Raw genomic sequence first — 144,179 nt, forward strand, 5'->3', positions numbered from 1 at the left:
TTGCTTTCTTCCTTGCTGCAGATAAACAGGAAAAAAAATGTGACAGTGAAGGTATTTTATTTTATAGTGGCTGTTAGAGAAAATGAGCTGTGCAAATTTCACAACATGAGAAAAGTCTAAAACAGTAATAGCCTGTTTGCAAAAAGTCTGTTCAGATGGTGGCTTTGGATTCTTCTTTCATGCTGGGTGTCTACCAACGTAAGGCTATTCAGCAGAATAATTCTTATTTTTTTAGGAGCGTAAGCATCTGGAGAAACAGATCCACTGAATAAAATTCTGTCTCCCCTAGAATTAATGGCAAAATTCCCATTGATTTCATTGGTGACAGGGTTTAGTTTATCTATCTTGTACAGGCTCTGTAGTTGATTAATTACATTGAACTAGAAAAAGCATGCGCTTATTATCAATTGGGAGAGAGAGAACCTCTATATAAGAAAAGTACAGTTATAAGTTGATTTGATTGGAGTTGACTACAGTGGATTCTCATTCCAGAATACCTTACACAAGAGTTTGATTTGTATAGAAATTACCTATTTTCCTGATTGTGCAAAATGGGCAATTAATTCCAAATACGTACCTCGTTCTTTGTATTTTGAAAGGAGTAATTATGTGCTTAACGTAATGCCTATGCTTAGTTGCACTGAGCCCATGTGCTTCAATTGAGTGTAATTTTGAGCAATCAGAAATATTGCTCCAAAATCCTTTATTTCAGTATCTTACTGAAAATGTGAGCTCTATTGGAAAAGATTTTAACTAGTTTACATATGTTGTTTCTGTAAGTTTGTTACAGTATGACTGTTGCTTACCACCCTAAAATACTTGCTTTTACTTAGAAACTTGATAAAAATAACTGAGTACATGCAGCCCAATCATTAAAGATGCTAATTGTCATGAGTGTCAAGATTTTCTGTTTTTAAATCCACACAAGAACCATTTTGCAGTTATTTTGTAAGAGCATGTCAGTTCGGATACAAAAGCTTCAGGTCTGCAATCCTTAGGCAAATTAAAAATCGTAGACTACAAAGTACATTACATACAAATGCAAAGTGTAAGGATTATTTTTATACAAAGTTTTATTCTTGCTTTTTTTAAGTTGCAGTGGATAGGCTGTATTTTCAGGCATTCTTGTATCAGCATCTTCCTTTCTGCACGTTTTCGACGAATATATTGGAAGAATTGTTCATATATTTCTCTTTTTTTTAATGTGTAAAAACTGCTGTTAACACACACTCATATAAACAGGCTAGTGCACAATGTGGGGAGTCACGCTGTAGAAGCCATTCAAAAAATGTATCTCCTTTTGGAAAAGAGTTACTCAGTTGTACGGTATTTGCTTAAATGTAAAGAAAATCAACTCTGAAAGTGTAAGTTAATGACAGGAAAGGCAGAGGGATTGCTACTAATTTGATTACTTCTAAATTTGGATTCACAGTGTTTAAAGATTTATCAAGTATTTCTTCTAAAACCTAGATAATTCAGTATTTTTATAGCAGACTAGTAACCTCATTGCCTTTTCTTTAATACAGTTTCTTGCTAGTGTTGAAATAAGGCATCTTAATATTTGACTTAATTACAGTAAAGTCTTGTATGAGACATTTTAACTGAGTTAATTCATATTAAATGCAAATCTAAACAATTTGGGTAATTTCCTTTTAAGATTTTTAGTTATATATAATCAAAAGAATGGCTTGCCCCTCATAATTATGCTATTGAACAATCCTCTTCTCATATATACTTAAATATTTACTAGTTAGATTTAGACTTTTTGTTATTTATACTGCACATGCTTTGTCTGAATTGTTTGTCTAAATGGCATGTTGCATACAATTTCATATTTTAAATGGAGTAAGCTGTGGCATACATATATCGGCATTTCAGTAAGTTAACAGTTACTGGGTTCAAATTTGTTCAGCATGCAGAATAGAGGACGCTAGATTAATGCACGGTTTTGCTATGGAAGTGAATGGCTAAGATCTTTATCAAGTAAATCTGTTTCACACATTTGAATGCAGTGGCTCATTCTCTTTCCCCATCCCACCAACCATTTTATTTCTATTTCTAATCCTAAATAGAATCTCCATTTATAACTTTTTGAACTCTGATGATGACTCGTAACTGATGGAAGTTTTGTTTAGCCTAGAATTATCATGCTGAGGGAATATTGCCAGCTTCCATCAGCTTAAGGCATAAAGCTGAGGACTAGAAAGGCCTCAGCTGGGGAAAAAACTTTCTTGTACTAATGTGGACAAATAACTTGTTCATCTTTCTCCTTCTCTGATTTAACTTGCAAAGTGGGATTGATAAAATTTAGCTATCCCAAACTTGTTTTCAAATAGCGCTGTATTAGAATATTCAAGGAAAAACACAGCATTTAATCCATTTGGCTTCAGGTTGTAGGCTCAGATGGCAGCTCTGCAGACAGCACTTTGTCATGAAGCCTTCCTTTATGTACATTATGCTAAAGCACAAATGAGGCTTAGCATAATCATCCATTGGCCTACACAGTCCGCTCTCATCGCAGCACAGAGAACTGAAATCATCTCTTTTCTCTAATCTTGGTAGTGCAATAACAAATATTTTTCCTGTAGTTGCTTCTGCGTTGGGGGCGTTTGCAAATTTGGAACAAAAAGCTTTTTTTAGGATTTGGTCCAAATGGATAGCAGATTATAATGTTGCATTAAAAAAAAAAAATATATATATATATATATATAAACAGTTGCCAAGTTTGAGAAAGAGCCCGGTTAAACCTATTTAAGTCCTCTCTCATATATCATTAGAGATTTCCCATTCAAAATCTCTCCATTAATGTTATTTATGGACCATTCAAAGTAATATTATTTTATGTTTGGGGGAAATAAAACTTTGGGGATTAAATATTTTACTTGTCAGTGTTCATTCCAGTAGATGTATTTTTCCCCAGCTAAAACCTGGAGTTCTTAAGATAATAGCTTGCACTAGTAAATGCTTGTATCTGTGGCCCTGATCTCTCTTTTCTCATCAAAAATGAAATAATTATATTCCACAAACAGGTCAGCCAGGCAATCTGGGCTACATTGTCCCACCAGTTCTGCTTCAGTTTTGCCGTAACTTGGAACAGACTTTCTATGGTAAAATGCAGAGCACGGCTATGAAGAACTGACCCCTACCAGCAAGGTACCGGCTGCGACTCCATGAAAGCCGGGATGAATTCTGTTCAGCTGCGTGCCAGTCGCTCTTGATCAAATCCTGTGAGAGCACAGCTTCAGCTCTGGGTGGACTGGTAGCACAGAACACAATTCCTCCTGGTCTTCATAGATTTTAGAGTAATGATGGCAGGCCTAATTCCAGGAATCATCCTCCAGCTTGATATTGTTATAGGAAAATCGGTTCTTCCAGCTCCAGCCCTTTCAATTACTTGAACCTTTGCCAGGGATTAACTTAGTGACAGTTTTCGTTGTGTTTTTTCCTCTGAGCTGCATAATGATTCTGTATTTCTCTCAGAGACTTCCTGAGCAGAAATACGCGTGCATGCGGTACACAGGACTTGAACAGCAAACTTCCAGTATCTGATGTACACCAAATGTCTTGCATGTGCATGACACAGCCTTTGCACACGTAATCAGCTCTACAAGGCGGTGCTCGTGAGCCCAGCAAATCCAGCAAGGGGCTGAATCTATTGCATGCTCTGTGTAGTCGATTTTTGCTGGGGAAGCTTAGCACACCCAGCGTGTCGGACTCCCCGCACGTTGCAGAATACCTGCACATGAGCCGTGGTGTTGATCTGTACGTGAGCAGTGATGGTTTCTCTAGGACGTTGAGTCCGACAGCCAAGGTGCAGTAGTTCAGACTGGCTTGCCAGACATCTGCAAGCCCCGGACAAACAAGTCCTTCATCTGGGCAGTGAAAGGCTACCTCCAGGGAAGCCCAGGCAGAAGATAGCTCTGTCCCACACATGTATCCACTAAGTAGGACGCAGATAACGTGTGTTTTCTGTATGCGTACTGCTGTGGCACTGTCTTGCTGTTAGTTATGGTTGTGTCGAGTACCAGCCTGGAGAGCGTGATGTGCGCACAGCTTTTGGAACATGTGCTCCTTTGGGCATGGATAAGGGCAAAATCGTTCTTGGCAGCAAGAACATGCAGAAGTCTTTCTGCTGTAATGGTGTGCTGGTATGTTAACACATTGGTTCACAATGGGAGTTAGGGAATTGTTTGTCTCTTAGTCAAAGTAGTTTAAAACAATAATTAATTTCCCCTTCTCAATGTTTTTGAATGAAGTGGAAGTATCTCTACACTTGTACCAAAACCAGAAAACAAAACAGACTGCAAAAACAAGAACTTGTTAAAATCATAGCTCAGGAGAAAGAATATTGCTGCTCTGCACTGGTGCCTTGTATTCTCATAAAGCTGTTTGTAGTGGAGGTGGCATTTGAGCCAGCAGCACTTCTCAGATACCTCGTCTGCAAAGCTGCAGATGACATTGGACTGTGGAGCAGTGCTGTCAGGCAGGATCTGGTTGAAATACACTGCTGGAAGTTAGTGCAACTTTAAGAGGAAATCAAAAATATGTTGTCCTAAACTGGAGAGAACATCTGATTGGCAGCTATGTGCTGGAAAGACTTATACATGAACAATGAAGAGTCTTTCATATTGTATTAAACTTTTCATGGAAGACAAGTAGAACAATTAGGAAAAAACTCATTTTCAGAAACTCAAACATACACTCTTTTCCTTTGATTTTTTTTTTTTCCTGGAAGGATTCAATAATACCTTCTCTAAATAAATTCCTTCCAGGCTCCTTGATCCTAGAAGGGGAGCAACAGTACACCTCCAGTTTCAAGCTTAATCTCTTGTCCATTCTGTAGTACTACACATTTATCAAATAACAAGTAATGAGCAGGGCAGAAAAGCATTTCCAAGCCACATGTGTAAGCAGAGGAAGAAGGCAGTTTCTGGTTGATACCCATGATTAATCATGTAGTGCAAAGAACCTACATTCAAACTCCAAGAAATTATAGGTTGCTGCACTGAAATGAAGTAAATCTGTGACAGAGCACTGTGCAGGGACAGACAAGTATAAATTCTACATTGATTCTATATTATGCAGGTTCCTGGGAGGAAAAACCATGCTTGAGCTGGATAGGGATCTTTCGTCTGTATTTTTACTATATATAAAGCTTTTTTTTCTTTGCATACTGTGAATGTATTTTGCATCATGACATAATACATTTGTGTTGCTGTGGAAACACGATAATGTTATTTTCGTTGTCCTGGGAAACACAGAAACAACACCTGATAGTGACTGTCATACCAGTTTGGATGGATAATCATTTTCTCTTCTGTCCAACAAAAATCTTCTACTGTACCTGAAATAGCAGAGATAGTTCTGATTATTATCATTTGGTTTAAGTATCCATTCACCCAAAATGGGCTAGGCACTCCATGCTCAAAAATAATCAGTCTCTGCTGTAAGGGCTTTTCAGTCTATGGCACGGATCCAGCAAGTCACTTTTGCCCTTGCTTAACATCAAACCTGTGAGAAGTCCCACTGAAATCAAGGGGACTGCTTATGTGCTTAACGTTAACTACATGCAAAAGTGCTTTGCTGGCCGGGTGCCGAAGGAAAAGTAAATGGTCGCGGTCCTTGGTTCAGGCTGCGCCTTTGAGAACTTGAGAGAGCTCGTTGCTGTTGATTTTGCTTTTGAAAGGGGACGGGATGTATTAGCTGTTTGTGAGCTTCCATCTTTCCAACAACTCAATCGTGAAGGAAAGCATTATCATTTGGGAAAAAAAAACACAAAGATAGGTGACAGGAGAAGACCTGAGGGGCGGCTGTGCCTAGGGGAGCAGAAGGCCTTGCCCAGCGGGCTTGTGCTTGTGGGCTTGTGGAAGCTGCTTTCTGGGCGTTTCAGCAAATGTTCAGCTGCTGTCTCCTCTACTGCTCTTCTGTGAAAAAGAAAGCAACAGGCTAACAGCATTACTGTGTTACTGCGTTATTAATGAAGCCCCTTGTGTAAATTCTAGCTTTTTGACCACATGCACAGTTACAGACAGAGCTTTGATTTTTTTTTCCCCCATCTCCACGAAATTTTGTTTTCACAGAATCCTATGGGTGAATGATAAATCCTTTATTTTATAAAGCAACTTACAGAGATTAATTTTATAATACTGAATGCAAATATCAAATGCATAAACATAACTGTTCAGTAAGATCAAGTTTATGCTCTATTATATGTAGTTAGGAAAAAATTTCTTAGAACACAGATTTGTCCCTTATGCACACTTGCTTGTATGTCCATACATACGTACCCATGTTCATTCTCATATGAGCATATTTGAATGCCTGTGGCAAAAACAAGAGCCAAGCATTTCAGCATGTAGGAATAATTTTAGCCTACATTTTTATATGGACCAAAGTTCCTGAAAAATAAGTTGATAGGTTCAAGCATTAGTCCAGTGCAGTGATAAATTTTGGCTCTCTGTAGATTGCTTAGTGCTGAAAGAAAAAATACTCTGGAATCCTGCTGGCCTTTTCCCCGAAGGACTTGACCCCAGTTACTCCCAGTTACTGGCTCCATACAGTACTGTCAGTAAGAATAACTGCTCTTTATTCTGTGTAAAGCTTTGCAGTTTACCCAAAGTGCAGTGCATGCGTGTGAGACGGAGGCAGCCAGGGAGGGAGAGGCAGCAAGGAGGAGTGGGTGGACTTGTACTTCAAGAAATGGTTTCTTTTTCTTTCTGAAAGTCACTTCCCTTATTTTTTTAGCATTCCTTTCCCCACAACTGTTGTCATTTTTTGCCTACTGTAAGATGAGCAAAGTGTGAAACAAAAGATGGGCTATGCAGTACCCAAGTATAAAACTTGGAAAAAAATATTAAGTGTGTCTGAGAGGAAATATTTCTTGTTAGAAACAGTATTCAGGGGGGATTTGATTCAGGTAAGCTGGTTGATGTGGAAGAATGAAGATAAAATGGAGAAAGCAGTTAATAAAGCCTATAATTCTTACATGTTTTATTTGGTGGAAGAAGGGCACGGTTGTCTGATTCTTCAGAGACGATGTGGGTGTGGTGGACATTTCTGGCTTCGTCCTCGGTGGACGCGGCATTGGGTGTCAATAGCACGCAGAACAGCACATCTGCATTTTCTGGCCTGGGATAGTTTCTTTCATTACTACATCCGTTTGGGGGGAATAGACAGAGAGTGAATCTGCTCCTTAGGGGATGAAATCCAATGAAACGCTTGTGCCAGACTTGTTCTCTGTTCAGCGTGTAAACTACATAACGCTCAAACCATCTAATTGAGAGCTGACTTCAGTTCTCTTTAGTATTAAGTCAATTTATGTAGATTTGTTCAATAATACATTTTAATTTTATGGTGTGAGAGCAAGAAAGTAATCTTCATAGAAAAAGAGAAGGCGTTCAGTAAAATCTGAGGATGTGTACCTCCCCTGTTATTTAAAGAGTGCTCCAAGGACATGGTGGAGAGGCTGCAAGCCTCGGTGCCGGTGCTTCCTGCAGAGCCGGGGGACCTTCCAGGGGATGATTCAGACCATCTGAACTGCGGGCTTAGCTTCCTCCCAGCACTGTCGGGAGCCCAGCTTCCTAATGTAAGCACTTGGTTTAGATGCTTTAGAGGAAGCATGAATTCCTCTGCTGTTTCCATGCTGATGGCTTGCGTCTGAAACTGGTGGATTTACACATGTCATAAATCAATATAGCTCAGTATCAGGTTTGATTCTGGATGATGATTCTTAGTGAGGCCTGATCAGGTTACCACTAAGCCTAAATTTATTGTTGGGCTTATAATGCATGCACATAAGAGGAAATCTTGGCAGCCTTGAAGCTAAGGACAAAATTTGTGTTGACCTAATGGGCTGTGTCCATGGTGTGTAAATTATGGGGCTTTAGTGAATGCTTCAGTTCCACAGAGATGAATCGAATCTCCTGTTGACTTCAGGGGGCTTGGGGGCTTGCAGCCCTAGAAAGTATTCGCTCGCTTTTCTCTCCTAACCTTCCTCAGTAGCTGCTGTCTGATTTGCTTTCTCTCTTGCATAGCTTAGCAACTTTAGTGTGCCATCCCACGTTTCCTACTGTTTTCGGTTTCTCAACCACCAAGGAACTCTGTGTCAGTCAGATCTCTCTTAGAAGAGAGGTTTGCATTTCTTCTGTGCAAAACTTTCCCAGTAAAACTGTTTTCATCAGTTATTATGCCCCTATCTCTTTGTTTTTCTGCATATCTATCTAGTGTATGAGATGTGACTGTAACTTTGATTTCACTGTCCTGACGCATGAATTTTTATCTTGCATCTTTGTGAAATAGGTATAGTTACATTTCCCTACACTCGTTATTTCTTGTTTCCTTGATTTTTAATGAGCAGTTACCAGTGAAGAATCATAATGAAAACAAATTTATTGTCCGTAAAGAAATATTCTCCTCGGACAGGATTGATTGCCATTGTAGTCAAAGGAAATTATTGCTGTGATGTATTGGCACAAATCAAGATCCAGAGATTTTTATAATCTATCACTTTTATAATAATGATGGATGGAGTCAAAACTAATGTTTGATATGGTAAGGCCTAATCCTCTGTATGACAGCTCTCTTTCTGCTTTGTGTTCTTTCCTAAACATTTCACTAGCAAAAAATTACTGACTAACCAAAACAAGCTCAAGAACGAAGAGCCAAAAAGCAAGAGAAGAAAGAAGAAGAAATTTAGTCCCTAATAATGAGGTGAGATGAAAATACTTATGGATTCAGTGATGATGACAGGATAATATGCCTGTAGCCTACAGATCTTTCTGGCATACAACAATGTAAGCTACAATACAGAAATATAGCTAAAAAAAAAAGAAGCATCTTGGGTAAACTGCCTCACAGGAAGATCTATTGATTCTTCCATATAAATGGAAAAAGCCACCCTACATTATTTAAATATATACTAAAGAAAATATAGAAACAAGCGAGGGATTAGAAGACCTAGAAAACTCCTTTCTATTGCAGAATTGAATTCTTGCAGGTGATGCCTAACTCTTTGACTAAGCAGTCACATAACATTGTCTTTTTCCCTCTGTCTATGATTTAAGTTATTTTCCTGAAACACAAGCTACTGCTTAGGTTTGTCATTTAAGTTTTTCTCTGTGTATCAATAAGGTTTCCTTGTTTTCTTCATAGATCTGTTCCACACCCCAAAGGTAATTAAATATGGGGAAATTGCCAAGGATCATGGCATTACCTTTTGATAACTTTGTATCACTTCAATTTATGTTTAAAATTTTCCTCTCTTATTCCCAGCATTTCTTGAAATAATCTGTCTTAGCAAAACAATGCGTGTTCCTTGCAGTGGTCAACTACTACTGCCATAATTGTTTTAATTAAGCACTATGTAATGTAGTTCATAAAATTTCTACCCCTTTTTTTCAAAGTAATTTAGTATAAACACTCTGGGTGAAGTCCTGACCCCATTAAAGTCAGTGGCAAAACTCCCGCTGACTTCAATAGGGTTAGGATTTCACCTTCTGTAATGTTTTGCTTTTGTTTTTCCTTTCAAGTGCAAGGACTTAAACACTGAAAACAGTCTAAGCACAAAACCAAAAAAAAAAAAAAATTATTTTTAATGGATAAGCAAAGTGTGATGCATAGTTCTGAGTTGCTGCTGAGGACATTCAGGTCAGAAAAGTTTGGTGCTTGTATTTTGTTCACCAGAATTACTGTACATCAACATCATGCTTTAAGTACATGCTGAAATTTTCTTTGGCCTCATGAAAAGATGTATATCCTCTGCGGATATGTATGTGCCTTTGAATTAATGAAAATGGCAAGTGTCTCTTGGGTAACTCATTTGAACTGAACAGTTGCCTTAGTTGCTTGCAAAGTTTCATAGCTTCTTTCCACACTGCCAAGTAGCGCATCCATCCAGTAGGAGCGGGCCTGCAGAACAGAACAGAACAGGTCTGAGGATCTGATGGCCGCATTTTAGGGGGAGAGCAGTTACTCTGGATAAGCTCTAGTTTGCTCCTGTAGACTGAATGTGCCCATTAGCAGCTGGAGTACATCCAACACCTTAGTTTCATCCAAGAGGAATCCAGTCTGTACCCTCCGAGGTTGTTCTCAGATGTGAAGCAAAGCACAGAAAGTGCTTGAACAGAACACTCCTGATCCAGATTATGAGATATACCTGTGTATGAACACTAGTGTAAACTCACTCTTTTGCCTTAAAGAAGTGTTTTCTGGTAGGATTTCTTCATTTCTGTCTTGTCTTTCTTTTCTCATCAAATTACTGTTGTCTTACCCTCCCTTCATAATTTTCTCTCTGCTCTGTGAAATCTTTTCTTTGCCACTGCTGCATTATTCCACTGTCGGTCTTTCCTCAAGCCATATGTTCTAGTGCCTTATCCTTTATTACAGAGCAAAAAAGGAGGCATTTGTTTGTACCATATGGCAGAAGATATGTGAGTTGTTTCATCACTTTTGATCATGCAAACAAATATTTTCAGAGCGTAGATTAGTCTTCTGTCTTCCTTTTATTAGAAAAGCATATAGTTCCATTTGCACATGTTCACGAATTTTGGGGGATGATCGTCCCCATTAATGTGTACCAGAACGTGGTTAGATATAGATGAGACTTACTGATGAAATATAACCAATTTACAGACTTAAGTCTCACTAGCACTTGTTGAGGACCAGGTTTTGTTTTAATAATAAAGAAGGTGGATAGCTGCACTAGGTAAACAGATATGAAAGCAAAAGAGCCTAGAACTGTACTGGATATTTGTTAAAATTTATATGGTTTGAATCTAAATGTGAGCACAACACAGAGCAAAAAAGCAGATTTATAATAATTTTTATTGGTGGTAAGCAAAGGGAACAAGGTAAAATAAAGGAAAACATTATGCTTTGCACATATAAAAGCAAACTTGTATGACAGATGATCAGAGAATATAAAAGACACTTTAGGAAGGATCTGCTGCTGAGAGAGAAATTAAGCAGACAAACACACCCCAGTATCTCAAGCATGAAGACTGGCAGGAGGGCCATAATCTTGGAGTTTTCCCTGACTATCTCTGTCTTTTACAAGCTCATGTTGTCTTCTGTCCTTCCCACAAACTGCGAGTTAGTAAACTAAGTATTATCTCACCCAAGGGAGAAGAAATCTGAGATTATCCAAAATGAAGAAGAGAAGGTCCTGAATGAATTAACAGTGATGAGCTGAAGGCACAGTACTTACAGATGAGTTTAACAGTTGGGCTACTTAGCAGCATAGACATGTATTTATGGCAATGCAGCTAGAGGCATGATCACCTGGGGGTTTAATGGGCTTTTACTAATAGAAGTTTGCACTGACAATAAGTTGGCCTGGATCAAGTGTTTCTCTTGCAGGTAGTACAGACTGTCACAGGTAACTCATTAGAATGATAACGAACAAGCTTGTTAATTGGAAAGAAAGTTCAGAATAGGGTGAAGTGCTGAAGGCACAGGTCTACCATCTGCCCTTTCCAGGGTATAGCCCTCGTGGTTTTTGGTACCTCAGTGTGCTCTAGCTAATAGCCAGGAAGCAGCTATTACCTTATCATTATAACTAGAATTAATATGGAATGAGAATAAACAATACACTGGGGGACTCATTATTTGTCTTCCAGATGCAGGGGGTGAAGAAAGTATGGATGTAACTGTGTGCCTCATAATACTCATATTCTGATGGCCACAATCCAGGCCCTGACTAATGATTTTGAAATGCTGAGGACAGAAGTTAAACAGGCATCTAGAGCCAGGCCCCCACTAGGGAACCCCTGATTAGCACACAGAGGGCGAAAAGCAAGGGAAGCGCTGAAACTTGAAACCAGGCCAAGAGCATAAAACCCACAGGGCTTGTGGCTATTGCAGGTAATAGCAAAGGGACTGTGTCCATGTGAGGGTAAAAGAGACAGTCCAAGGAAGGATAAATCAAGACACCAGAAGACTGGGAAAGCAGATTGAAGGGACTGGCAAGGAGAGGGTTCTGCTACATGTTTTAGTAACGACTTGGGGACGGTGCGGTGGCTGAGTAATGGATCTGCGCTGAGATTTGCCGGTACAGGCGCCTTGGTCGTTGCTGCAGGGGAACATGTAGAAGAAGGATGGCTGGTGCAAATAGAAGCCCTGAAAAGCCATAAGTGCGTTTTCAGAAATCTAATGGGTAAGAACATTACAAAATGTGGCAAACACTGTTGGGAGTTTATTTTGTATCTTTGAAGGAAATTTCCCAGGTTACCAGAATGCTGGGCTCTTCTCATACTGTCTAATTTTTCGTTATGCATCTTTCTTTGTTAACTTATAAGCAACCGAACATAAATCAAAGATCTGTCCAACAATTCTGCTGTGGGGACCAAAGCTCTATAGCATTCTAATGATCTTTGACTTTACCCCACATAGCTCTAAAAAATAGGTTATTTTTAAGTTTCTGTAGTAGAAGTATATGTGGATGAGCACATCCCTGGCACAACTGATATCATCTGCTGTATTGCTGTAATTATGTTACAAAGATTATCTAGATCTTAGTGTGATTATTCATTTTAAACGCTTCTGAGCATTGAAATTTGGGAGTTTGGGACAAATGGAAATCTGTGTTGTCTTCTGTTTTCTTGGGTTGTAAGAAAGTAACTATTGTAGCTGTACTTTCCAAGTAGTAAGAAGAAACTCTAGGAATAGAAGCATCTGATTAGGCCATGAGTGAAGACTTCTAGCCTGCAGTAGTAGAGACATCTGTCCCTTTTAAGTCAAATGACTGATACAGTGTTTCTACATGGTGAGACCATGGTACTTTTTGTTGGAATTCAGCTTGAGAAAATATCTCATCACTGTCAAATGCCCTTGGAGAGGAAGTTTCCCTGCTTTTCTTCTTGCAGAGATTTCGCTGTTGGTGTTATTTATGAGAGACCAGCCAAAGCCAGGCCCAATATCCTGGACAGTGTACAAATGATACAGTACGAGACAATTTCCCCGCCTTGAAGAGAGATTATATAAATAGACAAAATGGAAAGGAAAGGGAAAGGGGTAGAACATAGCAATCAATGTTGTGATGATAAATGACATGTTAATTCTACATTTTTGGCAGGGGAATTTTACTTAGGGGATTAGAAAGAAGGAAAAGGGGAGATTTGTGGGAAACAGAGCAGGCGAGGAGAGGAAGATAAGAAGGGCAGATGTGGAGTAAAGCAGGGGTGAAGGGACTTTGAGATGAGACTGGAACAAGCTTGGATCAAGCAGCCAATTGTCAAGGGCAGTTTAAGTCCAGTCAGAATCGAGAAAAATCTTTTTGGTATCGGCAGTCCCTGCTTTAGCTTTTTCTACAGCTGCTCTGCTGGCTTTGGTGTCTGGCTGTTGCCTCTTTGCAGTTTCTTTTCCAAAACTCGAGCGGCTAAAGTCAGAGGAGAAATCCTCTGCAGGTCCCGTGTTGCCTTGGCAGCGGGTTGTCCAACTGCCTGGCTCTGGCATGCTGCAGGGCAGGGAAAGGGCTGGCTGCTCCTGGGCCTCTTATGCTCCTTTTTCCTCAGGACAGGAGTCCTGGAGAAGTTGTTCTGATAGCTGGAGTGCCTTGCTTTTAAGTATATGGCAAGTGTCTTGCACTTGAGTAAATAGTGTGGCACGGGATGCAGAATTTATGAGCGTTACAAAAGGAAATGGACTGTATGTCTGTTAATGGCATGACAGGTACAAGTGTCACAACAACAGCATAACTATTACAACAGTCACAAGAAGAACTTATTTAATGAAAACTGTTGAAAAGTTTAACTAAAAGGACGGAGGGAAAAAAAAGCTAAGAGTTTCTAGGAAAAGCTCACTTCTGATATGTCCTCAGACATTTCAGTCAAATGACAGATCAAAAGTGCCTGACATTTCAGGACTAAGCACTTCTGCATACGTAGCCCCAGCTTAAGTGTTTTCTCTCTGCCAAACACTTATTGCGTAGAAAAGAATACAGGGAAGTTTATTTTTCTAGAATTGTAATTTCAAATGGATTGTTACGGTCATCTTAATGTGATCTCATTCAGATTCAAGATTAGTTCAGTTGACTATATCTGTTGGAAAAACTAGAGTAGAGGTCTATCCCTTGACATTTCATATGCAAGTTCTAATTCATTCAAATGTTTAAGATTTTTTAATAAGTTCAAAATATGGATATTATTAGATTTTATATCTGTATTCTTAGGTTCTAGCTAAGAACATGCCTTGGCTGAAAACTTCTAAATACTGTAAAAATCTCTCTTTATCTTCCCTGTTGTCTAGTATATTTCAGAATTTTTTAAATATATTGAAGCGGCCATCATTCCCTTCACTCCCTTCACCAACCAGAACCGATTCCAAAACAGTGTTTCACACTTTGTGTCATTACAGATTTTCGAAGCTTTTGTTTGGTTTTCCTAGATCAGATAAATTTAAAAAAGACAATGACGTGTGTTCTAAAGGGTCAAAGTGCTGCAAGTATAACTATACTTTTGTGTTAGAAAGATGATGTCAATGTTTGACAACGTTCAAAACAGTTGAAAGTTGTATTAATGATGTAGGAACATGGTCTTTAAGACCTCTCCTTGAAGAAGGAAATAATGAGGGAATCATGCTTTTTAATAAAATAAAATAAAAAAGGAAAATTGAATAAAAAAGGGAAGTTATTCCCTGTTTTTATTTGGTGGAAAGAGTGGTATAAATAGGAGTATGATGGTATGGCTGATTGAAAAACAAAAAACAAAAGTTAATTCTACATGATATTCTTATCCCAAGAGGTAGGTAAATTGCCTCAGGAAATGAAATGAACTGCAGATTTTGTCCCTCTGTATGTGTCTAGTATTTTTAGGATTATTTTGAAGAAGGATGAAAGTAATAGATGTATGGCTTGGCTGCAAATGATAAGGGAGGCTTCCAAATAAACTCTGTTACGAATCACTGACCTCAGTCCTCTGATACAAGGATCTGCTAAGTGGACTTAAAAAAGGAAAGTTCTGTAAACTCAAGAGTATGTAAAGGATAATATGCAAGAGTTTAGTCTCATGTTACTGCCCAAGCATGGCTTGGTCCAGCATTTGTCCTGGAGCTCTGGACTCTGTCAGCACATACCAGGAAATGACAAAAGCCTGTGGGCAGATGCAGTCCGACTTCCTCAAGAAAACACCCGAAAGGTCCTTCCACCATGAGAGCACCATTCCCAGGTCATGAATCTAAACATCCCTTCCCTTTTCACCTGAAAATCAGCCAAACACCAGGAGGAAAACTGTCCTGAGGCAAAGCAACTTTCCAAAAATTAAGAATAAAGCAAATTCAAGTAGAAAGATTCAAAAAGTTTATCGTGCCCCTTAAAGGGAAGGAATGAAGTGGTAGTTCTGTGAGACTTCGCTGTTTTTAGTGGGCTGGTGTTCAGTAGCACAAGAACAAGTGGTACCGTTAGGAGGGAGGGGGGAGGGCTGCTTTTTCTACTGAGTAAAAGCACCACAGTCATATGCAAAAGATGTTTCTGTGTTTGATTTCCCAGTTTACGCTCCAAAGAAATATAGTATTTACTGAATTTATGGGTGGCAAGTATTGGCTTCTTCAAGACCTCAGTGTATTTGCTATAATTTAATGAGTTCCCATATTACAAAGTGTACTTGTACCAATTTCTGTTTCCTGAGCTGGTAGATGAATGGCTCTTAATAACCACGTAGATCAGCCTGGCTTGAAGGGCACCAAATAGCTGTCGTGGCATAGGTTAGTAAGGCCCTGTGTGCCCGGTGGGCCTGGGCAGAACTGAGACCTGTCTGCATCTGACATGGTTGCAGTTGCCTCTTTGGCTGGTGAGACACGTGCATAGTTTCTATTAAACATTGCAAGCATTCGCTCTTCTTCCCCCAGGAGGAGGCAACGGGTCTGCTGGACCGAATGTCTCAGCTTATTCATCACATCTCCTTGTGGGCTGTGTTGCATTAGCTATTAATGAAATCGCTCTGCTTTTCCAAGTGGGACACGTTGTGCTCCAGAGCACCTGATCGGGTTTTGGTAAGCGTCAGAGTGCAAGGCCGCTTCCCTTCGCACAGAGACCACTCGCTGTGCACCTTGCCTTCAGCGGGCTGTGCCATCTTGCTCAGCAAGATCTGGCTTGAGCTGCAGGCTGTGGTCACGGTGTAAGCCAACGCACTGGTGCACGACCAGCTCCTTGGAGAGCCTACCTGTCAGGAGGAGAGGAAGAATGCGTCTCTCCAGCTTATTTCCACCTTGGGCCTCATTATAACAAAGCGAGGATTGCCAGTTGGACCAAAGTTGATCTGTGCTGGGAACTCTACTTCTCCGGGAATAGATCCAAGACCAGCAACCACCCTGCGCGCAGAGCGCTTTACCATCACATCATCAGAACGAGCTGGAGGCCCTTTGCTTGTGGCTGGCCTCAGACCAGGGTGCTTCAGGTGAAAGGTCAGGGATTTTAAAATTAGCTTGCCAAAATGCCCTATACGTTCCCCCTTCCTAATTAATGGGCCTGTCTAGACCCTTTCCACAATCAACTCCTCCACCTTCTTAGCTGGCCAAAGCCTGCACCTGTCCTCAATCCCTTCTCGCAGGCTGTTTTTAATTCACAGCCCTGCAGTCTCCATTCCATAGGCCTGGGCTTGGATTGCTGCGTTTTCCAGGCAACGGATTAAAAAATGAGATTGAAAAATGATTCCAGCATATGGCTGTCACGCATCATTTATTTAACCAAAAAAAAAAAAAAAGAAAAAAGCTGACTGGAAGGTCCATCTACTGCTTGTTTGCCTTGTCTATCTGGGAAATGGAATTTAAATTACCACATTGCTTTAGGAACAGCTGGTAATCACAGTATACCGAAGTCATCCGTTTTTCATGGGATGGGAACAGCAGATAATAAGAGTTTCTGCAGTAAACACGATGTCAAGTGTGATGGCAAGATGTGCTTTAAAGTATTATTGTTACAGGTGGAAACATACAGCCACAGAAATAGCAGGTCTACCTTTCTGAGAGAAGATACCGAAGGCCTGTCATCAGCTTGCTTGCATTCGCGGGGTGCATTCCTACCAAGATACTCACAGCTTGATTCGTATTCTCACTGAGAAGAAGGGAAAACTTTCCAGAGCCCATAACAGGCTCACTTTTACAAAGAATATGAGATTTTTTCACTTTTGTTTTAGCAGAGGTTTTTTTTAGCCTCTTTTTGATTTGCAAACTCCTAAAAAGTTTTGCTGGGAAACTGCTGAACCTTCTGTTATGAACTTCAGCTTGCTGACAACAGGCTTGGGCTTTTTAGCTTTTGTCAACTGCTGAGCAAAGCTCTCCAAACATGGGGGTTTTGTGGACCACGAGTTTAATCTGTTGTAGTGTGAGGCAGGGTGGAGCTGTGTTCTCATTTTGTTTTAGGAATCATTAGCAGAACGATCCCATCTGATGCTTGTGTTTCCAATTATTTATGGTAGCAAAAACAGTAAAGATAATAGAGCCCTAGTTGTGAATTAGGATGCTGTTGTGCCAAGTGCTGTGCCAGTGCAGAACAAAAAGTCAGTCCCAGCACCAAAGAGTTCCCATTTTAAGTAAAGACAGATGGCTACAGACAGACAGATTGAGGGGGGAGAATGGGTAAACAAAAACAAAAGGACAATATTGGTGGCTTAACTGCTGTCAAAGATGCTTGTGGGTGTCCTGGTTGTTCACAGGGAGTCCCTTCCAAAAACGAAGGGTTCCCGAGAGTGAAAGCTCTGGCTGAAAACGTAATGAGCAGTCAGTGGGAGCCGGCATCGCCCGGCCGCGAGCAGGAGCGGGCGCGAGGCAGAAGCGCTGGGGAGGGCGCGGGAGGCCTCGCGAGGGCCGACAGCTAGTGCTTTCTGTGCGGTGCACGAGGAGCAGAGGACACGTACCAGGCGCAGTGAGAGGCAGTTTGTGACGGGCTGACTGGAGGGGTGCAAAAAGCTACGCTGTGCTCGCGTTAGCTATGTGAAGCTGAACGGAGGAATAGGGATCCTGCTCAGTCCTTGCTTTCTGGCTCTAGTTCTTCAGATATTGCTCTTAGACAATAGTTGTTGACCTGCTCTTCTCTTCCTTTCTTCCACATGCTGCTTAAACCTCTCCCTTCTGCGCACCAAGGATACAACTCATCTGCCCTAGCTTCAGCCAGCTAAAAGTTACAGGTTTGTTGTAAACTCACAGTCGGGGCTCTCCCTTTAATCAGTCGCAAAACAGAGACAAGCAGCAGACAGACCTCTGCCGGAGCAGTTTCTGACATAAGTGGGTGAATTATTTTCTCAAAGTATCTTGTCTAGAGGACTAATTTCGTCAAGACATCTAACTTTCATGCAGTTCAAATTATCTGAAAGGAATCCTGGGCCAGGTCTCCTCTGTAACTACATCCCTCATTAAGTACCTGTACATTTGTGAGGCATTAAAAAATAACATCTTTAAAAATGTAGTAAAGCTTCAGATTCCTAGAGATACCCAAAACTGCTATTTCAAGAGAGAATGTATTATTTTCTGCTTCTTGTACCAAAAACAAGAAGATGAGTTACACTCCATTTACCGTTGCCAAGGTTGCTTTTATAAGTGTTGGAAATTATTTCTGTGTTGCAAGCCTAGACAGGGAGCAGCAGAGCCTACAGCTCTCTGAGGACATTTTATAAATGTCAAGGTTGCAAGATTTTTTTTGGAGGGAGTGGGGGGGGGAGTAAAGAAGATGCAGCACAGAGAATGAACATTTTTTAGTACAAAATGTATTTTTATCTAGAGCTGACCAAACATATAATTCCACAATCAAAAATGTCTTCTATTGCCAAATGAAAACAGTGAAAGAAAAAATTTTTTAAATCTTTTGCACAGGTTTTCTCACCAGCTCAAGTTCTGATGAGTTTAAACTACAGCATTTATCTGATTGTCTCCTCAGATGCTAATTTAAATGTCAACAATGCTGATATGAGTGTTTAACTGTTAATCACTTCAGCATTTAACATGCATGTCCCAAAACCCCAAACCTTCTCACTGATTTTCCTAGATGCCCAAAGCCTCAAACGTCCTCATACAGCTGTCAAAAAACTCCTGCTACCTCTCTTCAGCTATTCTTTAATGCTAATATGTGCTTTCAGCAAAAAGTACCATGACACAAAGACTGTAGAGAAGATTGAAAAGTGAGTGGTTTACAGTGTAAAGTACTTTGATGAGGAGAAAGTAGTAGGTACTAGATGTTTCTTACGTCTGACAGAGAAAAATCCAGATAAAAACCAATGGGGAAAAACCAGATGTATTTAAATGAGGAACAAGCCATCTCCTCCCTCCTCTCTGGGTGACTTCAAATTGAGATGACTTTGAGGAAAATATTATTTGAGCTCATGCACAAGGTGTGCTTTAGTAAAATGTTTATTACTGTTTAAAATGCCTAACTGGGTGAAATATAGCAGCATGCCATGCACAGGAGTAACATGATGACCTCATGTTTATTCAAGACATGAAGATGTCTTAAGTTCTTCTATTAGGTTACCTTTTCTCAACCTCTCATTGTTTTACAGCACTTCATCATCATCTTCACAATAATTTTCTTTCTAAAATAGCTAGTGAACATCCTCCCCGAGCCCAAATGTCCTCATCATGAATCTCTTTTCCTGCAACTGTTTTCCACTCCTATGGTATTCTTACTGCTGATCTCTGGATGCTTCCCAACTCTGCAGTGAGCATGTTCTGGTGACCTGTGCTGCATGGTGACACAAGGACATTCGACAGCATTGCAGAAAGTCTGTGACTCAGCTGTTCCCACTGACTTCTACAGGACTTTTTGCCTATTGGATCTTCAGTAAATCAGCCTCTATGTACCCAAAATGTTTGTGTTTCAGACAGGTATTTTACGAAATATTCAGACTGTATTGAACCAAACAGGAATTTTAACATTTATCTCAACCTGTTCCAAAGTTCATCTCACATTCCCTTGACAGTTGGTTTACTTAATTTGTCAATGATCAATAGGTAATAGCAACAACTAATCAGTACTGCTTTCTTCTACATTGTCTGCAATTGCTTTGATTAAAATTCCTGAAAGATTCTGAAAATTTTAGCAGTCCGAATTATTAAAAATGGGGGGAGGGCAACAAAGTGACTTGGTAGCTAAACATGTAAATTAGTTTTGAACAGCTGGATAAAAAAACGTCTTCCTATTTTGTTTCTAGGATATGTGAAATTACTGTGACGACGCTGGCATTTTCCAGCTGAGGATCTCAGTAAACACAGGATTGGTCAGTTATAAATGAACCTCTTTGCTCAGAGGAAGAGAATACAAGGGAAGGTGACGGTTATTAAAGGTAAGAAGCAATTTAAATAATTCAGGCTTTTGTTAAAATGTTTGCATGCAAAGCAAGATTTCTTCATATGAGCAGCTTCGTGTTTGCTTATTCAAAGAAGCTTTTTCACCAATGGTGATAATGACCCTCGGTACAGAAATTATGTGACCACAAGCTCAGATTTATGGTCTTGTGATGGGAACTGCCCGTTTCTAACTACTTGTTTTCAAGAAATAATTACCACAACACATACATGGTGAAATTCTATTACTGTCAATGCTGAAAGGTGTACAGTAGTCGAATGTGTACCCTGATGAAAATTTTATAGTCTTGGTGTCACTCAAGTATTTGGTTGAGTTGTATTAAAGTGTTTATGTTTTTTTAGTTTGAACCATTAAGATAGTCACTGTCGAAACAATACAAGTGCTTGATGATTGTACTCAGTCATTGATAAATTTTAGCCTTTAGTGTTAAACCTTAGAGGGAAATTTTCTTTGGTTTCTTTTGCTTTTTGAAGATGCACAGCTCTGTGCATTGTATAATATGGTTCATAATTGCAATTGTATAATGATACTTTTCTACAAGAGGTTTTTAATAAATGAATCTCAAAATGTTTGAAAGCTGGTATTTGGATAAACAGAGAATTCTGGATTTTGCTCTGAAATGACTGAACCTTTTGAGTATAGGTTTTGAGCTACAAATTTCATGAAAGCAGGCTCTGTAATGGGAATTATTGTTCTAAGATTCTGCTCGTTGTCAGGCTGGAAATACTATGAGGATTGTGACTGGCATTTCCACATCTGATTATGCTAGAACTAGAAGTCCAGAGGTGCAGAGAAATCAAAAATAATCCAAGAAATCCATAGGTTACGATATACTGAGGTCATGCTGGACTCTGTGGTAGCAGAGGGAAGGCCTTAAATTTTCTGCCTAGATGCACTGTGGAAATAGGTAGGATAGGGCACGCTTTAGTCTTCACAATTTTATGCCAGCATAAACCTAAAAACATTTAATTGTTATGACAGTGGGACAAAGACGTTCACTGAATCATTCTGAGGTGGATTTTTGTAAAGCTTTGTGCAGTTACTGGATTCATTAACATGGCGCAACCCAAAATACCTGGTAAGTTGCTTCCAGAACCACATTATTCATTATTTTGTGTGTGTGTAAATATATATATACATATATTTTTTTTTTAATTGCTCCATTAAGAATTTCAGTCATTCAGTTGAGGAAAAAAACAGTATATGTGAGCTCCAGGCTTACAACTGTATTGAATTATTGAATGATCAATAGTTGATTAAAAAGAGGTTTGCAAATTATCTGTTGTTTAAAAAAATCCCTTGTGCAAACTATTGAGTGAATATTGATGAATAATATACATATTCTCAGAAATCAAGAACAGTTTATAAGGAATAGCTTATAAGGCATAGAAAACAGGAATACACATGCCATAGCAATCAGACAGGTAAGCTTGCCTGATTTGCTGACTACTGTTTGACCAACTTTGGTAACAGCAGTGGAGAATTACAGTATGAGTTCTGCCAAGGACTCAAAGACTAAGGTTTGTGTCAGAAAGTCTTTTTGTGTTATTTATGTGTTCCTTCCTGCTCTGTTTCTAAGTAGCTTTTTTGTAAAAAGAAAAAAAGAAGAAAAAGAAAAGAAAAATGCCCATGCTTTTTAAAATATTGATTTCCTCTAAAAGATTATTTCCTCTGCTTCAGGAAGTTGGCTTGCAGCAAGCCACCTCTAAATCAAGTCGGTACTGTAAAAAAAAAACGAAGCTTATTGGCAACAGACATTTGTAAATAAGTAATTGACACTCATGCTGTAACAACAAGCAGTTCCAAAAAAAACAGGGAGCTGCCAGAATAAACAAGTTTGCAATGTGCTCCATCCAATGCTGTGTATCCATCGTGGCCAGTCAAATCAGCGGTGAGCAAAATAATAGCTCTGGGACCAGCTGGAGTTCTGCAACAGCCGCCCCTGCTTTCTTCTCTTCCACCCTGCTCCGCGATCTTCCAGTAGGATCCTTAGTCCTGGGCGGACTGCTAGCGATAGTACTGTAGGCTGACCAGTGTTTCTGGGGGTTGGTGATAAACCCAACCCCTCTGAAGTTACTGAGCTTGGGGTATGCAGAGAACTGTGCGTGTGCATGTGCGTGTGTGTGTGTGTGTGTGTGTGCGCACGCGTGTGTGTGTGTGTGTGTGTGTGCGCGCGCGTGTGTGTGTACATACTACATATATGTATATAGCTCAGTCTCAGTAATCGGGTGGGGTAGGACAAAAAGACATTGGGGTTTCACAATAGCATCTCTGTCCTTTGTAATTAAGTTTTGCAGTAGACTGTCCCCCCTTTTCCCCCTTCCCCATTTCAAGCTTCTTTTTCTCTGCTTTCTTCTCAACACCTGCACTACTGCCTTACGCGGGGCTGCAGCAGCGAGGTAAGAAGGGCCACAGCAGGCGTTGGCCCCATTTCAGCAACTGGCAATCGTCATACTAAAGCTGAAGGCAAAAGCACCGAGCATAGGGTAAGAATGGGTGAAGGAGCTCTGTTGACCTGTAAGCACACTTAGTTAGCAGTGGACATGTTAAACACTGTATTACACAATAAGGTGCCTGAGCAGAAAGTTTCTGTTAACTCAAGTTTAAGTGACATCTAATGATATAAATGAGGGCGCACAGACCTCTAGACTGACACTGGTCTTTTGTCTACTGCAGATTCTGAAAGATGCCATACGTCAGACTGATGGGCCAGGTAAGAAACTCTAACTTTTTTTATTAATTAGTGTGATTTAAAAACAAGTTAAAATAGTTTAATTAATGAAGGCTCTGTGTGGAGTGAAAGAGTGTCCAAAGCAAGAATAATTGTATTCACTTTTCTTGGGACTACAGGTGAGGTGGTTTATTTTTTTACTGTGGACAGTTATTTTCAGAACACTTGGCTACGATTTTTATTTTTTAATGCAGTCTTTTCTTCTCCATAATTCTCTTAGAGATTAGACAATTTTTTTGGAGGATAGAGGCTAGTTCGCAAGACTCCTAAAAGCCGTGTAGTCTTCCAACCCAGAGACATGGCTTAAGAGTATTTGCTCCACAAGTTTCTGCTGGCTTTGACCTTGTGCATATCTTGTTTTTAAAATTTCATTTTTAAAAATGGCTTTTCTAAAATGGAAGAAAACTTGAAGGGGTGAAGAATACAGATTTGCTTTGATAAATTTAACTTTTCAATGGGAGGTGAGGATACAGGCCTCTAAAGCTAAAGCAGAGAGAGCTGGCGTGTTGGTGACAAGCAACAATTTAGGGATGCCTCTTCTCACCCCCAGTTTCCATCCAAGAAGGTTCATAGTTTTTGCACTGAGACAAAGAGCAGGAAAGTCAGAAAACGCAGTAGATGATAGATAGGATTCCAGTGAACTGTGTTTTCGGTGTCTGGTACTGGGTGTAGACTGGTGAAAGTGCAGTTATACAAGTAAGGGCATAGATCAATTTTAGGTGCTTTCATTAAAAAATGTTTAAAATTATAAATACTATAGGTAGCAAACAACAGGACAAAGCAAATAGTATAGTAATAGATACACATCCATATATACTGTAAATCAAATATATGCTGTTACAGAGTAGAAAGCCATTATTTTTATGAAAGGTGATAAGTATTTCCAAAGAGATGTTGTATTGCTGAGGCTATTCTAGGTTAATAGCAAGAATATTTTAATTGCTTAGCAATCTCTTTAGTACTTCTGCAATGACAACAGATTTCTGAAATGCCACTGAGCCAAAAAACACTTATTCCTTTGATGAATGAAACAGTGAGTAAAAGCAGTTATCCCCAAATTTAGCTGTTCTTTACCTTCAAATATTCACAAACTAATATATATTTCTCCAAAATATTAACTGAATGGTATCTACAATCAAACTTCAGCCTTGCGAACTGCTTGCATGCTATTCAGTTCAGCTACGTTGCTCAGTATTTGTGGTGTGTAAAGAGTTGTCTGTGTGTATAGGGTCTTTTCCCAGATTAAATCTTGGAAGACTTCGGCAGTCTCGAGCTCCGTTGAAGTCACTGGGAGCTGAAGTGCTCACAAATTTATTACTGTGTCATTTAAGTGTTATAATTTTCAAAGGACTACACACCAAATACTGTAAACAACGGTAGCAAAACCTTTTCATTTTGTACAAACGCTCGTGCTAAGGGGGGGACCGTGCCATTCTCCAACCGTGCATGTGTTTGAGCAAAGGCTTCCCAGAAACAAGCAACAAACACACGGAGACCATTGCTCAATAACCACAGGCGTTATTTTGCAATATTCATCGAGATCTGCATGGGTTTTATTGGGATCAGAACTTGGCTGTTTTTATTAGCCATTTTTAGTGGCAATAGGTTCAGTTGTGCCATATGGATTGTTTCATGTTATCAGAGTTGAATTTTTTAGGACGTTTCTGCTGTGTCAGATTCTCTAGTTATGTATCTTGTAACAATGCATTTGTATGCTGTAATATGTAACAAAATGCCATGCAATTTAAATACCAGCTTTGCCCAGTGTTGTGTATCAGTATCCAGGGAATGTGTCCAAATTCCTTTCTTATTTAAGTTACTGAATTGAACATTATGCATCCAGATGCATTATTTTCAAAACTTATTCTTGAAAGCTTGGATGTAAATTCTCCCAAGAGATGCATAGAGATAGTTGCCACTTAAATCAGCTTTGTAGAAAAGACACAGGGAGATTTTGAGATGAGCTTCATGTGTTTTTACCAAAACTCAGGTACATAGTTCTTTGAAACACAAGTATGATCATATGCTTTTTCTTGTACAGCTAAAGTATATGGTTTTTTTTTTTCCATAGATGTGCTTATCCTTTCAGGAAAAACTTACTCTTAAGCAGCAGGTAAGAAATATGGGTAAAATATTTAGGGAGGAATAGGAAAGGACATTTAATATATTTAATCTTATTATACATTTTTCTACATTAAAGTCAACAGGCTGCAAATATATTCTGCTACAAAGCTTTTTGTAAGAAATATCTCTATAAGAAAATACATCTTGTTAAACATTTCCTGTAAATAAATTACTCCAAATAACTAAGCTTTGTGAGAGGAAAAGGCAGGTAAGCTGAGGATAGAAAGAGCTAAAAATTGCTGAGAGCCCATTTCTGCACCCCTTCCCCCCCACCCGCTCACACTGGGTATCATTTACTTGCATGCACAGGCACAATGAAGGCCGTCGAGCTCCTCTGCTGAGTACGTGCTGTATCAGTGTAAATAACACTTGCAGAACTGACTCCTGTGTTTTGTTGTTTGTTTGTTCATTTGTTTTTTAAGTATCTTGAGTTATACTATTTCTGAGCCTTATTTCTGCTTCAGTTACGCAGGAAAAGCTCCTCTGAAATAATCAGAGTTGCACTGCTAGGACTGTGACAGACCATTAAAGAACAGAGGACCCTGTCTGAGCAAGTCCCTTTAAAACAGTAAAAACTAACTCCAATAGGGAAAAAGGCTTATGAATTTCTCTTATTTAGACTCTTGTGCAAGGTAAAGCCAGTATAGCTCAGGTCTGCATTCTACTTAGAAAATCTGAGTCAGGTGGTATATATAACCTATAGTTTTAAAATAACCACTGATCGAGACATATATCAGTGGGAAAAGGTATGGGCGATTGATATGCTCGTAAAACTACATACTGCTGTACCCAACTTGCTCAGAACTCATTAAACAGAAAAGTGTCTTGTATTACAAAACATGAAAATGGGTAATTATAAATGGGTAATTATAGCTTAGCAGGAGTTAAAGAGTTTCATTTATAGAATCAGACTTCTTTCTTTAAAGAAATATCAGTCTCTTTACCAATGTCTATACAAAGGAATACTTGCAAATAAGTAAAGTGAAAAAAATTTTAAAAGACCTGTATGAGAAGTCAAAGGATGGAGCCTGTCCTTTCTCTCTCTCTCTTTTTTTTTTTTAGAACAACGTAGATTCGTTAGCTGTTTCATAGGCAATGTAATTCCATCATTCCTGGCAGAATAGCCCAGTCTGAGAAGAGATCAGGTTCAAGCTGAATACATGCTGGAGATTGGTACACTGCGACATCACAGGATGTTTACACCACGGCATTTGTGTTTGTACCATCTTTTTGCATCCTTTTCTGAAGGAGAGGAGGTGCTCACAAGAGCCAACGCCTCTTTCTTTGCTGCCTCTAAGGGACAAATCCATTTATGCTTCTGTGAAGTGCAGTCTCATTTAGCACTATCAGCAAACGCTAGCCCATTGCTACTATTAGAAGGTAAAACTTCTGAGTTTGTAGCAGTAAACCCCCCAACAGGCACCTACATCACCTGTTATTAACAGCAACAGTGGTACAACTTTATAGCTCTTCAAGTACTTCTTCAACGCTCCACTCTCTCTTTTGGAAATATCTATAATGCAAGTATGTTTTGACAAAGGAAGTATATTTAGGACTAATGAGCAACTGCCTGTATATAATTCTGGATTCAGCATGCACATATTTGCTTCATCTGTTCAAGTCAATGTATGCTAGCAGTAAACCAAGACAAATACAAGCGATTAAGTGCCATACTATGACATTGAACTACATAAAGCATTTCAGTTTACCTATATATAGGAAACAAAACCCTGTTTAAATGCTTCTGATTGATTGGAGAAACTGCTGCTCTCTTGAAACTAGGAGATGGCAACTTTTCACCTCTTCTGTGAGTGCCTGCAAAATTTAGCACTCTTGTCCTGCAGGAGTGCTCTCTTGCTGAAGTGTCAGCCCTGAATAACAAGGGTGTCTGGACATTCACAGTAACTTAATCTCCATCTCTCACACCTGCAATGTGTAATATTTCAGTAACCAATAACGTGTCGACAGACAAGTCTTCCTGGCAAGCACTGCTTCATTTGGGAGTACAATGTAGCAATGTATACAATTTATTGAGCAGTCATTACCATGCTGGAAACCCACTGTAGCCCTAACACTGAACCCCTGAAACATCATGGGACAACACAGCAAGGTAAGTGGCGCTAATTTCCACTGTACCTATTTGTGTACTAGCATTTTCCACAAACTGCTGACATTATTTACAGAAGAGCTGCACAATGGGAAAACTGCAGCTGCACTTGTGTTTACCACAGGCTCAAAAAGAAATGCATTGGGTGTGACTTCTACTCCTACCTAATTGTTACTTTAAGCATTCTGTTTTCATTTGCAGTCCTCATTTCCCACCATGCTGTAATGCCTTAAATACATAAAACCACAGTCACTTAATAACATCTTCCCAATCCTCATTCAGATTTTCTGACACACGTGAAGTCTTGATTTAGAAGAGGAGGTTGCATCCTTCCATACTTTGCAAGACAGCCCTTTAGCACAGTCACATCGTTGGAAAATCTCCAGTCCATGGGAGCCTTTCTTGCGCTGTTTGGTGCATACCTCTCCCTGATGCAATACAGGCTTGCAAATTTTGGTCCAGAAATGGCGAGCACAGCAGTGTCCCTCAATACAATCTGATGACCGTAGGCAGGGGTCTCCTTCATGTCCTAAAAAGAGCAACCAAACTATTTTACCTCATGGGAAAGAGTGAAAGCACAGATTCTGTGCAAAGGGATGTAAATGAAGCTCAGAAAAAAGGGAGATGACATGCCCATCTGTAGCTATTTGAAGGATGTAAACACAATGGAAGAGATGAATTCAGGAAGGTTCAAGAGGGTAGTTGATAAGACCTGCCATAAGACTTAATAAGGAGCATTTCAGTTACAGGTTTGTAAGTAAAATGACAAGTGCTTAACTACATGATTGCTACAACAGGAGGATGGGTGTAATTTTGCACAACTGAAAAATAAATTTTCACTCCACTTCTAATACAGAAAAGAAAGCAAACGCTAGGTCAAGCACAGAAATTGTTGACAGATGTTACACCAGTTTTGAGCCATGCTCTGAACTCTCAAGACAGATTCATAAGCACGACCATTCACGACCTCCCTAAATTCCCTTGAAATTACTGCGTATTTCTGGTTTGCATTGCTGTATCTTGGCTTCATAGCTTGAGGGAACAAAGCAGTATACTGCAAATGTGATCTTACCTTTTATGTGCGACAGCTTGGACTGCGGCCTGCCTAAATTTTGCCATCCCAAATCCTTGCTAGCATAATGACCATTCTTCTTGTTGCGTGGCCCTTCTAGAGCAGGGATGTGAGGTGTAAGGATGCTTTCAGTTACTGGTATGCAAATACCTGCAAGGAAAAGTCAGTCAGTCATAAATTTGAACAAGTGGAAAAGCAGCTGAAAGACATACTTGGATGAGGATGGGGACCATGGAAGTGCGAGGGTGCCGGAGTCAGTCCTCAGGACCTCTCATTTTTAATTACAGCTCAGTCACTGATCCCAGGCACCTAACTGCACCATAACTGCTTCTCCTCAGACTCCCTGTCATGCTGCCTTTACACTCTAAGCAGCTGGAGGCTGCTTCTGAGATGTCTTGCTCCAGTCTCCATTAAGACTTCTTTACACAATATGGGAATACAAACAGTAAGGTTATAAACCCCCAAGGAGTGGTTTCAGTAGTTCAAGGATTCATTAAGTCTCTTTGGCTTCCTGAAAAATATGTGTTCTCTGCAGTCTATCAGCAGATCAAACAACATTTAATGTAGTGCTTGAAAAGATACTGAGATTTCAGTTAGTGACATCAGATGCTTCCCAGTTCCAACAGAAGAGGAAATCTGGTGGTACATATGCCTTAGACAGTAATACACTATTAAAGAAAATGAAGTGGGGAGAAGTGCTAAGATACATAAGAAAATACTCCCTATAGTGCAAGATATTGGAGTAGTTTAAACCATAACTTCATGTCTTCAAGGCATGGGATTACTTCAGGGAGAAAAGGAGGAGGGAGCAGGGAACGGAGGAGATTCAATAGCCTTTCGCCTGGCATGGCTTTCAGATTTTGACTTCTGCAGGACTGTTGCAGCTCTTTCTCTCCTTTTCCCTCTTTTCTCTCCTTGCCCGCCCTCCCTCCCCTCCCATCCCATTCCAAGCATGGCACCCTCCAATCCTGTATTAATACAACCATGAATCCAGTCAGTCTAATTTTACTCTCAAATGGCCTGTATTTCTGTTTGGCTAGGTTGGCATACAGCTTCCTGTTTTCAGCTACATACAGACATACAGTCTAAAACAGAGTCACAGATTAGACCGGTTTCCTATGCAGTTTTGAAAACCAGGCTTTATCATCTAGGAGTATAAGAAGATGATCATCCCGAATCTTTTCTACTCCAAGGAAAAAGTGCCAGGACAGGTGACACATAGCTAATATTCTTTTCAGTATTTGAATGTTTTTTTCTCTTGGTTTAGAAAAGGAAGTACAGTCACCCAGAAATAAATACCTTTGCTAAGAACACACAAAGAAATAAATGTATTTTCAGTAGATATTATTAAATTACTCATTTTATGGAGGGAAAACAAGAAATGTTGAAGTACCGTTGTTGCAGCGATTCCCAGGGCAGCACATGCCATCTCTGTGGCAACGCTTCTTCTTCCTCCTGCATATCATGCACGCAGATGTTGCTTGATGAGGACTGTGACAGTATCGTCCAACTTCACATTCTTTATCATTGGTGCAAGGATAGGCCTGGTGGGTAAAAGGAAAGGTTTACAGTGAAGCAGTCCTTTGTACACAGCACATTTCCAAGAAACCAAACAAAGAAAACCAACAGGTGAGACACCATTCACTGGGGCCAGGAGATGCAGGTAGAGGTGCCTCTCAGCACTTCCGAGCTGTCAGATCAGTAACGATAGCCACCTTTGATGCCATAGAGCAGCCCTTGGGCTCAAGTTGCTGGCAAAGCTGTATCAGCCTAAAGAATCAGGGAGATGGATACAACCAGCTCTCTCATGGTTTTATCTTTTCCTCTTTTCCTTTGGCACAAGAGAACTTGTATTTTTGTGTGCTCCAAGATATGCAGGCCTGTGGTTCACAGACAAGAGCTTAAAAGTATGAAGTGAAGAACAAATGGAGGCAGAAAACTTCTCTCAGTCGGTAAAAGTCCTGAAACACACTCTGCAATAGATTGTATTTAAATTTGGGTCCGAACTCCAAGCAGGCATTTTTCTTTGAGAGTTGTCGAACACATTGATGGATAGTAAGTTCTGTTCACATAGTGAACGTTTATACCATATTGGTACAAGCTCCTTTGCAATTACACCACTCCCTACTGACCCACACCGGTTGGACTCTTTGAAAGCAAACAAGCATCACTGATCAGCATTTCACTTGAATAACCTTTACTTTGCTTACAGCCTTAGCATAGTTTGCCACCTGCTAAACAACATTCCCATGATATGTAGCACAGAGTATATTGTCCAGCACAAACTCTCTTGCATATTTAGCTCCTTGCAAGCAAAGAAACACATGTACAGTTCTCCTATATTAATCAAAACCAGCATTATCTTACAGGAAAACCAACTTTAAAAAAAAGAGGGGTGAGGGGCATTGAGTGAAAACACTATACTTTCCCCTAAGGAGCAAGTAAGAGAAGCTCATTCCTGAAAGACAAAAAGACGTGATGGTTTGAAGCGACATAATGACACTGCCACATTCCAGGATCCTTTTGCTGACTCCCACACAGTTACAACTATGTTCCCTGTCTGCATGTAATTTTAGTGCCTATTAAATTAATCGTAGATTTTTTCCATTCCTCAAAATTATACTTGAGGAATTTGTTTAGATAAAAAGATGAAAATAAATTTGGAATGCTTGCTGGAAAATGATGTTTACACTTTCTCAACTAATTTTATCCAGCAATTTTAATGAATCAAAGCATTGCTTTTGCTGTTTTCAAAGCGACTCTTACAATTATTTGCTTGCCACAAACAAAAGCTCAATTGACTAATTTTCAGTTTAGAATGATTACTTTTTTAATATCTTAAAATCAAGCCTGGATTATACTGTTCTCAGAAACAAAAAACTTCGAGCTGAGAATTTGTTGTGAAAAATGCTGTTTTAGATGAAGAACTTGTTTCTGGTTTTGTGCCATTCTGTTGAGAATTGCAGAAGAAAAAAGAGACCTGATAATAAAAACAAGCAAGTTTTTCTAGTGCCTTTAGCAGAGGGAACCATGCTATCTTCCACGTGATTTCATCACTTGTTTTCTTTGTCAAAAGTTACTTTAAAATAACAAAGGTACTGGCTGGATATTTCCACAGTGCTGCTGCTCAGTTACTTCTGCCCTCTGAATAAGTGTCTTTGAAGAATGATTCCATAGCACAGCTGTTTGGAGAAACCTGATGTATGTATAAGGCTTTCTTCCTTAAGAATAAGCATTTTCTCTCAACTTCATTCTCGGTCATCAAAGCAAGCCAAATCTTTTAGGTAGGAGCAGTGATTAGAGAAAAATGCACTCACTCACCTGTGTGGTGCTTTTAAGGAATAAGTGTATTCTAGCAAATCAGGACTAGCTCTCCCTCAACTTCACCACTGCTTTCACTCGTTCTTTACAGCAAGAAATAATTAATATCAGGTAACAAAATATGATATAATTATAAAGGGTAAGTTTTCCCTGCCTTAAATGGGACCTCACTCAACTAGGTACCTTACAACAGAGAAAAGAATTTTATATAGACCTGTACATACTTATACTGAGTTTGGAAAATTCTAACACTGCTAGGAAGGGGAAATGCAAATAAAAAACAGATGAACTAGCTAAAACCTGGAGATGAAGGCATTTTAAGACCCTTGTCTGTCATCAAGACCTTCACAACTGCATCTTTTTTCCAGTATGGGCACGTGGTATACACCTGCAACTCGTCAGCAAGAAGCCTACTTGCAGTTTTCTTTCAGTCCTGCAAATAGCTTTAAAAAAAAAAGTTTCCTGATCCTGAATGGTGCTAACGAATGCTCTTGCATACCATATGTAATATCCATTTTATTTTTGACTTTTTAGGCTGAGCAATACTTAAAAGATACTTAAGACATGCACCTAATCACCAACTCTCACCTCTGTCTTGAAAAATGGTGAAAGTAGCAGAAGATTTTTTGATATTAAAAATCGCCAAGGGAAGCGACATAACTCAGCCTCTAGTCCTGCTTTAGAGCCCCATCCCAAATAGAGATGATGCTTTTGAAATGTAAAAACAAGCCAAAACATTCAGCTACCTCAAAAAAAAAGACAGCAGCACATCCACAAATCAGTTTGTCTTGTGTGTAGCTCAGACCAGAACTGGCAAATCCATCTGAAACCCCAAAAGACCACAGCTGCCAGCCAGCTACATGAAAAGCCTCTTGCGAATACCTGATGCCATCAATTGCCTTGATTTTTCTTCTAAAACCACCATCCACTTGATACCCTAGTTATCAGTTACAGGTAGCTTGAAGCAAAAATGTATATATATCCTTCTATCTGTTTCCGAGTCACAAGATATTCTTTGGAATAACTCCTGCCTCCAGCAAAGTAATTTTATCTCTGCCCAGTATTCAGTGTTAAAACAGAAGGAAAAAAAAAAAAAAAAGGTTAGTGTGTACATAGCTTCAGCTAACAGAAGGGAAAAAAATGAGTACATAATGTCCTGATGTCAGCAGTAGCTGAACCAATGTATATATACATATTTTAAAATACAGACAAAGATGACGTGCATATAAAAATGTAGGATATCCACATAGTAAGTAAGGCTAGACTGTATTTTCTAGTGATTGGCTATGCACAACTTAAGGTGTTCGGAACCTCCTGCACCACAGAGTGCCTAAAACACAGTCTTTATGTTTAGAGGATTGCAGAGAACATTTCCTACATACAACGTAGAGATACAAATCAGTCCCAGATGGAAAGGGGAAAAAGCAAGCTGTAAACCAGCCTCTATTTCCCCAGCAATGATAACCAGTTCTACAAGGCAAATCATCCTTTCACATTCTTCAGCTATATGTATCATTGTCTGGTCGTAAATCTCTATCCACTAAACACAGCTTTGATATTATGGGAAACCAGATAAAATTGAGATAAAATATGTAGCACTCCCTGAAGCTGCATTTAAGCAATCTTATTTAATTTTATCACCCCCACATTACAGGCCATCAGGTCACTAGTAGCATGGAGTAGATTTGCCTGTGATAATGAGCTGCATTTGCAGATTGTGTTGTCCAGTTCCAAGCATTGTTTGCTGAGCGCTTTTCTCTCCAGTCATTCCACACTGTGGAACGTGAGGGCCCAAAAATGCACAGCAAAAGTGTATTTGATTTTATGCAATGCTGGAAGATTCAAATTAGGTATTTAAATGAGCATTGGGCATTCTGTGCCATGGTGTTCCCTGGATCAGTCCACCAAGACTAACCTTTGCCAACCATATCACAGAAACATGTAAATGTTAACTTTTTTTGAGAGTGAGAGAAACAGACAGAAACAGAGAGAGAGAATATGAATCTCCATTCCTGCCCTTCCTGACTTTATACTCAAAATGCCAAGAGTGTTTATATAAAATACTCAAGGAAAATGATGCAAACACTAAGGAGGAAAGTTGGGTTTTGTTTTGTTTTTTTATAGTTGAACAAGTCCTTCCTGGACTACTTCTGGGTCTTTCACCTTGCATTACCTTTGCAGTGAGACTAAGGAAGGGACCAACTGTTTAATGGCTAAGTCATTCATTTGATTTTAGCAGTGTACAGGAATAACGTTTTATTTCTAGTTTTGTCAGCCCCTGTTGGCAGAGGAGATCTATGTAGCACCTTTTTTGTGTGTGTGTGTGTGGGGGTGCTAATCTGCAGTGAGGCTTTCTGGATATTTTTGCTGGAGTGATTTACTCTCTTGCATATTTTTATATGATACTCTGAACCAAGGAGTTGCACCACAGGCTGGAATACCAAGTGGCAGACCATCATGCTATGGAGTCGATCAGCCCAAATCTTTCTGCCTGGCGCTGTAAAACATAATGCAGAAGCACGCCAGCAGGGAGTGAGAAAGATGCTCTAATGCGCTGAAGAGTGAGTAGTCTGATGGCAGGCACACTTTACTAAGCTGTGGCAGATAAGGGTTTAAATTTCAGTTTGGCCTCAAGCAGATACTTGAAGACCATACTCCTGGCCAGTGTCTCAGTCACCTGGCTTTCATTTGCTCATATTATGGGGTCTCTTTTGATTTTATTTTGCAGCTGCTCCACACTGTACTAGCTAACTGCCAGAGAAAGCAGAAAGAGCAAGTGGCATTTTTACCTTAGCTGTGTCAGCACTCATCCGGCACATGCAGTCCTAGCCCCTAGTTCAGTTGCTCTGATGATCTTTGTTACAGTTGCCTGCACCTAAGCCATCATGGTGCGACACAGAGCAGCATCACTGCTAAGCTGAACCCCCAGGCTGATTTGGTGTTCCCTCATCTCCTTCCTTTTGCCCCCAGAAGAGTCCTCCCACCGGCTGGCTTGCCAGAAGGCCAGGCCAAGCGTATAGCTTGGTGTAATAGCCCTCTGCAAGCACACTAGGAGGTGAGCTCTGGTCTGTTCCTTGCCCTCAGCTAACAGCAGCTCCTTCTCCTGCCTCTTCCCTCTTGTCCCACCCATTTGTTCAGAGGAATTACTTGCTGATTTTACATTCTCCATTAGGACTCATTCTCTTTACATAAAGGATTAATCTATGGCCTGTAAAAGCTAAGGACATGGGATACCCTCGCATAGAGGCCTCCCAGAATTATTTATACACCACACACAACAGCAGGAGATTAAGCAACTGCCTGGGGCTGCCTTGCACTAGTTCTGTCATGTAGCTACTGGGCACCAGCAGTCCCTTCAGCTTATATCCTGGTCTCCAATGCTTCAGAATGATGGCAACAGCCAAAAGTGACCCAAGTTGCCATCAGTTCCCATGCCTCTTTTCCTTTTTATTAGCTGAGCAGGCCACACTGCTCACAATAAAAAAAAAGAATTGAACCATAACACATTGAGGGATACTCAAACCCACATACCATAGCCTACCACCCATTAGACAAGCTCAGCACCACCAGATATATGCTACACATGCTGCCTGCTTTCCTCTTGCTCACTCAGCAACTGCAAAGGAGACCAGCTACAATGAAAAAGAAAGAATTCCACACAATGAGAAAATGGTGTAACATCTACTGGCTAAAGTAATTGTAAGAAAATGCAGTTTTTTACATGCCAGGCAAGCAAACATGCCTCAGGCTGTTTCCCCTTTGGTGGATTACCTCTTTTTCCTATCCTGTTGGAGCACTTCCAGTTGCAACAACACTGCAAAGTACCAAGTAACACCTATACAAAAGGAATCCAGTAGATGGTAAGAAGTCAGGTTCTCCCCAACACTGTCAGAAGGCTTCAAGTAATTGCCCCTTCACAGCCACAGGAAGGATCACAGACAGAAGAGAAAAAACATCATTGATGGACAGCAGCACAGACTAGAAGAGTATTTTCCCTTACAAAATGTGAAGGAACACTACTCCAAGACTTTACTACCAATCTCTTAGCAAATCTTGGAAAAGCTGATTAATAAAAATTCATGATTCCTACGTGTGAGTGAGAGAAACTGGACATCAAACCCTATTTGGCTGGGTTCACACAGGCCCCTGCACCCAAAAAGAAAGCATGAACAACAGAACATCTAGATTAATGCTTAGATGGCCAATAGCTCCAGTGGCAATTTGTATAAAGAATTAACCAGGAGGGACCACCTAAAATGTGAGTCTTCACATAAAAGAGGAGTAACAGGTCTACACTTATTAAGTCAACTGTTTCACCGTCCTCTCTAGCTTACAAGCACATTTCATATTGCAAAGCTGAAACTGAAAAAAAAAAAAAAAAAAAAAAGCACATGAGAGAGGAAGAAAGTGCACATATTCCCCTAAATAACCCACAGCCAGGTGATAGGAGCAAGTGTCCAAGATGAAGAAAACCTTCATTTGATTCTCATCTCAGACTTGACTAGAAGTGGGCAGTTGAGGTTGTCTCACAGCCTGTGGATAAGCACTCTTACCTAAAAGCCCTTTAGTGGTTGCTTAGTGTCTGATGCTGCTTTTACTGTCTCTGTCTCGCTGGTCTACACTGTACTAGGTAGAAAGGCCAGAGAAATGGAGGGCGATTGAGCAACATATTCGTCCAGTCTGTGAATTGGCTTCAGCTTAATTCCTAACTGTGAAGACGAACTAATTATGTGAGCATCATTACAGCTTGTGTTGTGTGGCTCTCCTGCTCAGAGCTGGTTTACATTGAATATTGATAATAAAGGGATGCGGATGTCTTTGAGGCTAAAGCTTACCTCCTCTCAACAATTAATGATGTAAATGCAAAGGAATCATTCTTGGGATCAGATGAAACACCCTCAACAGAGGGAACCACCTGCAGATTGTCTCATCTCATGGTGGTTACTGGGAATTGAGCTGAAGAACAGGACAAAAGCCTCGGTCTGCCATAGGGCTGAAAGCAAGAGCACTAGAGAGCTACTAGGTCAATCTTTCATCTCTCTTTCTCAGCTGACAGAGGTAGCAGCTGTTGCAAAGGTGAGACAAGTGACGAAAAAAATAGGACACAATCCCAGGAACAGTCATGCTTCCTAGATATCAGTGTATAAGAAATCAAATCTAGGCAACTATTCACACACAAGCTTGCACATGCAGAATCCCTAATTATTAATAGCCTACGGAAATACAGGTACCCATAACCTAATGGTCTAGGTTATACTATCACATCTAATGGAACAGGCTTTTTCTACTGTCAAAGGACTTCACTTTTATCACCTATGTTCAGACTATGCCTGTGAGACAGCTTATAACAGATCAGTTGATATTGCAATTACTTGTTTGTTACTTAAGGAAGTTACCTTCCATATTTCAATTAATTATACATTTATGTATTTTAAAATAACGGCTGCAAAGGAGGTGGAAACTGACCCCTCTACAGCCAGTACTCTAACCTAACCATAGGCAAGAGGACAGAGTTGCCACCCTCCACATATGAGATGAATAGCAGAACTTACTGGCCTTTAGTCTCAGAACTGTGCAGGTTGCTTAATATTTCACAGCTACCAGGCCTGATGAAGCAACCAACTGCCTTGACCTTGGTGAGAGCTTTACTTCCCGTCCTGCTGTGGACAGGATAGATCTATCTTTCTGAGCAAGGACTTGGTTCCCATAGAGCAAACATATGAAATAGCCACAGGGGTGCCAGGTCTGGTTTTGTTTTTCTCTCTCTCTGAAGAATTAGTTAATCCAAAGTAAAAGCATGCCAGCGAATTAGGAAATGCAAACATATGCTTTAACCAAATAGCCCAATGTCAAAAATAATTACAAAGAATGCAAGTCATAGTTTGACTCCTCAGTTGGGCCTGATTCTGAGCTGGGACCTCAAAATTGTTTTGGTCTTTAGCAGAGCAACACTGATGGGACAGTTGCATGCAACATGTGGCCCGTAGAGCCAGATGACTGTATCACACATGGGATTTGTCCTGCTTGCCTCTTTTGGAGATAAAACGAAGATCCTCTCTGTGAAGCCCTAACGTGACCTCGCAGGACACAGGCTCTTGCAACAATGGAAATAAGAGCCCTTCATTCCACACCGCATGAATTAGACAAAACAAAGCAAACAGAAAAAGCAAAGTTTTTTTCTCTTTAACTGTTCCTGTAAAAGATACTGCTTTTTTCCTTCAACGTAGTTAAAGCTTAGGCCAATTTCTCTTAGTTTCCCAAATGTTTTCAGACAAACCCATGTCTGACAAACTTTGCCTAGCTTTATTTTGGCTGCTAAGTAAGCATGTAAAATAAGATGTGAATGGGAAATGACTATCATTTACTACTATTCTGTTTTTAATCCCAAATGAGAAAAGAGCTTATCAGGAGCCATCTGGAGCAATGCAATTTTCCCACAGCACTGCTGATGTTGCTTTTTTCTATTCTTAGCTCAACACAAGCATAGATGATAGCGAGGGCTCTCACTGTGTGCAGGCAGAAAGCCCTAGTTAATTTATCCCACTGAGGAAATCATGCTGTGCTCCCAGACAGCTCCAGACATGGATTCTGTCTCAGCCTGATCTCACCAGAAACACTGGACTCCCAGCGACTGCTGCGGCACAGACCGTTCCTGGAAGCAAAACTCACAGTAGTTACAATGAAGCAGATTTACTCCATTCAGTTGCCATGTGAAGCTCAACAATTTAATTTTTCTTACTAAGTCTCCTCCTTGTTAAAATAATACAACATCTCTGACCCACTTCACTGCCAGACTTGGTGAGAAAAGCATCATTTTCTGCCACTAGATTAGGCACAGGCACTTTCTTCTAGCAATAACTTACTTTTAGTTCTTCAGCTTAAAACAATATTGCTGTTCATGAGGTCAGATTCACAGATTCACATAGCGCTACATTGTGGATACGTATATTGTAACCTCCAAAGAATATTCCTCCAAACTGTGTGGCTAATGGCCCCAGAAGCCTGCATTATTAAGACAATAAATACTCATGTTTGAAAGTAATACTCAATCCACTGCTAGACCACCAGGGGAAGAACATTTTTAAAACATGCAGTAGTCCAGCTTTCATGGTTTGCTAGAGCCAAAGAAAACTCAGATCTTAACAACCAAAAAACAAATCTTACTGAGGTCTCTCTGAACCGACAGCCTGCAGGAACCACGTGGGTACTGACTCAGGCTTTCCTTGTCCTAACAAAAATGTCGTGAAAAACAACTTCCCATCCTCCAAATGACGTGGCCTTGCTCTGGGCACCTGCACTCAAAGGGAGCGTGAGGCTGCGGTACCTGGAGGAGCTGCCGGACATGTAGAGCCTCCACAGGGTCCGAGGGAGGAAGAAGAATCAAATGCCATAAAATAAACACAAGAGCAGCGTTGGTTACACACAGAGCTAGCTAACCTGTGTGATCTCCTGGCCACACTGTAGATTTTGACTAGTATTTTACATTTCCAGCACTACTGTATCTCCTTTTACTCAGTAGCTTATAATTCAACACCTTTTTCTTACAAAACTACCTCCACTTTGTGTCCTATTGGAAGGAGGTAAATAGTGTTTGCTTAAACAGAACTTGGCTTCTAGAGAACACTTGGAGAAGGTAATCTGAAAGACTGCAAGCCTAGCTTAAATTACTCTAAATTCACAGAAATGTAAATTTAAAGTGGATTAATTACATTCCCATGCAGTTACATTTGAATTAAATTAGCCTTAATTTAGTGCATTTTACATCAGCTATGAAGTGTTCACCCACAGGTATAAGGCACTTAATTTAATGCACTTTACAAGTTAATTCAGATTAATTCTCTCTACATCCCCATCCAGGTAAAACCCAGAATGAATTATATTTCCAAATGACTCAAAGGCCAGCACACTATGCCCAAAATACTGGCAGCCTTGTATTGCCACAGAATAGCATAAAACCATCACCAGGACACAGCGTGTATATCACAGCAGCACAGCTACAGGTCTTCCTTTTTTACATCACACCTTTATGGCAAATTATGAACCTTAGATTCATACTGGCATCACTCTGCTGAATCCTACCATTTCAAAGGAAACTGTGTGTGTTTCCTGCACTGTGCATATTCTGCTTACATAGGTGCCCCTTCTTTACGTCATGACCATGGGATTACATAGCAGTGCTTCCTTTTCAATGCTTGGGGAGACCATGAGCCTCCTACACTCCAAACACCAACCTTGATTTTGAAGGAGACTTCCTGCTCCATAAAACTTATACCTTAAAAAAGACATTATTAAAGAAGGTTCAGAAATTTGGGGAACAGTCATTTTGACCCCAGATTTTACGGGCTTTGTCTCAATATGTATGATTCATATTGTTTGGTGATCTATCAGCAGCAGCATTACAACAGAGAGCATCAAAACAATGTTAGGTAATCTCTGAAGTCAACAATGTAGTACTAAATCAATGTGACACGAAGCCTCTAGGTCTTGATTTTATGTCATTTTGGAATGCGTCACCAAAGACTGCTCGAAGAATAAAGGTTTGTTAACACGCACTTTGTTCTATGTCCAGCCTTTTCAGCAGACTACTCTTGTCCTTTTATCTCTGCCTTTTCCCCACCCCTTTTCTGATGGTTTTGCTCTTTAGTTTTGCCTCTAATTGGCTATTTATCATCTGTTCCAGAGTAAGATCCTTCTGGCTTTTTGATCAGCATGTTTACTGCTATGGATGAACAGTGGGTTGCCAAAAACAGTTTTCCCTCTGGATCTATTAACTCTAGAAGTATGTCTTTTTTATTCATCTAAGAATATTATCCAGATGGAAACAACTAGCAGATCCTATGGCACACAAAGCACCAGGCATTAAACCTCAGGTAGATACTTACACATTGTGGTTAGGAGTTTAACAACATTGCTGGGAACTGGCAATAAGTCACTGCTCTAACACCTGGGTGCAAACATCCCCAAATCATGATGCATTTTCAATGTGTATCTTTTATTTGGAACAATGTCTGCAAGCATGCTTTCAGCAAGAAAGATGAGATGACAGCTTCACCTTCTGTAACACAGCTACCAAAGAAATAATCTTCCTTTGTTCTTAAACTTTCACAAAATCTAGAGATAGCAAACCAGCTGGGTGAAACCCTGCACCACTGAAGTCAGTGCAAAAACTCCCTTTGGCTACTACGGCGCCTGGATTTCACACACAGAGAACGCTTCCAGGTTATAAAAATTTGTGCAGTGTTTGCAGTCCTCACCCTGGAAATGACTCCTTGCTATTCCTCACAGAATACACTTTGCATTGCAGAATACACAGCATACAAGACATAATTTTTCAAAATGCAGTTTCTCTGGCCCTCACTTTTTAAAGGATAGCCCTGAAAACATGAATTAATGTCAGCTGGAGACAGCCAGATGCAGTATGTCTGAGAGGGATGAACTGCACTCTACCTCAGCAGTGCTGACTGCAATCTTACATTGTTACTGAATGTCAACAGTGTTGTTTATCTCCCTGATGGTCATTCCTGTGAGAACACCTGGTTAATAGGCCTCTTTCAATCCCCAGTTCTTCTCTACGCATCAGAAACCACCACTGTCGTCTCCGATTCAAAACACCTTCCCCTCTGTCCCCTCCTGCTCTACACGACGCTCTCTGCGACATAACATGTGCGATTGTTACATTGCTGGCGAATTAAGAGGGACGAGTCCCGAATCTCAAGCTCCAAAGCACCTGTGGAGAACTGAAATCCCACGTCAGTAATCAGTCTGTCTAGCTTTAGCATCCGAACAAACAAACAGCGCTGGCACCTGCACACGCTCTCACTCTCCAGTCGCGTGAACCACAGCATTCAGAGACCTGGCCACAGACGCTCATGGGTTTTAAAGTAAACAGAAGAAGAAAAAAAAAAATAGGGTGACGTTTCTTCAGTTCTTACATTTGGGTCTGCGTGAGCGAGCCTGAAAAACAGGACAAGTCAGTAATGCTTGATAGTGCAGTGTGAAGCTTTCACCTGCATAACGACAGGAAGAATTGCAATATAGGACCACTGCTTGTAATCCTGACTCGCTGTAGAAGTAGATCCGCTTGTGTGAGAAGCACACGGTGCTCATCTGGTGGGACCACCTGTAAAAGCAGCTGTCCTGGGGGAAGGGCTTGGGTAACAGCCCTGGAGGGCACAGGCAGCCTCTGCAAAGTGGTTAGAGTCATACTGCTTTCTGCTCAGCTGGTTCCTCAGTGACAGTAAAAGCAAAATTATAACACTGGGCTATTAAGGCAAATTATCACACTTTACTTGAAGGAGGCTGAAGATGACAGAAAGGGAAGGGACCCTAACTGTGTCATTAAAAAATCATCATGCTCTTATTATACGATTAAGTGGAGCTGCCTACCCAACTTCACCCTGTGGTAAATAGCCTAGAAATCAAGGTTTCAACACTGTTTACCCTTTTTTCTTTTAAAATGTTCCTAGCTAATTTTGCACAAATGAGAAAACATGAACAACACAGCAAGGCAAGAATAACTGGTGAGTAAAACCAGATGAACACTAACATATTTACATACTGTAATGACTTCACTATTAATTCAAACAAACCCAGGCCCCAATTCTCAGAAGAGCGCGCTGAGCACATGCAGTCCAGGAGGCAAGAAGAGGGTGGCTTCAGACTACATTTCAGTCTGCAGCCCTTGAGTTAGTAGGGACTGCTCTTAGCTTCAGTCTGCAATAGCCACCAAGGGACCATCTTTCATTCCAGAGCAGACCTCGTACTCTGACTACACCCTCTTCTCGCTCTTACAGGCTCCTTTCCATGCTTGGGCGAGACTGGCAGAGTCGGAGGGGACGGGACAGTAGGTTTTCCAAAAACTTCTAATTCCCTTCATGCCATAGAAATAGTAGAAAGAGGGGAGGAAAAAAAAATACTAAACCAGAGCCAGGTCCTCTACCTAGAGAAAAAATGTGACAGTCATCTCTTGATGAAAGTATGAAAATAGAAAAATATCCAGAGAGACAGGACTAACCCTATGCAGTTTCTAGATGAAGCCAAAAAGAACATTATCCTAGTCTAGTAGCTGTCAGCATACAATTACCTAGGATTCTGGCAGTTAACACTGAATTAGCTGCAACTCTGTTCTCCATCCTTACAGTAAGCTGATTCTGCAGCTGAGACTTGTATTTATCCTCTTCCCTGCTACGTTTTAAGATATATGCTGGACTTATGCTTGCAAGCACTCTTTTCTTGTTTGAAAAATAATATTCTTTATGTGGAGTAACAGAATCTATTCTTTGTTCCTGAATGTCTTGGACATTAATCAACTTAAGTCATTAAAAAGTTTAATCCCCTGTGCTTGGCACAACATCAGTCTGAGAGCAGTTTCTTTGTAACAGCCTTTGGAATAAATATCCATTAAAGATTTGTTTTTTCCTTATACTGGTCACCCACACTTTATAGTGGGTGGCCCTTTTGTCTATCCCATTACTATATTTCCACTTCTGAAGCTAAGCCAGATGCAGCAACCTGATACTAGTTTTTAGTTCACGCAACTTTATTGTAACAAAACTTCCATGTATATCTGATACTCGTTAGGAAAGCCAAAGAAACAGGAACCATGGTAATATTGCACCACCTTCTTGACAACTTTTATTCTGCATGTGTTGGATTCTCCAGGGTACCGCATGCTTCATTAGCAAGTATTTTTCACATTTAGGTGCCTCAGTGGGCAAACACAACAGTCAGCCCATATCTGAACTCCTCTTGTTGGTATTATTTGCATTATAGCCATGCCCAGAGGCAATGTTTAGGTGCTATGTTCTCCTGTAATACTGTATGATCACTACTTCAACTGCTATATAGTCTACATAAGCAAGACCAAACAAGGGCAGGAAAGATTTTGTGTGGTTTTGGAGGGTTTAAAAAAACAAACAAACAAACAAACAAAAAAACAGATAGCACCGAGGTAGAGGAGATTAAATAGCTTGGCTATGCCAAGGCCACATAAAAAGTCCACAGTACATGTAATTTTCTCCAATTCTTTTCTTCTTCAAAATTTGTACCCTTCTTTTCAGATGTGCTAAATATACGTGACTCTGTACCTTTGACAATTTCACCCTTTATACAGGGATACAAATATGAATCAAGGTCACCACATTTACCAGCCAAGTATGAAAAACACGTAGACCTACTTTCTAATCTTACACATGGAAACAGAGCCTATAGTATTTAACAATTCACAAACATTTCTTAGACTATGGATGTGTTCTTTCACCATAATCACATAGCCATGGTTTCCTTAAACTCCACACCGAAAACAGCTGTTGACCATGGCATGTGATTATGGTGAAAGAAGATTTCCTAGCTTATGTTTTGCTAGAATGTTTGCTGGAAAATACAGGAGGAGACATTTATTGTTTTCCTTGTATTTCACATGCCACATCAAAAAAAAAAAAAATAGTTTAATTAAGGCCCTACCACCAAGGCAGATAAAAATATCTATAACTAAATCTTGGGTAGCTTAACTAGCTGCAATGGAACTATTCAAATGCTTAATGTTATTTGTATGTTTATGACCAGATCAGAACATGAGCATATTTGCAATGGCTCGCTGTACACAATGCATGATTCCCTTTTTAGGCGATGGATTATTTCCGTCCAGTTACATTGCAAGGAGGCAGAAAAGTAGACTAGACTGACATGAATGAAAAATACTTCATCATTAAAAAGTAATAAAGTAACTCTAGATGGCTTTCCTCAATCATGACAAGGGTCGCTCCCACATCAACCAATTCCCTGTCACTTACCTGCTCTTCAAATTCTCCAGGAGACAAACCCGCACAAAACCCTTTGCACTCAAAACAAATGAGATGATGCACAATGGATAGATGAATAACTTCAAGCAGTAGCTACAGAGAGATGGATGCTCTTTCAAACCCATCCATGGCAACAAGCACTTTAGCACTATACTCTGAAGAGCTCTCAGGCTTGAGGATTTCCCTTGCACAGAAGTGACAGTTAAGTTAGCAGTGATTAGACACCTACTCTGCTTAAAGAGCTGCAAAACCCACTAGCCAGCTCTTTGCGTATCCAAGTATCTAAATGCACCTGAGTCTCTACATGTTTTGTGAAAAACACAACCTTTCACATCAGCCACTTGGTTCTGAAACAGGCACAATTCCCAGTGTCTTTCAGAAGATTTTCCTAAGTAGGAAATCTCTCTGCAAACTGGGGCACTGACACAGCCTGGCAGCTACCTATTGATTGCATCATTAATTCAGCAATTTTAGCTTCTTGGGAGTCATGCACAATTGTCACCAGGGTACAGTGAAGAGGGTCTTCATTTGATAAACCAGTCTCTTGCTAACATTTCTAGATGTTATCAGTTTTTACTAGGGAGAGGAAAGAGAGGAGAAAGCACAAGACTGCTATAGCACTTTGCTGCTACAGTTTAGTATTTTGATCCCTGTCCAGACAAGTATGACTAGTAATGCCCCTCCCAAGAAACACTGAAATGTCATTTTTATTGCTATTAATTTTCACTAGTATCAGTGGTACCAAAAGGTATGAGCTACAGGTGCTAATTCAACCCATGCTGAGTGTGAATCCCAAGGCTAAAGGAGGCAGGAATAACTCCCTCCAACCACCCCATCCCTGCGGGGAAGGATGAGCTTCTGCAGCATCACTGCTCCTCTTGTGGGACGCTGCTGCTCTGAACACTCCCATTAATCCCTCTCCAGACCCTACAGTTTCTGAGGCCATGCTAAAGTTCTGTTTTTGCAAGATAATCTTTTTGGACATATATTTACATGGAACATTACAAAAACTGGTTTTATTCCTGAATATGTGCACTCAGTCTCTCTGGTGCAGTATTCTCATTTTAATCATATAGTAAGCACTATCATATAAACTAAACACACCAATACAACTGCACTGCTATTTCAACATTTTTCTAGAATATCAGAGAGCATAAACCCTGCTTCAGAACATCCCTCTCCAATTTTTTTTTCTCTTTTTTCCCCATTTTGCATTAATGAGATTTAGCATGCTTGACCATAAGATCCGGAAAAATAAACTCATAGTAATGCAGTGAGCTCATTTTTTTTTTTAAATACAGGACAAAGTCTTCCCACACACACCCATTCATAGTCATTCACCTCTATATTTTTCTCCTGTATTTTTAAGTCCTAGTTATAAAACCTGGCAAAGAGTGATTGAAGGCACTGACAACTGTCAGTATCAGCAGTGCTACAATCTGTCACACCAAGAATAACCAGCTGTTTGCAGAGTAATGGCACAATAGAGACCATGTGCTAGGAGCAAAATAAAAATGACTCTATGCACCTCAGTGCCTCTTCCAGCTATTTATACAAACCTATCCTGACCTCACTGAGGCAGAGGAAAGGGAAATGTACCACTGAATTCAATACAGTTAGTGTGGCACCCTGCTTGCCTGTTTCTTTTCAGAGGCTGTTGCCATCTATCTTACACAAATCCCGTTTTCTTTCTATCTTTCTGTGTTTCTTTTCAGTGTCAGCTTCTTTTTACTTATGGCTAAACCACAGTTGTTTACCATATACCAAAAGATTCCAGTTAATTATCTTGAAGTCCCCAGTGTCCATATGGTCCTAGGCCTGTCTTTCATTTAAACACATACACATACATACACACATCTGAACAGAAAATAACTGCATGTTACGGATTTGCTGAGAGACGTGCAGTAGTACCCTTATCATTCTTATCGGGGGTGACTCAAGAAAGGCTTTTGAAAAGTTCAAAAGAAAAGCAGCAAACTGTTGTTTTAATGAGACTCCATTAAGCAGAACTTTGTTCCCAGCTCTCCCAGATCACTGTTTTCATTAGCAGGCTACAGGGATAATGGCGGAGTTATTTGTACCGTGCTCCTTGGTTGGGTGCATGTTCCCACTCTGCAAGAGTGCTCTCTGTTAGATGTTCAGTCCAGCACTGCTCTTATCTGTGCTGTGAGGAAAAAAAACCTGATGCAAATTAATGGAAATTTTGTGGCTGGCCACCAAAGGGGCTTTCCCAGCCAAAATCAGAACAAAGGTTTTAATTTATTTAGGAAATCAAAAGGCTAAAAGGCATGATCTTTCTATCTCTCCCTAATGCGAGTAGTCCTTACTGTGACATGTAAACCCATGATTTCACCGGATTCACAATGGATTTACCCATTAAAGATTTATCACACGAGTAAAGATTTGCAGAGCAGATCAAAAATATACTGCAGCATAAAAATATTACAAAACGTAAACTTACGAATTAGTTGGAAACATTCACTTTTAAGTTACTTCACAGCGACTGAGAGATTGTTGAAAAATTCACAGAAACTGTTTTGTGCAGGGAAGATCTAGAGTGTGCGTCAGCTTTTCTCAGACACCACATCCACTCATCTCTGCACAGACCAAAGTCATGGTGTGAAAAAGTCCATCTTATACATCCAAAATGAAGCTCTTCCAAAGCTTAAATAATCTGCTTTTGTATTTTAACCAAGTTTATAAGCATTTAAGCCATTAGACACATTTGCAAGCCTAAAAAGATGTTAAGAAGCATTCCTGCCTGCAGGAAAGGCAGCGGTGCAGAACTCCGCAAACCCACCTTGTGTGTGTGCTGAGCAATACCAGTTTCCATTTGAGTTAAGCCTCCAGTTCAGAAGGAACTGCAGAACAGGACACAACATGAACACCACAGAGGATAAATGAGATTACTTATCAGTCCTGAGCCACCTTCTCTCTGTAATTCTGGCTACGACAGCACTTCCATTTCAGCTGCTCCATGCCGCCACCAAACCTGTTCTAGTAAATGACCTAAGTACATTTAAGTTTAGTACATGCACTGTGCCATGGATCCTCATGGGTTTACTGACTATAGGTTTTGCCCTAAACGAGGGACTACAGGAGCTCTGTGCTTCGAATATCAGGCTGCTAGTTGCAAAACAGAAAAGGCCCTCAGATTTTCAGCCAACCCAGCCAGCCAATCTGTACCACCGACCGTCGGCTCTCACCTCAGGGCGCCAGGTCACTCCTCCACAGGTTGCTGCTGGATGCCTTCCCCCGACAGTGCAGAAGAGGCAACCTCAGACTTTCTAGTTCTCTGCATTCTGCCCAAGCTCGGGCCAGAAAGGAGGCCTAAAGTGACTGATACAACTTTTGCCATTGCTAGGAGGAATCAAACCTGACCTTGCCCCCGGCGGGGTGCGAGCGCACCAGGTTGCAGTTGCGGGCGCAGGACTCGCACTGGCAGGAATGCACACACCTGCCAGCAAGCACACACCAAATCAACGACCCCAATACCACCACCCTTAAAATACAAAGTTGTGGTTAGAGTACAGTGATGCTTCATTTGATCTCTTTCAGAGAGCTGCTGAATTCAAGGAGAGGAGGTGAGGAAAGGAACAGTTTAACAAGGTTATTTAGGAAAAGTCTTGTTTTCAAGATTCAGGGAATTCATATTTGTTTTCTAAAGTGTGTCATTTCAAAAAAAAAAAAAAAAAAAAAACTTTGTTAAGGAAGTTAAAACCTTACCCAAGAGCTTGTAAGAAACTGTACCACTGAAAGTAGTCGATGAGGACTCTCAAAGCAGAGTCAACAAGCAGCATAAACAGGAAGAAAAAATTTTTAAAAATCTGCTTTTTTCTAACAGCTCTGGGAATAACATATCAGCAGAAGGAACAACAACAAGAAAAGGTAAGAACCAGATTCTGGTACCTGACTGGTGACTGGTCTAAATCCATAAAAAGGACAGCTGCCTTCTAGGGACAATTTGTTCCAAAAAACACTACTTAGTATGAATCAAGCTACCATGCACAGATTGTATATGAATGTTACCATGCTTGGTATTTCAAGGGAGGAAGACATACATAGGCTTTCATGCTTGAAAAGTGCACCACCTATTCTGCATGCACACCTCAAAACCTATGCACATATTTACTGATGATATCATTTTTAAAATTCCTTCACTTATCTAGATATATGCACATGAATATAGAGCAAGGATATAACACAGGACAGTACTGGTGTATGACAAATAATAGCAAAATATAACATACAACTACATGATTTGCAAATATTGTTATAATTATACTTACAATTTCTGTTGAGAGGCAGCAGCAAAACCTGTTACAGACAAGACCTGCACTTCTCTAGGCAAAGCAGAAATAGGACTTCAGCAAAAATGCCAGAAGGGTTCAAATCTAGCTCTGTAGTGGATTTACAAAGAGCTGAATGAGGTCCAAAGTCTTTTAGGATATATCAACAAATCAAATTTAAAACACTGCTATTCCAAAAAGGGATCTGTATGTACTTATATACTGCATATTGGTATACCTGCCATGTAAGAACTGGGTTTAGTTAACATAGTTAGGAAACTCTTCATTTAAATTTTATTTGCTTCTCTCTTTTGAAAACAGGTTACTATTTTCTTTTTTTCTTTTATGGTCCACCAAATTACATGTGACCAAATGTACCTATTTAGTGAAAATGGGTTCCATTAGTATGTAATCTTATCCTTGCATTGTTTTCTTCTGAAGGAAAATAATGGAGAACAGGTGGTGATGCTTAGCATCAGGCTCCTGTTTCTAGAATTACAATCTACTGGGAGCCACCAGCAATCTCTGAAAGCTGTCATAAGCGCTCAGGAACTAGTATGATCCAGAGCACACTCAATACATTAAAGCTTCTTTTTGAAAATTTAAGTAGGTGTGACAGGAGAAAACTGGCTGAATGGCGCAGGGATTCTAAAGTGTCCCTGTAAAGGGTCGTGATTTCCTTCTGCATCCCACAATAAATAACTCAAGCTGGCCTCCATTTCCACAGCAGAAATTAGACATTTAAAAAATTCAAATAGGTACCATATGCACAATAAACCTCTCTGGTTTAGTGTTCAAATGCTGCCACATTCACGTCGTTGGAAAATACGGGATTTAGATTCTCCTGGAAGGATATTAAAAAAATGTTCCTTTAAACTTATTTATCCTTTTCTCAATGCCACAAAAACAACTCTTTAGATTAATATCTCCTTGATTTAATTTTAAAATCTACTGATGTCACACTGCACAAATAGATTCACCCTGTGGGTCACAGCACTGCCTGATAACTGGACATTTCTTTGTTTTGTCAATCCCATCCTTATTTTACCAAGCAGGAAGATGATTAGAAAGAATTCTACTTAAGCGATGAATGCATTTTCCAGCGTGGTCTCATGTACTGAATATGTGCAAACAACACCAGCTAGACAGCTGTAGACAAGCAAACAAGCATTAGAGCCATGTTTTAAAATTTGGCTCCAAAGCTGAGGAGTGTGACAAACACAACACACATTTGCTGGGCAATCTCAACTAACATACAATTTTGCAAAAATGGTCATTAAAATCTGGCTGAGATCCCTAATTACTATTCTGTGTCAGATCTGCCATGATAAATACTTACATGAGAAACAGTTAATGCAGGTTTGCTTTGTGGTGTTGTAGTTCAAGAATGATAGGAATTAAAAGAAGCTAAAGATATTTGCAGGGGGAGATTTTCTGTTGGTGGAAACTGGCAATGTTCCCTCAATTTCAACAGGAATATGTCAAGTTACACCAAGTAGTTAGATCGTACTTTGCATTCCAGACTTTTTGCATAGCTATCCAAGACCAGTGTTATATTTATTTTTTACCATTGTTACATCTTTTGGGAGACCTTAGTCAAACTCAAAGTGGTCACTGAAGGTTAGAATCAGTTGAAGCTAGGCTGACTTCAACAGGCTTTGGGCCGGGCTATATGTACTTTAGCCATCTCCAGTTCTCATCTGTGTTAGCTGTACTCTAAAGTAGCCTCTGAAGGAGCCAGTGTGATGAGCTCCAATTCTGTAGAAATCATATTCTGATTCAGCAGTGCTCAGGAAATGCTTTTACTGCTCCTGTTTTTTCTCAAAGTCTTCTTGCAGAGAGAATCCCCAGTTCTCCCTGTAAGGGGCTTTTCTCTTGAAGCCCTGTGGCTACCACAGAAGACAATTAAAGGGGGCCCGTTGTTTTGAAGATACTGCAGGAGGAACTCCACCTTACAGAAGCAAGAAAAGCCCAGCCAACAAAACTGGAAGAGATGGCAAAAGACAAAAGTATTAGGGGAAGGAAGAGGTCAAATATTTTTTTTTTCTCTTGGTTTTGAAAGGCATCATGATATAACTACAAAGCTTTTCTCTTTAAACTTTTTTTTCCAGGATGAAAAATGCAACTGTTGTCACAGATCTTTTTAACCTAATAAGCACTAGCTTTCTGCTACAAAAATTCTTAGTCCTAATTAGTCTGTCTACCTGAAATCAGGCTGCTGAAGTCAGTGCTTACGTTAAAATGTTCCATCCAGACCAACTCAGTCAGCTCCTAACTATATTTAGAATCAGCTGGATTCTGAATTTTCTTAATAGGGTAAATCTTTCCCCACTTAGGACTCTTGTTACCTCAATGCAACTAAAATAACTGAAATGTCTTTCAATTTGTGCATCACCAGCAAAATCATTGACCGAAGGACAAACACTGAATTTTTGTTACTGGTGATGATGAGTGATCCAGAAAAAGTGCACTGCTTTGTCCCAGGATAGGTTTCATCTCCAGCAGATAGAATCCACATCACTGACCTATTTGTGAACTGACTAAATTTCTTCATTGAGAAACAATACACATGAAAGCACATTATGCCATTTTAAAAGAAACCTGATTCAGAATAATTATACTTTAATTCCAAACTTCAAACTTATCTTCAAAAGATATTTAGAAAAGAAAAGTTATTATGCTTTTACCAGTGAATAAGATTTAATAATGAAATTTAGAATCATAGAACAATTTAGGCTGGAAGGGACCTAATTTCTAGAAGTCTTTTTTCCAACAAGAATTGAATATTTAGTGTCTTTACCAAACTTCTCAGGAATATGTTCTTTTATGACACTTTTCCTTTTTCCTGGCAATATAAATTGCAAAAACAAAGTTCCAAAGACTACCAAAGACTATTGGTAACAACCAGAAACTAAATTATAACCATCCTGTTTATTCCACATAACACAATTAGCATTAGTATATGTGTGTGTGCACATATGTATGACTGTAGTTTTAAGTCAGATAAAATGTAAAAAAATAAAAAAAATAAAAAAATAAAAAATCCCAACCCCAAAAAATCATACAGTTGCAAAATAAGGCAAGTTATTACAGTGGAAAAGCCACAGATACTCTCCTTATAGTACCATCACTAGAATTCTTTATTCCCTGGCTATAATACTTAAATGATTTTACAGCTAGAAATGCTGTAGTCACTTTTTGTAAATCATTTTCCACAGTCTGGCTGATCAGTTGCTAAGTCTATTAGCAGCATACTCTATTGCAACATAAATTCACCTTAAACCAGAGCACAAAGATACTGGATTTAGCTCATAATAAATTCCATAAACTTACAAATATTGTCTTGCTGAGGTTTAGGTTTTTTAGTATATGTGCTATAAATCAGCTATTCCTTCAAATTCAGAGAACTTACACAGGTGGAACAAAATCAATGCAATTCAGGGAGAATGAACTTTTCCAAGTTAAAATCATTTACATTGATTTTTATTTTTAGTAAAAAAACTTTAGATACTTAGCTTTCAAATATACATGGCTGCTTGAAGAGATGGCAAAGATATACCACTGCTTTTTAATAGGATAATTATCTATTAGGCATGTTTTTACAAATGGAAAGTACGCTTCTTTCTTTTCCTTTGTGCTGGAATAAAATACCAGGCATAATAATAATGAGTTCAGCTCCATGGCAGAGGCAAATGCTTTTCCTCATGGAAGGAGACTATACAAGCGATAATGGTGCACTTAAAGTAACAGCTACATTAGGACAAAAGATATGCAGGGAACAGAATGCTTGATTTTTGTGAAAATCTCATTTTGTGCTTGATTTTTTGTTGCAATCGGTGCATAATGATTTCCCCATCTTCCTTCAGAGAAACCTTCAATTTCCAAACCATGAGTTGCCAAGTGAATCTGTCCTGAATTGCGTTGTTCTGAACTAGCTCGGAGACACCACGTCAATATATACATATTATATGAAGGAGAGAGTTCACGGTGCCCTGATTTCATCAGTCTGCTGATAAACAAACTTTACTTTTTGCCTGGATTGCATTTTTCCACATGCAGAACATTGTCTATCACCTTGTGGCAACACAGATTGTAAACAAACTGCACTGCCCTACATTTGACACAGTTGTTCACCCTTCTCAGTTTGTAAAATCTGGATCCAATCTTCAAATGAAAGATCATTTGCTGAACATTTATTTTTACTGTGGAATTACTTTACTGATGTTTGATGAATAGGCTCTTTTCAACCTCGGATTATTTATTTATATTTTTATTCGCTTCAAAATGTTGGTGGAAAATGTTTGTCTGCTAGAGGGGCACCACGTGCTTCTGAACTGACTGATTTCTACTGCTGAAAAAGCACCCGGTCAGCAAGTATGCCTGTCTTGCCAATACAAACACCAGGTTAAGTGATCTTAAGTATCTAAATGAACTGAGAATCACTGCCCCAGTTTCAAAGGTCTCAGATGAGTTGAGTTCCAGTCTAATTCAGAGTGCGGGGAACTTAGATTTCTCCACACTTAAGATTTACTAAAGTGAATGATACAGGATCACGAAAAGGCAGATGAGCTAGAACCAACCACGCCAGCATGAAAGCTGAGAAGGACGGAAAATGAATGCAGGAGTAACCTGCTGCTAGAAGAGCAAATGCAGGTTCGCAAAGCAAATACTTTTCGTATCTGCAATAAATTGTGATATAGGAGAAAGCTGCTGCTTAGAATCTATAAAAACTGAATATTACACATTTTTTCCATTGATGGATTAAAAAGAAAAAAAATGGAGTAAGGCCCAGTGAAATCTTGCAGTTTCCATTACTTTTTTTCTGTTTCTTCTCAAGAACTTAATGCACTCATTAAGTTTTGATTCTTCCAGGAATACTGGAACCATAATATTCTGTCAAAAAACAGAGTTCCAAAAGTGGAAAATATGTTAGGTTTGGATCTTTTAAAACCAAATATCTCCAAGGCAAGTTTAGGAAAACTACTGTTTAGAGGAATACTTATTCAAAAAGTACCATTTTCAAGCAGTGTACTTCCTATTAAACTTTATGACATTTAACATCCTTCTGTATTAATTTCATCTGGGACTTTCTTCTCTGAAAATATTCTGTTTCCCATTTGTGTAAGTTTTTGGATTGGTCATCTGTGTTATCATCCTCCAAGTACTTGAGCTCCTAAAAATATCATATATTTATCTCAGAGAAGAGTATTTCCATATAGTGGAGAAATTCAGGTTGTATACCATGACTAGGTTTTGGAATCAATGCCACAGAAACTCACCATAACTGATCACTCAGTAGACCAAGCATTCGTCTAAAAAAGATGAGCTTCCACTAATAGGTGAATCAAGGGGTCCATTTACACTTTTGAATGAGATGGTCCTCTGTTGAACACAGCCCTTAGAGCAGGCTCCCCTGCATTCAGTTTAACTTACACCCACATATCAATGGACCTTCTTAGAAAGATAATCTCTGCTGTTTCTCCACTACTTTGTGCACTTCAGTCAGAAATGTTTGAATGACTCAGTTGTTCTTTTATTTCAGTTTAATTTCTGCATGTGCACCCTTTAGCTAATAATACAACACTTTGCAGGTAATAAGAAATAATCCTAACTATGTAGGAAGTCTTCCTGAATCACAGGAAGAACTTCAGATAAGCATGGATAGACATCCACTTGGGGAAAACGGGAGGTAGGGTTTTGCTCGAAATCCAGGGAATTTTAGTGCCTACTTCCTATTGCAAATTCTGCATCATAAGAACAATTTCTAAATAGTCTGTGAAAAACTTGTCTTTTTAAAAAATTCTGTAACTAAGTCCATTGTATCCTATCTAAGCTAAGAAGTGTCATCACAAAAAAAAAAAAAAAAAAAACTCCAAAAACTGAAGTCTACATAGCTCTTACCAGTGCATTTTTATCAGCAATAGCAATGCTGCAATGACAGGATGCAAAGAGCAAATCAATGTTTTTATTACCATGTCACACAGACCTCTATGGGCTTGGGCGGCTTGACAGTACACAAGCTAGAAAGGGCTTGCAAACTTCTCTGTGCACAAGCTCATTAATATACAAGGAAATAAATTGTTGTTTTATTAGATGCCTGATACTGACCCTATGTTTTCCTTGAACACATTTGTGCAACCTTGGTCCACGTACTCCAATTTTATAATGTATCTGGCAACAATTCTTTGCTTTTAAATACACCATTTTGCAAAAGCACAATACCACTGTCCTGGTGAACGTTTTGATGATTTTTTTTTTTAAAAGCTCAAGTGAGAACTGACATAGAAATTGAGTAGATCTCTGACCCAAAAGCTGAGGCTTTCTCAGCATCCCCTCATCTCCACAAGCAATGGCCTTCTCCCACCTCTGAGTCCTCCTTTTTTCTCCCTGCCATGGTGGAAATACGTCAAGAGTAAACAGCTATAGACTGAGCTGCTGCTCTCCAACCTGCGCCTGCTGCATGCTTGTGTTTGGTCCCTCGCTGTATTGCCTGCAGCCATGTAGCTGGCATGGTGCTGCCTTAGGAATGCTTTCCTGCAGGGCAGGCAGGGATCCCCTTAGCATTTCCTGACTTGTATTCTCAGGCCCTTCAACTATTTGCTATTCAGTCTACAGTAACATCACTAAAAAGTAATGAGTTTGTAATGACTTGTTGCTGACAAGTCTCGTAAGAGTACTGGTGTGTGGCCAAAATGTAAACAATAAGTGCCTACAATTAGACTAAATATGTATCTAGATAGCTAGATAAGTGGGTTGGATTTTCAAGTGACAGAGCACCCAGAACCTCCCAGCTACAACCTGTGGGAACCACTGGCAGCCCAATTGGAAAAGTCAGACTGCTTATCTAAAACTGTAGCAGGGACCCAACAGCTTCAAATTAGCCTAAAAAAACCCAACCAGACAAAACAGAACAAAATCTTGTGCTGTTGGTAAATACTATATCGTATGCCTGTTAAAAATGTAAAAACACTGGATGGTATGCTCAGATAATCAAAATGCCATATGCTCAAAAACAGCAGAACAAGCAAGCACATACCATTAGGTGGGATTTTTTCCCAGCTGATTTAGTGTTAAAATCAGAGATTTTAACCAGTAGCCAAATTTAGGATACCAAGTTCTTTCCTACCCCTGCTTTAAAGAGGGGAGCAGAGTGGAGTCAGTCACATTCATTAAAAATCATGTACTACATGTTATCTACAAATGTCATAAAAATCATCAGGTCCCCGAACCAGTCACAAGACATCACACCTTGCTCTTAAGCCGAGACCCTTGGAGCAGGCTGGCCGGGCAGCACACTCTCCTGTGAGCCCGGGCTGTCAGGAGTCCAGGTTGGGGTGTCAACGTTAGCTGGAAGGGGAAGGAAAGCAACAAAACCCATGATACTGATCAGATTGCCAAAAAGTCATGAATCCTGTCGCACTGTCAGCCTGGCTCATGAAGAGGATGTTCCTAGTTTACCTGTTTTACTTGCACACACTCTTACCCCATCTCCCCTTAAAACTTCCCTTGGGCTCCGCTGAGCTCTAGAGGCTGGCTCCTCTTGGAAGGAGCTAGCTGGACTGGGAAGAAACAACAGTCGGCTAGCGTGAAGCAAATTCCTGCACACTTAGCTGGAAAACAACCACAGGTCTGAAAGTCTGCAGGTAGAATGTGCAAAATGGGAAATTAAGAGAGTTTGTTTATTTTTAACATACTTATTAACCATGGCTCTAAACTGGTTGGGAGTTTGCAGCGGGAAGAGGAAAGCATAGGGTTTTTTTGTTTGTTTGTTTTTTTCACACTGAATACATTCATTAAATCAGAACTGGTAACAGGAGACTGCAGCTAGGGAGAGGGACAGAGGCAACACAATGTTTTCAGGCGGTGCAAAGTCCCACTTTTGCCTGATGCTGGAGGGAGATCCAGTGAAGTCAGCATTAATGGGGGTAAAGATCTTCCAAGGCTTATAATGCAGTGACTTTTATTTAGGCTCCATTAAATCTCTAGTCAAATAGATTAGAAGGATAAAGTGGGAGACTCTTGAGTTGTTTGACTGTAATCTTTGCTCCCAGCTGCCTGTATCTAGATGGCCCAACCAACTCAATACCTCCCGGGTGTGTGAATGGTTTCCACCAAACTGTAGCAACTTCAGGGGCATTGGACTTTTCAGAAAGCTGTAAGATTGTTCTAAGAGCAGAAATAATAAAGAAAAATAATTTGCACTGGTAAAGTATTCTTTTAATGCACCAGTGAAATACAGGGTATATTTAATATATTTGAACTGAGAAAAATCTCAGTTTCGTCTCCCCAAGTTATGTATTTTCATCAGCTTGGAAAATATTTCATCAAAAAGCAGGAGGAAGTATTGACTGCTTCCATTACGAATTTATGAGGAAATGATATTTATTCTGCTGCTGGGTCCAATTTTGCTATGGAAAACTCTGACTTTAAAGGTAATTGTGCATACAAAAGGGCTGAAAGATCTGAGCAGAAAAAAGAAGGTGGATTCTGACAGCAAATTTAAGTCAATTCACTACAAAATTGCAGGATGTACTTATGAAACTTGTATAATGTATGAAGATACTCAGCTCTATGCATAATGACAATTTGGGATGGAATAATTTACTCCTGAGCACAAAAGAGCTAGAGGAAGTAGCAAAAGCAAAAAAAAACAAAACAAAACAAAAAAAAAACCACGAAACCCCCTTCATTCTGAGTGATGAATGACTTGAAAATCTGAACCCTTTTTGAAAGTACTTGCTTCCTTTAGCTGACTAAATGGTAGCAAAATTCTTTGAAAACTCTACCCCCACTTGTGTGTGCTACATACTTTGTAAATCACTCCTAAGCCTCTTTGTCTATTCCTTCATTTTTCCATTTCCTTTTTGGAGTAGTCATGTTTTCCATGCACTGCAGCGATCTCTTTGGAATATTTAGCATGTAGTCTAGAAGTCTCTCTGGATAACAAACCCACGCTGAAGTTCATGAGGGTATTCACTGATTTCAGCGGGCACTGGAGAGGATATGAAAATCAGCGCCTGCCATCCCAGATCCAATGCTCCAGTCCAATAAAGTACTCAAACGTTTGCCTAACTAAAAATTACATATGCATGTTTTAACTGAGGCAAACGAGACAACGGGAATTCTTACGTGGAACCATAGGCTTAACTTTCTTCATAGAAGAAAAAGGAAAACGTAACAAGCTATTTTAGGTTATTTATGATGTTGATAAAAATAATAAATTATGATAAATTATGTAAGAACATAGAAGTTGCTATAGGGGATCAGAGGAAGGTGCCCAGGCAGTGTTCTGCTAGTTGCAAATACTCAGAGGAGTAAAAAACCAAGCAAGTACAGACTGATTTTTTCCGTCATACATTCTCCCAGCTTCAGCGAACAGCAGCTTAGAGACATCAGAAGTTTTAGCATTATGTTTAGTAACTACCAGTACAATCTATCGTCTGCGCCCTTTTCTCTTCCCTGTTTGAACAGTTTTATATATGGCTCCCACAGCATCAAGTGGCAAAGAGTTATACAATATGAAAAAGTAGTTTGTTCTGTTCTCAATTCCTCATATTCTCTCTGGCCTTTTTTCCCCCCCTCTCTGCTGCTGCTTCAACACTGACTGATAGCTACAGTGACTCTAATTTACAAGTCATCTGTGTAGGTGCATAACTGTGATACATTATGTCACATACATTGCTTAATCCCTAGAGAAATGGAATTTTACCTGTGAGTTTATTTACCGTGTACTCAGTCTACTGAAAACTGCTGCAACTCGCTGTAGTCCAGTTTAGTTCTTACTGTTCTGAATATCTTTATTTCATTAAAAACTTATGTGCCTCACTAATCCCCCATTTTCCAGACAACTTACCAATACGTTGAGCAGTAACAGTCTCGGGAAGATTCACCTGAAACTTCACTGGTAGCCTCTCTCCGTGAAAGCTGGCCGTCTATTCCTGTTTATTTCCTCCTGTCTTCTAACGAGTTATTAATCTGAAATGCATCATCCTCTGGAAATTTAGTTTCTTTAAAGCTGTTTTACTTGAGCTGTTGCTCCACTCACCCAAGTATTTGAAGAGCAGTGGCTAATTGTTTGCCAGAAATGCTGTCAAACGTTGTTTGATCTTGATCTGTTATTAGCCTGGTAAGAGAGTGCTGTTTTGACACGTTAATGTTATCTTATAAATATGATTAAGGTTGAATATTAAAGCGTTGTTTTGTGAGGCGGACTGGAAGGAAGAAAGAAACTTCAGCCTAGCACATGTTATCAGGACAGCCGAATGTTTGAGGTTTTTTGTTCTGGAAAATATTCAGGTGAAACATGCTGTGAAAATAAACTTTAGAAGAAGCAAGTGTTCACAAAATGTCTTCTAGTAGCTACCATTTAAGTTAATTTCCTGCCAGTGGGGTCATTTAGGGCGGAAGAAGATCAAAAGTAAAAGCAGTGTGAAATTTTACTAACAAATGGTCAAAGTTTTCCCAACATCCGAGCACAAAGACTTCCAGTGCCGTGAACAGCACGCGGAGCGGCAGAGCTCCCCGTCCTGCGGTAACACAGCCATGTGGCGTCCCACCGACATCCCGTGGGTCACGCTCGGGGCTGCGCTTGTCTCCTCACGCTGTTTCAGTCTCCACTATCACACCACCACCGGAGCAGCACGAATCATCCCAACTGAAACGCAGCCCTGTGCCACCTCAGCAGCCCTTTGAGTCCTCAAGGTGGGATCTCACGCAAACCCTTCTGCCCTCCAGTTGGGGGGTAATAAAACTCAAGCTTAAATGGCTGCACCTTACAAGTCCTGTGTGCTAAACAAATGAACAGAAATGCTACAACTTCAGACCTGAATACTGACCAACAGCCAGAAGGAGCACTGGAGGTCGAACAGGGAAAGAGAGGAAATCAAATCCAGAAACTGAGCGTCCAGTCTCTGTTGCACAATCTGTTTTCACAGAATCAGCTAAATCTGAATTAGGGAATTCCACTTCGGTTTTTGCTCCTACCGCTGCTATAGCCGTGGTATCTGGGAAATGACTTAGACACTTCTCGGGAGAACAGCATGGGTCCAGTGCTTCCAAAAGGCCGAAGTCAATACATTCATGTGTCGGATGCATGTGCCAGTGTAGCCGCCCCAGCTGCACAACACATGATGCATCAACTGCTTTACATAGGGTGGGTCAGGAAGAGGCTCATTAAAGAGAAACATTACAGCTCGGCTTGCAACATCTCTGCGTCCTTGTCCAGTTTTATACTGAAGAAAATTACACTGTTTTAATAAAAGGGTTATTCTGGATGGAGACTGAAATCAGTACAAAAGGGCCAGATGAGCTGTATCTGGTACAATAAACACAGACACATTACAGATCTTTCACATCATTAAATCATTATCGAGGAATAATGTAAATTATTCTGATTTAAGTTTTCAGGTAATACCACCAAATTATTTCAATGACCAAGTTCTGATTATTTTACATAGGTGATGAAAGACAAGAGCGAGGGAGCCTCAGCCTGGTGATTTCCTTTTAGCTGAAATTCCCTCCTGCTTGGAAAAGGCAATGACCCAGATCCCTAAAGGCATGCAGAACCTAATTCCCACGGAAATCACTCAGTAGAGTTGGGACAAATTTTTCAAGGGTATTTGGGCACCTACCTGTACAAGTAATTGGGGCATAACCTTTGAGATGGCTTTCTGCGCAGAAGAGCATTTCACGTCTTGGATAAGCAGGCAGCAGAGTAAGGAAGCCAAGTGTGGCGCTTCTGGGCTGTGTGAGCTTGCGTCTGTGGCTACATTTTTTTGGTGCATATGCTGGGAAACAGTGCTGGAGGGAAGTGAGTTACATCACTTCAGTGGGTGCTAAATTGTCACCATTAAGGACGTTCCCCTCAGTGGACCAAAAGCTATTCCTGAATAACCGAAAATATCATCATGTAGCTATTACAGAACATAACCTGTTTTGTCACATTTTCCCCATCCTTGACTGAGTCATCAGTTCTGACTCTAACCATGAACTAGGCTACAGTGCACTGCATACCTGTTTGTACAATGTACATACTGACTTCTGTTTGTCGAAAACCTTTAAATCAGTTAAGACAGTGTTATTCTACTCTTCCTCTGTTTGTTCCCATTGAAGGGGGATTTTGCAGGTGACTCACTGAGACAACAGCCCGAAAGTGGATCCCCCAGTGTCCAGTGGTATCTTGGCTAGTCTGGCCTGTCTCTGGTACATGTCTGTTCTGAAGAATGAAGGATTTGCACAGTGCTAATTCCTGTTACACAGACAATCTGCAGTCCATTTGCTATTCCTTTTTGGCTTTATTTTTAACAGGGCCTTAAAACATATTTTTCCTTAAAATGACAACATTCTTTTCTGCCCTCTTTGTTCGTGGGGCTTTGTGTGCTCATAAACAGTTTAAAAGTTCCCTTCACACCTGCGATGCACATGTGTGCCTCTAATAGACTCTCTTATCTGTCCTTTGCTGATAACTTATGAGGACAGTGGTTATGAAAAGGCACCATCCTTGCGACTGGGTTAAACAAAACAAAACCCAAATTCAAGATCAATAGTTGTGATAGGAAGGCCAGCACATCTGGGGAAGGGGGGAAACCTGAGCCACTAAGCTCACTAGAAATCGACCTGCCCAGAGAGTGTGGGGTTTCTGAATTTTACACTCTGATATTTAAACTTTCCATAACCTGAATTCATTGAAATGCACCAACAACAGAAATCCCCACTTGCATTTCAAATGAACATCTACTGATTGGACACCTCTTCCCAGGAAGGTTCTTAAACATTTTGCAGATATTTATTAATGAAGCCTTCCAAAGTCCTTGGCAAGCAGAGGGGCAAATATATGCTTCCCAGTTTGGCAAATAAGAAAAAGAGCAGAGGAAAAGACACCTAAAGCTTTGACTTTCAAACTCATCCTTCCCACTGCCAGAGAACTGTTCCCCCTTCACTGCTCCAGCCCATTGTTTTTGCTACACTTTGAGTGAAATCCAAAGATAAAGAACACTCTAGTGCTTTTTTGCACTAACGAAAATGATAATATTGTCTTTTCATTTATGGTTTATTCCTGTCTCTACCACTTATGTCTAGGTAATACTTTGACCAAGATTTTCATATGCAATATAGACAGTTAAATGCAAAGGCTGAGAAAGCCCAAGTTCCTATATCTGATATCCTTACAAAATTTTGCACTACCTAGCACATATTATACATTCATGTAATACTGATAATTAGAAGCTCATATTCCTCATTTGGCAAAAGATACTCCTTCTCATTCCTCCTTCCTGTTCCCTCTACAATTATTGTCACTTCTGTAGAGAAAGAAAGGGACAGTGTTTTCCTTATCCCTCATGCTGGCCCCAAAGTTGAGAGGCTGGGGAGGGGGAGGAAAGCTGACCTGTGACTCCTTATCAAATGGCAAACCTTGCTCAAAGGTCCATGGCAGCACCCTGGATCATCCCAAGCTTTTGCTCCATCCTTCCTTGTGCTTCCTGGACTCTGTGGTGCTTATCTGGAAAGCTGTGCCAAAAAAGCTTCCCAATTAACATAGTCTGCACTATGCTAAAGCTATGTTGCTCCTCAAAAAGCAGCTTGTTCAGAAAATGCCCCCCAGGAGACTTGTTTATACAGCAAGGAGTGGAACGACATACATTAAACTTCCCCGTAGTGACTTCTTTTCTGGAAAGATTGCTCTGTTTCCTCCTGCTGTTGGGTTATACTGTGCTCCTCAGGCAGTCCCACCAAAATCAACAAGTCCCCAAGGAAGGAAAGCCCTCAGTCAATACCACAGAGTAGTTTGGGGGCAGTAAGGTTTGCCTGGTCTTTCAGCACTGGTACAAAATCTTAGAGACTTCCTTCTGCACAGAAAACTCAATCATCTGGTTAGACAATGCCACAAACTACAATTTGATACCTAATAAATTGTCCCAAAGCTATAATACAAGTATTTACTTGGTCACTTATCCTTTTGGCAATAGAAAACAATTGAGACCGAAGTTCAGTTGCTATTTGTTGCAGCTGCTGTGGCAAGGACCCCCTAGGAAAGTAATTTCTAGAGGATTCTTGTTAAAAAGACATTTCCTTGGCGTGGGGTGGAGGTGGGGGATGTCTGGAAGATAGCAGCAGGGACCAAAACCAAGCACAGAAGTTTACAAGCATTTCCTGAAGAGCATTTTAAAAGCCCTGTATTTATTCAAACAATTACAAAAACATTTTATCCAGCTAAGCAGTTTAGCCCTTCAACCAAAGTTTAAACCTGACTTTTGATAGACATTTTTCCTCAGTGAGCACACAGACCCTAAGACAACACGTGAGGCAGCATCAGCACTGGGTCCCCCATGGGGAGTGTCTGGAGAAAGGCTGGAAACCTCCTGGTTTTCCTGGCCCTTCCACTGTTTCCAGTATTTCCACTGTTCAGTAGTGACTAACACTCACTCTCTCTCGCTGCCATAGGAGTTGGGTGAATTGTTTTCTTATGAGTAATACACAACTGCAGATTAAGCTTTGTTGGATTCTGTTAATGCACAGTGACCAAGGGTCTAGAAGAACAATTTTCAATCTCGCTGGCTGATCCCATAATGTTTACCTCACTAATTATGGCATATGATTGGTTATATAAGTCATATGGTAACATTATTACTACCTGAGTGGATGATGAACTGAAATTTAAGAATGACAAATCTAGTAAAACTTTCAGACTGCTAAATACATGAAACATCTGGGGTCCAGGATGTCTTTGCATTTATTTGATGGCTTCCATCATCCCAGAGAGTTAACAAAATGATCCCCCCAAAGAGAAGAATAATGATGCCAGGCTGTTTACCTCTAAACAGTCATGAATTTATCATCAGATAACACACCAGCCGTGCCACCTTCTCCAGCCTGCCCTTGTTCTCTGAGCCAAACACAGGAGAGAGGCCAGCTTCCCTCCTTCCATTACTATTATTATTCCCTCATGTTATTCACCATAGGCTCTCTGCTCTCCTTGTGAATGCAGTATGTCAGCTATCTAATCACAACTTGCAACACTTTCTTCAGTAAGGAGTACCATTGCCCTCTCTACCTCTGAAAGAGGAGATAGCCATTTTTGAAGATTTCTCTCCACATGGCAATTCGCGTGCTTGTCTGCTCATATGGCCACCCATTAGATAGGGGTGGGAACTCTCTCTCACTTGACTTCTACTAGTGAAGAAGAAAACCTTCAAAACTAAGTTTTCATTCATTATTAGGAACAAATCAAAAGCCTTTATTTAACCATTTACGCCCTCATGCAGGGAAGACCTGAGAAAAGAATGAATTCTCACACTTCTGTCATCTTTCTCACCCCCCTGGAAAACACTGGAGTTGTCCCAGACACCTTCCATTTGTGGTCTCCTCTTCCCTCCACCCCTGAAGAATGACAGGGGAGACAATGTACAAAAAGGAAGAAAGATTCCCCATCCGCTCCTCATCCTACCAAAGAGCAGAAGTAGGAGGCTCACAGCTCAGTCTCTGTATCTTGGATAACTGAAGGCCCCGATACAGAGAGACGCTTTTATGTCCAACCTTTCCTTTCTTAAGGCAGGAAACAGGAGGACCTCCCAAGCAAGTTCACGATGAACTGGATGGGAGCAGGCTCTGCTCTCTAGTTCTCAAGACAAAAGAGGCAAAACGAAGAAACATGGCAAGTCCTGCCCAGTCTGTGCTACCTGCCAGGTCAGGCCAACAGAAACTTTGCGTAGCCATTTCTGACTCAGCTGCTGCTGAAGACATGGTGGAGAAACAAGAGGTCTCCCGAGCCCAACTCTCCTAATGCCATCTCTTGTTTGCAACTCCATGTTGCAATGGACAGAAATTTTTCTCCTTTTAAACGTATGCTCTGTAAAAACTCACCTTGAACAGAGGCCATATAAGCAAAAAGCACTTTTTGCCTTATACTGCACATCAATGCAGACCTGGTAAGCAGCTCACAGAAAGCCTTCAGACATGCCAGTACATCTAGTGTCAAGAGAGGGTGGTAGAAACAGTTCTCATTAGAGCTTGCAGCATTTGGAAGCCCAAATCCTATTTTTAGTAGTGACTTCAGAAATAGCCTAAGTTATTTGAGAGGGGACTTAAGCCTTAAATGAGGACAAGACCTACATTTCTATGACTCCCTCTAAGTTGACAGGAATACTTGCCACTGGCCACCCAGAGCACTGTGCCTGTACTCTGGGGAACACTACAGTTTTGCTGTAAACAACAAAAAACTAAATACAAGTCATGGTGGTACATCTGTCACTGCCGGGTTTTTTTGACACAGCCTAAATTGTTCTGATGCTTTTGAAAACATATTGAACTAAGTTAACCACAGTTGGATTAGGTTTAGCATTTTGCATTTCTGTTAGTGTTATTTATATATGATTTTTCCTCTCCCGTCCTCCAGAGACCTTGTTTTAGAGCAGATTATCTTGCTTTAGGATCTTCGCAGGCTGTCCTGAACAGGTACACCCTTTTGTGTAGGATAATGTGGTAAAATAAACAATTCTGGAGACTACCCTGCTCTGTGAAAAAAAGATAAATAAGGGAGTTTTTTCCCCATAAGATGCATTACTTTCAGTGATGAGATTCCAAGTATAAAAGTTTCCTGCTGCAATGTAAACATATTTGTTTTGCGATTCCATTTAAAAGATCTCCACTTTAGACATTTAAGACTTTCAGGGAAGAGATCACACTGACAGCAAGTCACTGCCTCATTCAGTGCAAGCTGCCAAAATGCACACAACTGAACCCTGCCCTCCCATTCATTGGACTGGTGAGTATACTTTTAAAAGCATGCACAGCCTGGTTCACACTTACATGATGCACAGGGAATGAGGCAGAGGGCTTGCAGAGTGAAGCAACACCTCATTCTCAAGCATGTGCAGAACAGTCCACCTTCGCTCGCTGCTAGAAATGCTAAGAGAGGGCCATTTGCACTACATATGTGCAACACGCAAGTCTCCAAGATTCATTACTGTGCATATGAAAATTCAATCATATCAAAGCTTAGGCTTTAAGAAAGTCCCACGGGGTTGAACCTTGTGCTCATGCACTTTGAGGGGAAAGAATGAACAACTCTTAAGCTTTTTTTTTCTCTTTTTTGTAGCATTGCCCTGGTCTTTACTTATAGTAAGAATAAAATAGTTGCTAAATGAGTAAACTCCATGTTCCTACTACATGTTTATATCCATTCATTTCTGTATCAATAGTTCTGTTTCTGTGTGGACCCAAATTAATAAATCAGAGATAAGGTCAATCCCAAGAAAACTAAGATGAACAAACCAATTATTTTATCTGAAAACTGCTGTTCTTTGGTCATTTGGTATGACTGCATATGTCCGTTCATACTCTCTATTTCTCTAAGGTATAACATACAGACATTCCATTCCATCTATAACACAGCGTTAGGTAACTCATTCTGGAGCAGAGATTTTTGCAATAAACTTGAAAGTCCCACAAATTCACTTATTTTCCTATTTCATTGTAATTTGAAAATTGCTTTGATTTCATGAAATTTTACATGAAAATATATCTGCACTTCAGTCAAAAAGAGAAAAGTGATATTGAAGGAAAGTGGCAGTTGGGGGACACACATGATCTTTTTTGATCAAGTATAGGATGTGCAATGGAGAGATGAATATTCATGTTCTCCAATGAAAATAAAGACTTTTGCAGCCAAAATTTGTGTGAAAGCAAGCAAACAAAACCTTTTGAACTTCTTGGCTTTTATGCGGACCTTTCACATCCATGGATGTGAAGCTCTTAGAAGCTGGTTTCAGCCTAAAGGTACCAGAACATAGCACTGAAAAATGAGGTTTTTCAAAGAATTATCCTAGGTTCTTTAAAAAAAAAAAAAAAGTCTAAATGCACATAGTGCTTTACTGATGGAGCAAAAGTAGAAAGTCAGTTGCTGTTCCCCTTTCCGCGTAGCGTCACGCACACCTACACATCCTCACACCACGAGCGTCTCATGGCTAGAGCACAGCTATCGCGACGAAGCCCCGGGCAGCCCTGGCCGGCGCGTGGAGCAGCTGCACGCGGGCAGCAGCCAAGCGGAGGTGGCCGCACCAGGCCTTGTCCTTCGCACCACGACTCCCAGGCAGTCGCCGCCGCTGCACGTGTGTGGGGGCAGCGCAAGCTCAGCAGGGACTTCTGCAGCAAGTCCAGGCAGGAGGAGGAGGTTTCTGCTTTTAAGGTATTATCCAAATCGTCCTTTTTATGTACATACAAAAACTTGTTTGGATATATTGTAAAAAAGCCCAGATACACAAAACCCAAAGAGCAAAGGAACTCATGAAAAATGAAAAAAACAAAACCCAAAAAACCAGGAAGCTTTATGGGACTCCTCTTTTGCAGAATTAAATTCCTCCTGAGCTACATTTCCAGGATGAGGCATTTGCAAGTACAACTCTAAAGGACCAAGGCTTAACCGACAAACTGGGAGATATGAAATACTCGCAAGATACATCTGGTGCTGAGATAATTAAAATCAAAATTAAACCTGTGCTATATTTGCATCTGCAAAGCATCAGTTAATCAAACATAATGAGTTAATGAGACCCCTTTTCTGAGGGGAAAATAGTAACATGCTTCACCGTCCTTTGTGTTTTCCATAGATGCCGCTGTCAGACTTCCCAGGCAGAAACCAGCTCTCCCTGAGCGTTTGCACACCCAGTAGCACATTAGAGTCCTGGAAATTTTCGAGGCATTATTGCAACATTAACAGGAAATAATCGTGGTAAAGCCATTTTATAGGAGCTTTTGCTTTGTATTAAGAAGTTAAATAATAGCAACAATTAAAGGGGACACCAAGCAAGACCCAGGGAAGGCGATAATACTCTGTGTCCCATTTTTGCAACCATGAGACAGGCCACTTAGCTATTTAGCAAGACTGCTGCCAGTAAACCAGCGTGTCTCCCACATTCCTAACAGTGAATAACAAGAGCAAAGAACACATTCTCTGGTGACCTCTGCAGATTTAGCAATTCTGGTTATTTATTTTCTTTTTTTAAAATGCTGTTGCTGGATATAGTTTCTAGGTATTGTAATTAAATTATTTTTAATCCCATGGAGAAATAATTTATACTGTCGTGGTTGCTAGCTATTCGAGATATTGTGGTTACATTTTTGGTGTTTTTGGTACATTTTATTGTAACATTCTCAGGGCACTGCAGTCAATTACTACGCATCATGCTGTTTTACTTGCTACAAAGTCTCATCCAAGCATTTTCTAGCAAGTCCTTGTGGATAGCTACGTCCTGTTCAAGAAACACATGTGTGTCCATGCACGGATAGGTAGGAGATCTGTGCCAACTCAACCATTTTGATTAATGCTTTCTCGGTTTGGTTCCTATGGGCTTAAGCCTTCTAGCTCAAGGTGCAATAGAGTTAAAAAATGCATTTTTAAAAGTAAACCAAATGTATTTGAAACAGAAAGGCTTAGCTGATATCTGCCTGTCATGACTTTCCAGTGTTGTAATTTTTCCCAGCTTTTCACTCCTCTCTCCTTTTCCATAGCTCATCATCTCCTATTCACCCACGCAGTCGTGCTGATCCCCTCTCTCCCGGCCATCCCAGTTCTTCCCTTCGCCGCTGCTACCTCCCCTTGGCGCATGGGTGGAAGTGGGAGGGATGGTCCCAGTGGGAAGCGCAGACCCAACCAGCTACTCAGCAGCGAAAGGAAAGGGAAACAGGACTCCCTGGGAGAAAAGTCAAAAGAACGGCATTTAGCCAGGATTTGGGAAGGGTAGAAGAGAAGAGGGCCCATGGATTAAAGAAGGGAAACGGCTGGAAATAAATGTTGGTAGGTCTCAACCTACCAGATCATTAAAGGCAATTGAGGGAGTGGTGACCCCGGTGCTGAGGAAGGGGACATACACTTCAGGGGAGAGAGGGGACTAAAATCCAGAGGCAAGAAAATGAAAAAGTGAAGCGAGTCAGCAGTGCTGTGCACCGTCAAATGGAAATCAGTGGAAGGGCCACAACTCCCAATCACAGTTACAACACGTGGGATTTTCCCTTTCCCACTGAGTCCCTATAGGTGAGAGGGAAGACAGGAGAGCTTGTCCCCGCACAGTGGGAGCGGTATCCGACACACAGAAAATTCACCGTTGTTGCTCATCTGGCATTCTTCATTTATGACTCTTTTACTTATTTAGAGAGCTGATAAACCCATAACAAGATCCTAGAGAAGCTAGAGTACGGAGGTATTAGCTGCTCCTTGAAGCCATTCCTCCAAAACAAGACTTTAAGGGAAAGCAATGGCAGCTAGTCTATAGCCCCAACCCATGGTCTAACATGCACTGTATGGTCCTATTTTTGAGCAATTTTCACCTCAGAAGACGTATGATTTCACTGAAAGCCTTGGGCTACAAATGACCGTTAAGCCTGATCCTGCTGTTTCCTTTTGCGGGATGATGTAGGTAAGTAGATGCTACAGAATCAGCCCCTTAAGGACAAAGGGAGGAACATGTCTCTCCATACATCTACATATCTTTTCCCCTGTGAAAATGCTGTAGACACTTTGTGATTCTTTGTGAAAATGGCAAAACATTAACAGTTTGTGGAAAGTGGAAAACGGGAGTGACCGTGAAAGTACAGCTAGAATCTCACTGGTTTAGCACATCGGTGCTGCTCATTCTCCGCTGATCCAAGGCAGTAAAGGGAATAAGAACAGAAAATAAATGATATTCCTCAGAAGGACATAAAAATGTAACTCTTGCTCAAATTCACATTTACCCTGGCTGTCCCTCCAGCAAGCCGGATCAGCTTGCTTTGCTCATATGAATATTTTCATTAATTTGAACTGGAACATTGCCTGACAAAGGAGTGCAGGACCTCCTGTTTCTGGGCAGAAGCACTGTAACTACCAGCTGAAATATATGAACACCCAGATAAGCCATGAACTGCTAGATCTGTTGATTTATTGCTGATTAAAGATTTCCAAGTTGCTGCTAGTCCTGGTAATTTACACAATTGAAAATGTTATATTAATGTATTTAGGAAACATTCTGAAAGCAAGTTAGTCTACCAGACAAAATAAGTAAATAAGTTGCTGGCTAATGGCCCTTTCATCGGTTTTGGGGAGAGTCCTCTGATTTCCACTACGTATATCAGCAGAGCATCAAATGCACACCTTCGAGCTGTCATAACAGCAACAGCAAAATTCTATTAATTTCCCTTTAAGCTGTATGTCCTTGGTCCTTAATAAAAATACTTCCTATTTGTAAATAAGACACTAAACTTAGCATTTAATGTTACAAAAAAATAAAAGGTATTCCCATTTTTCACACATTATATATCACACTAAGGCAAAAGATCGTTTTAGAAAGAAAAGCATAGGTAGCTCTATTCATATAAAAAATGACATACAAGACTTCAACACAAAGTCCTATAACCTAAACAAGCAAGTACTAATCTAGTAAGAGCATAGTTTAAAAAAAATTGTTAAAATGTCATGTCTTAACTAGTTGAGGTGTGACCCCCACTGTTAAAAAATGGAGCGGCTTACCAACCCTTCAACTAGAATATCACCAAAGATAAAGTGTCGTCAAAAGAGCAACTTTTTTTTTCTTCTTTTTACTGCAGTTCTGTGTTAACTGTCTTGCTTCAAGAGGACAGTCAGATCTACATCTACAGTTCCTGGTTGCAAACACGAGACATTTTCACGGGCTACATCAGCGTGAGGCTGAGCAACAAGTGAGGATGGAGTCGCAGCGAGGGAGGGTGAAATCAGCCCCAAAAGTCACTGACTGGAGGTGAGGTTTGCTCCTCGGGCGCAAAATCACTGATTCTCCCAGGGGGGTTCGCTTGAGGAAGGAGGGCAAAAAGAGGCTCCCGTGGGTGAAATTTTACGACATGGTACAAGCAGAGCATCTCAAAGCCTGCGACAGCTCTTCTGCCATACGAACTCTAGCAGTGTTACCTCTGGCTTGAAGTACACCTTGTGCATTCATGCCAGTAACTGCGAAGCCCATTGCACGTAGTCCAGGTTGGCAAGAAAGGGGCAAATCTTTCAAATGCAACTCATGGGCAGTGCAACTTCTTTCCAGCAACTAGGTGAATTATGATCGATCATTCTCAACGTTGTACCTAATACACACTGAAGCGATAGGGATGTTGTACGTAGGGTAAGGTGGCAACAGTTCCCCAAAGGACAAATATTATACAGCATGCCTGGGGCTGGACCATGTACTATCCCACAAGGACCTGCGCTGAAACTCATGAAACTGAGATAACACGCAGTGGGAAAACAGGTACTACATTCTGGCTTTTTGTGAATATACAGAAAACAAAAGAAAACCTAAGACGAACGTATGAGAAAGCATACCATGCTCCTGTATTTCCTCAAGGTGATTTAGCATAGTAATTATAACAATGTGTACTAGGAAGGAGCACAGTACTTTAGAAATATGAAACTTTGCCACAGCATCTGTTACCAAACTTTGCTCAGAGGTAAGGAGAGGCGACCAAATTCTGGATGAATTATAAAACATTTGAGTGGCCAGGGAAAGAAAGCTTGGAGCAGTTTAAAACCAAATTTCTCACACGCAAAAACCAAAACTACCACCAGCGTTATTATGCATGCACACAAAACCAAATGACAATATCCAATTACTAGAAGGCTAATGCGAAACGCTTTAGTGAATTCAGTGCGTTGCTTGAATTTACAGCTTCTTTGCTACTTTAAGGAAAATCTAGGCAATGCCTTCAGGCATTCAGTATTTTTTTGCCATTTTAGTGCTGAATGTTGGCAGCTCCCTTGCTGCTACACTGTTGCTTATGAAAAGCAACCGTATTTGGAGGTACTAATAGTGTCCCATAGTATAAAATCTATATTTTCTGAAGAAACCAGAATATACCTCTTTCAAAACCATAATGCACAGCATTCACACCATCCAAATTGAGACTTGATAGGGAAATAGCAGACTGATGGCTTCAAATACTGGTTTATGGTTTACCACAAAGATAGTTGAATGAAGAACATTTTCTTCAGACCCCCAAGAATCCAAGCAGAATAAAAGGGAAGGAAGGCTGCATAATTCACAAGCAAGTTAGGGTCTTTTTTTCATAAGGTTTCTATAACCTTATCTTTTTTACTTCTACTCCAACTTTCTTCCCACATATTGAAGACTGTTATTCTCTGCTTATCTCAACTGGACATAATCAAGCAAAACTTCCACAACCACAAGAGTGTACACAGGACAAGAAACCTGGAATTTATTTTCTGTCATATTAATCAGATAAAAATGCCCTAAACTATACCACTGGGACAACGTGCCTTTTCATTCTCACCATTACCCTTTCACAGAGGAAGATATCAAAGATCAGCTTTCTAGGTGTGATTTTTAAAAGCAAACTTCTTTTACCACTGGAAACACAGTTTTCATTTTAGGCTCAAATTTTCCTTGCCTATTCAAATTCAATTTACTTAGTGCCTGAAGAATTAACAAGCAATTTCTTCCTTTACTTCCAGCAGTCCTTTGAAGAATTCCAAGGAGAAATGCTAAAGATCAGTTTTTTTAGATTACTATTTCTTTTATCAATTATTAATCCTACAGAGAAAAACAGAAGGTTTAAAACCTTCTTACTTCCACTTGCCCAGCTCTTAATTCCTATTTTAACATGATATTGTTCCAGACAACCCTGATGAGGTAAATTAATTTAATTAATAAGGAAAAGTTTTGAAAAGAACAGGAGAAGGGGACTAGCAATTAATTGCGTATAGCAACAGATGGACAGACACTCATGCAATTAAGTGATGTCCTACCTCTCCTTGCCGGTGATAGTGCTTTGGAGGTTTTCCCATCTGTTCTAGCATTTTGCCCTTCTTACTGCTAGCAAGCGTTAGTCCCTGGTGGATGCCTGCAGATCTGTTGGTTGCCTGAGTTGGAGCCTCCCCCATCAGGGTGGACTTGATGGAGTTCACCTTGGAGCTGGAGCTGTCTAGCTGGGAGCTCTCCACGATCAGGACCGCGGCTAGTAAGAGGAGACAGCAGGAGCACTTATTCCACATCAGCACGATCATCTCCCCTCCCCCCAAAAGGATTATCTTTTTTTTTCTTTTTTCTTTTTTTTTTAAGGCAAAGAAAACAAAAGAGCAAAAAAAAAAAGGATTTTAAAAAAAAACTCCCAAAGTTGTTAATAAAGCAATAGGTTTCAATGCCACACACTCAAGGAACTGCTGTTCTGAGAGACAGAGGGAAAAAAAAAAAAGAATCCCCTAGGAAAAAAAATGTGTCAAGTCTATAGGCACTGAGCAACTATCGGGTCTGTGAAGTGATGGCTTTTTCCTCCAGGTTCTTGAGAAGTCCAGGAAATTCTTTAGTAACTGAGAGCAACAGACTATGAGGCAACTGCACCCATGGCAGCTCCCCACCAGCGCAGTCACCCAGCACGTTTGCTTAAGCTTCAGAGGAAGAGTGAGTTAGTTACTTCCCCCCACTCCTCCTCTCTCGCTGCACAAGCCAGCAGAGAGGAAACTCAAACCAGATCCAATCCAAGCAGCACCGGCAAAAGCTGGGCTTAGTTTTCTTTCACTCTCTCTCTCTCTCTTTACTTTTTACTCCCCTCCTCCTCCTCCTTTTTTTTTCTTTTGCCTCAGCCTCCGCAGCCAGCGGGAGCAAGGGCGCCCGTCCCCTCCTCCTCCTCCTCCAGCCCGGCGGGCGCTGGGCAGGGGTCGCGGGCATCCGGCAGCGGCGCGGCAGCGCAGGGCAGCGCAGCGCAAGCCCCGGGGCCGGGCAGCCCGCGCCCCGGCCAGGCTCGCGGCGCGACGAGCCGACCGCGCGCGGCTTCCTGCGCTGCCCCGCGCGCGGGCACACGCGGGCGCCGGCGGTCCCTCGCTGCTCCCCTCCCTCGCTAGCCCCTGTATTTTATAGCCCCCGCCGTGGGTCTCCTTCCCTCCGCCCCCAGCTGCGAGCGACACGCTGCGAACGACGCTCGCCTCCTCCATCGCCTCCGCGCTGCTCCCACTGCGCGGGGGGCCGCGGCCCTCCCGCCGCGGCGGGCGGCAGCCGCCGGAGCCCCTCCGCCGCGCCACGCAGAGGCCGGGTGCCACCGGCGCGCTCCCGGCGCAGCCCCGGGCGCGCGCGCCAGCGGGCTGCGCTGCGAGGTGCGGCGCGCCGCGGCCCGCACAGCCGCGCTGCTGTCCCGCCGGGAGGCAGCCGTTGTGGCTTGCCGGGGGGGCGGGTCCCCCCAGGCTTTCTGCACCGACTCCCCGCACTCTGCTGCCTGAGTAGAGCATGCACCAAAGTGCACCAGGCTCCCTGAAATACTGGGAAGTACAAAATACGGCAGCCCTGCAACGCTGCGAAAGCGTGGACCTGGCAGGCTGCTCCTGCCACACCTTATGCCCAAGCCTGTAACCTCCATTGCCTAAATAGGTCCAGCCACTAAAGGTGCACTTCAGTATCCCAAAATATGGCGTGTCGCAATGCCACAGTGCCACTAACAACTCTAGTGATGCATTTTGCATTTATCTTCTCAATTCCTTTGGCATGAGAATACATTCAACTGCAGTGATGTATCCCGGTGCTACCAGATATGCCCATAAGCTCTAAAGCATGCACATCTCCCTGCCACAGCACCAAAACCAACCTGCTCTGAGAAGCAGGGACAGGGGTGCAAAACTGGCAGGATTTGGGTATAGCCATCTCTTAGCTTTTTCCTGGTACCTGCGAAAGAGAGCACCCTGGGTACTATAGCTGAGTAGCTACAACCCTTCTCTTTCGCCTGGGTAAGCGAAAGGAGGGGTGGAGGGAACAAAAAACAGTGAGAGGAGCAGCTTCCGTGCTATCTCATATATTCATATACAAACAGTAACATACCTGGGAACAGTAATGAGAATTTTCATGTTTTTTCCCTCTCCTGATGGACCGCTCCTCCTGGAAGCTATCAATCCTTTTTGCTTATATCTCTATAAATGGCAGAGGGGGTAAAAAATAAAATTATAATGCATAACTGAAATGTCATTTCCCTTACTTTTCAAACAGGAGTTGTGCGAGAGGAATCTGCTGAGGCAGAAACACCGGGGGGAGGTGTGGAGCACCTTTTTGGGGGTGTCAGTGGCCGCCAGTGCTCGTGCTCTCTGTGAGCAGGAGCCAGCACCCCCTTGGAGGGATAGGAGCTCTCTGCAGGGGCACGCCGTGTGCCACGCTGCTTTGCGGAGATCTTTAAAATATTGTCTATCACGTGTTTGCCATCAGTGTGCCCTATTTCAGTGTTCATATTAAACGAAAAAGTGTGTCTTCTAAAGAGTAGGTTAATTTTATCTTTTTCTACAGTTCAGACCTGAGGTCTGTTTGTAGGGACTTAACCCAATCCCACAGGGAAGAATTTTTTTTTTAAGTATCTTTCTTATCTAATGATCTCTTTTCTTAGGAGATTTTTATTACTGTTTTTTTTTTAAAGTAACAACTAAAGACAAATCAGACTCCAAGAATGGATTTTAAACTCTTCTAGCATGGCATTTACTCTGACTCAAGCTTCAGATGAACTCACATTTCATGGTTTTAAAGTTGAAAACAATTTTATTTATACCTGAGTTCAGAAAATTAGGTGCAGAATTAGAATTTCACTTTCCCCCTTACTCAGCTTTGCAAGGAGTAAGGAATGAAAACAAACTTAAATAAAATACTACCGTTTGCTTTCTTCACAGCATTTGCTTTCTCCATCTTTATGTAGCTTTGAGTAAATTAGAATTACTGTTCTGCCTTCATCTCTGATGATTTCTGAAGACATCTGTAAGAAAATGTTTCTAAAAGATCAGAAAGTGATTTGTATTTTCACAGGAAACTGATAAAAGCCAGGGTTTTCTTGGTTGTTTTTGATTTGCTCACACACCTAGCCTTACCTAGCATTTCACTCTTCCCAAACCCAAAAGTGAATGCAAACATCTATCAGGGCCACAGGAAAAAGCTCCATAGATCGTTTCACAGAAAGCTGGCAGAGATCCACACAAGCACATACACACACACACACGCAAAAATCTCTAAAATCGCCACAAACATGCGGTCAACTCCAGCACCTACATAGGCAGCCTCACGCCCAAACGCAGAAGTACTGACATCCATCCACCCATTCAAGTATGAACAAGCTGAGACGGAAACACAAACCGGTAACAGCTCCCTCATTTATAACAAATCAGTCCTGCATTTCCTCTTCCTATTATCACAGACTGACGCAGTCATACTCCGTTTTCTTCCTGGGGATAAAGATACTGCAGAGAACGCTTACGTTATAATTCACATCTCTTACTGATATCCTCCATGCAAACCACAATCAATGTAGCCTTAGCTGTAATCAAATTTTTAAAAATATAAAGTGGCAAATTCTGCTAGCTTACCACAAAATTGGACAAGCAAAATGCCATTTTTTCTCTGCTAAGACCTATTTTTGAACTGTGGGTGGGTCTGGACTATTCATCAAAATATACATGAGGCTGTGTTAATTCACACTTACAACAGTCACCACCTCCAAAATGCTTTATACGAGTCAGAATGTAATGGTCAGTGTCCAGCTGGGCTCTGAATCTATTAACTGACTTGCTTGTTAATTTTGGTGACAGCAATAGCAAACCTCCCAAATTATAACTTTTTTGGACATTATCCTCTTGTGCGCACTCAACAAATGCCTCCACTCACTTGTCTTCTGCTTCACTGAGGACTATAAGAGCATATATTGTGTTAGTATTCAGCTACTACAGATAATCTCAAAGAAAGAAAAAGAAAAAACACACACAACGAACAAAAACTTGTGTTTCTTTTACACAGGAAGCAATAGAAGTATATGAGGCAGCGATGCCTCCACCAAACTCAATTTGAATGAGGGAGGATTATAAAGAGAAATAAACAGATGAGACACACAGAGAGAATCCATGACAATAAAAAAAAATACAATACGATGATCTCATGCAAGTATCATCCAGCTGTACTTCAAATAAACGGATGTGTGGCGTTAAAGAGAAGGCACATACTACCTCTAAAAGGACTGGGCTGTAAGTCAACTATGTTTAAATTAATTTTAAAAAATAACTAAATAAAATTATTTAAATTAATAAATGTAAACAGCAAGCCAAATTCCTTGGTGTAAACAGCAGAGTCCCCATAAATTCAGCCCCTCTATAAATTTGAAAAAAAAACAGGGAGTAGTGCTCACAGATTTTCAGATATTTAAGGACAGACGCCCAAACTCATTCTTTCAATCAGCCTGGATTCAGCTAAGCATGAAGTTAATCAGTCAGCTGGATTCAACTAAGTTTCAAGATATTAATCTAAAATTTGCTGGGAATGGAGCTGGGTGTCCACCCAAAAGGGCCAGAGCTCTTTGATAACTCACTTCTGTGGACTGCAGATAGTTTGCAGCATCTCTGAGGAAATGGAAGCAGGTCTGGCTTTGCTATCCCTGACAGACCAGCTCCCTCCAGCAGAAATAACAACCCGCTTCACTGCAAGGTAACGGCTGTGAGAGCAGCGCCCTGCTCCAGATTAAAGGAGAGGTCAGAAGTGGATGGAGAAGACACTGAAGTCATGCTTTGGTGTTGGGGGGACAGAGGGGGAAGCTCGCTCTTTTTTTCTAACCAGAGCATGAAGGCAACTACAAGATCTTGTGCTGCTACAAAAATTCTTGTGTAGAGGATAGACAATGCTGAGAAACAAGCTATTTAGTATTCTGATTTTTCTGCTTTTAATCAGCATTCAGCCCATCCCTCGTATACTCCAAACTGGTCAAATTTGGTCATGGATTTTCTATGCTACTCATTGTAACAATTCCTACATGCTTTAAAGACAAATTTATTTCACAAAACCTACCTAAACAAAACGGTACTGAGGCAAAAATACCAAGAGGCATCCCCATTTTTCAGATTCATGACTATGCCACTACAACCTAGATTTTCAGTGATGCGAATTTCTAAAACACGTAAGTGCCAAGTGGGACCTACCAAAGGAACCAGCTACCAAACCCCACGGGCATTATGTGCATAGCGTGCATTAAGCATTTTTAAAAGATCTACTCAATATTTTACCTAGAGGCCGACATACTACTGAGGATCAGGCAGAGAGAGAGAGAAAGGTTGAAAAGTAATCACTGAGTTTGTGCCCCCAATTTGGAAAGACTAAGGCTCACGTATTTTGTTTGCGGTCAGACAAACAACTTTGAGCAATACGGTCTTTTGCCCAAAACCACATTTTGCAATTAACTGTAGAGAATAACAGAAGAAGCATTTCTCTGAAAAACACAGTCAGTGGCAAATCCATGAAACACAGGGTATGATCACTGCAAATCTCTCATAAAGTAGTGTATTACTGAGACCAAACCTGTTCCTGACTGTGGCATACGTAACCACGAATCTTCCTGTGATCTGCAGCCAGCGAGGAACCGTCATTTCCAGGCCTTCCCAGGGAGCCCACGGCATGCCAGGGGGTGATGAGGCAGCACACTCGAGGGGAGATGTGGTCACCCTGACCCTGGAGGCAGGTTATTTGGAATCAGCTTGCTTTGTACAGGAAAAGTGGGTTGTCCTTTCCGTCTTACTTGCACCCGTAAAGAGGAGAAACTCAACAGAGTAAAGCTTGCATTTATTTCTAAATCAGGTATTCATACCTGATTTATGCTGGAGGCTTAAATGTTCCACACACATATTTCTGTTCTAGAAATGCTTTGGTGGTTTTTTTTTTAATTACATTTGTTTATAAATTTAATGAAAAAACTGAGTGGCCTTAAACAAACAAAACTTTTTGCAGAATTTTTCCAATTTCAATACTTATTTTTGCCAAAACCAAAAAAGGCAAAAAAAAAAGATATTTTTCATTGAAAAATATCAATATTTTAATTGCTTTTCTACTTTCTCTTTTTTTTTCTTCTTTTTTTGCATAAAATTCTCCATCCCTTAGTTTTTTGCCAGGGAGTTCAAATATATTCATAATAGCCATTTTTTCATTTTTTTCTGGGCATGGAAAGGAAGAGTAACTTTTTTTTACTGTTTTTTTCCCTTCTCATTTCTTTTTTCTTTTGCCTCTGAAACTTTTCAAAAGATAGAACATTTGGGAAAGCCACCATCTAGAAGAAATCAAGATAAAAAAAGTCGAAGTTCCACCTTCCAATAAAGGAATACAAGAAATTATTATAGTCAATTTGAGGACAAAAAGGAAATACAATAAAAAAGGGGAGATCCTTTTCCTGACCTCCTCCAAAGGGCCAAAGCGATAAGCTATAAATGAAAAATATTATGAGCCAGATTATAATCCTGTGTATTTTACAGCATTTATATTGCATGCCACTTGACTTCAATTGAACTATCCTTGATTTATACCAGCTTTAGTTCAGTCTAAAGTCAGTCCTATGTTTTTGTTTCCCTTAAATAAACAAAATTACCTGTTCTTCAAATTAAATCTGTTTTTAATACTATATAAAGCATTTTGGGATACTTGTTGTATGAAAGATATTCTATAACATAGAGGTGTATTGTTTTTTGTTATTATTTTTTCAGTTCACCAGCTGCACTGAATTTCCATCACCCCTTACAGCAACTCTCACAACTTGGATATGGCCAAATTTCCCTTAGCACTGCCCCTGGGGCCTACTCTGTGCTTTATTTAATTTCTTATTAAAAAATGCAATCAGAACCATCAAGCAATCCCTAGTTTTCCTAAGGCAGCAGCTCAAAATACGTCATTTTCTTAAAAAAGCAATGTTTAAGAAGGTCCTTCCTCCCGTCCACCCACCAGCTCTCCTGAACCAGACCAGGGGTCACTTCTTCCCTTTTTTTACTACCTCCTCCTTCAGTTCACAACCCAGCACCAAATCCAGTTCGTTCTTCCCCACTGAGAAGGCTTTGCACAGCAGCACGGGGGCAGGAGTGAGCAACGGCTGGGTGTAGGACAGGAACATGACGAGAAGAGCCCCTCACTCCAGCATTGCCACCAAGTACTTCCTACCCCAGGACCATGCCCCAGCACAGAGCCCGGGGGAAGGCGGGGGGCAGACGATAGCTGAAAGCACAGCAGATGCACGGCAGCCTCGGAAGTCCCTGCTAACTCGGTCTCGGCTGCCTCTTCATGCTGCTTCTCCACACGTAATATTTCTATATTAACATCAGGGGAACTGCTCATCAGAGCTTAGGCTGTGTTGCCATGAGCATTTTAAGTCCCCAAGTGCGATCTGCAGCCATGAGAGCTGGCCCACTCCTCCTCTCTTTCCTCCCTTGCGCCACTACGAAATCGCACAGAAAGGTGGGCAGGAGAACACGTGAAACCCCTCCAAACCTGCAAACAGCAGAAAGCTCACCCAGCGGACTCAGGAGCCCGACAACACTAGGGGAAGGGAAGGGAGGGGAAGGGAGGGGAAGGGAGGGGAAGGGAGGGGAAGGGAGGGGAAGGGAGGGGAAGGGAGGGGAAGGGAGGGGAACATGTGCCTCATGGGGTGCAAACTCCCTCTTCAATGAACCATGTTTTTAACAGCTCCAGGTAAGCGTGGAGCCATAGTTCCAGCCCTGAGATCCAAAAATCCCAGGGATCACCTTCTGCCACCATTCAGAAAGTGGTGTACAGCTACCATCTTCTTACCCTTATTCCTGATTACTCTGTTTGCACTGCATCACCTCTACTGCAACAAATGCTGCGAACACAGCGCAGAGACGGCATACGGGGATACCACTATCCCGGCAGGAGCAGTTTAGCTGCGGCGTCACTCCTCAGGGCTGCCAGCATGCCCAGCAATCAGGGTAAACAAGCCCGCTCTGCGCCTCACGCAGCACTTGCTGGGTTGCCACCACAACCCGTGGCAAACCCGTCTCCCCAAAACTATCGGCATGGCCGCCGGTGCAATCGCTCCTCAGCCAAGCGCGGCCCTGGCTGTGGCCAGAGCAGGAAGCGTAACCGCAGCCTCGAGAGAGGCGGGTGTACAGCGTGCAATCCCAGGCACAGGGAAAGAAGAAAGAGCACATCCTTTGATTTCTGTGTTCTGGGTCCAATTCCTAATGCCATACTCCTCATGAGCAGGAAGGCAAGTGATGCAATGCAATGGTTTTGAAGTCCCTATTTATGATTTTTCTCCCGCTGATTTTTTCAAAAAGATGAGCACTGTTATTGTTATTTCTCATAAATAACTCTTCTTGATTAAAACAGTTCAGAATGGTGTCACAGTTAATTAATGACCCAGTGAGCAACTGGCTTGGTTGCCCACAGTTCAAGATTTGGATCAGCCTGTCTGACAACTATTAACCCTTCAGAGTGGGGAATCACAGGTTTCTTAGAAGAAAGGTGAAAGCAAAGGGAAGCGCTCCTATCCCACACAAGATGATAACTGTTGAAAACCTCGCTTCAAAAGCAAAATATAATATCCATTTAATTTAAATTAAGTTACTCCATTATTTTCTCAACTACATCTTTACTGTGTCACTGAAATAAGAGCAGAACAGAACCAAGTCTTACCACGCTTGCAAAACAGCGTTTGTCTGAGCATCAGCCGGAGAGGAAGATGACCCAAACAGAAAGATTTCAGCAAAACTCAGGGAAGAGGTGGACCTCGGGCTTGGGACGCCACAGGTTAAACTCTCTCACCTCCCTGATAGGAAGAGACGCGAGTGAGCCAGCAGCAACCGAGCAAGGGGAGCAGGAATGGCCACACGGTGCTTCCGCCTGCCACGCGTCCATCAGTCGGCCCGTTGCTGACCACCCCACATCCTTCTGCGCCAGGAAACTCCTCCACACACCTCCGAAGCTGTGCAAGGAAGATGTGCGCAAGCTACGCTGTGCCTGCACAGCACGTGACTTTCAAAAGATAACAACACACAAACCAAAACATGAATTCACAGTAGCACACAAAGCCAACTGACTTGATATGAAAATAGCTGAAATTTCAGCTTCCCTCCCCCAGCTCCATATGTTGAGGAGTTGTTAAAACAATAAAAATACTTATAATTAGCAAGTCTACATACACCCATTTTCTGTGCAGTATTCTTGGCAATATTGGAGAAAAGTTACTCAAACTTTCCGAAGAAAAATAACCTTAAGGAAAATTCCCTTCCCGAGAGTGAAAGCAACAAAAAATCATGAGGCTGAAAAGAGAGCTAGAATGGAAACCATTATGCAACCTTCACTATAATAAGCACTGAAAAAGCTTATTGTATTTATTGCATTCCTTTCACATTTGCTGATAAATGCAGTCACATCTGACTACTCTGCATCAATCACGGAAAAGCTGAAAACAGCAAATGTAAAAATATTTTCAATCATTTGCTTTGGTTTGCAAACCTGTCTTAAACGAATGTTTCTAGAGCTAGGATGTTGCACCTACAGAATCCTTCAGGCTGCAAAAAATCTCAATTTTAGGGAAAGAGTAATGTCTCTGTTTAGCAAAAATGGGAGTTTGGGGTTTTTTTTTGCTTTCTTCTATGATTGCTCACTTTTATTTCTCATCTTTGTTTAAGAAAATGACTAAAATGTAAACTATAAAGAGTCTTCTAGAACATAACACTCCCCCCCAAACACACACACACAGTTTTTAACATATATTGCTATGGAATCAAGAGCTAATATGACACAGTGAGAAATTCCTTATCAGTGACATAAGAATTTAGGCTAAATGATCAGTACATTAAATAGACTCAAAATCTGTTATACTGACAAGATAATATGACTATTTGCTAAAATAAGTTGTTATTGATTATTTATGAGCTCAAGCAGGGTTGTTTTCCAAAAAAAAAAATTAAACTTTAGAAATAACTGTCCAAAATAAGGCACAATATCTCTCTATTTTTTTAATGAAATGTTTTAAAGGTCATTTCTGATCAACTTAAGTCCTTCTATCCTGCAATGCTTGCTATAATTGACAATATATAAATAAAAGTATAAATAAGAATTCATTTTTAAATAAAAAGAATCAGAACTTTTTGTTTTGTAAATGGACTTCAACTCTGGGAATGCTTTTTCCCCTTTCATTTTTCTTAAATGAGACAGTGTTTTTCCATTGAAATGCCATATTGATGACTGCCTTCTGATCACCTATAAAGGACTGTTCATACCTTGCAGGGGACATGATGTTTGAAGTGACTGAAGAGAAATAACATTCTATATGCAACTTCCACAAAAGTGTGAGAAGAACAAGTAAGTATCCCGCTCCTCCAGAGCGGAGACGCAGAACCTCAGGCTAGGTCCAAAGCTCCTCAACCTGTTTGCTCAGGCCGCTGTTGAAAGTGGACAGAAAAAGAGGTTCAAACCATATCGTTTTACAGACACTCTGTAAGGTTGGCAAACGAAGTAGCAGCAAAATCCAGAATTCTGAGGCTTTTTTTAAAAATTCTCTAAGAAGGCAAAATTAGGATAGCCACTCAATGAACTCTTCAGGCTGCATTCCTGGCTAAGGTACACAGATGAAGGAGAGCAACTGTGAAGCTCAATAGTTAGGGGAAAGAGCTGTCGCTTCTCTCTTGCGTATCTATTTTTACTTTCCACTTCCTAGTTGTAGTGGTAGCTTTTTCATTTTTCTCTCAGGATAAGGAAAACACAAAAATGACCAGAAGGAAAGAAGGGGAGCCTATTCTCCTTGGTGCATGGCCAAGTGCGATAAAGAGAAAGGAGCTTGCTTTGCTGCTCAAAACACAAATATCCCAGGGACCATCTAAATTTACTCCTATTCTGGAGTTTGGTTATTCAGTCCCATTCTGCTGCTTGGTAATTCAAAGACAATAACTATATAAACCTCAGCCTCAGCTTCCTTCCCAGAGCTTGGCTCTTCCTAGCGCTGTGCTCCAGGGCCTTCTCCGTCCCTGATTTCTCCAGCTGAAAGAGTTAACCAGACCCTTTTGCCAGCCTTACTCAGCCTAACTATTCTGGATCTTATTAAGAGAACATCGCACCTGAGGCTCGAGCGGAGCCTCGGCAGAAGGCCCCTGCCAGGCGAATTCCTCATTTAATTCTATTGACATCAGTGGAGCTACGAGAGAAATAGGCCTGGTCCTTTGCCTCTCCTGCTATTATCCACAAAAAGCAGTTCTATTTTTCTGCATAACAAGTACCAGAATACTGAACGTATTGGCTGCCAAGAAATGCAGAACAAACAGGCTTACATGTTTTTCCCTTTATTTCCATCATCTGACCTTTGCTTTTTATGTCTTAGGAGCAAGCTGCAACTTTATTTACATGTATAATCTAGATGAAATGCTAGTTTGTGCGTAGAAAGCTATGAGGACTTTGATCTTTGCATTTGATTTCCCATTTTTTCAAAGAAAAACATAATGAATTAATGGAAACATTGAAAATGTTAGGTTTTCGGATGACTCTCATTTCATGTTTCTGATTCTTTCTACCCAGGCTAGATCTTTTTGGCTTCCCTAGAGGCCTGAAGCATGAGTTCATACTCCAAAATACTAACTTGCGTCCTGACATGGTAGGTACTCTAATCACTCGTCAATTCAACAGTGACAGATTTTGAATCTCCACAGAAGCATCTGACTGCAACAAAAGGTGCAACTATCGACCTCAAAATTTTATAAAGTCCTAATAATTAGAGAGAGAATGAATGAAAGAATGAATATCCAGGGTAAAAACAGGATAATGAGGAAGACAGAAAAAAAAAGGGGGGGGGGGGGAAGGGGACAAGGTGCCAAGACAGAGTCAACAGAAAATAGTAAATTAGAGTAAGAACCTGGGAAATTTTTTTATGGTTAGTTCTTTTATAGGTTTTAACCCAAGGTTTCAAACCTACAGCTTATTATATATTGACTCTTTTCATCCCCAGTCTGACCAATTTTATTTTTATTTTAAAATCGCAAAATTTTGACTTTTAGATATCTGCTCAGATTTGGCTCTGATTGCCAATATATGAAGAACACCTCACTTCTTTTAGCCCATACATCATGTCTGCACTACATAATCTTCCTATTTCTATATACGGTATGAAAATAAGTTGTTACTGAAACTGTGCTAGAAAGTTCTTAACCTTTCTTGGTCAGAAATAGTTTGCAATACTGAAATGTGGACAGGGAGGAAGAAGAAAGAAAGAAAAATAAAACACTAGCTTCCATATACGGTTTCTTATTAAAGCAAAGCATAATTTCTCATGATAATTTTCTAATTCCATATAAATGTAATAAAGAATCTTTCATAGCCATGTCTCCAAGCATCACAAACATACTATTCTGATAAAACCATATTATTTTACCTGAAATTATGAGCAAGAGAGGGTTCTGTATGCAACCAAAAGTAAATTAATATGGATTTACTGTTAGAATACCTGCTTTTTTATTATTTTTTTAAACCTGAAGTATTTTCTAGCTACACTTCCCTTGCGTTATCTCCATCCCCAGTGGTTTATAGATGCTCATCAGCTTAGCATCACTGGGGCAGGGGTGGGGAGCATCTCTGTGGAAATAGAGACGATACTTTTCTCCCCTCCACCCCCAATTTGCGGGATGCTATTCTGTGACCCAGCTAAAGGCTAAGAGACTGCTCCTTTTCTTTGCTGCCACACACAACCCACACTGTCAGCGACAAACTATCAAAGCAGTCCAGACGGCTCCTATCAGAGCTAGGTGTTTGTCCAAAGAAACCATCCACAATTCAAAATTTCTCACTGGAGCAACAGTGAAACTAATTTTAAGGCAACTGCCCAATACAAAGTGGCAGGGAGGTGCAGCTCTGCTGCTTCACTGAAAGCCACTGTGTGTTACCACGCATCCATTACCAAAGAGAAAAACTTCCCTCCAGAAAAAGGATCAAGATGATCAAAAGCTCTCCTCCTTGCCACCTTCTCCCCCAAATTGACTTTAATATCATAAAAATTACTGCTCAGTTCCTATACGTTTAATTTAGAGAGTGTCATTAGGAAAATTTGACTTGCCAATTACAGCAGCATCTGATAGCCTTTTTTTTTCTTCAGTAACACAGATGCCATGCCTGGTTTTGCATTGAAGGTTGCATTATTTTTTGAGTTCATTGACTTAACTGACTGAGAGAATAAATTTAATCTACTCTAGTTGTAATTTTTCGTATGATCACAGGAAATAGGAATAATTTGTCAATAATAAGTTTCTAATTAATTGCAGACAGCATTCAGTCTTGTTTTTCTATAGCTCCATTGTCCTTTTTAAGGTGAAGGAAGATGATTAATGATGCCAGAAGACAAGCATGATAGCTGGGTATGTTGTACAGCAAATTGAGTTTAACTGCATGGAGTTCTGAAATTAACCTTTTTTTTTTTCTTCTCCAAAGTGCTCCAGGAGACCTCCTGCCAGTCTGTCAGATACTGAGCTTCCCTAGACAAATGAAACTATCTCAGTTGCACAGTACTTGTAAAGCAAGAACGTATGTAACCTGTTTTCTCAAAACACACATGCTACAAATAAAGATATCAAGTGTACTGACATTTCTGCATTACAGCTTAAAATAACATCCTGTGCGATGCCTATATACTGTGCTGTTAGCTCAATTTTGGATTTTCCAAACACTGGGTTTGCTTTCAAAGAATAATGCTCCAGTTCCTGTACAATACATGAATATACTGGCTCTAAAGCTGGGAAACAAAGTTAAGAATGTGTGGCTTTTGGCTTCAAAATTAGCCATGCTTTAGTAATCTAGTATACTAAACTGTTTCTTATTAATGTATCATGCAAATACTCTCCAGTCCTCCCGCAAGTCTGACACTTTCCCAACATATCAATAGCAAATGTTCTGTGAAATGCAACTTTTCTGATGTAGGCCACCCTGACTTTCACTGTGATCTCAATCCACCATCCAAATCTTAATGGCAGATGCAGATTAGTTTTTTTTTTAATAAGGGAAACAATATTGGAAAAAAACATTTCTTGCTAGTTTGATACATCATGTTTGTTTTTCCTCAGTAAAGAGCCAGCTGCTTTTTTTTATTATAACTAAACAGAGTTAAGCTTGTTGTTTTTACTGAGGTAGAACGTAAGGTAATTTAGGGAGAAGGACCTCATTAATGTGACTATTTGCCTTACAATATGATTTTGAAGTGCATCAGCTTAAACCCAGCTGTTTCCATCTGAGTATAGACAAGAGGGAGAATTTACCCAGGGAATTTTGTCGCATGACGAATGAGCTTCATGAAGGCCCTGAATTGTCCATCTCCGTCTCCCAGAGCATATTTTATTTAATGTTACTATTGCTATGTCACCTAGCAGTGCCAGCCAGGATTAGATCCCTCGCTACACAGTGGATATGACTAAGTGAATGCACGGTAGTGTCATATCAAGACCTGAAAGCTATTTTTAAGCCAGATAGCTGGGGAGCTAGCTGCAGAAGACAGCAGGTTAATCTGCCCTGCTATTCAAGTGGTTTTGCAGTTTACCCTGGGCTGACAGCTGCCCCCCTAGATTGCTACCAGAACCAAGCCGGCTCTCCTCCTCTCCCCATTTCAAAGCCACCCCTGCACACTATACTGCAGTCTGCAGCACAAACACGATCACGGAGCTTCTGGTCCAAACAGAATACAGTTTAAAACTACATACAAAGGGTAAGGAAGGAGGATACAGTCATTTATTTTTCATATACTTAAAGTTTTACAACTTTTGCACTATAATTAAAACCATAGCATTATCTAGTCCCTTTTGTCCCTAAGTCATATCATATTTCAAAGGCTTTTCACAGGCACTGTGGCAAAGGGAACCTTGAGGAATCATTTTAGAAAGGATAACTTTTTCTAATTCTTAGTATTACATGTCCAAAGTGCAGCTTTTTCTCTCCCCTCTGTTCTTAACATCATCTGCAGAGATGCACTACAGGTTTTCCCCAATAAAGCATACCATTGGTTATCATTTCACAGCGGGAACAGAGCAGCAGAGAAAAAAAAAGCACAAGTGCAGCAGCCACACCAGGGTGACTCAGTGGCCAAGCAGAGGAGCGAGCCCAGAGAAGCGAGAGCAGAGACAAAAGAGGGAGCAAAGCAAAGGGCTCTGCAAGGTCAGCTAGGGCTGGATGCTGGTACCGGCAGCGTGAGAACAGGAGACTCAAAGAGGGCAGTGCTGCGCTCAGAGACGCAGGTCGCCAAGACCATCACAGCAGACATGCTGCAACTGAACTGCACGCCAGAAAGCAGGTGGCGTGCTTCAGGGCTACTCGTGGACAACACGAAAATTTCACCCCCTGCCTCTTTACACACCGATGGGAGATGCAACTCCCTTGACACACAGTTAAGTTATGGAGACGCACTGCAGGGTTCTGCACTGCCAAGTCTCAGAGAATTATTGAACTTTTTTTGTCTCCACACTTTTAGACGTGGCTCTTGGTGCTAGAAGATAATGAAGAGCGATGCTTTGGAAAGGTACGGGCTACTGCCCGGCCATGTTCCGTTTGCACCAGTAAGGGCTTGACCAAGAAAAAAAAGCCTAAGTGAAGTAGTTCAGGATTTGACCCAGGACTTCCAAAGAAATGGCTTCTGAGATATTTGACTTATTTTGTTCTTAACCAATCAGTACAATACCCAAGTCCTCTTGCTGGAAACACCACCAAACCGTTACAGTTAAAAATGACATAAATGTCTACATACTCAAGCATAATAAGAGATGCAACAGAAAAATGGAGGGGGAAAACCAGCTTTGCTTATACTTATTTGGATTACGCCTTTTTCTACCCCCCCCCCCCATTAAAGCAACTGAAAATATTTAGAAAATTCAGGAGATTTATAGGGTTGTTTATACAGCAGATGAAAACAACTGATCCGAATGCCTCTATATTTTAAAACTCCAAGGTAAAGGAATATTTTCTATATTAAAAATAACCAGGTCCTCTAGGTCCTATCGCCTACAGAAAATTGAAATCCAAAATAATTGTTTTTAAAAAATTGATTTCCTTTAACATATGCACAAGATTAAGTTGTTACAAATAGAAATGCTAGGTATTCTGAAATATTTATAAGGAATACTTGAGTTGCTTATTCTGGCAGCTTCCATAAGCAAGGGGATCAGTATGGTATCTGGGTTTTTTTCAGGAGAAACTTTAAGGAAAAGCAGTAAGAACAAAGAACTGGATAAAATGAATTCAGAGTAAATTGCAAAGCCTACCTCTGCCTGAGTTCCTGAATAAAGGATAGGACTACACAGACTACAAGACTAATCTAAACTTCTTTTCCAAATGATGTATTCGAATCAGTAACTGAAATAAACAGGCTGCAATTCTAACATTGCCTACTTGCAGTGCAGCAATACCTGGTTTAATCCACTACATGCTCCTCATTTCCGTCTTCAAGTTTATACAATACAGCCACATGCCCTCTAGTGAGCCATGTAGCAACTGCATCTTGCTGCTTGGAGACTCGCGATCTCATTTTAAGTCTGAGAGATGCTTCTTTACACTTCCATGCACTATTTTTTTTCTCTCAAAGGTATTTGATGCGTTTTGAGCTCAAATCTTCTAAATCATGTAATTCCCAGTGGATCTCTATTTTGAGGACAGGAAATGAAATAATCTAATGTCCCGAATTAGGGGAAAAAAATATCTACTCCAGTGAGCAACATCTAAAGCAAAGATAAACTTTGGAACTACATAAGTCCTGTTGCTCCAGCTAAATATCAAAGGCAAGGCTCAGAGTTTCAAGAACTCTTTCATAAGAGTTTTCATGTGACTTGGAAAAAAATCTCTTCACTTGAGAAATAAATGCACATGTTATTGATTCAGAAGCTGTAATAATTATATTAATACGCACAGTACTGGTATGACTTTTGGATCTGCTTTTCTGTATTTTGGAAATATGCTCACACTACCTATGTGCCACTTACTGAAGCACACCGAGGCACGTTCCTTGTGAAGGATATCTGCACATCTGTGAATGTTTCCTACGATGAGAATCTGGGTAAGGATCTTCTCTATCATGCCCTTCAAGACTGGATCGTCCGAGCACTGCAGGGTGAACAAATATCATGTCTGCTGAGGAAATGGTGCTCACAGCAGGCTTATACCATGCTAACGCTTGGCTGATGGATATTTAACCTTCATCTTCAGTGGCCTCTCATGAAATACATCAAGATATTTCATGAGCCGCAAGCAGCTCATGTGCTACAGGCTGGCAGCTCCCACTTTAAAACTATGCTTTCATTCTGGCTAGGTAACTCAGATCTCAATCAGCAGCTCCACTGTTCATATGACTAAAGTTTAGCATATACTTAAAGCTTTGCAGGATCGGGTTCAAATACAGGATTATTCAGAGCTTTCCACAGTTCTTTTTTGCTCATTTGTGCCCCTCTAATGCATCATTACCCACATCCTTAAAGCAACTTACTTTGTCATAATACATAATGTTTTACATGATACTAATAAAGCCTGATTCATACAAAAAGAATAATAATTATTGCTGTTATTGCCAATGGTATATAATAATGTGTCCTATTCACATTGCACAAGTTACAGATGCACAGAACATGTGATTCCTATTTTATCATAATGATTATCATTCTCCATAATTAATAAAAATTGCACTATAATTATTGTGAAAGCAACAACAAAAAAAGATACAGAGAAGTTAAGTATTAATCCTGTTTCTCTAGATATGCTCAGAAAATAACATAATACATCAGACAAATTAGCTGCTGACATACAGATTAAATATTACATTTGGAATGTCGGTCTCATCTGAAAAGTATAAAATGCCTTTTTGAAATGTTAATTGAATTTTTTTGTGACAAATGAGGAATGGTTGTATCCAAGTTATGCAGTACAAGTGATTGTCCGTTCATTACTTTGCCATACTACCAACTTTAAAACCAAAACCAGCAGATCAAATGTATTTTCCAATCTCTAGGCCTTGGCACATTTTCCAGACAGTAAGTCTTGACCCATGAACTTACATGAAGTCCTTCATCAGCTATGCGCTTAGCTGGTAGCTTAAACATATTTCAGCCTGCTTATATGGACTCACCTAATTAAGAGACGCATCAGTCCCCAAATCCCCTTTTCCATAGGGAATAGCTGCTGGATTGTAAATATGGTTTTAATGTAAATCAGTCTCCTCTACGTAGGAGTTTACGTAGGCGTTACAACTGCTGTCTGAAAACCTTGTCATCCAAACTGGAGTAGGAGTTGGAATTTCTCCATGTTGGGCAACAACAAATGATCTTCATATGAAGACGGTTATCTGGACTCAGCAAGGTAGCTATTCCAGGGGAAATTACGACTGACAGCATAATGCAGTCTGGTTAGTAATCCAAGTGACATTTCAGAATATGCAAAAGATTAAGTAATAATGTCTGGACTGGACCAGATCAAGACAAATCAGACTCCAGTGGGAATTTCAGTGGCTAAAAGAGCACTAAGTAATCTCAGGAATCCATCTAAAGATTCAAGAGGAAAACAACCCCATCCTCTTGCTTATATCCTCTTGCTCTGGTTCACAGTTTTGTCTTTGGTTGATGCCTGTCTCTTTAGCCAATGTTTTATATAAACAAAATATACTATTTATATCAATAAAATGCATTTGGTAGCAACAAAGTCCTATTCGTAGCAAGTATGGTCCCCTTCCTATGCACAGTCTGTCATAACCAAAGAAAAAATCCCATGAAGTTTTACTATTCACATTAGAAGCCATAATAACAGGCAGATTTTTATTTCCAAAACTTTAATCAGAAGTAGAGATCAGGACATGTGTGGGGAGGTACAACTACACTTATACTTGGAAGAAGTAGTATAACTTGTGGGGAAGGAACACAATCTCTTCTCTATTGGCAATGGTCTGCAGAATTTTCCACAGGTATTCCTACCAAACTAGAAAGCTTATTACCCTACTTTTGGAAATCTTGCCAAGGTAGCCTGAACAGCTAGTGTGCACACATGATTTTTACAAATATGTATTTATTTTTAAAATGAGGCCTAATGTCTTACCTTCCTACCTCAGCAAGAAGCAGAGCTCTGGAATTCCTTGTTGTCTCCTCATCAACTTCCCGCTGTGAAACTGTTCTTTCCATGCTCTTGAGGCTTTACTCATGATTATAATCTCACCTAAACATATAATCAACAACATAGTATGTCAGAATAATTCTTTTATAAACCACTAAATAAAAAGGTACAGCAGCTACTATTCATCTCTCTGCCATATAAAACCTTGTACTCCATCCCTTCTCATTAATGTATCGTTAAAATTCTTCCAATAAAAAAAAAAAACACACTTTTACTGACAGAAAGTGACTGCTTTAATGTTTCCTGGTAATCTGCTAGCACCTTTTACCTGCTGCTGTAAACCACTTTCAGAGCTAGCAATGATCAGGTGCCAGAATACCCTGAGGCAGGTAAGCATTATCATCTTGGTCACTAAATTCACTTAACTTCAACTTCCAAAAAACAAGTTAGACACTCTTCTCTGAATGCCTGTGTTTTTTGTTCATTCTTTTTGTTTGTCTGTGCCTAATTTAAAGAATTTTGTGTGTAGGTTTCAGAGCTGCTGAGCCCCTGCAGTTCATCCGACCTTGCAGAGTGTCATTCCGTAGCTCTGACAACCAACACATCTGAGGAGAGTGATCATAAGCACAAATCTGAGATAGGGTTACATTTAGAGTCACAGTGAGAAAAAAGAACTTACGGCTTATCCTCTCCTCCTGAAATGATTATATTATGTTGCCCTCTGCATTTGATTTGGCCTTTATATGTATTTTAACTGCTTGAAGGTGAATAGGGGTTTAGTTTCAAATCACCTGGTTCATAATAATAGCTATATCTTCCAAAAAATTAAGAGCAATGTTAGAACCTTTGCCCCCATCCTGCCAGCTCTTCCAGAAATTGTTTTGCTGCTTAGAGGCTTAGCGATGAAGCTGGCACAAGCTCACATACTGCCCTCCAAATAAGAGAGATCATAAAGATAGGTGCCATGTGTCTCCATATCAGGACACTACAACCATCCCAGCAAAGTCTTATGCTGCAAGACAGGAACACCTCTGAAAACACCCTCCCAGGCAATAAAGGGTAACCCAAAGGTGTTTCAAGAAAAGTTAAGCAGAGTTCTGAATACAGAACAAGAAAGTCTATGTACACAAAAACTGTACTGTATCATAAATCTAATCTACACCTCACGTTCAGAATTAGCTGCCCCACTCTTACTCTGCTGAAGTACAGGCAAGCAAATTCTACCCACCTTCACTGAAAGCCAGCAATAAAGCTATATGTGTCTCTGTGCAGCTTCAAAACAGATTTCACATCATTGTTTTAAATAGCAAGAGGACTGTATGGAAAGATATCTGTATTTTCTTAATAGCTGTAACCACACTACATAGCACATGTCAAAATTCTGAAAAGAGAACAGATTCCTGATGCTTTGTACAATGTATATAGTTTCTTTGCTTTGATGTCTCTGCTTCTTTATTGTATTAAATTATCTGGATTAAAATAGACAAAAAAAGAAGGTTGTCTTTTGTCTTGTTACTGAACTGTCAAACATTATTTGAGCTAAGAGAACAGCCAGGGCCTCTAGGACAATTTAGGGAGTGGAAGAATGAAAATAGTTCAATATCCTGCCTATTTGCAGAGTTAGGTATTTTAGCCACAAAGATTTCAGGGGAATCACATTGTTCTAAAACTTACTGTGTGTGACTTTTTTTTTAAACCTACAAAGAAAGTGATCCTACTCTACCATTCCCTAAGGCAGTCCAGCACCTCTCTCCCACTACCTTATTCTGTAATTATCCTACCTCTGCTAGGTTCCTCAGAGGGGTCTTTTGCACTGCAAGGTGCAATGGTGATGGCAATTGTCTCTGATCACTGCTCTGGACATGGAGGAGAGATTTCTTGCATGCATTTTCCTCTTAAAAACAAGCATGACAGAGAGAAAAGACACATTTCTCTTTTTTTAATATCTAGGGGAAAATGCCTGCCAACAGGAATTATATTCCTTCCACTGACCTTTTTCTTTACCTGGAGCATCTTTAAAATCAACACCAGCTGTTGTGGAAGAGAATGGTGCCCTAAACAGAGATTTATGACTTCAGGAGAAGGAATAAGCAAGAAGAACACAGAAGTCTTAGAGTGAAAAGATTCTCTTGCCATGGCAGAAGCTCTACATCAAATACAACTGTCTCTGCAGATGAGCTGGAAAAACGCTCCTTCAAATCAGTCATGCAATTGTAAATCGGGATAAAAAGAGCAGCCTTTTGAAGTCAAAGGCAAAACTCCAGATGACTTTAGCCTGGCCACAATTTCAGCTTTGGACTCAAATTCGAATACAAATTTAACAAATCACCACACATAATATGGTTCAGTTTACTATAAAATAGGCATAGGAGAGAGAAATTACTTTGCCAGATCGGCATCCTGTGGAAGGGAACCAAGGCCTCTCTCTCCTTTTGCTCTGGCTTATTCAGCAGGAGTTTCCACACGTTCTGCTTGCTGTGCGATTCAATAAAGAAGCAAATTCCAGTCTGTAACCCTGAAAACAGAGTTTCCTTTTGTTGAACTGAATGGTCCCCTTTATAAAAATAGTCCCTAAATTCATTTATAAAGATCTGGGACTGACCTGGCTCGAGATCATCTAGGCCTTGAACATTCGCAAATCTCTGCCTGTAACATCAGAAATGTACAAATGCTAGCAGATTGTGATAAATTACTATTTTGAGGTCACAAGGGAGAATTAAGAGTTTAAATGGAAAAATGTTAGTAGAAGTGACATGAACTTACAGGTCTGCAATTGATCATATTTAATAAATGTTGCTCACGTATTTCTTGATCTGGAGCCAATGGCTAATATAAGCATGAAGAAATGCAAGCTCCTCCACCCTCCGTGTGCTGCTTCTGAGCCATAAACAAAGCCTGACAAAGAGTGGAAATGGATAAGGTCAATATTTAGTACTCTATTACAAACTAAGCATAGAGAGTAGGCAGGAGAGTGCAAATTTCTTGGGGCAGCACAGGGTAAATCAGCTCATGGAGGGCTCCATGCTGCAATGGTTAGACTGCTTCCTGTAGCTCAGGTATGATCTGCTGCTCTCTTTACTGCAAACAAAGCATACCTCTGTTTTCTAGCTTCTTCAGTAAAATTATTGATATGTAAAATAAATAGAACTATAAAGATGACTGCTAGACATACAGTATCCAGGAGGCTCCAGTGTTTTTCCCCTTGAATTCCAATATTTATGAGAGTTTGATTTAAGACAGAAAATTCACATATAGAAAGAGAGTCATAAGGATGCAGACCAATTTTATATGCTTCATGTGCTCTACTTTGAGAGTCTACAAGCACAGTAATAATGTCATTATTAACACTAGGAAACAAGCTCAGATTGCAGGCGAGATAGGGGAAGTCACTGAAAGCTGGTGGGACGAAGCAGAAAGAGAAACTGGCTTTGCCACCAAAGCCAACGCACTGCAGACCTACATAGCAACGCTCTAATTCCACAGCCTTTCTTTTGTTAGCAGCAGAGTCAATTTAGGCAACTCTTTCCTCTCATTCTCCTCTTCCTGTGCCTCCTTGCAGCTGAGCTGGTTTGTAGGAGCATGTGGAAATCCATGTGAAGGAATTAATCTTACATAAATACAGCTATGCAAAAATATTTACAAAAATAATCTTACACAAATAAAAAGAGTTATTTTAACCCAGAGCCATTTGCCCTCGTTTGCCATGCCATATGACAGTGGCATCAGCAGTACTGTGGGCCAGCAGCGGACTGGAACAAACAGCTGGAGGCTGAGGAAAAGCAATGGAAGGGACAGGGAAGGCTGGCTACAATCACTTGGGCTCTCAGTAAAATTAATACCTGTTTCCCTTTGATAAACCAAGGCCCAAGAACACCACTGAAAGCAGAGCTGGGAGTGTTGCGAAGGTCTGATGTTTAGCACTTCTTAGGAATCACTCAAGACCCGGAAAGTTGAAACCTCACAGCTCTTACTTTAAGAGATGCTGGTTAGTGATGGTTCCTCACACCAGCAGAGACTATTCAAATGTCAATCAATTCAGTGGCCAGACTACTCCTTTGCTCAAAATAAAGCATCTGATTACATGCTTTGCTAAGTCAGATCCCGGTCACAGTTGCATGTGTAGACTGATACTACATTTACTCCAGGAAAAAATTAAGGCAGGAAAAAGACTTAGACGGGTTTCTTCAGGTGTGTTAGACTAGCACCAGAACTGACTATATCTGAGTGATACCATTTGCCAGGCTGGCATTATTAGCAATTTTGCAGTCTGCTGTAGGAACAACTTCACCAACAGTAAGCCCAATATTTAAATACTGAGCATTAACTTTTTTTTTTTTTTTTTGGCTACTAAAATAGAACAACTTGACTAGACTTCCTTCTGACGAGGCCAAGAATTATAAAACTCCTTTTTAGCGAAAAGCCTACTTAAACCAAGCCTGGAAAAAAAAAGGTGCAGGTTTATTCTGATCTTCAAAATGCCTTCTACTTCTTACTAGCTAGAATTTAGACTGTAGAGGCTTTCATGTTAATATAAAGATGTCTGTTGCCATGTAAAGGCTAACACTGGAGAGATCTTGACTTTATTTGGTATTGAAATATAGTCATCAACAGATTCACTGACATTAAGGAGTCACGTAAACACTGCCTCATAGATCCACATATAACTTCATTCTAACAGAGGCACTTGTGGTTTAACAAGCATTTTATCTGCCATGGAAAACTGAAAGACGGTGTACAGCAGCTCACACAGAGAGTCTTGGTCATCCAAAGGTGCCTATATGTCACCCAAAAAATTAATAGAGAAAGTCAACAAAGTGAGAAGCTGCTTAGCAGTCAAATCATGGTGCATCACTTCAAGGTCATGAAGCAGAATTTACAGCTGCAGTGTTCACCATTTAAGATCAGCCCTTAATAAAAGCAATTACTGAGAGAAACCCTCTTCTTCTGCTATACTTAGAAGATGGACACAATAGCCATGGGGAAATTCTGAGCTGCAAAATCACCTGTGATGGTTTTGGCCTCAGCCACATCCTGCTCCAAGATATAGGGCAGGAGCTGAGTGCTCTTGCAGAGAGGAAGCAAGGAGACAGCTGGGGAACATGCTGCCTTTTCTAACAGCAAAGAGGATAAACAGAAGTGACACCACATGCATCTTCTAGCATGTATATAGGTAAAATGTTTTCTTTTTTAACATGCAAACAGAAAAACATCACAGCAACTCCCTTTGTAAAATCAAATATTGGAAAACAATCCAAAAATAAGTTATATTTGTCTCATGATTTGTGAAATTGCAAAACAAGCAACGCCAGCAATCCTGCCCAAAACGTAGACCCAGCTTGTGACAGGACGTACAGAACTATGGGAACTCACCTCTGCAGGAATCAAAGGCAAAAGGCATGAGCCATGCCTTTAACCAAAGTAACACATGGCATATTCCCTTCCTCCCACTCCTCCCCAAACTCAGTAACATCAGGACCTAATACTGAAGCATAATTTGGAGAGAAACAAGGAACACATTTGTTTACTTTTTGAAATATCTTGGGTATCACAGTTACAAATGATGCTTCAGGCTTAATGCCTGGAAAGAGACAATTATTCTCAGCTATAAACTGGAAAACTGACCAGGGGAAATTTGAATTCCATTCATTAAAGCAATGAATTAAGTGTTGTTAACCATTAGTTATTAACCCTCACTGAATCTTATGTCTACAGGTGCTCCCTCTTCCTAGCAGGATCCACCAACTAATGATTTCTGCTGTTTTCTGTGGCCTGTTAGGAGAAGTTTTTTTTCCTGTATAACTGACCCACTGTTTGTCCAGCTCTCTGGAGTTCAGCATGGAAAACCATTCCTGAGGCAACTTTTGTATCTCTCATTTGAAGTCTCCTGTTTTACAGTAACCACCTTGCCCAGTCTGCAAGGTAGATGTCTGTCTCTGGTAAATATCTGTCCTACTACCGATCAGACATTTCCACTGCCATTGTTCATACTCTACTATCCTCTTAAATAATATGCATAAAATGTAAACATCTCATTCTTACTTTAAAGGGAAATGAGAACAGAGATTGAAGTATGGAGTGCACACCAAAGTCTCTCCTACCTGTTAAGACCTTCACAGATTTTTTTCATTCTATACTTTGCTTTGTCTCTTTTTTTCTTTTTTTTTTCTTTTTGCTTTCAGTTGTACACTTTGGAATGGTGTTAGTGTCCTGGCCTGTTTCTGTTCCTTCTACTCTACCACATCTTGACTTCAAAACACAGCTCTTCAGGAAACCTTTCCTCTCACCTGTGGGCACTCATAGGGCTACCTTCTCCAAAAAGTTGTTCTATATCTTGTTCCAAGATTCTGCCTCTTATTTTGACTGTGTTTTCATGGAGCATGATGGAGAATTATGACCTGGAATATGAACATCAATATGACTAGTAAGTCCTGATCAGCTTTTGTGACAGTGCAGCAAAGCATTCCTCCTTATTTCTCTGAGACAAATTTTCCTTCAGAAAGGAAAAACCTATCTAATTACACTCTGTAAATTAAAATCTAATTCTTGGGACTGTGTATATGTTTAATAACAAAACCTATAGGAGCTACACAGAACCTATGCCCCAATGAGAGGGCATTGCTAACATCAAACCCTGGAGTGCGTGGACTCCTCAGACTTATGTGGCAGGTTTTCTTTGATCGTGAAAATACAAATACACACCTTGGGTTTAGCTCAACACACTTTCAGAACTCCTTGGGAATGCCAAATTCTGAAACCAAGGTATTTCTATAAAGTTAGTACTCAACAGCTGAGCATTTGTAGGGCTGTTTTCAATTACAACATTAAGTCCCACAGTTTAAAGCCAAGACTCCTAATTTACAACAGTACTTGTTAATTTACAACACTGAGCTTGTATAACGTTTAAGTAAACACTGCACTTCTGGATGACAGAAAGCTAAACAATGAAATAAAACTTCAGAAACATATCTACTCCTGCAGTTTTCAAAGAGCTTCCAGTTCTCCAAACACAAACAGCTCCCAGCTGCCCAGCAGTCATTTATAGTCAGGCCTCCTGTACTGCTAAATGTGTAGAGAAAAAGGGACCAACAGCTCAAAATTTTTCATTCATAAGATTCTTCCATCAATTCAGATTTCAAAGGTAAATTCTGCTTTTGTCCACTGTAGTTAAGTTTTGTTTTGTGAAGGGAGGGAAGTGGGGAGGAGAAAATAAACACTAAGTATAAACACAAAACATACTTTATTCTTACCACTTCAAAACTAACTCAATCCTCAAGTCTTTCTTCCAGTTAAACTAAGCCTTGGCCTTTTCTGATGAGCATTCTAGCTGAAGAGGACTCCCTCATGTTTCAGCCTTCTGTAGACATTAGTCAAGTTGCAAGCTCCTCCTCCTAGTGACCCATTACCTCCCCTGTCCTCCCACCAAAAAAAGTTTCAGCTACCCAATGGGTTTTCTCTAAAATGTCTCTCCTTTTCTCACTCTTGCCAAGATCCCAAAACTAGGGTAGGTCAAATAAGCAAAAGTTGTGCAGAATGTCATTTTTTCCAAAAAATGCCTTCAACATATTGTCCAAAAGTCTAAAATCAGAAGGCATTGGAAATGTACTATTTTTCAAAAAATTATTTCAAGTGTCACAAGAGGCATATACTTTGGTTAAAAGATTCATTTAACTGAAAATCTATTTTTTGACTAACCTATCCCAAGAGCCTGCTGTTTCAAAAACTTTACAGAGGAGGCTCCCTTTTAAGGTCCTACTTGCTTTTCTCCTCAAGTCTATAAAATTACAACTTTCAGAATGTTTGAGCTTTATACTCAGTAAAGCAGTTTGAAGAACATTTCAATATGGAAGCCCTCGAAGGGGCAAGAATGCAGAAAATGTGTTTCACAATAGTCTTCCATGGTACAGAGGGTGAAGAAAGGACTTGGAGACTGGAAAAGCTGAGGCATGTTCAAAGAAGCTGAGAGCCTGAGGGGAGGTTTTGCAAAGCCTAAATAATGACTTGAATAACACTGGTGAACCACTGAATAGGACCAAGAGCATCAAAGGCCTCTTAGGAAGAAATGGGATAGGACAGTGGCTTCACAAGAGTTTTATGAATATGCAGTATTCAGGATCTATAATACCATACCAAATTTAGAGTTTTTAATACACATTATTTGGGGGTGGGGGGGGAGGGGGAGAGGAGCAAGCTACCAACAACATTTATTCCTTTGGGAATATTTTGCATTTTTGTGAGTAAAATGTTGTGTAACAACGTAGGAAAACGCCCTCCAGATTCTTCTCCAGGTCTCTGAAGCAATCAAGTTAGAAACACATACAGCCTAGCCCAGAGCAAGGCTGAGAGCTACAATTCCCTTTCAAATTCATGGGATATTTGATTGATCAGCATCCCACAGTTGGCCAAGTCCTTTACGTAGCAGAAACTGCAGACAGTTCTCTGACTTGGGGGAGAAAGGGGGAGAAATTTGGGGTGGACAACCTGAATAGTATTCTGCCTGAGTAGCCATTCAGCTACTGTTCCAAGATATAAATCCTGAAATTAATTGCTTGTTCATTTTTGAGAGCAAAATTCCAGGGACATCAATAGGATTTGCCTAAGCAAGGATGTTAGTAAGGACGTCCGGGGTTTAACTATTACTGATAAAGACATTAAAAATAACAGGGTCCTCTCCAGTAAAATCAAATACTACATGTATAGCTTTAAATTTTTGGAGTTTTGTCCTTTCTCGTGCTCTAGAACAAAGAGGAAAATATACTGCATTGAGGTCCCCTCACAAAATGCTGAGACTCATATTTAGGCACAACTCTGCAAGTAATAAAAACTAGTTGAATACTGTTACTGGAATGCACAAACACTGGGACTACCCCTGTGCTTAAAGAGCACTGCTCTGCTGAGGTCCCATCATTTATGACAAGTCAATTAAAAAAACATGTTAAGCACTTCCAATTATGTTAAACTTCATTTCCAGGCATAGAGCTCTGACAAAGTCAAATGTACCTGGTTGCTTGTGATGCTGTACACTTAATATACGATGTACACATACTGTGTGCTAAATAAACAAGAAAGCAGCTCAATTCTATGTTGAAAAACACCAGTAGTGGATATGCTATATCACCTAAGATTCTACAGGGATTTCTTAATCCGTTAATAGAAACTGCTGTGCACAAAACACATTTCACAGAACAAAATGATATTAAAAGCAAAGCTCAAAATAGAAATAGGTTGTTTATTTCATTCAAAGCTAATATATGCTTTCAACATGCTAACATGAGACAAAGTGAATCTTGACCACAGACATAAAAGAAAAGGATAGGAAGAGTATAACAGGAATGAAAAAAGAGCGCCGAGAGCTAAAATGAACCCTGAGAGATGGGAAGTTTGAAGCAGAAGACTTAACAGAACTGTAGAAAGGAAGAGGTGTAATACTAATAAATAGAAACGTTAGTATTTTACAGAAGTAAATGAAACTGAACTAAAAGATAAGTGCACATCACATCAAGCCAATCTGCTTCACTTCTGTAACAGGATACATGCCCAGCGGGTAGTAGAGAAGCAGTAAATGCCATACAGTTGGCGCAGAGCAAGTCTTTTAATATTGTCTCCCTTGACATTTTCATGAGCCACCAAGGGACACACAGATTAGATGAAACTGCTGTATTCACAGAGTTCTTATTAATAGCTCACTAACTGGAAATACATACATATGTATGTGTGTGTGTATGTGTATATGTGTGAATATATGTATGTATGTATGCTCCCAAAGAGTTTGTCCTCAATCAGGTATTTCCAGTATTTTTAACAATGACTTGAATTATAACCCTATCCACAAAATTCGTAAGTGTCCTAAGTGGAAAAGGGCTGCAAGGACACTGGAGAAGAGGATTATATATAATCTAGGTAAAAAAAGGCCGCCATACAGGGTTGTGATGAAAAGAATACAAATAGCATATTAATGTGCCTTTTTTCATTTAGCAGAAAAAGAAGGCATATGAAAGGACATACGGCTGATAAAGTCTATCTATAGTTAGACCACACAGTTTAAGAAGATTAAGAAGAATTACCAGAAAAATATATCATATTTTTAATTAGTGAGAACTTGTAACAACCTATGGGGTTTCAAGCAGGGACTAGAGAAATGCAAACATGAGAGCATAAACCACAGCTAAAATTATATAAATAAAATTGGCTTAAAGCAGATATCCGTGTTTGCGTGCTCTTTTTTTTTTGGGGGGGGGGGATTGTTTTTTTGTTTCTTGCAAGTTCAGGAAGAAACTAAAGCAATATATCTTCCAGTTCCAGTTACATTTCACCCAGGATTGCCCTACGGTCATTTGAAAGATACTGGCATTGGCTAATGGTTAGGAACAGATGATAAAACACTGTGTAGGGATGCCACCAGCAAAACAGAGAAGAGGCTCAATATGAGTGTGGCACAGTAAATTCCTTTCCTACCTCCTGCAGGGAGCAGGGTTTCCATCAGTCCAACCTCCCTCCTCATTTGCCCTCCCCACTGGGCTTAGAAAATCCTGTCAGTATGCACAGTCCACATTCCTCCAACATATCAAAGAGATATTAATACATTCCTAGCATGGCATTTGGGGAAAAAAGGATGCCCGAGAGATGTAATTACACTCCTGCCTCTCTCCAAATGAAATATGGTCCATCTCTATCAGGTGATACAGGCAACACACAGGAAGAAACATAGAGGGAATAAACACGATGCACAGCTCATGAAACTGGAACTTAACATAGCTTATTTCACTGATTTTTTTAAATTTACACCTCCTGAAAGCAACAATAAGCCTTGGACATCTGCACCCATGTGGAATCCCGTGGACTTCAATGGGACTACAACCGAGCACAGGGCTCCCCTATGCCTGCACACTCAGAGATAAAAACATGCTTAAGCGTTTTGCTGGATCAAGCACCGACGGACCTTTAACTTATACTAACTGACGGAAGAATGTCCTCTTGCAGTAAATCAAAATGGTTTTTGTATCACTATGCAGATAATTTTGTTATCAACTATTGGATACAGGCCCAGACCTTGCAGTGAGAGCTAAGTAGTACAAGGGTATGTCATCACAGTTTTCAGTGAAGCCATAAATCTGTTCAATTGCTGTGACTCTTATAACACCAAACTGAAGTGAACTGTATATTCTAGCAAAATAAAACATTTTGTATAGATTACTTTTACAGTATGTTGCCTTACATTATCATTTGCACCATAAATATCATATTTTGCTCTTCCATAAATTTGTATAACAATGTTTGAGGTCATGCACAGAAATAAGTAAAATCTGGTTTAAAGAAGCTGTTTCATCCACACAGGCTATGAAATAAGGCTCTGATACTGCACCTTTAAGATCCATAGGAGTTTTTCTATTGAACACAATACAAACACAAATTGTGCTTTAATAGAGTGATTTTCTACAATACCTATAGATGTCTTAATTCCTGCAATACATGTTATGTCCCAAGACTGTATTTGGCACTGGTCAGAAGCATTCTTCCTTTCCTGTCTCTCTAGTTTCTTTGGTAGTAACTGCTGGATCACACTTGTTTTCTATTTGTATTTCCACAGAACACAGTATGACAGAGGTGTCCATCTCAGTCACCACAGGCATCTTTCCTTTTTATCTTGAAAGGTTTCTTCTGCACTACAATAGCAGCCTTTTCTCCATAGAATTTAGTGTTTTTCAGAAAACACAGAAATAGAAAAACGACTTGAAAAGTATAGAAAACAATCACTAAAAGAATCAATAAAACTGATGTAATTGCAGTATATCTTTCATGTCTCAATATTCCCCTCATAAACCAATTGTAAAAGCTTACTTGTTAACAGCAATTTTTCTAAAAATACATAGTATTTGCAAGTTACAAACACACTGGCAAAGGAACTAGCAACAGTTATTTTGACTTTATGGACTCCTTAGTGATTTCCCATATTTAAAAAAAAATAAAAATCTACTGAACACTCATTAACTCTTTAAAGTAACAGTATTAAAGCCACATTAATAAGTTTGACTCCTCTATTAAAATATATTCTAGATATATTCCATATCAAAATATACTTGCAGCATATATTCCAAAATATCCTTTACAAAAGAGCACAGCTGCTTGTTCCTTTTTACAAATTTCAAGTTAATGTTAAAAAGGTAATGGGGAAAGGGGGAAAAAAAGGCACAGACAGCCAATGGAGAAAGTAGGCATGTGTGACATGAGACTAGTCCAGTCATTTCTTTAATATGCCCCAGCCTGTACGAGAAAAGCCTTCTGAGGCTCCACAATCAAAACTTAGCCTATTTTCTCTCTCAGAAAAACCTAGCACAACAAAATGAGCTTTGCAATGTGACCCAAAGGACAACAAAGTTAGTTTTTGGCAAAATGATAAAAAGATTCAATTTCTATAGCTATGGCCCTCTAACTGAGTATGTCCCTTTTTGATTAAATCAACTATGAGATCATCTCCAGCACTGAGCAAACAACTGCTATATTGTCATGCCAGGAGCATGTTGTTATTTGTACTAAGGCAGGAAGACTTTGTACTTAACACTTAATTTATTTTTATTTAAACATTACATAGCTCTAACATAAAACAACAAGAACCCAGTGCTGACGGGCGTGCTGATTGCTGCACTCCAGCGCGCCACGTCCCAAAATGGCTTTGGGGCTTCTCAAACACACATAACAGCCGCAGTTCCTCCACTGAAGGAATGAAGTGATTTCTGAGGCAACTTATTCCCCAAGTATTCAAAACTAGCTGCAGACAAAAAAATTTGCACTTAGTTCTCAAAATCAGTTGCTCTTCCTGTTTTTTGTTATCTTGATTAAAATCTCCATAGGGACAGGTATTTCTGAATAAAAATGTCTTATTTCTGAATAAAGGGGTTTATATAACACGTTTATTGAGAATTTTTTGCTTTCTGCTAAGCAACTGGCATAGGAGGTAGTACAACAGTGATTAAAAATCACTGATCAAAGCCAGTTTTACAGAGGTAAGGAAGAATCTGCCTCACAATCAAAAATAAGGTTTGGTGAGTAAGAAGATGATAATCAGAATCTTAAAATCTTATCCTGCATAGAAGATACACTGTGAATGTACCTGAACTGGACTCATCCTCCCTATAGTCTTCTACTACTGCATACAGACCACAAAATCAGAGGTGGTATGATTTAAGAGCTATATTAACCATTTTTTCCTACTGTTTGTTTCCAAGAAATGATGCTGCTGGTCAGAAAAATTGGCACAAATAGGCAGCAATAATCCACAGCTTTACACGGAAAATCCTACTGTTTCTTAATTCTACAGTTGCTATTGGATCCAGATTTTACAAAAGGGCTAGAGAATCTCTGTTTCATACTATTGCTTTCCATCAAATTCTCTCAAATCTTAAATAATTTTCTTGTCCAAATCAAAGGATGTTTAAAGGAAAGGTTGAGGTGTCTGCAAGAAGCACTGTAATAAAAGTTTCCAGCAAGTGCTATCAGAGTTACTACCTTCTAATGCTATGGCAAACATGTACAACTAGAAATGGAGGATTAAGCTAACATAATTTGCATCTTCATCCTATTACGGATAAAGGAATATTAGGGATATACATCTCCTTCCTTTTCTTAAACTTGTAACCATCAGCTATCCCTCTACTGTACAAAAAATGAGACTTTGCAAACTGCAAGCAAGAATCCAAAAAAAGTATACAAATCATTGCACCTCTTATACCTCAGGTTCTTTGAAACTTAAATTTGGAAACTTAAAACCAAGACAACCTTCACTTTGAAGAAAAACAGGCTGATACTAAGATTTTGTTCAGATGAACAGCGTGTCATACAGCTGGAAAAAAAACAATTCACAATCCAGTTATGAGGAGGGGATAAAAGAAACTGCAACTTGCCCAACTTCACAGAGCAGGAATGCAGCAGTATCAAAATAGCTTCCAGGCCGTGATCAGGCACCATACCATAAGCAGTTAATGTCAGGTACCCCAAAGAAAGATTTGATTGCCTAAAAGTGTCCGTCTGGGTTTTCATAAGATGAAATATATACTGTCTTATCAGCATTTAAGGCTATTTCCAAATAATAAAGAAAAGGAGGAGAACCAAAGATGATGGAGGAATTGAAAGGGGACCAGTGATGATGTCAGCGTTGCAAACTGCACTATCTGTACTCTTTTTATTTGATCCCTTTCCCATAAGTAATCTGGGTTGGCATGGAAAGGCTTTATGGTATTTCAGGTTGTGATACTTCAAAGCTCTATGCAGTAGCAATAGTAGAGCTTAAAAACAGTAACTTGGATCGGTAGCTTTGGCTCAGGACAACAATGCTGTCAGCCCACAGCGTGCAACAGCAGTGACGGATCCTAGGAACTGTCTTCCTTCTTAAATGAAAAGCCCCTTCCCAAATGCCTGACCACCTGCAGAAGATATTATCTAGAAATCTCCAACAAGCTGAAAATCAGTTCTAATTCCTGTTCTACTGGTGCCCTTTGTTACAGCTTAACCTTGTCGCTGTGAAAACAGAACTCACTTATTCTACTTACTGCTCTACCTGGATTGACCACTGAATTAATCACATACAAACAATAATTAGAATTGCTGAGTCAAAAAGCATAATATGGAAGTCTTTAATCAGAGCTTCACAGATCAGTAAAAGAAATGAGACAACAAAAAAGTTCAACTGAAAATATTCCTATTCCAAGTGTGAACCATAACTAATTTAAAGTGCCTGTTAGAAAGGAATGTATCATCTTGTTTACGAAGAGCTCAAAGCCCAGGGTGGACAAATGGCTCCTCAGAGGGTGATTCTCAGGGATAGCCAGTAATTCCCTGTTTTAATCCATCACAGTCAATGACAAGAAATGTATCAGAATAGTCAGCTCTCCCTTACACTCATCAGTTTTCATTAAATGGATTAAGCAGCTTAAACTAAACGCTGTGCTGATTTCCGTTAGCAAACTGAAAGGAGATCCAAGAACGTTCTCTGCATAAAATTTTATGCCTAATTACAATTGATTCGATATGATAACTGAAAAGTATCTTTGGGTTTTGAAATTAAAAAAGCAAGCAGACATCCTACTTTGCTTTCAGAAAAAGACTGTAACCCAAATATTCAGTGTGCCCTTAAGCCAGACCTGCAACTTTGTGAATAACGTTTGCACTGTTTTTGAAAGTTTAGCAGGTAAAATTCCTGACAATGCTCGTGTCCTACCAAATCTACTGATCCAGATTAGGGTTTCCATCCTATACCATTATTACCACAAACAACTTTGAAGCATCACAACATGAAATATTGTGTAACATTTTATATCAGTCCAGATTACTTATGGAAAGGGACCAAAATAAAATTGTCTCTTCTACACGTAGCCCACGTGCTTCCTATGAATGTTTTATAATCATTGCTGTCTCTTTTTTTTCCCCTGCTGACAAGAACAACTTGTTGCAGAGGCACCTAGCCACAAGCTGGTACTTTGCACATACCGTATTATTCAGGAAAAATGAGGCAGAAGAAAAGCCCTTCTTTTGTTTGCTTTATGTCACAACAATGCAAATATGCTTTGATTTTATTTTAATATATTATTTCTGGTAATAATATTTACCAAAGAGGCACTGATTTTTGAAAAGAAGCCCAAGTCTCGTATACAAAGGGCAGCTGTACCATTTCATACCTAAATTTGCAGGGAATATACCTAGCAAGAAAACACAGGAATGGATCAAGAGTTAAAAAGGCAGGCAGATGATAATTTTCATGAAAAATGCATGCCCACAGCTTACTACATTTAAAATAGTCTTCTCCATAGAAATAAATTTTTGCTAGGTCACAATGTAAAAGGAGCATTAATATATTTTTCTAAAGCAAACAGTAAATTAACCACCTCCATAGTTAAGTTCTAGTGTCTGTTCCTTCCTGATTAGCAATAGAAGTCATGACGAATTACATTTTATTAAAACAAAAAAAAGAATTCTAGAGCAAGAATTTTGCTAAAACAATATTATGAAATTCTGCATAGTGTAAACAAAACTTAAATTATAAAATAAAGGGAATGAGGAAGTCCAAAATTTGCCACTATGTCTTAAAATTGCCTACTGGCTCAATATCATAGTTTGAAATTCAATATGCAGTCAATAGACTGGCTTGAAGGAGCAGAGCCATGAAAGGCAAACATGTACATGCCTTGGGGATAAAAGGCAACACCTTTCAAGTTTGCAAGCTAAAAATGACTGGCATTTACTACATTTACATTTCCCCCCCCCCCCCCGCAAATAATGATTTTGTCACCAAATTTACAATTTTACTTGACTCAAAGAGGGTAACCACCTAATACCTCATATGGGGAACTGACCCTCAATTCCCCCAGCACTATCTCCACTCAGCAATCTGGTTCTTCAGTATCACTCTGACTGCCTGCGAGAACGATAGCATGCTTGCAACAGGAATGCACTATATAAGCCCGGGGGTTTGTCTGCACTTTGGTACTTCCCCGCAGGACTGCAAAGCTCTTTTGCAGCTCTTGCACGTCTCTCTCCTTGGGCATGGATTACCGTTCATTGGCCTATTTGCCAAGGGATCAGCATGCCAGACACCTCCTCGGCTTCTCCCCAGGCCTTTTCTTGCAGGGAGGAAGCAGCCGGGATCCAGCATTGCCAGCGGCTCTCGTTGACCCCAGCTGATGAGGATACGAGGATGTGGCTCTCTGTTTTTGCCACCCCACAGAAGCGTGGAGGGATACCTAGCTACTCTTAATGCATCCCAGAGGAGTTACTCTTAAACCGTGTATTATCAGAGGATCTCAGCTCCCTTGCCACAACAGAGCCAAAACCTCATGCAAAATAAGAGGAACCAGCTTTTTAACACCAGCAAGTCGCTGCTGGAGCCGGCGTGCTTTGCCGCCAGCCTCGGGGCGCTCGCACTCGTGCAGCCAACACTGGCACCTGGCGGTAGCCTGGGCGAACCACAGCGCTGCCTTCCCAGGGCACGGCCGGCAGCGTAAAGTGAAACCGCTTATTTAAAGATGGTAGCTCACACCTGAACCGATTCCCAGGGGTAGGAGGAGTAAATCTCTAATTGTGGCCATTAGCTAGAGTTTCATTAACAGCCTTGAAAGCCCCGTATGATAATAGATTTATGTTTCTGGCACAAAACTTGAGTCAGTTCAACTAGTTTCTAGTGCAAATCTGGTATGAATGACTGACTTAAACTCCATGGAAAAAAACTCTAAAGATAGTAAAGATGGACAGCGCTTCTGCATGTGGAAAACTGGACTCTGGAATTTGGATGATGTTGCATTTTGTCCTAGATTGGTCTTGCATACCAAAGCCAAGTCATCTGGCTGATTTCAAATCATCATTATGGAAATGGCAAATGCCAACAAAGACAGTTAAGGGACTGGACCATCTTTCACATGAGGAGAGGCTGAGAGAGCTGTGACTGTTTAGCCTGGAGAAGAGAAGGCTCAGGGAGGATTTCATCCATGTTTATAAATAGCTGATGGGAGTGTGTAAAGAGGACAGGGCCAGACTCTTCTCAGTGGCGTCCCGTGATGGGACAAGAGGCCACAGGCACAAACTAAAACACAGGAAGTTCCACTTGAACATAAGAAAATACTGTGGAACAGGCTCCATCCTTGCAGATACTCAAAACCCGACTGGACACAGCCCTGAGCAATCTGCTCTAGCCAACCCTGCTTGAGGAGGGGGTCGGATCAGGTGCCCTCCAGAGGTGCCTTCCAACCCCAACTATTCTGTGATTCTGTAATATAAAGCTATTCTGCTGACACAGATTTAGGCTGTAACCAAGTGCTCGCAGATTAGTACTGGCCTTTTCAATGAATTCCTAGCCAGCACTTAAAACAACTCCTTGTTTCTGTTTCAATCTTTCGTCAGCATAGGGCCCAGCCTAGCAAGATATGATGATGTCTCAAATGCTGTTAGTGAACATGGAAGTCAACATGACTTAAATCTTGCACAATAGGGCCTCCTCTACTTGTTAAAAACAAAAAAAGGAAAAAAATAAAAGGGTTTGTGTGTGTAACTGTCATTCACATATATTTTGTTGTCTGTTTCAGTATTTCCTTTTGCTTCTTTGCTGTGACATCAAGGAGCCTCTCTTTTGTAGGATAGACTGGTACTAAAGATTTAAAATTGCATGAGAAGTTTGGAGTGAGGTTTGTTTATGAATCTGGAATTTTATGTCCTTATCTGAACCAAACTGTTGAGCTTTGCTCATTACTACTCAATCAGGAAGCTGTCTGTACAGACAAGGCTCATTACTTCCAATTTAGAAGAGCAAGCAAATACATTTTAAGTATGGCAAAATTGAAAGGGACTAAGAAAATAAATACAATAATGATTCCAGGTCTCACTTAAATTCAGTCCTTTTTTTTTTTTTTTTCCAAAAGGAAGATGGGAGAGGATAGAGTCATGTCCTTGCATACCTGTCTGAGAAGAAAAGGAGACTGATAAAAGCTATGTAAATCAAGCAAATAAAACAAGATCTAGTAGCAGAAACAGAATAAATTCGGGTTAGAAATCAGAAGCATATTTCTCCTGAGTGAAGGTTAGCTATTCAAACATCCAATACACAGGTATCAGTGACTCTCCAACACTTGAAGTCTTGGATTTGAAATAGGATATCCTTCAGAAATACATACTCTGTCTCAACAAACAACTCCTGACAAATTGTAGAAATTACCAGTCAAAAGTCCATAGCCTGGATTGTGCAAGGAACCTCACTATATGTTTTTAAATAGCTTCTTTTCGCCTCAAAAATTTATGAACACTTGGCACCGAGTTAAGGATGTGAATAACTCCTTCTCCATTTGCTAATTTCAGTGACTTCAACAGGCCAATTGAATGGCTTAAATTTGAGCATGAGATTACATGCAAAACTGGCATGGGACTAAAATTAGGCTCTGTAGGAGATTACAGCTGGTTGTCCAAGTAAAGTTGATCATATGATCATTAAAAATCCAGCTGTGTTCTCAAAAAGAATTGGGAATAATGCCCAACCTCACCAACATTTTTTTTCTCTCAGGAAAACCTCCTTAGAGATTTGGGTCTGCTTAACAACTGAGAGTCTACTACTCTTTACAGAATCAGTTATAGTCAAACATTTAAAGTACTTTGAATGTGAAAGAACTACGGAAAATTAAATTATATTTCCATTCAATTCACTTCATTCCAGGTCTCTAATGCCTGTCATACATCAGCTGGGTTATATTTGAGACTTGTTTTAAGAAACAAGCAATGTTATGAAGGTCCACATACTTTTTGACCTGATGCATCACAAAAGATAGTTTTATAAACAAGACTGACTAGCTCATGCATAAAATATCACATCAAAACTATGCCATGCTCTTTCTCAAATTCTTTCTTGCTTTCTTCAAGCCTAAAAAGTAAGTCATTCAATGCTACAGAAATGTCTTATCAAGAGTTTCAGGGCCTTTTATAAGCTTTCTGAACTTCCTACAAATTTCACCCACAAGTAGTAACAAGACTGTCCCAAGCTGGAATCCAAGTACTATGTTTTATAGCCCATTTCTTATAGTAAAGTTCTACAGCTGCCTAAGTTACTTTCTGTGTATGGTACCAAAATCTGAATTGTCTGTCCTTTTAGGACAGTACACGCTGTATAAAATGACCTTACACTAACACACGCAAACTACTGCAAAGCTAAACAAAAGCAGAGTGCAAACCCAGTACATACATGTATTTAAATATGTACAAGCCACACACCAAAAATCTCAGAAGGTCTTCTAGTCTTCCTTGTAATAAAATAAGCATGAAGAAAAGTTGTCAGTCACCTCACAGAAAAAGCCTGCCTAACAGTGCAGTGTCTGAGATGAATTTCATATTCAAAGCAAGAATTCAATCTCTTTGCTTTATATATAGGCATGTGCATGCACATATAACACATGCACATCATGTGTGCTTCATTTGCATTCACCTTCACAGAGCATTCGGCATGAAATTTCTTCTCTGCATGACTGAAAGCTGACTAGGTAACTGGGAGCCTCTACACTGACCTCAGCAAGCTTTACGCGGGCCGCTCAATAAGCACCGGGGACAGTTTCAATTCCAGAATTACATTGCTTCAAGTGGTTTCCAAGAAGACAAACAAGGAACAGTTTTTTTTCCCCTGATCACAAAGCCTTCTGAACTTTCTGGGGAAATCTTTGAACTTCCATTAAATGGTGATCTGTTTAATATTTGGACCTGTCAAAGGAGAGGCAGTTGGATAAACTAGGCCAATGTTGATATGACTTGCTTCCAACACCTCTACAGTTCAGTCACACCTCCCTGAGCTCCTCTGTAGATAATTACTGAATTAGACATTCAAAGAGATGACTGACAAATAGCAATAAGGCAAATAAAGATAAGATATCCTTTTTTCTAGGCATACAAAAGGATGCAGACTTGAAACAAAGAAGCTTTGTGTGTTCCACTGCCTACTGTAAACATTAAACTCTTCATGGCTGACATGTCTTTGGAGCTGAAAACTATTAGCAAAACATTTCTTTTTGTCTCAGTCTCTAGGAAAATGAGATATTGTTTCTGTATTAAAGTACTCTGAAATGAGTCACCTACAGCAGCGTAACCTGCCATATCCATTTGGTAACAATAGAACAGACATCAATTTTCAATCTTATCAGAAGTCACCAGTCCATAAGTATTAGTGGCGCCTACTGAATTTTATTCAGGGACATAACAGAGAACATCTGTTCTTTTACTTCACAGCAAATCGATAGATTAAATCAACATTCTCTTTTCTTCTTTATTTTGTTCATTAAAGGCATAGGTTTTCTTTCATTTTTCTTTTATTTCTTTTAATAACTTGCTTCTCCTTGCAAGTAAAATCCTAGTATAATATAGAGGTTCCTATGTCTCTTTCTGGGCTTAGTTGGGGAGACAGATCTCTATACCCTAGCAAAAGACAAGCAGAAGTAATTATTTTTGAGGCACATATTTACAAAGAACTTGGTAAAATTATACTTAATATTTGAGCTGAGGCCCAGCTATACTAAAAAAAAAAAAGTTACTAAAACAAAAACATACAAGAACAAATAATGTTTACTGCCTTTCTTTCAAGCCTATAATTCATGCTGCAAAATGTCATGTTATTAATAAAAATATCCACCTCAGATTTCATACATTTCACCAAGCATTCTATAACATCATGACTGTCAGCTATGACATGCTTTGTGAAGCCACCCAGATTATAACATTTACTCAGATAATTCATGAATAGATTCAAAACTGGATTGTGCTTGCACATATTACATCATCTCACCAGGTTTGCACCAGGATATACTAAACATTACAGCTTAATACTCAGCTTAATATATTAATAAATTAAAAGCATTCTTCCCTTAAACAGCAGATGACAACAAGCAGTTCTGGCCTGAGAGGAGGACAGATTAAAGTAGAAATGGTCAAAAAACAGAGGGAAAAACTGTCATTTTGACAACAGCATTGGTATTAAAAATTATCCCTGAGATATCAGAACTGAGAATTACTCTACTAGTACCAAAGTTAAATACATATATAGATTGAGGATTACCATTTTTGTTCCTGAAAAGATAGCTTCAGATAGTGATATTTAATATTAACCTGAAAACAAATTTATGTACACAGCTTGTGCCTTTTATCTTATATGTTCCTAACAATACTTGGAGATTTCACATTCCTTATGCAGTCTAAGATGAAGCTGAAATGTGATGAAGTGTAAATGAACATACCTACTTTTCCCACCAGTATTTATGTAAATAAAATACAGCATAGGCATGCTTGACTGAAGTTGAAATGTTACATTCATGATACACATTGCAAAGATGCTATGAGAAATGCATGATAGTTATTTCTTTAAGAATAAGAAGTTGATAAATGTAAACAGAGGTAGTACACGATATGGAGATATATATATCTAAAACACTTTAAAATCATCCTGGAAAGATGAACTACTGCCTGATTGAGATAACATGAATTCTGTTAGTACACCTCATAGTATGTTGTACATGTACCACAGCCTGGCAGAAGCTGCTACATAAAACCAGTAACATGGGAATAGGGTAGTAGAGCAATGTTTTACAACAATTTGGGTCAAGGGTTCTGCCCTGTGCCATGTTTGGCACTACCGACTTAAAAAGTCACAGTAAATCAAAACCCAGTTTGGCTCTGTGACTTGGAAAGACACAATACCATGATCCCAGAACCATGTCATTTGAGATTTTCCATTATTTTAATGCAGAACCATTAGAGCCTTGTTACTGTGACTATTATTCTCAGTAAGCTAAAGTTGTGAGGGAACACTTTCCACAGCTAGTCAGCTTGAAGTGAGGATTAGGAGAAATTTGATTGGGGAAAACAAAGCTATTATTGGAACTTAACTGAATACAGTGTCAAGGCAAAAAGAGATTGAAACAAAGAAACAACTCTTAGGACAAAAGAAGTAGAGACAAAAGAAAAAAAAATAGAGAAATAGTAACCCATGGCTAAACTAATGTTAGTTTGTAAGGGTACAATAACTGAGCAACCCAGACTTGGGATACCCTGCCAGTCGGGAAGGGGACAGATGTAACTGTTCATCTGATGAATGACAGAACAGCAAAGTCAGTCTAAAAGTGCAGTATTGTCGCTTTCTATCTTAGTTCCCATGAACAAAGCAGACTTTTTTCATTTAAGAGATTTCTCTTTGTTAGCTATTAAAACAATGATGCCTTACTTGCTACTGAACAAAAACAGTAAGAAATGGGAGGACCCAAGAAAGTTGAAACAAAATCCTATAAAAAAAATTAAACCTCAGACCTACCCAAATGTTGACATCAAATGTGTAAAAGTCATTGATAGTTCTCTGTCTCATTATGGGAAGCAGAGATTGATGAAACGCAGCTGTGTTCACAGCAATTGATGGCATACATCATCATTTCCACAGCATTCACATTAAATTACTTAGCAGCAATAGTGCCAGTCTAGATTATGGGATAACCCAGCCCCTTCTTTTAATCTCAGGCATCTGGGATTTCAGCATCAGATGAACCTTTTTTCCTCCCCTTTTCTTTTTAGGCTAGAGAGACAAAGTAGTAATACCAAAAGCATTAGCATACCAAATCTCCTCTAAGGATATGTATTCACATCACACTCAGAAATAACTTTTCAAGTAATTCCTGAATTTTAATATATATTAATATCCAACCGCAGGAGCACAGGAAAAAGGGAGAGAGGCTTACACTAACACAAAGTTCAAAAAACATCCTGTAGAAGTATTGGCAGTTCAGAATCCTTCTATATGAACCCCAGCTGTGTGACTTACATATTTTCATTGCATTAAACAAACCAGGAGCACCATACACTCAGAAAGGCAGCTGATGTCACAGAAGGTCCAAATGATATCTTCTAACCAAACTAGATGATACTTAAATGCAAAACCATTCTGTACCATATTAAGTTGATCCTGGAATTGTAACAGAGATGCTTAAACACAGGAACTTTAAGTACTGAGCAATTTAGCTGAAATCCAGCTGATGTGGTTAAAACTGGGCCAGTGCTTTACTTGTCAATTCCAGGATTCAAGGACAGGTTCTGTATTTAAAATAACTTTTATTTTGAAAGCGGACTATACAATTAATAAGCACCATGATTCTAATGTATGTAAAAAAAAAAAAAAAGAAAAAGGGCAGCAGCTGACTGTGTATTTAAACAGGAGGCCAGACTAATAAAAAGAAAAAACCCTGTATTTGCAGGTTATTGTTCTCAAAAATTAAGCTCACCATGATATCTAACAGAGTAATAACACAAGGAAGCAGCAACACAGCCTTTTAAAGTTGGCAAGGGGTAACCAAGTTTAAACCACAGTGTAAAGTGTGAATAATAACAGGAAACCTGGGACTTCCGGTGGACTAATCTCTACAAAATAGCAATAGCCTCAGGAAACAATAATAGTAAAGCCACTTGACCATGTTATTTATTTCATGAAAATATGTTCCAGAAAACCCCCAGCACAGATATGTACACACTTTCATGCCATAAAGATCCTTTATGTGCTACAAAATTTGAGTTTACCACCCTTGCATTTTATTGAACTTTGAGGTGATTGTTACACTGCAGCTTTTCTTCCTCACCCCCCCCACATACTTTTTTTTGGCCACTCGTGTTATAGTCATACTCTTTTCCTTTTATCAGCTCCTTTTACAAGCCCATTTCTGCAATCGTTTTAGGAAAGAACATAAAAAAGCTAATTGCTCTCAGTTTCAGTAATAAAGAAGGTAAATCATTTCTCCTACAGTGAATGAAAAATATCAAGGTCATCAAAGATGTTCAACACCTGAAACAGATTATGGTTTGCTTTTTGGTCACTTTCTTTGTGTACAAGGAGCTCACATTTATGATGTTCATCACAATATTCTAAAAGCATACACCCCAGCTGTCTCTGTTTAAAACATTTCACATGAAATGGCTAAATATTTTGAAGTTCCATTCAGCATCGTGTGTTTTATGACCTAATTCACTTGACCGAAAAACAATTTGTCTTATTTCTTGAAACCTTTCCACTGTTACTGATGACACCAGATGACTGTGGCCTAACTGGTTACAGTTTGTGTTATATTCCTTTCCACAAAAAGTAAAAATTAGTGCAAACAACAACTATAATTTTAACCTGAGATCTGACAGCACTGTCAGCTTGTTCTGTCTGTACACCATCTGACCCTAATCTTCTGTTTGAAATAAGAGTATTTTGGTGCTCTGGTATGTCTGCGAGGAAGCTGTAATAATTAATTCAACATAAGGAGATGACATTCCACCTCAAAGCATCTCCCCACAAACATCTCTTCCAGCCTGGTGAAAAGAGATGGCCAGGATGTATCTACTTTGCAAAAATCATCACTTCAGTAGAGGTAGAGGAACAGGCATAGACATTGTCTTCCAGGATAGCTCAGAGAGAAATGAATATAACTGTTGAGCATATCTTATTTATTCCCCTTAGTCAACTAACATTGCATAGCAATCTCCTATAACAGGATAGGACTATTGAGGAAGAAGCAACAAGCAATTCTTTCAAGCCAGCTAAGATATCTCCACATAGGAGGACATCATCCTCCTGAAAAGTATTCTGAATGCTTCTTTTTCACTCTTAAACAACAAAACAAAATCATATGGTGCAACTAATAAGTTCAAGCCAGTGCTTCATCCATCTTAACCTATGTCTCAGTCGTCCCAGGACATTCACAAACCCCAGCGAACTAGGGGAGCCAAAACAGACTATAGAGCTGATCATTCCACCATTTCTTGAGAACATTAGCCTATTGTACATAGCTGTACGCATAGAAAAATACAGCTGTGCACAGCTTCCCTCAGAGAGAGCAGCAGCAACTTAGACCATTTTTCAGACTGAATGGTAAAGTTCCACACTCCTCATTTTAGGCAGGTCACTACATGTTGCAATAACATTTCTGTTTTCTGTCCAGGCCAGGCATAGCTTTCTGTTTTATTTTCTACGTTTGGGGAAACACCTCTGTTCTGGGAACTCTGCTGCAGCAAATAGCTCCATCTCACCTCTGTCACATCAGCTGCATAATCACTTTGCCCTAACTGAAAAGGCACTTTGTGACTCTGCAAATGTTACATCTAATCAGGGGTCTCTAGGTCTGATTTATACAAGCATTAACTGAGCCATATTTCATTGTGGTAAAGTTGTTCAGTAGTCATATAGCTCTGTAGCAGTCTAGCACATGGCTGTTTTAAGCACCATTGCTTGTTCCACTGGTCGGATGCATTTGCCAAGCCTGGGGAACAGTGATGTATAGCAATAGACTATATTTTCATTTTGAGTTCATTTTTGATCCTCTGGTGAGCTGTAGCAGAATGAATGTTTGCAGCTTTAGCTGGTCTGGGCCCAGAATCTAACACTGTGCATATGGATAAAGAAGGGGAAAATCTGTCCTGCCTCCATTTTTGCTGAGGACCCATGTGCTGCTGAAAACAGCAGAATAAAAAAAGTCAACATCGTTGGCTCATGTTTTTTACCTCAGAGTCATTTCTTCCAGCCTTATATCTTCACTGCTGTTATCCCAAGGACTGAAGTCCTCACAACCAATTCTTCCCTATGTTTGACCACTCCAGCAGAAAAGTCCTTTAAAGAACTGGACAAAACACACCCGGCAAACTACAAAGACCATTCACCTTTCCTCCCTCATAATACCAATCACAGTGCCTGTCCAAGGAGATGCCCCTGCTCCCCAAGACCAAATGTTTCCCTAAGAGGTTACTGTATTTCTTAAAAAGCTGTATTTTAGCTCCATATAATGTACTTACATGCCTTGGATGAGCACCAGACTCATAATACCTTCTCAGTGCCTACTGTCCATAACTTGCTCAATCACAGAGCACAAAAAAGGGATACCTACTTGTGTTACTATTGCTATGACTGGCAAGTATTCTCTTCTGACCCCATACTCCTGTACACCCTAAACTGTGTCTTTGAGAAGTGAGCCATTCAGTGTTTCAATCTGTTTTACTCCTCCTCCTCCTCAAAAAGCAGTCTCGCAACACAGAAACAGGTGACACCCTACAATAATATTTTTGATAGGCAAATACTTGCAGGGACAGCTTTCTGGGTGGGCTGTCTCCAAGATGGGAAAATCCCCAAGACTAGCTCCACAGAGGCCAGCACTTACATAGGGAGCAAGACAGCAGCAATGGATATATTACAGTAACTGCACTAGAAAAATCCCCCCATCCCCTGAGCATCTGTTCTACACGTGTTCAACAGATCTTCTTTGTCTCTTGTCCAGCAACATGCGAGTGAACCCAAGTTCCCCCAGGGAATGGAAGGCTACAAGAGAAGTCAGCATAAAGATTTGTGCTGGAAGAATAAAAGATAACAGCCTGTCAAACTGCAGACCTTTAAAGCTTAACACTTTCTTTCAAATTTGCTCTCACACTGCTATCCACTGCCAAAATATAAGAAGTTTGTGACCCTAACTTACATCTACTGCTTATCAAGAAATTTCAGACAGAAAAATGGAAAAAAGAGTATAAACATAAAAATATAATTGGCCTCTATTTGTACTTAAAATAATGGCAAGATCTGCTCTACTTGTAACAATTACAACTGTGCAAAACTTAGCATACAGACACAGACAAATGTTTTCTTTGGTCAGAAGTGACTTTATTATCTCCCCCACCTTTCTCTTCAGCCCTCTCGGAAAGCTTCAGTTCACTGTTAAATCCTGATAAATTCAAAGTATCAAGATACCAGCTCTTTCCTAGTTTGACAACCAAACCACCTAATCATGTTAGTTTAATACAATTTCATGCAGAGTCAAAGAGTAACCCAAGATCACTCAAGAAAGCATGAACTAAAGTGGTTTTTTTGTTTTTAAGTTGGGGTGTCCCTATGAAAGCACCATACAGAGGTTCACGAGCTACCTGTGACAGAGCTGGCTTCAGAAATGTACAGTTAAGTCAGCACAAGGCAATACCTGAAAAAAGGAAGTCCTGCTGACAGCTAGAACATGTTAGCATAGGTATAGCACTACGATAACAAGCCCACGTTGTCTTCAGGTCCAAAGTACGTAGCAAGACATCTAGTTGGTAGCCTGTGTCTATATCAGTCCCCCTGGAGTTAGCCCCAAGCACAAAGTGTAGGGAAAATGAAATCTTAGCCAAGTTTTCAGTTTGTAGCACATGCAAAAGCATTAGTATTTCAGACTTTGCTTTGAGTAATTCACACAGTTCTTGTAAATAATTTTTCATTAGAGGAAGAACAAATGGCCTTAAAACCATCCTTTGTCACTCCCTAAATACAAAGAATGCAAATGTGCATCTCGAAGGATATAAACCATGCACTGACATAAAAAACTTCAGTTACTTCACAAAAGATTCAGGAAAACTAATATGCACATATGATGTGTAAAAATAGTGGCCCAAATTTTTAACATTATCTACTAATTGAATTAATTTAGAATATTACTCTCTAGTGTTGCTTCAAGGAAGAGCTACTCCTTTCATACCCCTTATCTCTCACTGCCTCCCACATGTCCTGACATTGTCTTCAGGGTTTCCAGGACTCTGGCATGGGCAAATAGGACACCTTGGACTTGCTGGAAGTCATCCCTCTGCTTACCTTGTTGACCCCTGGAGCCAGCCCTGCACAAGTGCTGTGGGAACTGAGACAGAAGGTCAGCTGCTTCCCTAAATGCCCACTTCTGACAGAGAGGTGCAGTACCGGCTCCCAAAAAACAACCCATCTGTGACCCCGATGGTCCACCTACAGAAAGGAGCACAGTAAGTGTCTGAGATCCTTCATCTTAGGCATTTGCTCATTGCAACTCTCTTTTCATCAAAGGCCACCCAAGAGCTCACTAACAGGAAAGTCTATTAGATGCTGCTCACCTGGTCTAAATTTTAAAAGGTGAACAAGAGGCTCCATATCCTATTATAAATCCCTTGTGTTCTCCAGTCCCACAGACTATTTTATTATTACATTTCTTGTTGAGTACAGATACACATTTTGATATTGTGCATGATGGAAATTTTCTTGGTTTTCTGGAACTCATTACAACCTTGATCCACTACTAACATACTGAAAAGCATGAAACAAGAGAAAGAGCCTTCCAACTGTCACCTTGGATTTGTCATCAAATGTTGAATATTACGGGAAAACTTTCAGGAGGTGAAATATATATCTTCTGAACTGACAAAATATGCAAAACAACACTTCATTTTTAACTTGCTCTCAGGTGTCTTCTATACCTTTTAGCTGTCACTGATTTGAAGTTAGCTATGGTAATCCTGTCAAATGGGTTTTAAGCTTTATCAAGAGTCAAAATCATACAAGCAAAATTCCAATCATTTTGAAATTTTTACACTGTGATAAAAAATATGTTTTACCAGTAAGACTCTTGCCTGTGTATATGCCACATACTTAGCCCACAAGTGTATCTTTTAATGCAGTGTGGACAGTTAAAGTTACTGAACTGTATAACTGTACCAACATAAGATACAAATTCACTGCAAACTATCAATAAAATCTGACCAATGGAATCTCTTAGGTCTGTTATGCCATGTATGCAAAAACGTAATGTAATCCACCCACAGTAATATCAAGACTGCTCTCTGACTGAAACTTGAAACACTGCCACTGGCTTTCGCTCTGAAGTAAAACATAGGCATTACTGTAATTTAAAATGTGCTAGTTTTAATATTTTCTTCTACATTTTAATGTGTTGACCAAAACCCAACAGGGAATTTTTGACAGCTTCTGCACGGATAGGATCACCAAAATAATTAAGTAATCTGTATGGTCAGTTAGATAAATTTTGTAATACAGTAGCTGTGTAAAAATAGTCAATAACTGATTCAGTAACTATTCCTCAGGTAGTCTTTGTTAGTATAAAAAAGAACTGTAAAAAAATTTAATGCTGCAGGCCTTCTGATTTTAGCTATTTTTCTGAGTATAGGGACACTAAAATCAACAGCCTCCGCCTCTCAGTAATAAAAGTACAGGCCTATTTATCTACATACTAACACCATAACATTTGAAGACCCTGAGTCTTGGCTAAAATGAGTCCATCTGTTGTGCTCCGAGTAAGATATACCCATAAAATACAGATGCAATAAGAGATGTATACTTGCAGTTTCATGCCTTGCAGTTTAGGAAAAAAAAGCTAAACCTTCTGTCTTGGAAAAAAAAAAAAATCTAAGGGAAACCAGCTAAGCACAAATGGCCTCATCTTTTGATGTTGCTGGATCAAGCATTCTTTGCTGGCATGTTCAGAATCAAAAGAAACATTCTGATAATGAGACATAGTGTTTTTGTGATCTTTTTTGATTTCCTGTATTAACATTAATGAAATAAAGAAGGCAACATATGAAGTCTAAGGTCTGCATTCTTGCACAGCACATTTAAAAAAAAAAGTTCTTTGTGATTGAAAGAAAAAAAGAAATTGCTTATACTTCTCTTAGAAACCATATAAACTTGTTTTGTGATATGCAGACCTATTTATTATCAAGTTTTATATTCTCTATTTACTTCCTTCATCTGTTCGCATAAACGGAACACGAACAAAGATTCACATAAATGTTCAGGCTATTTGCACTGCTCACATCCCCAAACCAGGCTTTATCTGAAATGATACATTGGTACATACTGGCCCATACACAACATGAATTTCACCTGTTGCTTGAATATTTATGATCCTTTTACAGAAGGAAGTCTTCTTAACAACCCTCACACTCCCTAGCTTCACAGAAAAATTTGGGGGGAAAAGTAAAATCTGATTAGGTATCTATAAACACATACATTTTTCTTTTCCTGGGTATGAACAGTGAAAATGATCTTTCCTCAAGAAAAATAGAGCTGGAATACAACTTTGGCATCTCCCACTGATCTACATGTCATCTCTGAACTAATTTAGAGGATTCTCCATTTCTGCTTTTTGTTCATACTTGCAAGGGTGAATAACACAACAGCTTCAATTTTAAGCGCAGAAACTAAACACCATCAATTTGAAAACTGTCCCAACTAAGTTATTTTAGAAATATTTCAAGTCTTCAGTTCTGTGAGGCACTTAAACATGTGCATAACTTTAAGGATATGAGTTAATCCTACTGACTTCAAATGAGATTATCCACAAAACTGGAGTTTTAGGTATATATAACTTCCTTCTGCTGTGAGTTAGCATAACACCTTCTTTGGTTCCGATTTAATAAGGTACAATACATACGTGCTTAAGGATGATACCTTGCTAGGTCAGCCACAGAAGGTAAATTTGGTCATAGAATGGAAGTGTTTCTCATTTCTTCAGCTATACTGTAGAAAGAAATCAGTGTTTCATATGGGACTCTGAGAAAAGACTCCGGAGTACCACTGTGTTCTGGAGAAATAGTGTTTGTGAGTGTCCCAATAGCCATTCAGAATGCCATGGGAAAAATGGGCCACAAGCAGTTTTCCATCCCTCTTTCTTTACACGTGAACTCACAAGTAGGACTCAAAGAGTCAGTAATAGCAGCTCCGAAAAACCTATAATCTCTGTACCTTCCCACGGGACAGCCTAAACAGTTATACACAGAGGATGTTTCCTAGTCTCTTGCCTTCAACACCAGATCCATGAAATAACATCGGGTACAACCGTACAAACTGATCCACCAGCTGCATTAACAAACGATTGCTTTTCTCAGGTTAGGCAGAGCCTGAATTTACAGATGCTTTGAGATGGCTACTGAAGGGCATGTGACACGTATTCTATCACGAAACCCACCAGCGCAAAGTTACTCTCTCCAAACACATTTTAACTAGCAAATGATTCTGTACCAGTTTGATCATTTACGTTGCTTAGTAATGATATATTTGAGACAGCACCCTAAAACTGGATTTGCCATCTTATTAAATCATTCCCTCATTTTCACTCCTCCTTGGTCTCCTGTCTATATCAATTTTGCAGCTACATAGGATTTTAGGCAGAGTACAGTCTTTGTAATGGGCAAACTGAAAAAAAACCCCTTCTTTTTCCTTTTATGATTATACAAAAGCTACTCCAACATAGGCTGTTACACTACAGCATAACAGAAATATTAACAGAAATGAGATATGAGAACAGATGCTAGCCATAAATTCACTGAACTTTAAAAAATTAAGGCAAAGCATGCCTTAAAAAAATCTGAAACTTTTTTGTGTTACATTCTCTGAGAAAAGTGTCCTTCACTTATATTGCAAAACATTTACAGTAGTAATAAGTGTTATATGACCACTGACTGGATCAGGACACACTGAAAAAGAGCATCATTCTTTGAACTTTCAGTTATCTACTTCATTACTCCTATTAAAGTCCTATTTTTTGGTATCTAATTTCTCAAAGCTTATGCCTGCATAAACATTTAAGCTTCTTATTAATATAGCTGAGCTTATTTCTTTTTATCTTAATATATTCAGTACCTCAGAAGGCACCACAGCTGGAATGCAGCTCTTGGATATGATCATAAGTGCTTCAAAGGGAATGGGAAAGGTCAGCATGCCTGAGAGAAAAGATATTGCCACTGCCAAGGACCAAAGAGATTGTGACAAGATGCAAATACAGAAGTTAATATAGAAAAGGAAAGATAACTAAGAAAACCAGGGATAGAACCAATGAGGTTCTAGCGGTAGGAAAGTCAAAATTCTTTGCTTTCTGAAAAACAACCACTGAGTGGATTCTACAGAGAAAAAGCCTTCCCAGGAGATGACTGAAGGCTGATAACCCACTGCAGGGCTCTGACAAAGAGATTCACTAGAGGAAAGTGAACCATCTTGGGTTGGTGTACACATACACACACACACACTTAATTTTTGGCTTTCAGCCATACTGGAAGTAGTGAAATACCATAAGAAAATGTTTCTTGAAAAAGAAACATAATGTATCAGTTTTGTTCAAAGTAATATTAGCAAATCAGTGTAAATGAAATCAGCATTTGCCCCCAGTTGGTTCAGAGAGAACAAAGTTCTAAACTTATTAAGAAACTTCAAAGGCAATGTGAAAAGGAAAAGGTCTCATGAAAAGGAACATTTATATGGAGTTTGAAGTAGTTTGTGCCCATATACAAATATTTGTTCAGGGATTATCGTTAATGAAAATTCTTCTTATTGAGTTCAGCTTTGGTAATGTATTCAATTTTCCTAGGAAGGAAAAAAGCTCTCCAGATGTTGTAATGTTTTTATGGTGTATACATATGTCTTGTAGGTAAGGTCACCTTAAACATTTCAGTCGTGTATGCTCTGAGCCACATTGTTCTCATCCCAGTTGTATCCCTACACAAAAAAAGCCTATCTTAACTGAAAGTTAGCTCCACTGAGGTAAACAGTAAAAAGCAATGAAAAAAAAACAAAACAGAAGATTTCATACATTCATACTTTACACAGTCCAAACACCAAAGCGCTCTCATATTATACTCACAGTTCCCAGCATGCACATACGTAAATTCCCTCTAACACGACTCTCACACCTCGCTGAAAACTTCACATAATTAATGCTACATTTGATAGCCAAGTGCAAGGACAAGCTCACAGAGGCTGGTGAAGGACAGACAAGACAGGACAGTCATTCTGTCCCCTCAATGAATCAAGGTAACATCTTGTCAGTCAACAGCTCTTAGCAGAAGCAGGAACCTGCAACTGGTATCACCAAAGGTCCAGAGTCAACAGTATATTTCATCTTTTTGACTGAAAAACATTGAGCTTTAGGAGAAATTGGGTAGAGACTATAATTCTGGAAGATCGAATATTTCCCTTTCCCTAGTCTCCCACCAGTACAGTCTTTAAATGGATTTAGGGTATGATATCCTCCAACTACCGGTATATTCCTTGACTTTGTACTTTAACACATCTAAGTTTATTCATTAAGGGTATGGCCCATATCCACTATGCCTGGATACTAGATTATGTTATTCTTTTGCTGGTCAGCATACTCCAAAGTGCAGATACATTTTTAAATTAGAAAGCAAGACAGACTCATATTGAAAATTGACCTTCCAAAAGTCTGTGTAAATATAATATAAATATTTTAGACACCTGGAGATTTGACAAAATGGTGCATTAAAAAAAAAAGAAAAAAAAAAAAGGTCATTTCCAGAGAGAAATTGTGCTAGCAAGCAAAATTATGCCAGTGATGTTAAAGAAATATGCACAAGTCAAATGTATCATATAAGTTGTTAAACATAGGTTATTAAATATGACATAAGAAAAATATGCAACTTAAAAAAACCAACAACAAAAAATGTTGTTTAAAAAAATGATCACACAGATCTCTGTAAAAACTTCCATTAATTTCATCCAGATTAGCAATTGCAACTTCCTTGGGTTGGAGACCCTCAATAGTAACATAAAAATCTATACACTCAAAACATATCTTTCACAACAGGTCTCAATAGCTTTCAAATACTATTTACTTTGGGATGAAATCCTTTTTCCTTGAAGTCTTTGGCAAAGCTCCCAATGACTTGAACTGAGCCCAGAAGTCCATCTCCAACAACGGTGCATCGCTTGTAAAGCAATCCAAACAATAATCTAGATTGAGGACAAAACCAAAACTGCTGGCAAAGATCTTCGCTTTACTTGTAGGACAAATGTAAATGCTGCTGTTCACATCATAACTCCAGAGATACTGGATGGACATATTTGTTTACCCTTTACTCTCCTAAGAGAGAATAACTGAAATCTGAGTGAATCCCAGTCCTAGTCAAGAGGTAAATGAAGATTGCACAGCATCCCATCAGAAATACACTGTAACACCAGCAATGCTTACTCACACCTCAGTGCATCTTATATAGGATGGTAACTATTGGAATAAGCACTTGGTCAACAAAACAGTTAAAGCCTGAGAACCCAGTCCACCAAGAAGCTTTGGGAGCCTATGCAGAGGCCTATCTCTCATCCAGTTTCTGAATTGCCAAATCCAAATGCTGCAATTTATGAACCAGGTCCACCCAAACTGTGTGACTGGCTAGAATTAATCTAATTTTTCACCATAACACATTTTAGTTTCTTCTTCCCTTTCTGATTTTGAACCTGGAGTTAAATGGAAAATTCAAGCGGCATTTTTCGTTGATACCACAGACTGGAAGTTTTTCTACCAAACATCTAGAAATGCCCTTTTAGAAGACAATGTTAATGACAGAGTTAAAAAACAGAATCACTACATATTACACAATCTAGCATACAATCTGCAAGGATTACCGTTTCTTGTTTTGAATGATTTTGGACGAAATCATCATTTAGGTCTGGGATTACAGATTTTACAAGTTCTTAAACCAAAATATGCAAACCAGCAGCTTTAGTTGAATTTATATATCATTTAATCACAATCTAGAACTCTAAATTAATTTGGGAAGGCTGACAAACTACAAAAACCCCTAAGTCTCTCATTTTCATGCTGAGAGTAAATGCATCTATGCTTTTTTTTCCTAGACTTACCTCAGAACTGTCTGGCTATCAAATTACAATCACTATCATAGTTTTGAAGGCAACTCTAGTAAATAAGAAAAGCTGCTGAAATCAAACATGCACCTACTGGTAACAGCACTACAATTGCTTCATAAAAGGAAGAACCCTTGACAGAAGAGTGCCTTTTAGCACAATACTGGAGCAAAAGCTGAGTAACAGACGGTCTAGCGTCATCTATTGATTCACTAGAAACATTTTTTTGCAGCATTTGAGTTTTCCTTGATGACTCTTCGCCTGAGTATTGATCACAGTTGACTCTGTGTAGCTCATAAGATGTTGATCATATCACACACTCAAACTGTTTCTCTGCTGCTCCGCAGCGTAAAATACAGAATGATAATCTATTTGAATTGACAATTCCTTTGTAAATGAAGCCAAACCACAAGATCAGAACACTATGATGCATAGAATGGCAAGGAGTGACATGGTTTATTTACTGATTGATACTTCCCTATAGTAATAACACAAGCTTCCATCACAGAACATCTGGAAACATTACAGTGCAATAGTTCTTCAAAATAGTGAGGTCTATCAATCATTCATATGACCACTGGAATATGAAAGAGCTTCATGTTGTCTATAAAACAACCAGACTGGATGCTACTTACTCATGACTTGTGATTTCACTTGGCCAGGACAAATAGGTATCTGCAGAGCAGCTGCTGTAACCATAATATAGAGTAACTTCTTTGAATGGATTAATTTGCCAAGACTAGAGAGTGCACAATATAGAAAATAGTTCACAAAAGAAAAGAACAAAGCCACAACTACAAAGGTAAATAAGTCAGAGACTTAGCTTAATATGATTTATATGAATTATCAAATCTTGAGTATGACTTCAACCATCCAAATACTAACAAAAATCAGAGCCATTGGTTGTTTAAAATTTTTTTTAAATAATGCCACTTCAAAGAATACAGGTAAGTCACGATATTATTTATTTTCTCTCAATATAAACTAGATAAGACTAAGGTGTAAAAAAAGATGTTACCATACAAAGTAAAACAAAGACAGACATGAACAGAAGAGAGAGAGAATTCAGTTTTGTGAGAGCTTACTGCTCAGGAGTGGCAATGTGATTTCAGAAAAGCAAACCCAAATGCTTAGATGAATGAGTTGCACTATTCATTATAACCCCACTTAGTTCTGCAAAGACAAGCAAACTGAATGGTCAGGTCTTTCCAGTTGTTTCCATTTCCAGTTTTGTGCAACTGCTCAGTTTTGTAACACCTCTAGCTCACTGCACATGTTGCCCTGCATTCTGGAGAGCACAAGCAGGCAGTGCATGAATGAGGAACTGGGAAAACGGGAGAATAGAGGAAACTTACTGCAGAAGACAATGGGGAAAAATGACACATACAGTGAAGAATTTTAAGTTGCGAAGAGGGACAGAATAAAAGAAAAAGACATTTCTGTGTGGTAGGTTAAGAGGCTATGCATTGCTTGGGGCAAGTAGAATACACTTGGCATTTCTAAATTGAGAGTTTTCTAGTGTCTGCTAAAAAAATTTGGATTCAGTCTGATATTTCACAGATCAAATTCTCAATCCAGAATATTCAGGTTTGGGCAACTAACATTAGACACCTCTATCCACATGTAGGCACCAAATCAAAGGCCTGAATTTGTGTTACAGTTCCTACCAAGTGGAATTATTTCAAAATGCTGGAATTAAAGGTATCTGGAAACAGAAATACTTGGATCCGAAATATGACTGAGCACCTCTTTGCACACATTCTTCCAAGAAAGCTGAAACAAGGCAAGTAATTCTCATTTACTATCCAAAATGTAATTTCAAGAGAATCTTTTGTCTGGAACCCCAAGTTCAGCCAACTTTCAAGTTCGGTATAAAGCCCTTTACTATTTGGACAGTGCTTCCTCGACTTTTCTCAACAGTTTTCCAGTCTTTGCTTTCCCCGCTTTGTTTAGGTGGGGAGTAAAGAATTGGCTAGCCAGTCACTCTTCCAACATAATGATAACTGAGGAAACTTTGGAGTAGAGAAATCAAAGCTAGCGGTGAAATGCATTGGCTTCTCCTGTCAAGCACCAATCCACCTTTTCAGCAACACTTGCTGTGAGACTACCTCCCTCAACATCCCAACTATTTAGTCCTTTCTTTTAAAAAGTTATTCCAAGAGAACCATAGAAGAAAATGAGAGTCATACAGAACAGTGCAAAGTACAACTGCTTAATGAAAATCTGGAGAACACAGAAACCTCAGAAGCATGCAGTAGACCAATGAATGAACCCAGTCACCAGAATTGATCATAGTCAGATTGCCAGTTTGTCTTTTTTTTTTTTCCACCTGATTTGTGGGTGAAAGAAAGATCTTCTATCATCCATTTATTCCATATTATATAATACTACTGTATCACTTTAGTGAAACCCAGCCAAGACAATGACATGACCTATCTTCTTGCATATAAGAGGCAGCACTTTGTGAGGCGTGGCTTGGCTTGCACAAAAGCCAGCTCTGGACAAGATACAGAAATCATAGAGCAAGAGGAGTCCAGAAGGCAAATTTTGACTTTTCAAGTCGCAATGTTTTGTGACCACAGTTGAGCAGCTTAAGAATTCATTGCTGTCACCCAAGGCCTATACTTTATGAAGTCTTTAGCTTTGACCTTGATGTGTAATACATCTCCTCTTGTTTTGGTTGGAGGATACTCACTCCCACTTTTTACTTCCGCCAGAGCAGAGCGGAACTAAAAGGACCTTAGCTTGACACCAGCTGAACTTGCATCATGAGCCACACTCCCATCACCAGATGGAAGACTCAACTGCCCTAATGTCAAGCAATGATCAGCAAACAGTGGCAAAAACAGTTTTCAAAAGAAGCATTGGTAATAAATCTATTTCTCAAGCAAGTACCTGCTGTACATGTTTGTGCCCTATAACTCAGTGCTTAAAAGTAGCTATTTATAAACAGAGAAAGATGAATTAGACTCATTTTTCACATTCAGTACAAGACAGTTTCTCAAGGTCAGATTAATGAAATGGGTGAATGTTGAGTCTAAGGCCAGATGGAATATTGCTCTCTCAGATCAATGTACAAAAATGTTCTTTTGCCAAACAAATAAACAGAGGGGGGAAAAAAGAAAGCAAGCCAAATTATACCAACCTTTCTAAGAAACATTTCCAAAAATACTTATTGGCCTTATCCAGAGTGGAAAGTTTCAGAAGAAGCGCCAGAGGTGTTTTATTTTAGCTTGGCATGAGTAGTGAAATTATAGGAATGATTTCTAAATGTGGCAAATGCAGCTGCTTCTCAAAGACACAGTTTAAGGGTTCTACATAAAGCCATAAAGCCCTTGAGAGACTTGTAAAGAGCTGGCATGGTTTCATATGAATTTAAGAACAATTTTTTTTTTTTTAAGAGCCAGTTGGATTCCGTCGTAACAGAGATCAAGGCAACAACCATTTAGGCAATAGTGGGAATACAGTGATCAATTGCTCCAAAGCATCATCATGTTCAAGGCTAGGCCCTCTAAAATTCCTATTAAATGACACCAATCCAAAGGTTTCAAATAATGAGATGAGAACACTTGCCAAGGACTATAACTTCCCTAGTTTTAGCAACTCACAGTTACCATACAGAAACAACAGGCAAAACAATTCAGAAGAAGCAGCAAAAAGTTTATGCCTAATTCAACTTGTCAGCCTCCTTGTGACTAAAGGAAACATCCTCAGTGTGCGTGAACTTTGGATTGGGAGAGAGATACCAAGGCTGGTTGTAAGCAGCAAATAGAACTTTGAAATAGGCAGAGGTAATATTATACGGTATTTTGCTGAATTTTAGCTTTTCCCCATAGAGGGGACATAACAGCCAGCGCAGGGATGGGAGAAAAGGCTAATACATGAGCAGAAAGTTTGTTTTCAGCATGAAATTTTTCATTTAAAAAAAAAAAAAAACACAAAAAAGGAGGAAAGAAAAACTGAAAATAGCTCCATTACTGAAAACATTTTGGTCATTCGTGATGCTGAAGCAACCAAAGATAACTCAGACCTGAGATATATCCCAAACCAGCACTCTTGCATAATTCAATAGAACCATTCATCCTGCCATTTTATAAAAAGATGTATGAAAAGATGGCAATTCCAGCAAAATGTGAATGTCAACAAATGTCATCCCTGGCAAGTGGGAAGGGAGCCAAAGCTCCTGGATATAAGATACTTCACTGAAAATACTCTCTTCTACATAAAACAAGGATGTTTCAGCTCAAGTATGACACTAAAATTGTCACATTTTCACACAAGAGGTGTGACATGACCAGAGGTGTGTCCTCAGGCAAGACTGCATACAGAAACAAATTATAAAGTAAGCACAGTATGGATTTATCAGTAACGAAAGGCACCAGGATGAAGAATGAACCTGTTACAGCTGTATTTCCAGGTACATTTCAAGTGTGTCTCACTTTGTATCAAGTCTTCAGGCAAGAAGCTTAGACTCCTAACAACAGATTTACAATGTTGCTCATCAGCTGATTTTGAATATAAACAGTTTGAAGTTTCACTTGTGGTAACATGAGAGCAGAAAAAATATTCTTAGAGTACTATAACTCTATCATTTCCCACTGTTATTTGCAGAAGTTTTTCCTTTGGTTTCAGCAAGCACTGGAGTTGACCTAAAGTTATGTGGAGTCATTGACTATCCTTTATTTTGAGAAAGTCTTTAATTTTCCTACTCTACAGAAACACAATACTATATAAAAATCAAGAGAATAATCTGCATGCCTCATTTTTTGTTAATAGTTGAGGGAACAAGAGAAACTAATTAATCATTAATAAATTTAAAAGTACATTTTTCATTCTGAGAGTCCCTTCAGCAGTAAGGATGTTGATTAACGCAGATTAGGAATATCAATGCTAAACTTGTCTACCACCACCCCATCGAGCATACTGAGCTTTTTAGTTCTAACAATAAGTATGTGATTTTCCCCTTAAAACTACAGTTCTTCAGATAGAGGACAAGCAGTCTAGCCATATTTTATGCTAACACTCAATTCCCAAATCACTGGCTCTATTTTCAGTCTGTTGGTTAGAGAATTAACCCTCTCCTGTTTTTCTTCAGAATGGATAATAAATAATTGTTCATACAATGTTGGTAATGATAACCAATTTCTCAGGCTCTGCCAAAATGAAATATGTCTGCAATTTCCTATTTTCTGGGTGCTTTTTTTGTCCTGTCTTTCCAAAGCATCAGCATCAGCTTTCTTCACTGCTTTGTTTCACAGTTGAGACTCTGCCAAGATTCATCATTTCCTGCTTACACAGCGATCTAAACCAGACCTTCTAATCAGATTCTCCATTATGAATCCTTTTCCTTTGCACTTTTACCTAAGGCTCATGAGCCCTGAGAATTAGAAAAGAAGTGGTTTATTTCCATTTTCTCTTCTCATTTCCTTTCCTCTATCACATATTCAAATGTGATTTAAAGGTGAATATACACAATGATATGTAGATTAAACCTGAATTCATATCATTTTTATGCTAAGGGCAGTGGCTAAAATTAAATTAGCCTCTTTGTACAAATTTCTAATAAAGGATCAGTTCGAACCACCAATACAGATGTAAATTATCTGCTGCAGATTCCAAACCAAGAGACCAAACCAGCATTTCACATAAAAGGGCTATTTTTTAAAACTGAGCCCTCGCTTTTTAAAGAGTTTTTTTCCCAAATTATTATCCCTTCATAATTAAGAAAAGCCTCTGAGGAATGTTATTTACACATTATTTCATTGTTACAAGAAATATCAAGAAATATAGCAAAACTAAATTTAACAATTCCCAGTCCCAAGCACCAAATTTTCTCTCAACGTTAATTCTTGGCTATGGAAGGGAAGGCAGTAATTTTCATGCACAAAAAATAATAAAAAAATCATTGAAAAGAAAAAACCTGTGCAGGTTCTTGTTATCAGCAGTAAAACATGGTAACAATTCTACTGAGAATTTATGTTTTACATTACTGGTTAATGAATATGTATTAAAATAAGCTTGTTAACAGTATACACATCAAACTTGGCAAAGTGAAACATCCCTTGGCAAAGTGAAACCAGAAGAAGAATATTTTTAATAACTGCAAACCGGTATACCTGTCATTAGCACAACAGGAACGGTAGATGTGATTTTTTACCTACTGCTAGGATGTTAGTCCAGAATATTTGTAACTAGTCATTTTACTAACTGAAGACAATGTGGGATTAACAGAAGAGAAATCTTCTAATCTTCATATTTTACAGTTACATGTTGGCAACTCCCTCTCTTACTAGCTTCCAAAATATTATCAATAATTTCAAATTTTCTTTTGTTTATGGTATTAGTAAGTGAATGGCTTAGGTAATTGGCTAGAGCTCAGTTCATAACCTATTAAATTCAGAACAATCCTGGCTTATCGGCCACAGAAACTCACTGTTATCTGAAGGTTATCTTCCCTGGGATATAGTTTGAGGGACTTGGAGACCTAGCAAAAAAAGAACTGAGAGTAAATTCATACTATAGTCAAGACCAGACTACCTGCCATGTAGAAATTACCAAACTAATTTTTAATCTCACTAATTTGGCTTCTTTCAGCAGCATAGTCAGGAGCAGGATGCTAGACCCAACCAAGCAACTGAGCAAGTAGTTTGGAGATACATCTCAGATTGTGACATTGCTAAACGAGGAGCTCACAGGCTTTTGTTGCTTTTATCCTTTGTCATAAAGCGCAAGGATCCAATTCCTTACATATTTTACTGTTGTTAATACAACTGCTGCTATTCCTAACAACTCTGCAACTGTTTCATGCTTCTCTTTTTATCATTTTAAGAATTTTATGTCCCTATCCTGCAGTAGTGAGTTTCACAGATTTTCTTCCCAACTTTTCTCTTAAAAACAGTCCACAGTCAGAGGACAAGCATTTGAAATGGGCTAAAGCCTAAACTATTCTCATGCCTCACACAGCTCAGGATTGCTGCAGGAGCTTAAAAGAGGTGGTGCTTGTTAAATAGTGATGACTACAGAGAAGGCTTCTAAGACTCTCTCACTGACACCACATTAATTTCAAAACACAGAAAATCATTGTGTATCATGGACTCAATTCTATATTTTCATAGTTCGCTCTTTAGCTCACCAAAGAAAACAAGATAATAACTGCACATTTTCAAAACCAATTTTGCTGAATACCTTCATTGTGCATTTATGAATAAACAGCAGTTTTGCATTGAAACATCTCATGCTTATGTTCTATTGCTACTGAATGCTCTTTGAACTATGGCCTCCTTGTTCGTAATCATTTCAGAAAAGCACAAAAATATTAACCTTGAATTTTCTCCTTGCCCCTTTTCCCACAGTTTATTGGAAATTAGTATTTTAAACAATTCACATTTTTATGGCATGCTGTAAAAGCATTCTGCATGTGATCTCATAATACAATACACAGTAGGCAATATGTTACTGGGGGCATGGCAGGGACACAAGACCAAAAAGTAGGGATTTGGTCACCGGAAGGCTGGTAAATATATTAGTAGGCACCACAGAATCTACAAATGGTATCGAGTTAGAGCTCTTCTCAAGAGTGCATAGCTTCTAGCTCTTTCAAAGACAATCAAACTCCTCAAGATTTGCTTATGAGAGAGGAAGGAAACTAGCCCTTTTTCTAAAAACATGGCCTTCTCTATTGTTTGAATTGAATTCTCAATTCCTGCTGCTCATTCTTCTTTGGAAGACAAAAGTTGTTAAACCAGAAGTCCTTGTCTGCATCTAAATATCACCTTTGTAGGAGAAAGGAAACAGCTAAATATTGTACATATACAGTTTTATCAAACTGAATTCCTTTTCTAGATTTCCCATTAAGTGACAGAAGACCTTCAAGGTGCTTAGAACTCCAAATAGTTCAACATGTAAGATTAGTGTCATTATGCATTGTTTATTAAAAAGAAAAATCAGGTGTAACAAATACACTTTATTGGCATAAAAAAGTATATGATTCTTAAAATAATCTTTTCTTTTTCAGTTCAAAGTCCAAATACATGCCCGAAAAAACATTTGTATCTTCTGCAAGGTGTATGAGAAAATCATTCATTTATTAAAAAATTATTCTCTCCCATGTAAGCAAAAGCAGACCTTTCCCACAATTCAATACATCTCTATTAATATCAGCTGGCAAACACTGTTTTCACATTACAATCTAAGTCCACAGAAATCCCACTGAAACTACAGCTTTAACAGGGAATAATTTAGCCCAGATTCATTCACTTGCTAAAAACAGTATTATATTTGAGAGATGCTAAAGACACACCATTATGCTGGTATTTTTGTCTTCATTAAGCATTCTCACAGATGTTGTTCATTTGAACATTATTGCTGGGTTGCCCTCAGACATTCCTGAAGCTATCTATTTTGGAACTTCCTGGAAAAATTAATTACTTGATTACAAGGTAATTATACAAGCAAACCTTATCCACCTGATAAAAAAGATTTTTTTGGTACAAAGACAAGGATTTCTCTGTTAAGATTAGTTTAATATGTCAAAGTAAAATGTCCTATAAGATCTGCAGGACTGAGAGTAAACGTTACCTGCTTAGAATTCAAAAACTACAGTGTCATCTCTAAAGAATTATCTAAAACTGATACTTCGTTCAGTGATGAAACAATTTAAATTTGCTTAAGTAGACAATAGTTTAAAAATAGTCTCTTCCATGAGTCAGTTTGGTCTGGGAGTGGGATCTCTTGCTGTTTCCTGAACATAAGCACTTTTCCACAAACAGCAATCTAGAATCGACAATGCTACATCCTTCACAATGTTGGACAGATTATTAAATTTCCCAAAGAGATAAATATAGGTCAAAATTTGGTCACATCACTACATTTTCTTTGGCTGACAAGAAGCCCCATTAAAAGACACATGCAGTAAGAGAGACTGACCAGAAGTTGCCTGCAGAGCAACTAAATAAATCATTTGATTAGGTATTAGCAGCTGCTAAAGAAAAGTACAGAAAATCCTAAAGAAAGGTCAGTGCCTCTGGGAAAAGTACAGCCTGAATCTCTCCTATGCTGATGAATGTGGAGCTCATAGGCTCACAGAATTATGACTTCTTCAGAATGTTTATAGCTCAATATGAACATATTGCACATATGAACAGCAGGAATAACAGTGGATGCTGATGCTCAAAATCCTTAGAAATTATAAGGCATTAAAGAAATGAGGCTGCAAGACTACCCAGACTTTGACAGACTCCTATACTGCAGCCTTTCTCCTGCTCCTGTGGGCACAAAACACATTCAGAGTCCTATTCTCCACCATAAGTGGTTCAAAATTAGGTAAGATAAGGGAGTAGAAGGTCTAGAAATGTATCTGTGATATTAAGCAGTAAGGCAAAGCTGAACTGCAGGGATGGTTCTAGTCCTTATTAAATGGCAAGCAAAAATCTTTAAAACAAAGGTCTTAATTGAGGCACTGAACTGCAAAATACACTCTCCAAAGAGCATTCCCAAGTAGCTTAATAAAAACTATACACTATTAGTGTCTGTATTTGCGACACTCGTCTTTCTTTTTTCCCCAAACAGAATGTCAATAAGATGAATATTTACATGGACATTCATGAAAAACTGAAGGACTGTTTTTGCAACATGCTGAAGTTCCTCAGTCCATGAGGACTTAAGTGCTTTAAGACTCCCCAGGAGAGGGTAGGGTGTCATACTGTCTTCACCTTTTTGTTTCTGCGGCACAGATTCTTTTCCGAGATCCCATCATCTCCAAGATCCCAAGCCCAGACTAGTCCCTGAGATACTTCAGTAATTTTAGCAGACTTTCTTTCAGAACCCTAAGCCTGAGGGAGAATCTGGATTATTTTACTCTGGGCTGTTTAATCCTTTGGAGAGTGTTGCAAGTGTAACCAGACAGACATACAAACAGGCTTCACACAAGAAGATTCTAACAGCATTTGTCTTTACTTACTATACTGCAGCATTTTTGAAAGAGTCCCCAGAGGATCTGTAACCATCCAAAATACTTTGGTCTTTGTCCTCTGAAAGCAAGAGTTATTCCAGGCCAGCTCAGCTCACTGTCTTTGACCTTGATCAACAAAACCACCTCACATTATATAAGCCATGCCTGTATCTTCTCTCCTCCTGCTCAAAGTATTCTTTAAATCTTCCCTAGTCCCCCTTACAACATCTGGCTCCTTTGTTCTGCCTTTATTAATTTTCCACTACTTCAAGCCTCCTGCCTCCAGATAGGAAGGAAAAAAAACTGGTTTTCTCAGCCCATTGCCACAACCTATTTCCATCTCAACAACTAATTTCCAAAGTTTATCCCTGGTCTGCAAGGAATGTGGTGATGCCCTGGTCAGCAGGATTGGAAATACATTTGAAAGAGGTTTTTTTTTAAATATAAATTAAGAAATCTCGTAAGTCCATAAAATCAGCCAGAATACACTAGCCTCACACAGATTGTACCAAGTTATCAGAATCATAAATATTTGTTTGTGGTAAAGTTCAGCCTAGAAATGCTTGTGTACCCTTGGGAAATGTCATTGATTTCCCTCCCAGAATTTACAGGAGTTTTATCCACTTGGGCATGAATTAACACCAGTTCATAAATAATGAACAGTGAAAGACAATTTAAATAATTTGCAAACAACTTATGAGCCAAAAACTTGTTCATGAAATGCTCTCTGAGCAATTTTAAAACAAGGAACAAATTCATAAAAATTGAAAACTTGCACTTAAATAGACTGCAAACTGGAAAAGGGCAACATTTGAATGCATTATTTGCTACAAATGGATCACCCTCTTCTTGATGAAGCTCTTGAAAGGCTTAGGGTAAACTGACCTATTGTGTCTTTTCAACTTCTCTCTCCGTTTCATAGAACAAGGGAACACTTGTATACATTATAAGCAAAAAAAAAAAAACTAAGGGGAAGGTTTGAAAAGGAATGCTGAAAAAATCATACTATGTCAATAGAGAAAAGAAACATAAATGCAGAATATTTTCAAGATAGGCTGTACAACAGTTTGCTAAGTGGAAACAGATACATTTCTGTAGGGGCACGCCTGTGTTAACACCAATGTGACACCAAACTAAATATATGCACCTTGTTCAGTTTCTGCACCATACAGCTTTAGAAAACAGCCAAATCATGCACGTGTCTAGTTGTGACATTGGAATGTGGACAGTGATGAATCCCGATGCATACAGTGTTCAGTCAACTTCTCAAAAATGCATGCGGAAGAAATATATATTTTTAATGTAATATATTATTGTTGTATATTAAAAACATATTTCTAGCACTTACAATATATTTTAACTATAATGAACCTGCCACCTTTAAATAATACATTGACAATATTTAATGGCACATAGGCTTCCCACAGTAGAAAAAATATATTTGACAAACTGTCTTAACCATCTTAGTCTCTCAATACCTGGAGAAACAAGACATAATCGTGACAGAGGTTTCTAATAGAACCCACAAGGCACTAGGCATTAAAATCCCACAGAAATTCAATGGGAATTAGCTTCCTGATTCCCTTGAAAATACTTCTAAAGATTCAGGCATAATTACTATATTGCCAAATATTTTCAGTTATCAAAGCATTGCTCATACTTAAGCCAGTGGCCAAGTAATGACTTACGTCAGCAGCCCCTAAATTTTGGTCAGGGCAGGTTTCGGCCCAAAATAGCAACATGTATGTAATAGTATGCAGGTATACGTAGGTAAAAGTGGAGAAAGTGGATTTTTATATATTTTTTATAATCTTTAGGAACAGTAGCTTCTGAAACAAGAATTTCTGTGCATTTCCAAAAAAAATCCCCCCAATACACAAATCCACAGAAAGATAATGTTCTTATTTTTTCCTCTTAGAGGAGAAGATGACAACCCCAGAAAAAAGCTATATGTTTTTCTGGAACAGTGGGAAAACCATTTGGGGCAGAGCCCATTTTTACAGAGATTAATGAAATAGTGGAGAGTGAAGTGTAAAAGGGATTCAATGCTTTGTAAGCAACATAGGCAGACAAAGGCGTATATTCTGAATGATACTGACCCTACGGTCCACCACCATTTCTTTTGGAGTTGCGAGAACACATGAAAAATCAGAGACTGGGAATCACGTGATTAGAGTGGCAAACTTGATCTCATAATACACATCTGTGAAGTAATGATTAAAAATAAACAAGGACAGCAAGAGTTGAACACAACCAGTTACGGTTCACTAATTAAATCCACATTTTTCTAGTACCACATTTTGTCATTTACAAAGAAACTGGTTTCTACTGTAGCTGATTGCTTAAAAAATTAAGAATAGTAAAAATAAACTGCTATGTAACTCTGTTCTTTATCTTTCCGAAAAAATATGATTTTCTCATTGTCAACATTCTTTTTCTGTGCAAGTTTTATATCATTTTATATAACTGAGATTTCTGACAGTCTTTTACCTTGCTACCTACCCAATGATCTAAAGTGCCAACCCAAAAATAACAGACACAAAGCCCTAAACTTGATGAAAGCTAGAACACTGATCAAAAGTGAAAAACGGCTGACAAATTTTCTTCAGGGGAGAAGAATAGGAATTCAGGTTGTTAGTCAGATACGATGAGAAAAAAAAATTTACAGCCCCTCACCCCACTTTCCCATCTTAGAACATGCAACTTTTTAATTAATGTATTTAAATTACAAAAGCAAGCCAAAATGGACTGGATAATAAGCTTATCAAAAAGAAAGCAATACTTTCTGAATATTCTGTACCAAGGAGTAATTTTTGCATGGGTTTTTTTCACTTGAATCCCTGCTGAGCTGGTGAACAATTAGAAATTCTGAAATCTAACTACAAATTTTGGATACAAGCTCACCCACACTGCTCTTGATTAACCTCCTATGTGTTCTTTAGTGGGCAAAGTATAGAAGTTGAGAACATAAGTCTAATAATCTTGGGTGAACACAGATATAGATACCTAGGGTCTGCAAGAAAGAATTTGACTTGCAATGTGCAATAGGATTTTTCCAAGTAAAATATCTTATGTTTTGCATTTCATTCCTTTACAGAAATATGACTGTAAGATTATGTGTTATCATACATAACTGTGTAATGGCTACATTATTGTACCAATTACACTATGTCAATGCAATTTTTCACATAAACAGTGTTGACAGAAATGTATACTGCAGCCCTGAGGCTGTAGAAATGTGCAAACTCCCAACTGGATTTTTTTTATTTTATCCACATTGCTGTTTGATAATCTGCTATTTGGTTCCTTTTGCTGTCTGCCTCTAGTCTGTATTTGTACTTAAAGTAGAACCCTGGCCATTAAGGGACAATGTTATACAAGAAAATTATCAACCCAGGGAGGAAAGTAGTTTACATCAATAAGGTCTTTTATATCACAGAAGTGTTTGATTGGAGGTACTTCATAACTCCTAGTTATAATTTTTAATAGAATAAAGCTAACTCTAAAAATAAATCTTCTAGGAAATGTAGTAGGAAAACAGAACCTCAATTCATTTTCTTTTTTATTGCTGCCTTGTTCATGATACAGGAAGCCTAACAAGCACAAGTCTATTGTGTCAGTTCACCTCTAATCTCTTTTGTGTTTCAGTGGGATTGAGGATTATTACAATGGGTTTGGGGGGAGGGGGGGGTTACATTAGTTTACTTTCTTCTTATTTCTGTAGGGCCTGCAACTACCTCTGAAATCAATTCAAGATTGCAGGTGAGTTCACTGAAACTTGGATCAGACACCCTTTCAAGAACTTCACTTTCTTTTGATTTAGATTAAGAGAATCAGCTTTGAATTTGGTTTTGTACATGGTTTTAGTGTTATAGAAAATTAACATTAAAATGCTAAGTTCAATTACATTGTAATATAAACTTAGCAGGTGACTTGTAATTTAAGAAGCATTGGAATGCAGATCAGGCCCAAAGTCCAGCAGATCAGTATCCTAGCATTTATAGTCACCAGCACCTGACAGCTCAGAGAGAGCTCCAGAGCCTTGAGGAAGGAACATAGGATAACCTGCTGCCCACCGGACAGACTAGCTCAAATAAAGGCTCTGGGCACCTGCAAGTAACATAATGCAGTGTCTACATCTTGTCTGTCTCATCCCTAATCCAAAATTATGAGTTATGCAATGCAGATTGTTTGCCATCTAAATTTTTTTCTTCCTCTCTCAAACTTTGGTATCTAAATCAAGACTAGAGAGGAGCTTTCATTCACAAAACCTAAAGCCTACTCCTGCAGCAGATGCTTACAAGTATTCTTTTAGAGAATTTAGCAGATCTGAACGTTTTGCTCATAGAAGAGCAAAGCAGTTAAAGTGGTTGCCAAAAAGGTGGAAAACATACCCTAATACACTCATCAGCCTAAGAGGATTCAAACTTGCACTTCCTACTTCCCAGCAACATGTCCTAATATGTAAGTTGGGAGCCACTGGGAGAAAACGTGCCATCCAGCTATCCTTATGAAGCTGGACCTCTGTCTAGGAAAAAATGCATCCAGAAGGTTGGCATACAAAAATAAAACCCAATGGCCAGGCATACAGCTAGAAGCGCTGTTTCCTGGTGAAGGTTCGTGCTCCCAGGACTATATCTACTTTTCATCCATTTACTATTGGATACAAATTTATAAATAATCCTTGGAACAGAGAACAGAACTTTCACAGTTATTACAATCAATTCCGATAATTAAGTAATTTTTTCATCTGTAGAAATATCCAATTCCTTTTTGCCTCTTGCTAAATTCCTGCTTTCCATAACTTACTGTGATGGAGTTCCCAGTCCAACCACACATTACTTTGGTATTTCTTTTCATCAGTTTTGCATCTGCTTCCTTGAAATTTCATGAATGTGCCCTTGTTGCACTACTCTCTCTGAAACCTTTTGTATTGTTTTATTGCATCTCTTTTTAGCATCTTGTTTCTAAGGGAAACAATGCCAGTCTTTTCATTTTCATTTCTTTTATTTGCATGAGTAATTTTCCACATGATGACTAGTACAAAGAACTATTCTAAATGATACAGCATAGTAGATTTCTATAAAAGCATTTAATATTTTCCATATGATCCTTCACCCTTATACATTCTAGTGTACAGCACACATTTTCAAACACAGCTGCACACTAAACTGTCTACAGCAACATCTTGACATCCCTAGGCCAATCAACACACAATATTAATATGTATATTGAATGCAGCTACATCATGTCGTAATTCTTTGGAGATTAGGAAATACTTGGTATTTTATCAGATTCACTAACAAATCCTTTTATGCCATAATTTCTTACATGTTTAAAGTTTTCTATTACTTCTATATTCATCTCATTAAAATTCGTTCTTACCACTGTATATGGTACCACTGCATTCTGTCTGTTGATCTCCGTCATCAAATTCAGTTGAAAAAAAACATACTGTCAGCCTATTCCATTGAATATAAATCTATCAGAGATGTAAATGGAAGGGAAAGACGGTCATTTAATTCTCTTCTATCTCCATGTTACAAATTTGTTCCATAGCAGAATTTTGCTTTTAATCAGAAAGTTGTTCCAGAAGACAGAACAGCTAAATCACAGAAGTAATAGGACTGTGTTTCTTTTACAGTGGAAGCATACGGACTAGGAACACTTGAGGGATAAAAGAGAACAGTTTGTGTCACTCAGGAATTTTTCCATCATCAAATAAATTCCTTAGGAGCCATTGCTATTGTGTTTGCAGACCCTCTGTGACAGGACAACCAAACAAAGAATCAGTCCAATGAATTATGTAAAACATATTCAGCTGAAATTTCATGTTCAAAGATATGGGAAAAACATAAACTCTTACATCTGATGGAAACTGGTGAACAAAGCAGAATCCAGTACAAACAGGGAAGACCAGTTAGTTCCTCAGCTGGTGTTATCCGGCAAAGCTCCTTCAATAGGAGGTTCTGACCTGATTGTCTGGAAGGTGTAAAATGAGGATATATCCACAGAATTCAGAAAAAAAAAAATTAGAAGGAATCAGCACCAAGTCAAGTCTCCACCATCATAGGCCACCATGCAATAAATGTTCAGTCTGCAAGGATCAAAATAAGCCCTATTCTGCACTTCTCTGTTATGTGCTTAGGTGGTGATCAATGAGAGTTCTGGGTTGGATTTGATAACTGTGAAATCTTTGTATTATTGCAACAGCTAGTTTTATAAACATTTGAGGAAAAGCTTAGAAGAAAGTGAAGAAGGATCTATATGTCTCACTTCAGCTGCTAACACCAGTTCTCACAAAAAACAGCTGTTTTGAGCCAGAATTTTACAGAGGACATACCATTTCAGCTTCTTTAGGAATCATTCTTATGGTTATGCATACTATTTTTATATCATCCTAAAAACAGAAATAAACTTACATTTTTGCTACTATATTGTAGTCGAGACAGTGCCCAAATATTTTGTATAATTAGAACAACCATCACACATGCGAAGTTTCTAAACTCCCTGTTCAGAATGAAGTGTCTGATTCTAATACATTCCTGAACTACCAGGAGAATTGTGAGCTCTCTGGAAATCTATAGGAAAGATGTGCAAGAAAAGTACGTAGCCAACTGGTGGGATTTACAGAGCCACAAATGCTATTGAACTTGGTAAAATGAAAACCTCAAGCAGCTATACCTAAAAACAATATATACGCTGTTCTGGACCCTAAAGAAGTCAACGATACAGGATAGGATTAGGGAACTTTTGGAAACACTGTATTTGGATAAATTGCTAAAAACAGATTCTACCTCTGCTATTCTCTGCGTGGAGTAGTTATCTGACATACAGGTAAGATATTCCGCAAATTAATAAATGAAATTAATGAAAAAATATAAACGGGAAAATACAAGTTAAGTCTGCCTAAGAAGATGAACTGAATAGGACGTATTCGGTTAGATAAATGCCTAGACATGGTACAAAACCATGTTCAGTTTTACTTGAGCTACCCAATAACCATCTGGACTAGTCTTAAACTGTAACTAAGCAAGACATAACCGGTACAAGATAAACTAATGATGCTTTGGTCCTGAACTTGATCAAGTGAGCATAATTATGGGAATATCAGTAAAATCTCAGTTTTCTACTCTTTACTAGAGCACATCCAAATGGGCTTCTGACATCCTCTGGCTGCTGCTTCCTGTGCCACTGTCTTGTTTCTGCCCTCCTGATAATTGCTGGCTTTCTTCTTTCTTTTCTCCCTGTTGATCCTCATTAACAGAGATCAACCAAGCAGTTCTATTTCCAGGTAACGGTACTGCTACAGCACAGCACTTTCCAAAATCAGGCCATTTATTTCAGAACCTAAATACGAACCATAAAGTCTACCTTGAAACAATAACTTTTTCAATACATCCTACCAGAAGTGGGCCTTAAGCAGCAAAAGCCAAAATCGGAATTTAATTTCTCTAACGCTTAGGACTATACACAGGATTTTGATTTTCAGATCCATGTCTAACAAAGTATTTGGTACAGAACACTTAGGCCCATTTTGAAATTAAATGTTTATCAGGATTTCTTTTGTAAGGAAGCTCAGGTTTTTGTATCTGTACACAACTTCCCTAAAATATTGATTTATCATTGAATATTAGCAATCCATAAAATAAAGTGTACTGTAATCTTACTACTTTTCCCATGATAAAACATGCATATAGTAATTTCACAGGCTAAAAGGAACATAAAAAGTCATG

The 144,179-nt window shown here is 39.5% G+C and overlaps 1 protein-coding gene and 1 long non-coding RNA gene across 3 annotated transcripts; one reads left to right on the top strand and one right to left on the bottom strand.

The window, feature by feature from the left end:
• Window positions 1-23,803: 23,803 nt before the first annotated feature.
• Window positions 23,804-74,607, bottom strand: DKK2 (dickkopf WNT signaling pathway inhibitor 2). 2 transcript variants are annotated; one of them, XM_013951885.2, is made up of 5 exons: window positions 74,540-74,607; window positions 72,484-72,692; window positions 29,712-29,862; window positions 28,319-28,468; window positions 23,804-27,775 (listed from the first exon to the last, which is right to left on the bottom strand). In XM_013951885.2, exons 2-5 carry the CDS (start codon window positions 72,616-72,618, stop codon window positions 27,525-27,527), a joined length of 687 nt encoding a protein of 228 aa, XP_013807339.1. In that variant the 5' UTR covers window positions 72,619-72,692; window positions 74,540-74,607; the 3' UTR covers window positions 23,804-27,524. The 2 variants fall into 2 exon arrangements, with proteins under 2 accessions (XP_013807339.1, XP_013807338.1); XM_013951884.2 differs by lacking the exon at window positions 74,540-74,607 and having other exon boundaries at window positions 72,484-73,325.
• LOC136992250 (uncharacterized) lies at window positions 25,103-52,703 on the top strand. The gene is made up of 3 exons (XR_010884351.1): window positions 25,103-25,128; window positions 48,284-48,327; window positions 52,595-52,703. It is a non-coding gene; the product is annotated as an uncharacterized lncRNA (long non-coding RNA).
• Window positions 74,608-144,179: the final 69,572 nt, after the last annotated feature.

Source organism: Apteryx mantelli, chromosome 5 (genome assembly GCF_036417845.1).
Source record: "Apteryx mantelli isolate bAptMan1 chromosome 5, bAptMan1.hap1, whole genome shotgun sequence".
In the NCBI taxonomy this organism is placed as follows: domain Eukaryota; kingdom Metazoa; phylum Chordata; class Aves; order Apterygiformes; family Apterygidae; genus Apteryx; species Apteryx mantelli.

What these genes read in the sequence shown, in the direction of transcription:
- DKK2 (XM_013951884.2), bottom strand. Translation starts at nt 72,741, where the DNA reads ATGATCGTGCTGATGTGGAATAAGTGCTCCTGCTGTCTCCTCTTACTA. An exon ending in ACTATCACCGGCAAGGAGAG is followed by an intron (nt 29,863 to 72,483) that starts GTAGGACATCAC and finishes TTTACCCACCAG; the next exon opens with GCCTATCCTTGCACCAATGA. An exon ending in TGGGAATCGCTGCAACAACG is followed by an intron (nt 28,469 to 29,711) that starts GTACTTCAACAT and finishes TTTTCCTTGCAG; the next exon opens with GTATTTGCATACCAGTAACT.